Below are 144,179 nucleotides of genomic sequence, written 5' to 3'. Positions count from 1 at the left end.
GCTGATATTCTCCTGTGCTCCTTTGTGTTTTTGTTTTGTCTGAATTGTTAATAAACATTACTGCAGCGCATTGATCCTGCCTCTACTCTCTTTGCTGCAACCAACATGAGTGACATAGATAATAACAAATGACATTTCATTTGTGTGTGTGTGTGTGTGTGTGTGTGTGTGTGTGTGTGTGTGTGTGTGTGAGGTCCATGGTAAACCCTACATTGTGGGGACCAAATATCCCAACAAGGATAGTAATACCAGAAATTTTTGACTTGATGGGGACTTTATTTATTTATTATTATTTTTTTTTAAAAATGTTGGTCCCCATTAGGAAAACAGCTTATAAATCATACTAAATGGTGTTTTTTTTAAAAAATGTAAAAATGCAGAATGTTTTCTGTGAGGGTTGTGTTTATGGGTATGGTTAGGTTTGGGGAAAAAAATATATTGTTTGTACACTATAAAAGTCATTATGTGTATGGAAAGTCACCATTAAACGTGTGAAACCCAATGTGTGTGTGTGTGTGTGTGTGTGTGTGTGTGTGTGTGTGTGTGTGTGTGTGTGTGTGTGTGTGTGTGTGTGTGTGTGTGAGAGAGTGAGTGAATAATCAAGTATCTCTGAACTCCCCAAACCAGATTGCTCTGCTCATTCTTCACATTCAAATGTTTCTTTACACCTGGACATATTCTTTGCTCTCCCCCGTGTCAAAAAACTCCACCCTCTTTATCATGACCATAATAGACGTATTCAAACAAGCCATCTAGCTTGCTGCTGTCCAAAGACCCGTTCACCTCAGAAAAACCATCTGAAGATCTCTCCTTTTAGAATTCAGTTTGCTCACTGCTTTTCACATTGTCAACATGATGAACAGAATTGTGCTTGGAGTCATTGCAGTGATTGGATTCTTCACTCTATGTAAGTCTACAGAGAAATAGGTCATTATGACAGGGCAGTTCTTTTAATTTGATGGGAAATGAAGCAATCCATCAGGTCAACAAATTGTTAAAACAAAATTGTATTCATATTTTAATTTATATTAAATAGGTCAATTAATGTCTTTAAACTCAGTTGATAGCTGAAAATGATTTCTTTCAAACGTAGATAGTGACTGGTAACTAAAACTAAAGGACCTCTGGGTAACCAGCAACACACAAATCTTCATGTGTATTCTATATGAATAACACAGCTTAATTATTATCAATCAAAATATTAGAGCATTAAATATTCCTTGAATGTTTTATTTATCATTTATGTATGTATGTATGTATGTATGTCTCGCTAGTTAGAACTTGAAAATTATTAACAGTCATAAGGAATTGTAAAAACTGTTTTGGTTCATTTTTCAAGGTTAATGATTGTGGAGACATCCATAATACCTAATATAATTTAATGTACATGAAATGTGCACATCAATTTTAATTGTGGAAATGGCTTGTTCTGTTTTCAGCAACGGCATTTTAGTTTTTTTCCCTCATGCCTTTATCTTTTCCTCTTGAATCACATCACAGGACGCCACAGGACAATTTCAAATGAATGTAAAGATAATTTGCATCTCAAAACCTTATTATTCTGAAGCATTTAATTTAAGGCCCTTTTCATTTTTATTATTTATTTCTATACGTGTTGCCTCCTAACTTTATGCTTGCGGTTTAACACACAAATGTTTGCTTTATTATTTATAACACAACAATAAATGTCTATAGAAATGTTATATTATATTAAAAAAGACAAAATTGTCTTCATTTTAAATGGACAGCATTATATTTAACTGTGTCTGGCAACCTTACTGGGGTCTAAAGAAAGTTAAAAAATTTATTTTCTATAGACCTAAGCATTTCACAGATTTACTGTCAGTACACTAGTTATACAAATGTACTAAATTAATTCATTTCGATTCAAATGGATTGCAACAAGACATAAAAGGATTGGGCTTAAAAGATTCCTGATCCTGTGGCTCCCTCTAGTGGACAACATTAATAGCACAGCTTGCACTAATTATAAGACAACCCGGAATAGATCCAGTAAAACATTTGAGATACAGCGGTAGAAAATTTTTAGTACAATTACAGTACAATATAAATTGTATGAAATATGAGTGTAATATATCGTATAATAATATATAATAATAGGCAGACGAGGTCTCTTGGAAATGCAGAGAACAGTCCATTGACAGTCTTTTTTCAGCCTTCCTTGAGGTTTGTGTTGTCCTGGTTCCACTGGCTAAACAGGGGTTAAAATATAAATGAGCGATGAGATGACAAACAATCAAATCCCCTGCTCTTCAGAGATGAGTCGGTTTAGGTCTATCTAATTCTGAAAGCCTGAGCTGTCTTGTCGAAGTGCTGCAGGCTTTATTGCCAGAAGACTCACTTGTCATTTAGATAAGTTCATAATATAAACTATAATATAATCACATAAGAATCATGTAAATTTTATATTAGTTCTTACAAAGTCTCAGTTTTCATATATAACTAGCGTTGACATTAGCTTTTAAGAGTCATTTGCATTTGCCTGATTTGATAGGCGTCATATTATAATTTCAAATGCTATGCATTGCGTTTTGAACCCTGGTAATTATATCTGTAGGGCTGTCAATACCGGAAGTGGAGCATTCCACGGATGCAAATCCATGAACTGCATTATTAGACCATTTTCTAAGGATGCACGATTTAAAATGCACCATTTAAAATCATAATACAGCATTGCATGATGCTATGATTCTTAAATCTACGCTTACACAGGAGAATACATTAATAAAAGTTTAAACCCTTGCTCTGAGCATGCATGTTTGATGTCCACATATTCTTGTTGAAGAAATTACTTAAGTGGCTGTAGCAATTCTATCCTAAAGAAGTGGCTGAATATTATTATTATTATTATTAATACATATAGCTTATATAGATGCCCCATTGGCCGCTGGGTCGCACGCCATATTTGTAGGGGCAACTTGCCATAACTCTATCCGCTTGTTAAGTCATGACGTAAGGAACGCTGTTTCTGGGTCCAAGCCTCAACTCGTTTCACTTGCAAATGCCACCGTTTATGAGCACTATTTATTCATATTAAACATCAAACATTTTAAAAAGTTAAAATTTTTAAATACTTACGGTCTACACAACAGTCTCCGTGGCTCATGGCGTCACAGACATTAATATTTTAACGATTTATAAAAGATGAATCACTGTCTGGCCATCTGGAATTTTGGTATGGAGATAAAGGTTATGATTATAATGTTTTTGTAGTATTACACCACACTGTGTGTGTATATTAGCACCGTTTGTTGTTTTTCTTGTGGTATAAGATAGAGCGTTTGGACCCGGAAGCGCTGCAGCGTGACGTCAGACTTGACTTACAATGCAAACCACATATCTGGGAATTACATGCAAGTCTGAACAGTTGTTTCTGGTTGTATTTAATAATTATCAGGGACCTGCACATACATTTTCGGAGGCAGGGGCTCAAGTGGAAAAAAGGGCACTTCTCATAATTATTTATTTAAAAAAATATAAAAAAATATATATTTTTTTAAAAATATTTAAAAAAAAACATTAAATATATTAACACAACTCTTACTTCCTTACCAATTTATTTTAATTCCCTCACACTCATGCAATTGTTTTATACTACAAAATAATCGTTTCACACAGAGTCCATGGTCTTCTTTAGGTTTATCACAACAGTAAAGGAAACTATGCCTAAATGTGCATATTTTCTACACTACTATTTTCAAGTAGCTATATTTAGAATAATGACTGCAACAAGGAGAGGGACATAGTTTCACTAATAATTTGTTTATTTTGCACAAATCAATAAATCGTTTTAATTCTTTTAGTGATATTGGAATAGCCTACTTCTAGTTCTTTCATGTAGTGGCCAATTTTAAGATTTTGGTCTATTTTTGCTTACATGTCTTCTTTTACTCTAATGGAAAGAAAACGTCCCAAACACACTTTTAAATGGTGTTTGTTTTAAGCCTACTGCCCTCCGTCTCTTTGCATCTGTAGATTTCTTCTAAATTAACCAAAACAAGCTAATTTGCATATTTAAACACATCAAGAGTCTTTTCCCCTGAAATGTTATAGGTGCATAATATGTGACAAATACCTGCAGAGGGCCTGGTAATTGTTATTGTTACACAGCACGATCAAATCCTTGTTTTTGGCCAACCAGCATAATTAAAAATATAATATTAGTTAAATAATAATTATTTTAGGCGTGTTCGACATCGGATGCGACTGGATGCAACCGATCGGCGAGAGTAGCCGCGTGCAGGCAGGGAGGAGCTGAAAATGGAGACGTGAAGTCGGGCACTTTCTGCTTGCCGTAGTGACGCTCGCGCTGCGTTTGCGTACTTTATCACAGCTGAAGTGAAATAAATGCAATATTTGACTAATACACTGATGTTTCAGAGACATTTACTTTATGTAGCCTACTGCTTACAGCGTCTGCTTTTACAGGAATAAAGTTCAACATAAGCATATCTTCTTTAAAGCTGCAGTAGGGAGTTTTTAGAAAACGTTGACTTAGCCTGAAAATTTGAACAAGCACAACTCACAGGTCACTCCCCCTTGCTCTATGCTGCGCTACAGCCCTTCCTCCACAGCTCCTCCCCCATCACAACGGAGCCTGCCGTGAATGCGCAGGCTAGTAAACAAGCAGGGCCACCGATGACGGCGGATAAACAGTTATGGCACATTCACTGGTACGGACGAAACATCAACAATATGATTTACATTGACTATGGCCTGCCCATACTTTGACTACAAACTTGGTCCTCAAAACATTACGTATTTTGCAATATATGTAACTATATGACGTTGCACTATTTCTATAAGTAATAAATAGCTAGTAAGATAATATAACGGTAACTAACGTTACAGTATGCAAGTAATTATTCTATCGATATGTAATGCTAAATAAGGTTTGCTAGTACATTATATCAGCAACATGACAAGCCAGTGAATTAGTAGGTTTCAATAGTTGCTTTGCACAGTGTGTGACATTTTATCTGTATGTTATGCGGCTAGAGTTTTGACACTGAGTCAAGGGGCTCCGACGAGGAATTCACACCCACAGCGACTTCGAGGAGTCAATGGGCGGGGAGAAGAGGAAGCCGTGGTGTGCGCGGAGCATCAGGCAGGGGACGGGCAGGCCTGTTTTGAAATTATCTTAGTTGTGTAGTTCTTAAAAAATGAAACAAATCAAGCAGGGATACTTACTTGTCAAGCAGAAATGTGGCTAACTCTGCATCGATTTTTAATCCTTTCAGGACACGTAGCTCCCTCCACCTCGGAAAATCCGCTCCGATATTTACCCTCGTTTTATTTCGGGCTCTATCTAATTCTTCCTTTTTGGCTTTTTTATCATCGTCATCTGTCTTTTTCCGTGTACCCGTCTTTATTTTATGAGCAGGTGCCACTCGAGGAATTGGCAGTTTGGATTGTTTGTCCGCCATAAGCAAAGCTGCGGCACACCGGTAATCTTGAATTTGAACGTCTGTACACGCTGTGCATGAGAGGGGTGTGATCAGCGCGCACGCGAGCTTGATTGACACTGCTAAGACACTCCTCCTGGCTCTGATTGGTTGTTTCTTACCGGGAGCGGTGTATTTCTGCAAATGGCAATAGGACCACTGGGAGTAGCCAGAGGAGCTTGATTTTTTTCACAGATTATCTGTCTCATATTCTACTGTCAGGACATAATGACAGGTTTAACAAATATGTAAAAAATACATTTTTACAAAAGTTACCTACTGCAGCTTTAAATACCATGGGGTCTACTTTTTTATCAGTTTTATTTTGATAAACATGACACAATACAACATCGCAACTACATGAAAAGAGCTTTAACTGTTATAAAAACACAGATTTGTGAGCATTAGTGGAACTGAAGGCGTGACAATAAACACAAAACACGTGATCGTTGTCATGCGGTGAATCCGGCCAATCATGAAACAGCTATGTCGTCATCAGCGCTCATGCAGCTCCTCTTTTAAATTTGTCTGGTTTATTTTATTTATGTTTTTGTCTTATTTGTTTATTCAATGTACCCCCCTGACTGTAATTGTAGTTCTTTAAAACAATTTTTAAAAAAAAAGAAGAGAGAAACTCTGCTGGCTGACTCGGGCGGCTGATCTCAAATTGCTCTTGCGGCACTTTGAAGCCATATGTCACAGTCACATGGCGATGGCGCTGTCTCGAGTCAGACAAAATTTACTGGCAGACCTTGCTACAAGTCGGTCGCTGATCGGTTTGTGCGGTGCTGCATCTAGTCGAACAAGCCTTATGTCTATGGACACGTCAGTCAAGCTCGCGTCAGCTGACATTAAGCTGATCCATGCCATCCAAGAGGAATACATTTCAGATTAGATCGCGTCTTTCAAACAAAGCCACTGGAAGGCAAGCCTCCAACCAGAGATTGTATATTATAGGGAGATGAGAGGGCCTGAATCCCTTACCATTGGAGAAAGCGTAACGGCTAACTTAATCATGTGCGGCACCTCTCAGCCTATAGTGAAATAGTTATGCTTTTTTGGCTAAAGATTGCAGGCTCTGCTCATGTAATCCAGGTTATTTTTGTTGTACTTTTTAATTCCTTATGTCTGTTTATTTCTCTTCAGGTAATGTTCACGTGTATTTTGAATACTTATCAGTTCTGTGAGATGTCTTTGTTCAATTATTTTGATAAACTGTTCTGGTTCCTGGGGAAATTGCTTTTGCCCAGAACAGTTTCATACCACCAAACTTAAATTGTTATCGTTATATGCTTATTACTATCGTATCAATTGTTTTTTGCTAACGTTCTTTATTATCATTAATAAATCTAAGATCTAAGAAATACTTTTTTTAATTACACTTTAAGTGTATTTACACATGTTCTTTTCCTGTAGGTACTGAAAATTCTATTAGGCCTACATTTAAAGGAATATAATGTAAACATTCAATCAATCACACAATAGCTAATTGTATTCTGATATTAAGTCATTGTGATTTTAAATTGATTTACCCAGACCATTTAGGGTATTCATTTAATTTCATTATCTGTGTTTCTCCAGCTGAAGCCCTGACATGTAATTCGTGCAAAGTAGGTGTTCTAGGCAAATGTTTGTTAAGTTCCAAAGTGGATTGCACCACCCCCTCAAACAACTGCTTCTCTGCAAAAGCAGGTCAGACAAGACACACACACACACACAGTTTCATAGAACATCATTTGGTTATGGTTGCAATGGTTTTCATATGGAGTTGAGGATATTTGCTAAAACCCAACCCTAAACCTCACACAAACCAGTATATATTTGTACTGTAGTAAAAATTTATTGCTCTTTCATATAGTTTACCACTTTAAATACCCTCATACAGTACCTTACAAAAGTATTCATACCCACTGAACTTTTCCACATTTTGACAAGTTACAACCACAAACAAAAATGTATTTTATTGGGATTTTATGTGATAGAGCAACACAAAGTGGCACATAATTGTGAAGTGAAAGGAGTATGATAAATAGTGTCCAAATTTTTTTACAAATAAATATCTGAAAAGTGTGGCATGCATTTGTATTCAGCCCCCCTGAGTCAATACTTTGTAGAACCACCTTTCACTGCAATTACAGCTGCAAGTCTTTTGGGGTATGTCTCTACCAGCTTTGCACATCTAGAGAATACATTTTTTGCCCATTCTTCTCTGCAAGCTCAAGCTCAGTCAGATTGGATGGAGAGCATCTGTGAACAGCAATTTTCAAGTCTTGCCACAGATTCTCAATTGGATTTAGGTCTGGACTTTGATTGGGCCATTCCAACACATGAATATGCTTTGATCTAAACCATTCCATTGTAGCTCTGGCTGTATGTTTAGGGTTGTTGTTCTGCTGAAAGGTAAACCTCCGCCCCAGTCTCAAGTCTTTTGCAGACTCTAACAGGTTTTCATCTAAGATTGCCCTGTATTTGGCTCCATCCAACTTCCCATCAATTCTGACCAGTTTCCCTGTCCCTTCTGAAGAAAAGCATCCCCACAACATGATGCTGCCACCACCATGTTTCAAGGTGGGGATGGTGTGTTCAGGGTGATGTGCATTGTTAGGTTTCTGCCACACATAGTGTTTTGCATTTAGGCCAAAAAGTTCAATTTTGGTCTCCTCTGACCAGAGCACCTTCTTCCACGTTTGCTGTGTCCCCCACATGGCTTGTCGCAAACTGCAAATGGGACTTCTTATGGCTTTCTTTCAACAATGGCTTTCTTCTTGCCACTCTTCCATAAAGGCCAGATTTGTGGAGTGCACGACTAGTGCTTCTCTGATTAAAGGTGGACGGCCATGTCTTGGTAGGGTTGCAGTTGTGCCATACTCTTGACATTTTTAAGTACAGTGCTCCGTGAGGCGTTCAAAGCTTGGGATATTGATTTATAACCTAAACCTGCTTTAAACTTCTCCACAACTTTATCCCTGACCTGTCTGGTGTGTTCTTTGATCGTCATGATGCTGTTTGTTCACTAATGTTCTCTAACAAACCTCTGAGGGCTTCACAGAACAGCTGTATTTATACTGAGATTAAATTACACACAGGTGGACTCTATTTACTAATTAGTTGACTTCTGAAGGTAATTGGTTCCTCTGGATGTTTGTTAGGGGTATCAGAGTAAAGGGGGCTGAATACAAATGCACGCCACACTTTTCAGATATTTATTTGTAAAAAATTTTGGACACCATTTATCATTTTCCTTCCGCTTCACAATTATGTGCCACTTTGTGTTGGTCTATCACATAAAATCCCAATAAAATACATTTTGTGTTTGTGGTTGTAACTTGTCAAAATGTGGAAAAGTTCAGTGGGTATGAATACTTTTGCAAGGCAATGTATGTCAGCTTTAACCTGTTTCATTATATTTGCAGGAAATTTGCAGGAAATTCCATAGAATTGTATTGTTTTATATATTACATAAAGATAATTATAAAGACTACAGACTAACCCTGCCTGTAAAGGGAAACAAAAAAAATATTTATTAATTTTAATTGTAAATCATTTGCACTTTTGAGAGGCAAAGGTGGATTTTGTCAGATTTATAAAACTTTTTTTAAACAAATTTATTCCAAACAAAGGCACATGTTCAACTATTTTATATAAGCCATGACTTTTAAATATGTAACAAATTGTTGGAAGTGAAAGTATAATTCTTTGGTTGATTTTTGGAAAACACTGGCCAGGTTTCACAGACAGAGCTTTGATTAAGCCAGGATTAGGCCTTAGTTCAGTTAGGACATTTTAATAGCTTTTATAAACGTTTCTTTGAAAAATATTACTGGTGTGCATCTCTACACAAAACAATGGCACTGACATATTTTACTTTTTTTTTCAACTGCTTACACACATTTTCAAAACTTTGCCTCCTTTGTTTTTCAAAACTTTACACACAAATCCAAAAATTGCACACTCAAAATACAAAATGCCTCACATCTCTTGCAAAATTAAGCACTGCATTCAAAATATCACAAACACATCTCAAAAGCAAACATTTGTTTTACGTTGCAAGCACTTTTGCCATAATATTCTATTTTTGGATATATCATATACACAGTTATTCAAAACCTAAAGCTCTTCTTTCATGAGCTCCTATGTACATTTCTGTACAAGACTGAAAGTAATTGGCTGAGATGTTGAAGAGATGTTGAAAATTTCATGGTAAACATAAAAACCAAGACTGGAACCAATTTTTTTACTGTAAGCATTTGTGGTTTTGAATACAGTATAACACAGTATGAAACAAAAGAAATACATCAACCATATGTAGTTGGACAGAATGTTTGTGTTTGAAAAAGGAAATCAAGATACGTCCTGTTATATTTTTGTGTATTACATAGAGAATTGTGTGTTGTGTTTTGCAAAAAGTGTTTTATGAAATTGAAAACTGAGTCTAAGGCTGAGAATTAGTGTATGCTTTTGCAGATTTGGTGTGTGGTTCTGGCGTTTGAGTGTCAGGTTTTAGAAATTGTGTGACAAGTAAGGAGTTTGTGTGTAAGCAGTTGAAAACTGCTTCAGTTAAAACAGCACAAACATGCATTTTAGTCTGGGATTAGGCTTAAGCCTTGTCTGTGAGACCAGGGGACTATATATATTAATCTATTTATTTATTTAAAAGTAGTATAAATAATAATAATAATAATAATAATAATAATAATAATTTACTTGAAAACAAAAGTCAAATCCTGACATGCTTCTGGTGTTCTCTATGGTATAATACTTCACAGAGTTCAATGTGACTGGTTTTCTGAGCCTGTCCACGAGTGGCTGCACATCTGATTGCACCAACACCAGTGGAACCATCTTGGGTGCGGGATACACAGTGACCAAATTCTGCTGTACCACAGATCTGTGCAATGGAGCAAGTGCTGTCCAGCTGTCCATGGCTGCAGCTCTCAGCACCACCCTATTGGCCTTCATCTGGAGCAGTTACATTCTGTAGATGTAACACCTCCTTGTCTGTAACACATTATGTTCACAATAACTCCTTAATCCAGAATCAATATAAATGTAATCTAGAGTGCATAAATCCCATAACTTTCTGTAACTTTAATTGTTGTTGAACTCTGTTTACTTTTGATGCAGTGATAATGTTTTTATTAACATTTACATAGTGTAAAACACATTAAATTTTCAACACTCTTGCTTATGTTAATTTTTAATGAAACCTGCATGCACTCTTTGGAATGAGGTGATGATTTGAGCTGAATATTTTTGAAGGTTGAATAAAGAGAAACATTACAAACAAACATTATCTTGTGTTAGGCACTTGCTTGGGGTATTTGTTAGTTGCATAAATTAAAATTAGGTAATGTAATAAGCAAAAATTAATTAAAAATAAACAATAGTATATATTTAGAAAATTACATTAGTCTATATTAATAAATTCCTTTAAAGAAAAAACTTATTTGTGAGTTCATGATACCTTGCATTATTTAACCTTATTGTAAAGTGTTAACATTATTTTGTATCTATAATTTTTCATCTATAATCTACTTATTAACTATAATGCAATAATGATCTCATTTTTTCTTGATGTTTTCTTTAACATTATTTCTTTGAGATTTTAACAATACAAAACAAACCACAAGGATCTCATAACATATAAAAAATACCTTCTTTAAATAACTTCTTTAAATTAATCCATTGGATATCGAATTAATGCTAGATTTTTTGCTATAAATTACGGACATGGCATCTGAGAACTAATTCTTACCTTTCTCAGTTTTTTTGTTTTTTTTGCTTTATTTCCAGATTCAATCATAGGCTCGTTCCTTTATACCAGTGCACGTACGCACATGCGCACTCTTCAAAAACGGTGCTTAAAATCTCTTGACAAACTAAAATATGTAAATGACATTTGTATATATTCGAAATAAAAGATATACAGGTCCTTCTCAAAAAATTAGCATATTGTGATAAAAGTTCATTATTTTCCATAATGTAATGATAAAAATTAAACTTTCATATATTTTAGATTCATTGCACACCAACTGAAATATTTCAGGTCTTTTATTGTTTTAATACTGATGATTTTGGCATACAGCTCATGAAAACCCAAAAATCTCAAAAAATTAGCATATCATGAAAAGGTTCTCTAAACGAGCTATTAACCTAATCATCTGAATCAACTAATTAACTCTAAACACCTGCAAAAGATTCCTGAGGCTTTTAAAAACTCCCAGCCTGGTTCATTACTCAAAACCGCAATCATGGGTAAGACTGCCGACCTGACTGCTGTCCAGAAGGCCATCATTGACACCCTCAAGCGAGAGGGTAAGACACAGAAAGAAATTTCTGAACGAATAGGCTGTTCCCAGAGTGCTGTATCAAGGCACCTCAGTGGGAAGTCTGTGGGAAGGAAAAAGTGTGGCAAAAAACGCTGCACAACGAGAAGAGGTGACCGGACCCTGAGGAAGATTGTGGAGAAGGACCGATTCCAGACCTTGGGGGACCTGCGGAAGCAGTGGACTGAGTCTGGAGTAGAAACATCCAGAGCCACCGTGCACAGGCGTGTGCAGGAAATGGGCTACAGGTGCCGCATTCCCCAGGTCAAGCCACTTTTGAACCAGAAACAGCGGCAGAAGCGCCTGACCTGGGCTACAGAGAAGCAGCACTGGACTGTTGCTCAGTTTTGCATGTCATTCGGAAATCAAGGTGCCAGAGTCTGGAGGAAGACTGGGGAGAAGGAAATGCCAAAATGCCTGAAGTCCAGTGTCAAGTACCCACAGTCAGTGATGGTCTGGGGTGCCATGTCAGCTGCTGGTGTTGGTCCACTGTGTTTTATCAAGGGCAGGGTCAATGCAGCTAGCTATCAGGAGATTTTGGAGCACTTCATGCTTCCATCTGCTGAAAAGCTTTATGGAGATGAAGATTTCGTTTTTCAGCACGACCTGGCACCTGCTCACAGTGCCAAAACCACTGGTAAATGGTTTACTGACCATGGTATTACTGTGCTCAATTGGCCTGCCAACTCTCCTGACCTGAACCCCATAGAGAATCTGTGGGATATTGTGAAGAGAAAGTTGAGAGACGCAAGACCCAACACTCTGGATGAGCTTAAGGCCGCTATCGAAGCATCCTGGGCCTCCATAACACCTCAGCAGTGCCACAGGCCGCATTGAAGCAGTCATTTCTGCAAAAGGATTCCCGACCAAGTATTGAGTGCATAACTGAACATAATTATTTGAAGGTTGACTTTTTTTGTATTAAAAACACTTTTCTTTTATTGGTCGGATGAAATATGCTAATTTTTTTAGATTTTGGATTTTGGGTTTTCATGAGCTGTATGCCAAAATCATCAGTATTAAAACAATAAAAGACCTGAAATATTTCAGTTGGTGTGCAATGAATCTAAAATATATGAAAGTTTAATTTTTATCATTACATTATGGAAAATAATGAACTTTTATCACAATATGCTAATTTTTTGAGAAGGACCTGTACATTGTACTTAATGTCAGCTTGCTTATTTTGCTCAAGATAACAATTTTGATTGATTGATTGATTGAATACTTTATTGAACAACAACAATCAATACGAAGTGTTCAAAAGGATAAAAACACAAAAAGCCCATAGGCTTATTTCCATTGTGGTCCTTAAGATGGAAAATGAGTATCAATACATGAACTAACAACATTGAGGACAATTTTTAAGATACAAAAAAAAATAAACCAAAAACAAAAATAAAAACACAATTCCCAAAAGACAAGCAGAGACACAAGTAGTCAATACAGTATTCCTACTACTTCTATTATTTCAGTATTCCTATTATTTCTATTTCCTTACTTTTTCTTTTTCTCTTTATAAGTTTAATAACCAATTTTTTATTGAAGATTTAAAATGATAATAGGAAGAGCTCAACAGTTTAAGGTTTAAAGGTAAACCATTCCACAAGACAGCTGCAGAGTATAGAAAAGAGTACTTTCCCACACAGCTCTTAAAGCGGCAGGGCCTATAGTCTGTGGAACTCCCCCTAGTGCAGTAATTGTGCATATCACTAATTTTTGAAAAGTAATCACATAAATACTTGGGTGCCAGATTATTTCTTATCTTATAAACTAAACACAGTTTAAGTTGAGAAACCCTCTCCTCCACTCTGAGCCACCCAAGACTTGAAAAATGGTCGGGAAGAAGATGAGTTCTAGGGTGTAATTTAAGGATCACTCTGATTAGTTTATTTTGACAGATCTGTAGCTTGTCTTTAAGACCTTTAGTAGTGCCTGTGTACCAAGATGTACAGGCATAGTCAAAATGACATTGAACAAGCGCATCAGCCAGGATTTTTAATGTTTTACTATCTAAGAGGCTAGATATTCTTGCCAGGAACTTAGTCCTTTGGCTTACCTGTAAGATAATTTTTCGAGCCATAAGCTCCCCTGACAGTTTGTTATCTAATATACAGCCCAAGTAAGTAACTGCTTCCTTGGCTGCAATTTCAACAGTACCTACGACTACCCTAAAACCCATAGCCTTTTTTAATTTATCTCTGGACCCAAAAAGAATTGACTCTGTTTTTCCAAGATGGATAGACAACTTGTTGTCTGTTAGCCAAACTCTAAGGTTAAGGAGTTCTGAACTAAGCAGCCTTTCAACCTCTGATTTGTCTTTATGAGAGACTAAAATAGCTGAGTCATCTGCAAATAAAAACAGATTACAGTTTATAGCTGACGACATATCATATAATAGAAAAAAAAGAGGACCCAAAATACTCCCCTGAGGAACTCCGCAAGTTAATTTAAGTGGAGAGGACAAGGACCCTTCCACATCTACCACCTGTTCTCTGCCCACCAAGTATGACCTCACCCACTGAAGAGATGCAGGAGAAAATCCTAGGGCTTTTAGTTTGTTCAAAAGGACATCATACTGAACCGTATCAAAGGCCTTTTGAAGGTCTATTAACACCATGCCACAATAATTCCCCTTTTCTACCTCTTTCCTAATAAAATCTGTAAGATAAAGCAGACAGGTATCAGTGGAATGGGCCTTTCTAAAACCTGATTGAAAGTCAAATAAAAGGTTATGTTCTGCTAAATAACTATCTATTTGCTCATAAATAATCCTTTCTACAATTTTTGATATTGAACACAAGATAGATACAGGGCGAAAATTTCCAGGATCAGATCTGGGCCCCTTTTTATATAAAGGTATCACTCTTGCCACCTTAAAATTACTAGGGAAATGATTTTTTTCAATAGATAAATTAATAAGATAAGTTATGACAGGAGTGATTATTTCAGCAGCATCCTTAAGAAATCTGGCAGGGATGTTATCAAACCCAGTAGCCTTGGAAAGATTTAGGCCTTTGAGTTTTTTTAGTACCAGCTCCTCTGTTACTTGTTTGAAATAAAAAGTGTTTGGCTGAACTCCCTTTTCTTCATAAAATTTATACACCCTCTGTGGATCACTAAAAACACCTGATGCAGATGGAAGCTTCTGCACCAGATTACTTGCAATTTTTGTGAAAAAACTGTTAAAAGTATCTGCCACCACTTTTTTATCATACCATATGGACCCGTTTATATCTAGGCCTATTTTAACTTTTTTTGCTTAGGGTTCTCTTTTATCCCCAAAGGCCTAAGAGTTGACCATAATTTCTTGGGATCCTTTTTATGCTCCTCAATTTTAGACACAAAAAAATTTCTTTTTCGCCTCATCCACCATTCGCTGAACCTTATTTCTAAGAACTTTATACTCTTTAAAAAGATCAGGCAATTTGGTTCTTTTAAACTCACTTAAGATTTTATCCCTCAAGTAAACAGAGTCCAAAATATAATTATTTATCCAAGGCTGTGATCTTTGTTTAATCCTGGTCTCTTTTAATGGGGCTATCTTGTCAAGTATTTTCAAGAAAATAGATTGAAAACAATCCCATGCTATATCAACATCACATATGTTGGTAATTTCCATCCAGTTGATATTATTAAGTATGTCCTGAAAATTATTAATATTATACCCTTTTAAACTTCTGCTCTTCACAGATTTGTGACATTTAATCTGAGCCCTCTTGACTTTCCTGGTACAGTAGGTTAAAAAATGGTCACTAATTCCATACACAATGACACCACTTTGTAGGATTTTGCTTGTGTCAGATACAATGATATGGTCAATAACAGTTTGGCTATGCTCAGTTATTCTGGTTGGAACACTAATTAATTGAGTTAGACCATGCATTTTCAGAAAATCACAAAAGCCATTGTATAGCGGACCTTCTGTATTCAAAACATCAATATTATTATCTGCCATTAAAATGACTTCCTGGTTTAAAAAAATCATGACAGCCTGCACTGCATTTATCAAGTCCAAGTCATACAAACAAGAAACTATGCTTCTAACCACAGCTCAAGAGCTGTCGTTCCAACCACACAAGTTTGCGATGCAGTTTGCGAATGTTCGTTTGAACTATGGTTTCGGGAAACACCAAATCGTTGAACTATGATAGTAACGATGGAACTTGCGATGTTAGTTGGCTAATGCCAAGTTTACACTACAGGACTTTAAACGTCGGCAGATCGCTGTGCTGTTCAAACTACATGACTTGCTGTGGAGTCTTTAAGTCGTTGTGGTGTTCACACTACATGACGCTACGTAAATGACAGAATATCAATTCGGCCGACAGCTCTAGATATTTAGCATGCTAGATATTTGTCTGGCATCAGTGAGGTGTCGGCGACGCGTCAGCGAGCCTCTTTGATGCATCATTGAGTAGTTCACACATAAAGATTGGCCAGCGCTGATCACTCACTGATTTTCCCCCGATCACAGCCCGGCCTGTCGGCGAGCTCATTAACTTGCAAATCAGGCTTAAAATCCTGTAGTGTAAACTTGGCATAACAATACATTTGGGAAATGCACCCCAAACTAACGATGAAATTAAATATAAATTAAATATAATTAGTTGTAAATGAAATATTTTTACACACTTATGCAAAGTTTACACTTTCTTATTTTCTTGATTTACCACGAGTGCCATGTTTTACCATGCCTAATATCAATCTAGCTTACTGCAGTGTGCAACAAGTGTCTCATAGTAGCCGCTGAGCGAGTGCACAGAGTAGCACTATAACAACTTTCAACACTCAAATGTATCTAATATGATAAGACAGTGCTGCATTACCCCACATATGCTTGACAAAAAGAAGTGGAAGCGGCGACTGCGGCATAATAAAAGTTCAAAGCTGCTGTCGAGATGTGTGTCGCGCTTGTCTCTCATTAGCAATTACTCCAGTATCCTTGTTCCACTCCAACAGTTTTCAGCCACACCCTGTTTCATACTACAGTAACGTTAATAATCTCATCCATGAACATGATTTCTGCCTGAGTCTCTTCCTGATTCTTTTCCACGGGCTGTAGACGTGAAGACAACTCCTCCCATGATTCTGTGAAATCAAGGCGTCATCAGGCTATGCCTTTGTTTTGAATGTGTGACCTTTAGCGGCGAAAATTTACATATTGTGGCTTTAACAGATCAAATAATCAGATATCCCTGTGATCTCCCAAATGAAGGTTAATTTTAAAGTAACCAACAGTTTAATGTTTGCGAATGACTCATAATTGTATCCTAATTTAGTTACTTGGTGTTTGGTAATAAAGGGCCTACTTTGCATCAGCAACACTGACTCAATGACAAACAAATCATTCATAAGAAGACAACTGATGGCACCTGTATTGATAGCAACTAGTTTCTAACTAATTAATCATTTGATTGTTAATCATAAATATAGGGGGCTGTTTCTCAGTATAATTGTTTTCAAGAACATTATGTAAATTGGTATACTATTTAATCTTGGCTACCAAAACGAACACCAAAACTTAACATGAACTGTTAAAAATTATAGCAGTTTATGCAAAAACATTGATGGAAAGCTGGCAGCCTGCACATTTCTTACCTTGACCACCTTCTTTCACATGGATCAATTTTCTGTTCTGATCCTAACAAGTTTGGGCAAACTACTGAGCAGGCACCAATCAGAGGCTGCAATTTTATGATGTCATCATGTAGACTTCTTACAAAGTATTTTACAGTATTGCAATGCCCTGACGGGGCAGAGTAATTCCAGCTCTCGCTCGTCCGATGAGGGAGGGAGCACTGAGAGGGAAATAACCTGTGCTCTGAACACTTTAGGCACCACTCAAGAGCACTTTAGGCACCAGTCAACAAAGACCGACCATTTCTGGGCGTAGAGGCGTCTCGTGGATGGGGCTCTCGCCTGGTAATGGTATTTAGCACGTTATTTAGCACATCCCCTGGGAAGTTAGCAAGCTCCCATCGAGGGACCAGAGATGCAAAGCCCAGAGTTCTGGCTGAGGGTGCCAGATTGTCCTGTTCGCCTGAGAGAGGAGGTCTCGTCTTAGGGGGATCAGCCTCGAGGCTTTCGTGGAAAGCCTGAAGAGCTCCGAGGACCAAACTTGGCTCCTCCAGAGTGGGGCCACCAGGAGGACTCTGTGCTTGCCTTCCCCGATTCGCCTGATGACCTGAGGAAATCAGAGCGATCAGGGGAAATGCGTAAAGGAGGGTGCTGGGCCAGATGTGGGCCAGCGCATCCTCCTCCTTCGAAAAATAAATTGGGCAGTGAGAGTTGTCTTCTGAGGCGAAGAGGTCTACCTTCCCGAAGATCTCCTAAATCCTGAGAACCACCTGGGGGTGGAGCATCCACTCGTCTGATGGGACGTTGCTCCGAGAAAGCATATCTGCATCCAAGTTCTGTCTCCCGGGTATGTGAGTCGCTCTGAGCGACTGAACCCTTGGTAATGCCCATTCCAGAAGACGCTTCGCCAGAGCGCATAAGCGGCTGGACGAAAGACCGCCCTGGTGATTTATGTATGACACCACTGTCATGCTGTCCGACTGGACTAAGACGTGGCGTCCCGTCAGGTGTGCCTGGAATGCGTGAAGGGCTCGAATCACTGCCAGCATTTCGAGGCAGTTGATGTGCAGATGGCTTTCCTCGTGAGACCACGAGCCGAAGGCAGGTCTGCCCTCGCAAAGAGCGCCCCAACCCGTGTTGGATGCATCTGTCGAGAGCACCGTCCTTCTGGACACCGCCTGTAGGGGCACTCCTTGACTGAACCAACCAGGGTTCGTCCAGGGTTCCAGAGCTGCCAAGCAAGCCCGATTGACCCTGAGACGCAAGCGGCCGTGCCACCATGCGTGAGGAGGGACCCGGAACTTCAACCAGTATTGCAGAGGCCGCATCCGAAGAAGGCTGAGCTGCAGAACCGGGAAGGCGGAAGCCATCAGCCCTAACATCCTCTGGAAGAGCTTCAGAGGGAGATAGGCTCTGTTCCTGACTGAGGCCACAAGCTGCTGAATGGCCAGAGTGCGCTCTGGCGAGACTATAGCCGTCATACTGGCAGAGTCGAGAACTGCACCCAGGAACGTTATACGCTGGCTGGGGAGCAGTGAGCTCTTGGCAAAATTGACCCTGAGCCCCAGGCACTCCAAGTGGCTGAGTAGCACGGATCTGTGATGCTGTAGCTCGGCTCGCGACTGGGCTAGAATGAGCCAGTCATCGAGATAATTTAGAACCCGAATTCCCATCTGTCTCAGTGGGGAAAGTGCCGCGTTCATGCACTTGGTAAAAGTGCGAGGAGCTAGGGACAGCCCGAAGGGAAGGACTGTATATTGGTATGCCACACCCTCGAACGCGAATCTCAAGAAACGCCTGTGATGGGGGGCTATCTGGATATGAAAGTATGCATCTTTCAGGTCCAGTGAGCAGAACCAGTCCCCGGGGCAAATCTGCGCGAGGATCTGCTTCAGCGTTAACATCTTGAACTTCCGTCTCATGAGGGAAAGGTTCAGGAGTCTGAGATCTAAGATGGGTCTGAGACCGTCATCTTTCTTGGGGACCAGGAAATAACAACTGTAGAACCCCGACTCGCTCTGTGAGGGGGAAACTATTTCTATAGTTCCCTTCTCCAACAGAGTCGCGACTTCGGCTCGGAGGACGTGTGCGTTGTCCGTGACTACTGAAGTCTGAAGCACCCCGCTGAAGTGCGGGGGCCTTCGGGCGAACTGCAGCGAGTAGCCCCAACACTCCGGGGATGGCCTGCCAGGCCCCGACCCACGTGACAAGGGGTTGAATGATGTCGGATGACGGACCGCCGATTGGGGGCCCGCACACTGAAGAGAGTGGAAGAGGAAATTTGCTCTTTCTTTGAGAAGGTAAAATATTTATAGTGTTCGCCATGAGAACAGCGTTTTGCATGGACGCAACATACTTGGGCCCAGTTAGCGCAACACTGAACATATCTCCCTCGCCCGGAACTGAACGGGGCGGAGGGGAGACTGAACGAAGGAGCTTTTGGGGTGGTCCGGCCTCGGTGAGACTTTGCCCCATCCTCTTCCTTCCTGACGGATCAGAAAGACTTAGGAGGCGCGGGGTCCAGAGAGATCTTTGGTCTGGGTCCCTGACGCGGCCTCGGGAAGGAAGAGCGCTTCGCGGGGCATGAACGCTGGCGCTGTTTCTTTGGTGGCGCTGCCTGAGAGGTAGAGGGGGAAGGCTTGCTCTGCTGAGCCGGCGCAGGCCTGGGGCGGCTGGAAGCAGATGCAGAACTGGAACGCTTAGGCAGGAAGTGTCGCATGGCTTGGGATGACTTCTGTGCTGCGGTGAAACACTCTGTAAAGCCCTCTACTGCTGGCCCGAAGAGACCGGAGGGAGAGACCGGGGCGTCCAGGAAGACCGTCTTGTCTGTCTCCTTAATTTCGGTCAAGTTGAGCCACAAATGGCGCTCGAGCACGACCAGGCTGGCCATGGATGGCCTGGGCTGTGGCCTTTGTGGCATGCAGGGCTAAGTCAGTGGCGCTGCGGAGGTCACAGAAGGCAGGTGCATAAACGCCGGACTCATCCATAGAGCGGAGGAGCTTAGCCTGGAGAATAGCCATGGTGTGCAGCGTTGAGGCAGCTTGGCCTGCAGACGTGTAGGCCCTGCCAGCCAGGGCAGAGGTGGTCCTGCAGGGCTTAGACGGAAGGGCCCTCTTTGTTTTCCAGCGCACAGCCGCGGGGGGGAAAGAGGTGAGCCGCCACTGCAATGCGCAGGGGCGGAAGGTGCTCGTAACCCTTCTCCTCAGAGCCGTCCACAGTGGTGAGAACAGAATAGTGTGTAGTACGTAGGCGGGCAGAATACGGGGCGCGCCACGACTTTGTCAGCTCATCATGAACCTCTGGGAAAAATAGGGGGTGGAGCGTTGGCGAGGGGCCTGGCGACTACCCGGCAGGAACCACTTGTCAAGTCTGCTCCGCGATGGCTCTTCTGGCGGGGCCCATTCAAGGTCCAATTCCTCCACTGCTTTCGAGAGGATGTGGAAGAGCTCGGCATCCATACCCAGCTTGCAGTCGATGGGCTCCAGCGTGGGAAGATGGGCGGGGTCGTCCGACTCACCGGTCCAACCTTCAGTCTCGGAAGCCGCAAGGGACATGGAGTCATCAAGCGGCTTGTCCTCTGAACCGCCAAAGGAGACGAGGTCGCTCGCTTCTGCTGAGGGATGCAGCTCAGGGTGGGAGAACAGGATGGGGGACTGCTCTCTAGTGGGAGAGGGCGAGGTACGCGGGGGCTGAGCTCGCACAACTCCAGGCGCTGTTCCACTCTATCCCGCTGTCTGTTCCAAGCTGGCTCGCGGGAGGAAGGAGATGAGAGGGGGCGAGCGGCGGGACCGCCTTCAGTGAAGAAGGCGCTCCGCGAGCGCAGAGAGGCAAGACTCGCGCGTTTTGTCGCCATAGGCCGCGCAGCTATGCCGCGCCGTCATTGGTTCAACAACTTGTCTGTGAGTGAACCAATGACGATGCAGTTACACTGTGTTATTGAAAAAGGCTTCAGTAACGGGGAAAAAGGAGACCTTTCCCCATACGCAGTACGAGTGGAGTATCGAAAGGGAACAACATTCCCAGACACTCTCACGATAAACAGCCCGTCTCAGTACAGCAGTCTGCCGTGTACAGCAGACAAAATGCCCGGACCACTACACAATGCAGCCCCCTGTCTCAGTGTAGCGGTTGGTCATGTACAGAAGACAAAATTCTCTGTGCTCAGCTTACATGTTATAAACAGCCACTGTCTCAGTGCAGTGGTCAGTCGTGTACAAAAAGCAGATGGCCGGCTATCCAGCCGAGACTGGTCTGAGTGCTTCAGTCACTTTCTATTTCCTTCAGAGCAGGTCATTTCCCCACTTGCTTTGTCTTCCAAGCCGTCAGTCTCACATGACGCTAACGTTCTGAATGCAGAGGCTCTCTGTACCCATTTTATGCACTGTATTCTGTTCTTGAGAAAACTGGGGAAAAAATCGGCCTTTGAAGTGTGATTCACCGCAGTGCGAGGAGGGCTGACATAATTCGACTTCAAATGTTTCCCGAATGAAGCGTCCATCTCAAGACACTTTGCGGTCTACACTATCCCACAATTCATTGCGCGCTGGTGACGACAGGAGTTCTGTGTGAATTCACACAAATGTAAGCAATGTCCCGGTTTCACCAATATGTAATATCTAATCAAACTGTAAACGTCAGTTTTTCATAAATACAATATTTGTCTCTGAGATGGAGTGCAGTTTAATAAAATCCCAAAGTACTGTACTTTAAATTTAGACTTAAATGCATCTTAAATACAGAGTAAATGTATAAATATGAATGTACTTTCACAGTTAATGTTTTATTTAACATAAAAAACAAACAAGGTTAACTAATAGTTGCTAACGATATAAAACTAACATTAGTTTAACCATACATATTTTGGTCCAGTGTCCTGTCGTCGCCGGCAGTGAAGCATGTCAAAACCCAATAGCAAGTCATAAAACTTTAAAATGCACACACAAATGTCAACAGTCAGCTGTCTGTCACACAGCAGCTAGCCATGTAACGACGCTCGGCTCATTGGGATTGGGATACTTTTACACTTGTGCTGTGATTACGCTACTTTTGGGATGGTTTTGTTGTGCAGACCTGGCAACCCTCCACTCCAAAGCCCCACCCCTTTCATGCACTCTGAAGTGCATAGCCCCTGAATTGGGACACAGCTAATGAAATATGGGGTGCTTCTCAATTCTTATTTGTGCATCCTCATTTCCTTTCCTCGCTTCCTTTCCTTTCCTTTTCCACACAAGGAAAAGATGCGAGGATGGAGGAATTAAATCAAGTGAAATGATATATCCTCGCTCCCTTTAGCGTCACTTCAAAGCGTCATTAGCTGCACGCGAGGGATCTACCCATATGTTGTTAAAGTTGATTATTTTTAAAAAATATAATAAATATTAATAAAGCAAGATGCCCCGTTGAAATATGTAAGATGTAAACTTTATTTAAACTGCATACATTAAAGCATACATTTAAATTATTGCAACAGATATGAAGGGGGAGGAGAATTTATGCATGCGTCAGGTTTCTCGACGAGAAAGACTTCCGCAAAGGATGCACCTGTGCAGAGATTGTATATAATGGGGAGATAAGAGGGTCTGTATCTCTTACCATTGGAGAAAGCGTAATGGCTAACTTAATCATGTGCGGCACCTCTCAGCCTATCGTGTAATGGCAGTGACGTCAGTTGCAACATTCCCTAGTCTGCCTTCTCTTAAGAAATACATTTTTATCATGCTAAAATCTACATGTAGTTCCCAAAGAAAGTATTGTTTAGTGTAAAACATTCTGAAGATTAGCAAACAGGCTGTCCATTAATTAAATGATTAGCTATTTCCCCATAAAAGCTCTTTAATCAGCATAGTGAAGCCTTTCATCCATTGACTTCCATTCAAAAAACAGCCTCCGGCCTCATTCCCAGCGTACCGCGGGGGGCGGAGCGTTAGCATTAGCCGTTACGCTTTTTTGGCTAAAGGTTGCAGGCTTGCCTTCCAGTGGCTTTCACCTGTGTATCCTTGCTCATGACTCCTCAGGAAGCCTCCTCGCGGTGCAATTGAGATGTCCTTCAAGATGCCTGAGCTCGATCGGTTTCCGGGTCATAGGATGGAGGACGGAGGAGTGAGGAAAGGAGGAGGGATATTGAGAAGCACCCACTAAATTCAATGTGAATTGTAATCCATCCATCAATGTAATCCATTAAACACATTAAAACAACATATCTTACAACATACCAACACAATGGAGATACAAAACGTGGAAATAAGGGAAAACTGCATGGAGAATAAAGCAGTTCTACATAAAACACATGTAGCGTCTGGACCAATCAACCACACAATTATTCATGGTATTTAATGAATTACCCATAAACTCACTCTCACTATCAAAGTTCTCTGAACTCATCCCCCTAAAACTGCAACCAACATCCCAAGTGTAGCTAGCACACAGGCACAACTAGGTGTCCTGTTACAGTTATATGGTACTTTTATGATCCATAAGAATGCTGTAGAGATTAGTGACTCATCCTTCCTGAGAAGGACAAATAAACTCTCTTAATCCTATGTATTTTCTATATAACCACTTGGGAAATGTATAAACATGTATCCAATTTTCCCATCTCATGACTTTCCTTTTATAGGCTTTATTCTATGTATTAATTCTCTCTTTTGAACTATTTTGGTATTAATGTTCCATAGTTGCAAATGTATAGTTAACTGAGACCACATTGGCAGCATGCTTGGTATCTACGGACTCCAACTTTCATTTCATATTTGGTAATTTATGTTACATGTTACTAACTCTGTGACACATTAGTATTATAAGAATCTAGAGGGTTCTTCTCTCAAACATCCAATCCAGTGTCTTATGCTAATATCTTGCTACAGAACAAAGACTCGTAAAACTTCCCTCCGAGGGGGCAACTCCTTATTGGCTCAGACACCTTAAGAGGGTGTGACGTCTTCACCCCTTTTATTCACTGATCACAAGATAAAACCTCTCTTCCTGCTCTTCCTCCTCTTCTTCTTTTTTTACTGACAGATGCTGATGTCAAGATGATGCTGTAAGAAGCTAGAAGCTTCTAAGGAACCCCAAGCTTGTGCCAGGCCTCGGCCTAGACCTTCCATTCACCAAAGATCCTCTGAATCCAACTGGTTCTCTTTCATCAAGACAATATCAGCAAAGATTCAACGGGAGCCCCCACAAATTGCATCAGGACAGTTTTAATTCAACTTGGAGAGACATGCAAGTATCAAACTTAGTCTCATTATCGGATACATTGAGTATCCTTACCCCTTTTAAAGAAGGGCCTGTTAAAACTAAACTGGTGGTTTGCTCAAGGCTGTTGATCTGCTGAAATGTCCAACAATGCTGTAACCTCTTGCTTCCTGTACTCTGCTTTAGCTCTCTCTCTCTCTTGGTAAACTGTATGCATGTATGTGTGTGAATGTTAGAGTAGTTTAAGTGTTTAGTCTAGTTAATAAAGTCTTGTTTATGTCACACGTAAGGTTGTCCGTGTTTTGCGCTCATATACGGGAGTCCCTATTCATGTCGGTCCTGACTACAGGCTTTTTAGTAGAATAAGATTGTTATTTCCCATAACCTGGAAATGAACATTTCTTAGAATTAATAAACAATTAACACTGTGTGTTCATTGAACACCAGGTTAATTGATGGTAATATTAATTTTATTACATTAAGTTAATTTTATTAACTGATTAAAATATTAATAATTAATTATAACTAGTTATGATTAATTATTCATATTTATTTTGAGCTAATTTGCTACAAATGGTGGAGAATGAAATGGGCATGAATAAACAAAGGTTATGAGCTTAAACCACTGTCAACTTAAAAGTGTGCATTTGATAATTCCAGTCAGAATATGTCAGACGATGTGCATTTTGGTCACTAATTGCTGGCTTGTTAGATGCTGATAAAGTGATAGCTTGAATTGACATCTCTACTGTAACTGAAAGAGTCTACTCTTGACACATTTTAGCATATGTTCAAATGGTATCAGTGTAAAGTTAATCTGATTTTAGCGAAGAAATCCTAATCTCAGTATTAGAGCGTAAGCCTGTGTTGACGAAGGAATCTCAGCTCAGCGGCATGTAAACTGTACCAGAATTGATTATTCTGCTTTGGTTGGAGAAATACCAATTGCAGTATTGCTTAACCTGTTTCTGATGAATGAATCTCAGTACAGTGTTATATAAATGTAGATTTGGGTAATGCTCCCCTTTTATAGTTAAGATTGATGTCATTCATCTAAACTTTGGCTGCATCTACAAGCATAGCTACCGCTTGACCAAAACTGTGTTTCACTCGCTGAAAGGAATATCAGTATTCATGCACAAGACGGACTTAACTATATATGCTTAAACAAGCTTTGACTTACAGCAAACTGTGTAATTACCCTTTAAACAAGTACAAGACGTTGTTTAAAGTAGAGAGAAGAGTTTACATGATTAAAATTTGCAAATGCCAAAACATATTTGCATTTTACTGAATGTAATATCAAGTTTTTGAAAATCTGAAAGTATAAGCGTCACATTTTAACTCTATACGTAACTTGTTTGAAATGAGCAGACAGTCTCAATAAACTGTTTGAACTGCCCTGATGTGCATTGGTTCCCATGACAACGACTTGTCACAGGAAGTGCTAACTCATCACCCTGTGACGCCATATTGTAAACAAACCAGGCTAGGTGGCTAAGCTAACCTCACCTAGCAGCCCTGCACCTCAGGCTAAGCTAACTAATAGCTTCTACAGTTAGTGGTTAGCATCATTTACGTGAAGCCTTTAACTATAGCTTGTGTGTATGCAGTGTGAACTGATCTAAACCAATTTCCCTTAACCACATTCCTGGTTTTCTGATTTCTCTCTTTCCTTACCTTTAATTCTTCTCAGCTAATTTCACCTGCACTTAGGTGCATTTCTCCCTGAACACTGTTCAGCTAAATCTGCAGTTACTAGGGTAATTAAATCTAAATTTAATTACATGTAAACTGTTTAACTAAAGAAGAATTCTAGGATTTATTGAGATTTTTCAATAGCACGTTGACTAAACTTCTGGGAGGGACACACACATGGTGTGGTCCTGAACACGCTGCAGCTGTGACCAACTATACAGTGATTTCCAAAGCTAATCTAATTGTTAATCACTAGTGCTATTGACTATTCCCAATACCAGGTCATTCTGCTGTTTTAATCACTTCTTTAAATATTTTATTGATTTTAATTATAATAGCAGTCAGCTATTTGTTTTTACTAGTATTATTTCTTTCATCTATGTGATTTATTTACATTTTCCTGTTTAGTCTTGTGTGGTTTAATTTCCCAATATAACCACAAGCAACTAGACATACTCTCTGTAAGGACTTAGCCTATTTATTAGCTCAATTTAATTGTTACAGGGAATAAGAATTGAATCAACTGTAAATGATTCACTGTAAATGATTCAGAATTAATATTTAACACTTCATCAATTATTCGTCCAGCGAAAATTGAGGTTAGAGTATTTTACCAATTCTGGACAAAATATTATTCTGCGGCCAACAGTAACAATATTTTATTATGATTATTGTTATTATTGTAATTATTATATTATAAGCAAGAGGTAACTTTTAGGATCTTTTAAGTTTAAGGCAGTAATTTGATACACAGCACAAGAAACTCGTATATGTGAAAAATCAAAACAAGATTTATTGACTACTTCTAATGATTACAGAAAACTAAGGCTAAACACACACACACACACATACATACATGTACACACATTCGCGGAGTTGATGAGTTATGAAAAGTCCCAAGTTCAGTGCTAACTTAACTCATAACCTGAGGAAAATCACAAAAGCAGAGCTTTGGCTTGATTCTTTAGGTTTAAAGGAGTTTCACCAGTTCCCAGCAAGAGAGAGAGAAGTTTGCTTGTACCTGCGTTTGCTGTGACAGCTGAGGTAATCGGGTTGTTCCGTGACTCGTGTACAGCGGAATCCCGTTCTGGATTGGCTGTCTTTCAGGTGACGTCTTCTCGGGAAAGCCCTTCGTTGGGCTGCGCGGAAGCTTTGAAGAAGGTTATTGGCTGGTGAAACGCGCTGTTCTGAGAGTCTGGCTGGAGCGGCTCTCTTCTTTGGAGACTTTGGTCAAAAGGTTCAACGGAGTGTTTCAGGGTTCGGGATGTGACGGCTGTTGCGGCTCGTGGATGAAGATAGTCAGCGACTGTCAGATGGAAATCAGCCACGGCAGTTAGATGGGTTCTTCAACCCTTCTTCAGCGTATCGATTCTTTGACGTATCTTTTACATATCTTTTGACAACTGGCTATTGGGAAAGCATAGTTTTAAAGGAGCAATTTGGGTCCATCCTTCAGATGCGATCCTCCAATGAGACGTTGCTACGGAGATTAGACACGCCTCGTCTATTGTCCATTGATCACACCGCGTGATATCTGCAGAACATTCTCCTGTTTGATTAACAACTTTATAAAGTTTCTTAATATTTTCCTGATACTGAATTTCAATGTTTCATTCACACAGAATTACAGAGAATTATAAACTCTGTATTTAGAGCTCAAACATGACACACTTCTTCCACACACATATTACGAGACTGACCTAATTAAAACAATGATTACAATAATGCATTTGAAGAAAACCCACATATTGAATACATTGAATAGACATGTTAGTAATTACATCATGGCATGTATTATTCTGTATATAGTTTAAAATGATTTCTTAATGATGGTCCATTCGAAGTTCATTGCACAGTTTTCAAGCATAGTTTAAACTTTGACCGGAGTCACGAGTGACCGGGTCAGGATGGATTGCTCAATACAAGGGAGGTATTGATAGGACAGATTCGTCTTCAAATCCGTTGATGGGTGTTTTCCTGTTCCGTCCGCTAATACAAGAGGGTTTTGTGAGAGAATCAATAGATTTAATGTGATCAGATCCACGTGATGGGTTCTGATTAGTTTATTGCTGATGAGCTAATAAGTCCTTTAGACAGAGTCCTTTGTTAAAAGAAGTCACGTCATCACTTCAGGAAATGGATCTTTTGGACCACATGAAGCTTTGTTCAATCATGCCTCTGGCTGATGAAGCCATTTGTAAGTTCTGTCGAGCGGTGCCCTACATCTCCTTCTTGATTTTGTTTATTTACAACAGTTGCTTCAATTTTATGAGCCAGTTACAAAGGAATCTGAATGATTGCTATGGCATAATGTTGAGCACCACTAATAAGCACAATCTAATAGAAAAGCTCTCCTCTTCCTCTCTCTTTCTCTTTTCCATTTGTTCAGAGGTCAAGCCTGTTGTGAGCCATCAGTAAGAAATACTAAGAAATAATTTGACCACAAGAACCATCTTAAGTCATTTATTAAACCTAGCTGTATTTTATACACCTGGCTGCTCACTGTGCCTTTAGCCCTAAATTCTGTTTGATCTTGCAGTAGTCTCTTGCCCTTACTCTCACCACAAGCGTGCCTAAATGTTGCAGATGCTCAGCCTAACTGCCCAGATGGCAGACCAAAAGGACTGGCTATGTGTCGTGCGGAACACCCTCCTAACCAGTGCTGCTGATCAATTACAGCACCAGAGCCAAAAGCAACTGGACAAAGATGGAAGAGAAGTAAAGGCAGATGACTCAAACCAGAGGTGTGATCACAATGATCTGACTGAAGTCAACTTCTTCTTGGCCCACATCCTCGCTGTTTTGAAACAGGAGGTGAACAACCTCAAACTCCAGATCACAGAGACTCACAAGGAGCTGATGCATGCTAAAAGCCATATAGACCAGCTAGAGATGGAGGCTCGGGACAGACACAAGGACCCTGACAGAATAGAGACACAGAAGAAAAGAGAACTGAGACTCTCTTACCTGCAGCAAACAGAACCACTGCAGGAGAAACATCTCACTTCACCGCATGGAGTCAGCAGAAGAACCTCCCCCAGCCAAGCACAGAGGTACAGAGGGGGAAGCCAAAGCCTTCTGCTTGACACCTTATCAGCCAATTTCCTGAAATCCTCTGCAGCTGCAGAAGGAGAAGGATTAATTCAGACAGACCCAGGTACCAGACCTACCACAGGGAGAAGCCAGGGATGGGAGCATCCTCTTCCTGCAGACACAGCAGGATCTCCAACAGCAGGCAGCACAAGGACGACTGGACACGCCTGCATCGGACCTGCAGGAGCTTCTAACGCTAGTAAGATAGCTCCTTGAACAGTTCTTACCTGAGGAGTACTCAGAAGTAGAAGCTTCTGACCACTCACACAACACCAGCTCAGAGACCTGAGCTTGTCTACTGTCTACATCAACCGCAATGGAACGGCCACCACTCCAAGAGACACGTACAACCAGAGCCCATCACAGCCTTCCAGCCTGGTGTGCCAGTGGTGTGTCTGATCTTTCTACACCTTCAACGTCGTTCGCTGTTGTCCATAGAAAGAACAACAACGATCGAAAGGGGGGATGTAGCGTCTGGACCAATCAGCCACACAATTATTCATGGTATTTAATGAATTACCCATAAACTCACTCTCACTATCAAAGTTCTCTGAACTCATCCCCCTAAAACTGCAACCAACATCCCAAGTGTAGCTAGCACACAGGCACAACTAGGTGTCCTGTTACAGTTATATGGTACTTTTATGATCCATAAGAATGCTGTAGAGACTAGTGACTCATCCTTCCTGAGAAGGACAAATAAACTCTCTTAATCCTATGTATTCTCTATATAACCACTTGGGAAATGTATAAACATGTATCCAATTTTCCCATCTCATGACTTTCCTTTTATAGGCTTTATTCTATGTATTAATTCTCTCTTTTGAACTATTTTGGTATTAATGTTCCATAGTTGCAAATGTATAGTTAACTGAGACCACATTGGCAGCATGCTTGGTATCTACGGACTCCAACTTTCATTTCCTATTTGGTAATTTATGTTACATGTTACTAACTCTGTGACACATTAGTATTATAAGAATCTAGAGGGTTCTTCTCTCAAACATCCAATCCAGTGTCTTATGCTAATATCTTGCTACAGAACAAAGACTCGTAAAACTTCCCTCCGAGGGGGCAACTCCTTATTGGCTCAGACACCTTAAGAGGGTGTGACGTCTTCACCCCTTTTATTCACTGATCACAAGATAAAACCTCTCTTCCTGCTCTTCCTCCTCTTCTTCTTTTTTTACTGACAAATGCTGATGTCAAGATGATGCTGTAAGAAGCTAGAAGCTTCTAAGGAACCCCAAGCTTGTGCCAGGCCTCGGCCTAGACCTTCCATTCACCAAAGATCCTCTGAATCCAACTGGTTCTCTTTCATCAAGACAATATCAGCAAAGATTCAACGGGAGCCCCCACAAATTGCATCAGGACAGTTTTAATTCAACTTGGAGAGACATGCAAGTATCAAACTTAGTCTCATTATCGGATACATTGAGTATCCTTACCCCTTTTAAAGAAGGGCCTGTTAAAACTAAACTGGTGGTTTGCTCAAGGCTGTTGATCTGCTGAAATGTCCAACAATGCTGTAACCTCTTGCTTCCTGTACTCTGCTTTAGCTCTCTCTCTCTTGGTAAACTGTATGTGTGTGAATGTTAGAGTAGTTTAAGTGTTTAGTCTAGTTAATAAAGTCTTGTTTATGTCACACGTAAGGTTGTCCGTGTTTTGCGCTCATATACGGGAGTCCCTATTCATGTCGGTCCTGACTACAGGCTTTTTAGTAGAATAAGATTGTTATTTCCCATAACCTGGAAATGAACATTTCTTAGAATTAATAAACAATTAACACTGTGTGTTCATTGAACACCAGGTTAATTGATGGTAATATTAATTTTATTACATTAAGTTAATTTTATTAACTGATTAAAATATTAATAATTAATTATAACTAGTTATGATTAATTATTCATATTTATTTTGAGCTAATTTGCTACACACAAACAATGCACAAATTAATTACAATTGGGCCTCATAATACGAATTCAAATAACTTGATTTAAAATATTCGACACCAAACACATATCAACAGTTCCCTAACAAGTTCATTGCAGGATATATCCACAATAAAGCAGTTATTTGTTTTGAACGCTTTCAGATTGCTCAAAATCTCTATCTCTGTTGTGGGCAGTCCCTATTTCATTTGCTAAATGCCATCACGCACCAGACAGATGGCACTGTCCCCATTTATGCATTAATTTATCATTTTTACACTCTATTAAAGTGCCTCTATTATAGATTTTTGAAAATTACCTTTAACGTATTGTTTAACATAGCTCTAAGTAAATGAAAACATCCTGCAAAGTTTTAAATCTAAAAAGTGCACCGTATATAAAGTTATTCCCTGCGTTCCATTCGGAAGGGCTCATCCCTATGTCCTAATCCCTTCAAAGGGGTTACCCTCCGGAGTGAAAACTTCAAAGGGATGAAGGGTGTAGGGGTCAAAAAACCTCTTTTTTTGGAACGCACTTCTGCTCCATCTTAACAAGAGAATCAAGGAGGAGTAGATTGTGCAAGCGGCGCCCTTTGTTTAACATTAGTTTATTTATTTATTTTTGGTTTATCGCACCATATTGTATATTGTGTCTTAGTATTTGAAACATTTGAATAGACTGATAAAGATAGCTGTAAAGTATTTTTGTTGAAGAAAAATACTATGCATACATTTATATGTAAAATCGAACTCCATTCTGTGACTTTAAAGAACTTCCCTGTGCAAAGGATCATGGGGGCCCGAAGTGTCCATCAGTTGTACCCTTTGAAATCCTTCATTTCGAAGGGCCCTTTCAAGTGGCCAGTTTTGAGCACTTCAGTTTAGAACGAACCTTCAATATGGCGGCCATGATTATTTTCACTCCGAAGTGCCCTTCGGAGGGTGATATATCCCGTTTGGAACGCACCGACTGTCTCTCAAAAGTAAGAGTCGACTCAGAGTCAATTAAACCAGTCGTTTGTATCCCAATCCCAAGCCGTTTTGTTGTGACGTCATTAGCATATGTGACCAGTCACGGAAAGTAGGGACACAAGTCGGTTTTGGGGCATTTTGAGTTATTCACAGATTCTGAAAGTGCAGTCTCCAAGCTTTCCAACGATGTGTGACACATGGAAATCTGATAATATTTGGAGAAGTTGTGGCCATTTGAAGGTAGGCAATCAAGAAAGCTCAAGAGGGAGAAAAACCCCTTTAAAGTTTGTGCAGTTCTCACCTGTTCTCACCTGCTGGGAGTGACAATAGGGCTCATTTACATCTCATTTAGATAAGCCATACCCCCTGTAAAGCTGCATGGACCGCATACTATTAATAATAAAGGTTAATGTGCATTGTAAATGTCAGTAATTTTTTTTTTTTTACTTTTATAAAAATGATTTAGAGGCTGAAATATGTGACTTTTTTGTCAAAACTCTATTTGAACTTGTGCATTGTAGATAACATGTTGCAAGACACTCCTTTAAAATCTGCCCATCATTTTTAATGTTATTATTTTAATGTTTATGTAAAGAAAAAGTACATATTGATGCTAATTTTATTTTTTATTTGCTGGTTTTCCACATAAAACTTGGTGAATTTACTTTTTGAACAGGATTCTGTGATAACCGTGATCATTTTGGTCACTAATCATGAAATGAAATGTTCTCACCTGAGAAGCCTGTTAAAGAAGAATAGGCAATCCAGGAAATAACTGGACTAACAGAGGCCAGAGATCGCTAACTATGGCTATTCAAAACACTTTTCAAGACAATAAATACACGATTGAGGCGATGAATGCATGTATTGACTGAATTTGCGTCTGAATAGCGCTGGCTCCGTGGGCGTGGCCGCATTAGCGGATAATGAGCTGAATCACGGACTTCTGACATGGCTCTCTTTTCATACAGATTACATAAACACAGAAGGTTTGTTTTCGATTTGACTTACACATTTTAAAACTTGACATTTCAACGTTTTTTCAGACATAAGTATAATTTTTTTATGATTAGTATTCACTAAGTTACAGTTCATTTTCTGAGAACTATCAGATTGGACTTCGTTCAGAGGGAGATGAGAGATCACGCATCATGTTAGTTTTCTTTATTTTTCAAAAAGCACAACATTTTGTTTTTACTCTGAGTGTACACAAATAAAAGAAGACATTCTATAGTTTCAATTGATATATATTACTTATGTCTCTATGACAAAATATGATGGAGTATTTTAAGTCTGTTTTGCTGCAATGTGAAAAAAAACCTGCAAAACGCGCCGGCGCGTTACCCGACTCCAGAGAGGTAATGTCTTATTATGCCGCTTTCATCGTCGCTCAGATCGTCTTCAGAATCAGTGAGCGCTTGTTCATAAGCATCCGGCTTGTCGAAGAAGTACTTCAAAACATTTTCGGTGTAACGGCCACGGTTCTTCATTGAATTTTGATATCAGCTAGAGCCGGCCAGAGCGCTGCATAATAAGTAGCCACGCTTCCCAGTATGGAAATACACACAGACAATGACACGCCCCTACTGCGTGCTAGAATCTCCGAAAAACAAGCCGATTTCGACCTCAAAATGTACGCTTTTAAATATACCAATACTGCTATCTCAAACACGGAAAGGCTTCTTCATGATCTCAACTAACAGATTCTGCAAAAAAACGAAAATCACCAATTTTGAAAAAAAATGCTTCTTTCTCATTTTGCTCGAGAGTTGTGCTGCCGACTTGTGTCCCTGGATTCCGTGACGGGTCACATATTGTCCGCCTACTTATTGCACATGCAGACGGCAGGGAAAATTCCCTTTTTTAACAATACCACAGCAATACAATCTTTTGTTGTGTTCTCGTCATTTTACTGACGACTGCTTCTCAAACCTCGGGGAGTTTAACGCAGGATTCACAAAATGCTTGGTCTTAAAATATGGATCACTGCCCAGTTTATTTGGACCACCTTGCTCCTCTGAATCTCAACCTGTCAGTACCTGGATGGGATACCTCCTGGGAGTGGCTAGGTTTCTACTGAAAGAGATGTTAGTAAGGCCAGCAGAGGGTGCTCACCCTGTGGTCTGTGTGGGTCCCGACTCCTAACGCCCCAGTATAGTAACGGGAACAGATGTCCTGACTCTGTAGGGATGTAACCCCGGCATCCTGGCCAAATTTGCCCATTGGCCTCTGTCCATCATCATTGCCTATATATATACTGATTAGCTTCATCCCTGTGTCTCTTCTCCACTAATTAGTTGGTGTGTGGTGGGAGTTCTGGTGCAATATGGCTGCCGCTGTATCATCCAGGTGGATGTTGCACATTGGTGGTGGTTGTGGTGATTCCCCCCTTCCATGTGTAATGTGCTTTGAGTACCCAGAGTAAATTTAACAAATTATTATTATTATTATTATTATTATTATAAGAGTCCAGAAATGATCCGATCTTCCCCTCACTAATGGGTGTCATGATCCTGACATTAAAAAAAACTGTCCATGGTGATCCTGACATTAACAAGAAGGACTACAGTGATTTATGAGAGGTTCAGCAAAAGTGTAGGTTTTTTTTTTTTTTTATGAAATCAGACTTTATATTTATCACTTGATTTATTAGATGAATTGGACTTCAGCTAAAATAAAATTAAACTTCTTAGTATCTACTTTCATTTTACTGGTAGGCTACTTATTTTTTTAGTTTCTATAGGCTCAGTATTCCAATACTAACTAACCCCCTTTATTTTTTTCTCCTGACCATAGATGGCACAAAATCTCATCTCAGCACTTTTGATGAATGGCTACGCTATTTTCTATTTTGTCATTTGATTTGAATATCAACATTTGTGAAGTTCTGTCAATCTAAACAGTTTTGAGGTTTATTGATCTAATATCATAGTTCAAAAAATATTGAACTATGACATTTTTGTCAGGGTTATGTCTGTTTTGAGTTTTTGATCTGGGGCCATTTCAGAAAGGAGGTTAAGTGAGAACTCTAAATATGTTAACCCTGAAAAGAGAGAAAACTCTGGGTTTTCCGTTTCAGAATGGGAGGTATGTCAAACACGAGAAAGCAGGGTAAGTCAAGCCCGTTTCTGAAAGAGAGTTAACTTCAATGGTAACAATGGTACAATGGTAACTTACTCTGTGAACCTAAACTGGTCAGGAGCAGGTTTTCTTCGGTAAACCCAGAGTTTCTTTCGGTCTCTTCCCCCTTTTTAAAGTGCAAGTGATGTTTAAATTGTTCATTCATTCGTTCATGCAGCAAAAATGCTTTTCTTACTGAGTGTTTTTTTGTTCTATTTCAAGTACAAATATCTAAATATTCTTAAATCAAGACGGATATATTTTCTATATAAGAAAATGATATAAGATATTTAGTCGTGTTTCCTTGGGGGATCTAAATTAAGTGCATTTTACTTAAGTAAAATTATCAATATCTGCCAGTGTGGTAATAAAAATAATCTTAATGCAAATGGAAAACAAGATTATTCGGAGTGTCTATTACTAAGTGCAAATTTACAGTAGCCCCGCCCACCAATGTAATACAAGGTAAAAAACATAATGTGTGAATAATGGGTTCAGTGGTGTAAGCAGTAGCGTGTTGTGTGCAGAGAATTAACTTGTGACGCGATTGACTTGGTTCAAATCCGCATTCTGCAGAGCTTATTTGAAGATATCTCCTTCATCGTGCATTCATATCTACAAACCATCATGACAGAAAGCTAGACCCTTACAGAAGATTGGATTTCCCAGTACTGCCAATATCAATGGTCACAGTGTCTCTCAATCCAATGCCAACAACATCAAAGATGGCAGAGGAGTACCTCTCCATCCTGCGACATGATGGACATCCTCTGGAGTGGTACATGGAGGAATTTTTGGATTATTCCCATCTGGTGAGTTGGAGCGAGTCCTCGCTCAAGGCCTTATTTTGGATAGGACTGGATAGTGAGCTATATCAGTTCCTGTCTCCAGTTCCTGTCTCCTTGTCATTATAATTTGCCCCTAGTCGATTTCATTAATTTCATCGTCTGGCTATATAAGTCTGATTTCTTGGTTGAAGTTAAGGAGGACAATAACACTTATCCAGTCCTATCCATAAAGAGTTTGGCCACTCCAGCTCACCCCAATCCTGCAACCAAATCCTCCACATCCCTTAACATTGGGACCATCATGGCCAATCCAGAGATCACTCCAGCCCCAGATTCCATTCCAGAGCAATCAGTCAAGATGGCCACCACCACACCTGAGCCCTCGGTCAAGATGGTCGTTGCCACGCCTGAGCCCTCAGTCAAGATGGCCGCCGCCACGCCTGAGCCCTCGGTCAAGATGGGCGCCGCCGAAAATGAGCCCTCAGCCAAAATGGCCGCCATGCCTAAGTCCTCTCCGGAGCTAATGGAGGACTTATGGCTGATCGACTTCTGATCAGAGCCAGTGTCTTCTCCAGCCCCTGAGTCCGCTCCAGTGTCTTCTCCAGCCCCTGAGTCCGCTCCAGTGTCTTCTCTAGCCCCTGTCCAGAGTCCAGTGATGGCTTCAGCCCCTGACCAGAGTACAGAGATGACTCTATGACATTGTTGACTCCAACAGATGTGCCCGCTCCAGCCCGCGAACCCACTCCAGACTCCGCTCCAGCCTAGAAACCCATAGCTCCTCCCAAGAAAATTTTGGGGGGGCCCATATAAATCGTGGCCATAGTGGTCGAGCCTGGGGTCCGCGCCAAGGCCACGGAGGCTGCACCGCCATAGCCCCCTGAACTGCCCTATCCTCCATGGCACCTTGAACTACAGGTACTGCCCTGGAGGCTTCCTGTCCTGCCTAAGATTGTCCTAGTCAGCCTACAGGACAAATATTCATATGCCTGTAGGCTATATAAGTTATAGAATAATTTTTACTTTTAATGGGATTCTGCTTTTACGGTGGCCAGGAAGTGCAAAACAACATTACAAAGTGTGAAACACTTTTACGAAGCTCGAGACAAATTTACATTTTGGAAAACATTTTTACCTATAATAAAACACAATTATGTGAGAAAAACACTTTTACCAAGGACAAAACAAATTTACATTTTAGAAAACAAATTAACAAGACGCAAAACACTTTTACCAGTCCGAAACAAATTTACAATGACAGATTCTTCACGGAAAGGGAATGTACCATACACCGGAAGTGGCGCGGTGAAAGGTGTTGTGGTTGTGGAGTAAATGGCGTAAATAAAGTTTATGGTGACCGAACATGGACTGCGGCCGAGGGATGTTTTGCCCGTTTTGTGGCAAACACATGAGCAGCTTAACGTGGTTTTGCTTTACGTGTGGTCGGTGTTTGGAGTTTCTAAAGGACGCGGGCCAGACGGAAACACAGGGGACGTCTCGACAGCCGGACAGTGCTAAGCAACGTAAGCTGTTATTTGTTATTTTTTAGTGTAGCAAAACGCTAGCTATCTGAGACCATGTGAATAAAAATCAGTAATGCTAATAATGATGTTTTGAGCGGCTTATAACTTTCTGTTTTGAAACGGAACTCTGTCCATTTCAGCAGAACAACCATGCCCATCATACAAACAGTTCATGGAGTACAGAAGCTCGAAGTCAGAAGAACGGCAGTCTTTTAACTATTTTAACTATGTCTTTACTACTACTACCTTTTACTCAAAACTACATTATAGACTTTATCATGGAGCTAATAATTTTTCTGTTTTATCATGTTTCAGAAATGCACCAGGACATTCATCAACAATTCAGCCAGGACAGGTAATAAGGCAGACTGGCACCATGACATTTCTTGCTTTCAGTGTTGTTGTTTCAGACATTTTAATCTTTTTTCCAGATAGTAATATCTGATGCTGAGGATCTGGATCCACCTGAAAAAAACTTCTTGCTACAGGTAAATAATAATAATAATAAAATCATAATGACTGACATTATTTAAATTTATTTAACTTATTACATGGGGAGGACACTTTTTTTTTTGTAAGATGTTAACATGGAAATTATAATTTCCCAACAGTAAATGCACAGACCTGTATTCACCAAATGTTGAGCAAGAGGACGAAGAGCCAGTTGCTGTCAATGTGAAGAATTTCCAACTCACAGCAATGTAATATGACAGCTTTTGACTATAGCACTCCTGTTTTTTCACTGTAATAAAAATCAGTACAATTACAATAGGGTTTCAGCTCTTCAAGCTTGAACCCCTAACTATGTATCTGAATTGTTTTTCTTTGCAGAAGGCCAGGCTGCTGTGTCTGTGGAAGATGTTTTGATGTTTGCTACTGGGCTGTCTTCACTTCCCCAATCTGGCTTGGAACCACTGCCACAAATAGAGTTCCTGGATTACCATGTTCCCAATGGCAAATACATGTACAAACTCCTTGAAATTACCACTCCTAGACTCATACACTTTGATTAAGCCACAAATGGACTTTGGAATTCAAAATAGTCCAGGATTTGGCTGTTTTTAAGCTAAATTATGGATGACCCCTAGAGTTAAGACTCTGAAAACATTGTTGTTGTTGTTAAAGGTTCACTTTAAAGTGCAGTTCCCAAAATTGTTTTTATAATGTAACATTATGTGAGCATGTTTTTTTTCTCACTGTTAACATTTTGAAAATGTTTTAGATTTGTGACTCTTAAACTGGGATCCCTTTGTGAATCACTGTTTTAAATAAAGAAACAAGTAGTTCAAGAAGTTTTGTTTTCTAGACTACAAAAAATTAATAAATACCTAATCAAATAGTAATAAATTACTTCACACTTAAAAACAATTAAAGTGTGGGTGACAGATTCATAAACATTGTGTTCAGACAGACAGCAGTATTCCACCACTACAAAAACCCCTCCCTTTTTGATAATTTCATAGCTGAGCTATTTCTTTTAGTTTCATGTACAGTTCTGATGCAGATTCCCAGTTCTCTGGCTTCTGTAACTGATTGTGTTCCATGGCAAAGTCCAAGTACTCCTGCATGTTTGGGTCCCCACAAGGAGTCATTGACAGGCTAGCCTCAGGAAGGGCATCCAGTTCAGCCTGTTCAATTTGAAATCCACAGTCTCTGGAGCCAAACCTATGTTAAATATAAAACATAAGCATTTCTTTTTATTTAAGGTAAAACGTTAGAATAATACTTTTATCTGTTTATTGCCAATGTATCACCTGTGTGGTAAGTAGTAGAGTTCATTGGGCACTCCTCCTGGACATGCTGCTGTTCTGGAAGGGCGAATCCTGTGACTGTTCCACAATCTCACACACTCATCCAAGTCCTTCTGAATAACATCACCAAAGCAATATCTCAATAGGTGTGTTGGAAATTCTTCACATTGACAGCAACTGTCTCTTCGTCCTCTTGCTCAACATTTGGTGAATACAGGTCTGTGTATTTACTGTTGGGAAATTATCATTTCCATGTTAACATCTTACAAACAAAAATGTCCTCACCATGTAATCAGTTAAATAAATTTAAATGATGTCAGTCATTATTTATTATTATTATTATTATTATTATTATTATTATTATTATTATTATTATTTACCTGTAGCAAGAAGTTTTTTCTGGATTTTTTTCAGGTGGATCCAGATCCTCAGCATCAGATATTACTATCTGAAAAAAAGATTAAAATGTCTGCAACAACAACACTGAAAGCAAGAAATGTCATGGTGCCAGTCTGCCTTATTACCTGTCCTGGCTGAATTGTTGATGAATGTCCTGGTGCATTTCTGAAACATGATAAAACAGAAAAATTATTAGCTCCATGATAAAGTCTATAATGTAGTTTTGAGTAAAAGGTAGTAGTAGAGGGAACAGAAAGATTTATAAAAAAAAAAAGATTATTTTGTTATAAATCACATTACACATATGGTATTTTCTGTTTCAAGTTCATCAGAGTGAATTCTTCACCTAATTGTTTTAGTAGATCAGGTGCTGCTACCTCTGGGTCTGTAAATAACGGGAGTGTTTTCCCTCTTAGAGGTTTTAAATCGGTTCCATCAGTTTCATGTGGCACCATCAATCCTACATTTATCTAGTAAAATAACGAAGATATATAATTAATGTATACATAGGTAAAATAAATATACACACAAATACATATAGAGCATTGCAAAATTGTATAGGACGGTCAGTACAACTTACCTGGACGTGTTTTCTTTCTTTAGGCTTAAATCTTCCTTTTGGTCCATAGTTAAAAGACTGTCATTCGTCTGACTTCGAGCTTCTGTACTCCATGAACTGTTTGTATGATGGGCATGGTTGTTCTGCTGAAATGGACAGAGTTCCGTTTCAAAACAGAAAGTTATAAGCCGCTCAAAACATCATTATTAGCATTACTGATTTTTATTCACATGGCCCGCGTCCTTTAGAAACTCCAAACACCGACCACACGTAAAGCAAAACCGCGTTAAGCTGCTCATGTGTTTGCCACAAAACGGGCAAAACATCCCTCGGCCGCAGTCCATGTTCGGTCACCATAAACTTTATTTACGCCATTTACTCCACAACCACAACACGAATTTACCGCGCTCACCAACAACAACAACACCTTTCATCGCGTCACTTCCGGTGTATGGTACATTCCCTTTCCGTGAAGAATCTGTCATTGTAAATTTGTTTCGGACTGGTAAAAGTGTTTTGCGTCTTGTTAATGTGTTTTCTAAAGTGTAAATTTGTTTCGTCCTTGGTAAAAGTGTTTTTTCTCATGTAATTGTGTTTTATTATAGGTAAAAATGTTTTCCAAAATGTAAATTTGTCTCGAGCTTCGTAAAAGTGTTTCACATTTTGTAATGTTGTTTTACACTTCCCGGCCACCGTATGCTTTGTCTGTCAGTGCTTATTCGATTATTCAACTAAATTGTCAATATAAAATTTTAAATACAATACAAAATTTTAAATACAATACAAACACTTATTTTGTGTTTTACATTAGTGAGCCTTTATATAAATAGTTAGAATTATCTCAAGTCTTATACATTCTGTAAATGTTTTTTTGGGAGGTTATCATAACCCAGGTAAGGGACCAACTTACACCAGTAGGGGCCATTTTCTCCCATACTCTACTTACTCATTAGATACTGGTATTCATTGGATAATATAACTTGTACAAAATTCATGTTTCAGTTATCTACCACTAGGTGTCAGAAGGCACGCTGTAAAAGTCACACTTCCCCTTTAAACACTTAGGAATATATATAACCTAATATAAACACTACCTATGCAAAAGTGTTATTTTAGTACTTAATAAGTTCGGGATACCATTTGCTCTACCTAGTCATTAAGTTAAAATTATTAATGTATTTGGACTAGTAAATATACTAGTAGTAAAAGCTATATCTAAAAATACTACTTTAGACTACATTATAAATAGAGTAGTAACTAAAATATGCAGTACTTATAATACAATACACAATTGACTGTCAGCATGTTTACTGATCAAATGACTAATTCTAAATGTTTTCAAATGTTTAGTCAGTTACGCGTCCATTTTTGAGCGTATGCTGTAGCATCACAGTTATAATACGGTAGTTAGAGGAAGTTCAAGCTCGTCAAAATCAGGAAACGAGAGAGAGAGAGAGAGAGAGAGAGAGAGAGAGAGAGAGAGAGAGAGAGAGAGAGAGAGAGAGAGAGAGAGGAAGTATGGCTGATCTTGCTGTAGGCGTTATTGATTTCGAAACTAAACACGAACAATAAACCGTTTATACGTTTTTACATGTTATAAGTTACACGGAAATTAGACACTTTTTAGTCGCCTTTGTTTGGGATTTGGTCTAAATTTTCCACCCACTATCATATTCGTAGCTCAAAGCGGAGAAGTTGCATACAGTTTCAAATTGACCTAGGCACAGCGGAAGTGAGCTCAGAAAAAAAGGCGACAGGAATACAAGACATTAATTTATTGAACTGTAAGCTCGCTGTTATTTGGCCTTTGCTAGAGGACTGTTGTTTGGACTCCAGCATGAGTGAGGAGAAACCTGAGGTTGAGCTCTTTGTGAAGGTGAGTTTACCTGCAGGCCATCATTCATGATTTCATTTAGAACTAATGCAACTTACAATTTAATAACTGCATAATGTAATAAACGTTCTATAATAAATGTATTGACATGTTTTTAATGTAATTGGTTCAAAATATAATAAAATATTGAACTCATTAAGGTTTTACATTATGAGAAATCTATCTATTACATTATGAAATCAACAAAAACATTGTCATATTGTAGAAATTTCCAAAACAAATAAATAGTATCCTTTCAAGGCATAGAAAACAGTAGTATTTCTTTCATCTTATCTATGTGGCATTCTTAAACTACCCATGAAATGCACAAGATTTAAATATTTATGTATTTATTATTATTGTTATTGATAATGTTATTATTACTAGCAATAATGTTATTGTACATTACTTTTACTAGATGGGTGATAATATAAAGGAAAAAAACAACATAAAGTGTCCAGCACATCAGCACAACTTCAATGACCCAATTCTACTGGAGGAAAGGAACACCATTCCTCCAAAACAATTATTATATATTTAACATTTCATTACATTAATAATGTAATATATATTACATTATGCTGTTATTACATTATGCTTTGTTATAAAATAAAAAAAAAACGACCTAGTAGAACTACAGTATAGTTAGAAAAACCTAGTTGAAAAGACCTAGTAGAAAAACAAGAGAGACCTAGACCTAGTAGAAAAACAACATTTAATGTATTACTATGTATGCAAAGTGAAAAAAAAAAATAAAAATAAAATATATATATATATATATTCACCTTGTGCTATATTGAAAGTATAACCCCTCTGGTTCTACTTGCACCCCTCCGAGCAGGATTTGAACTGTGTTTCCGGCATGGGAGGCAAGCATGCTAACAAGGACGCTAAAGACCGCAACCTCTAGTCAGTCGCTAGTGCACCTCTTGAGACCTGGGGAATGAGGTTTACCTGCACAGTTCTTTACTAGCTGGCCTCCATTACAAAAGCATTATAACAAGACATTATTTGATTAAGTGTTGAAAGGCGCCTCTGTGAGCGCACGTGGTTTGAGTGTGTGTGCGTGCAGAAAACAGCGCGCGATTGCGAAATTTGCCTCTTCTTGCATTTCAGTTGTTTAAAAATGCTTGAGTGTTTTAAATTGCTAAGACTTACAAACACGTGCAAATAATAAACTTTCACTATATAATGGCTAAATGCAGTTAATCCGCGAATCACATGGGTTCCCAACCGTGGGGCCTGGTTCGTACGGATCACGGATCAACAGCGATCCGTTACACCCCTAACACTTAGCATTTGAACATTCAAACAACCACTCAGTCTCATCCTAAATGATAACGATTCTTCTGTGTCTATTAAACCTTTAACAAAATCACACCGGAACATTCAGATCTGAGTTTGCTCTGCTGCTGGCCCAGAGAAAGCGATAATTATGTATAGGTATGAAACATCTTTACAAACAGTCTTTTCAACCACACAGTAGGCCTATCGCTTTTTCTGTGTTACAAATATTCATATTATCATAGAAGTACTAGGATAAAAGTTTATAGTGAGAATATAAACACTGATGTCAACGTAATCGATCAAAATAGTGCGCTTCAAATAAAGACTGTGCCAATTACATCATTATGCCACCACATGGCAACAAGTGACTGTTAAAAAATGTATTTTTCATTGAATCATTAATTTGAGATTCGTTCAAAAACGAATTTAAAAGTAGAAAAGAAAAGTATTTAAGAGCGAGTCATTCATTTAAGAGCGAGTCATTCATTAAATCATTCATTCAAACTGTTTTTATTTTTTTAAATAATTCATTCAGAAATAAATATTTTAAAAAGATTAGGGCGACCGATTGATTGGCCAATTGTGCTGAAAATTAGGCTGATTAATAGGCAGGCACATCTGTGAACAGCTAAGCATTGTTGTGGAACATGTGACTCTGCCTCTTGAGATGCCATCGCTCTGCTGCAGAATTTTAATGGCATCAATATTGATTCCATATGACAATATTAGATCTAAAGTATGATTACAACAATGAGTGGGTCCTGACATGTTGCCGAATTCCAATAGAGTTTAGAATATCTCTAAATGCCAATCTTTAAGTGCGTCTTTTTCATACATGGATATTAAAATCACCAACAATAAGGACTTTATCCGCAGCCAGTACTAACTCTGATAGAAAATCAGCAAATTATTTGATAAAATCTGTATGGTGCCCTGGTGTGTCTTGTATACAGTAGCCAGCACAAATGTGAAGCGGGATTTATCACATACACTAGATAACATTACATAAGGCACCATCACAAAGAATTATATTTGAAACTAGACCTGAATACTGAAGATATTGCTATAAATTATAGCAATACCTCCCCCTTTGCCTTTCAGACGAGGCTTGTGTTTATAACAGTAACCTTGAGGGGTGGAGTCATTTAAAGTATTGTAATCATCTGGTTTTAGCCAGCACATCTAGGTTATGATCTGTAATCATATCATTTACAAAGTGTAATTTTGTAGAAAGTGATCTAATATTAAGCAAACCGAGCTTTATCATATGTTCATCTAAATTTTTACCCTTAAATGGGTTTGAGAGTTTTTTGTATTAACTAATTCCGGGAACAGACAGTCTTTATGTGATGATATCTAGGTGAAAGAGTCTCTATTTGTTGGAATTTATCTGACTTCTGTGATGTGAGACAGCTAGCAAAACGGTCGGTTTAGCCAATCTGTCTGCTTCCTCACCTGGGCCCCAGTTAGTCAAGGTTTATCTCCAAGACTGTGTGCCATATTACTAGAGAGAAGAGCAGCACCACCCCAGGCGGGATGAATACCATCTCTTTTTTCAACAGGTCAGGTCTGCCCCAAAAACTTTTCCAATTGTCTATGAACCCTATATTATTCTGCAGACACCACTTAGACAGCCAGCCATTGAGTGATGATAGTCTGCCAAGTATCTCATTACTCTGACGAACAGGAAGGAGGCCAGAGAAAACAGTGTATTACAGTGTATTACATCATACTTGCGAGTTCACACACCTCTTTAATGTTAATTTTAGTGCTCTCCGACTGGCGAAGTGGTTCATTAGTGCCGACGTGAATAATAATCTTAGAGAATTTATGATTAGCATTAGCCAGCACTTTTAAATTTGCTTTGATGTCAGGTGCTCTGGCTCCCGGCAAACATGTGACTATGGTGGCTGGTGTCTCTATTTTCATGTTTCGTGTAATAGAATCGCCAATAACTAGGGCACTTTCAACAGGATTCTCAGTGTTGCATCACTGAATGGGGAGAACCTGTTTAAAGTTCTAATCAGAACGGAAGAGCGGTGTTTTGTCCCGCGACTATGCCGTCTCACAGTCACCCAGTTGCCCTGCTGCACGGGCTTTACAGCCGGACCCGAACAATGAACAGAGTTCACTAAGCTAGTAGCATCCAAATCAGTATCTATAGCCCTTGCATTCTTACTATCCTCAATTAAAGTTTGGATGTGTGTCTCTAAATCTGAAATCTTCTCTGTCAGCCTGACTTTCTCTCTGCATTTATCACATGTGTAAATCTCACCACAGAAAGAGAAGGCTATGCTATACATGTGGCAGGCAGTGCAAATGACAAAAATGTGAAGATGACATGACTTACCATGTTTGTTGACTGATCCAACACGTAAAGGTGCGAGCACATGAGAGAAAAAGACGGCAAGCATGTATGGCAGGTTTACAGGCTAGCCAAATGCTAGCGCATTGTGCTAGCAATAATATTTAGATTAAAGTTAGCCATGTCAGATTAATTTGATAGGCAGTAAATAGATAGTAAATAGAGATTCAAAACAAAAAGCTATACAGAGCTTACAGATGCAAACAACTCAGCAGCGAGGCAGACAGGAGCAATCGAGCAATCTGTAACCCTGAGTTTGTTCAACTATCATGGTACAGACCCCATGTGTTTCATTAGGGCCCAAGCCACTAAGGTGCAGGGCCCTATTGTTTTTCTAAGGATTATTTTTTTTCAATCATCCGGGGCTTTTTGGGGGCCTTAAAGGATTAGTTCACTTTTGATTATTTACTCACCCCCATGTCATCCAAGATGTTCATGTCTTTCTTTCTTCAGTCGAAAAGAAATTAAAGGTTTTGATGAAAATATCCCAGGATTTTTCTCCATATAGTGGACTTCAATGGACTCCAAATGGTTAAAGGTCAAAATTACAGTTTCAGTGCAGCTTCAAAGGGCTCTACATGATCCCAGAAGAGGAATAAGGGTCTTACCTTGCGAAACAATTGTTCATTTTCTAAAAAAAAAAAAAAAAAATTATATAAGTTTTAACCATAAACGCTCATCTTGAACTGGCTCTCTTCTTCTTCTCTATTAGAATTCCGGCAGCGTAGACGCTGCTAAGTGTATTACTGCCCTCCACAGGTCAAAGTTTGAACAAATTGTTACATACTTGCACAAGCATATTCTATATGAGAATTTAGTTCAAACTTTGACCTGTGGAGGGCAGTAATACAGTTAGCAGCATCTACACTGCCGGAATTCTAATAGAGAAGAAGAAGAGAGCTAGTTCAAGACAAGCATTTATGGTTAAAATGTATAAAAAAAATTAAAAAAAAATAAAATAAATGATTGTTTCGCTAGATAAGACCCTTATTCCTTGTCTGGGATCGTGTAGAGCCCTTTGAAGCTGCACTGAAACTGTAATTTTGACCTTCAACCATTTGGAGTCCATTGAAGTCCACTATAAGGAGAATAATCCTGGAATGTTTTCATGAAAAAAACTTAATTTCTTTTTGACTGAAGAAAGTAAGACATAAACATCTTGAATGACATGGGGTTGAGTAAATTATCAGGAAATTTTAATTCAAAAGTGAACTAATCCATTAACGTGCTCAAAAACTCTTGAAAATTGGCACACACATAGTATGAAACTTGGCATATATAGGCACATATAGACCTCATCGGGCCTAACAACTTTCGTGCTCTAAGTTATACACCAGCTCAACAGGAAGTCAGCTATTATGTAACATTTGAAAAATGCATGCTCTGGAATTTGATATACTCCTCCTGGGCGATTAATCTGATCACCACCAATCTCGGTCAGCATGAAGTCAATACATTGAGGATGCTAAATTGCAAGCGGATTTTTGATATCTCAAATGGTTTGGCTGTGGCGAGGCAACAAATTTATGGCGAGATAAGGGAAACAGGAAGTGTGTTATAACCTCTGCCAACATTGATTGATTTTTATGAAACTTCAGCTGTGTGTTCGTTGTAGGAGGCTGATCACATGGATGTGACTATTGTGAGTCAAAGTTATAGCACCACCAACTGGCAGCAGGAAGTGTGTCACTTTCAAAATGCTTTGAGTTCACCCTCTTATTTTTACCCGATTTGCTTCAAACTTCATTAAAATAATGTCAAGACATGGTGAATGTAGACCTGTGAAAAGATTTTTGATATTTAAAACACTGTTGCCATAGCAACAGATCAAACTTCAATATTTGTTTTGGATGCTTTTGAGACTCTTAGCATGCTTCAAATTGCATGAAACTCAACACACGTCAGGATTGTCATCCAGTAGACATGGGCAAAGCCTTAGAAACGGGCGGGGAGGAGGGGCTCTACAGCAACCACACTTTGACAAAAAAAGGAGGGGTTAGTTTAACCTACAGTCACCAAACTCGGTACACATATCGGGTTCATTAAGCCGGACAACTTTCTAATTTACAGTCATTAGCTCCGACCAACAGGAAGTCAGATATTTTGGTTTGAATGTGGAATTTTTGAATAATTAAGCTCTAAATTTTTAACTACTTCTCTTAGGGGATTCATGCAATCGCCACCAAACTTTCTGGATATGATGACAAGATACTGAAGATGCTAAATTGCGACAGATGATAGGTTATAGGATATCTCGAATGAGATATTTTGATTGTATGTTTGGTAATTAAACCTGGATGAATTTAAAATGAATGTACTATATTTCTGATCAATATATTTGTTTTCTTTCAAATATTTCTTCTGACTCTCTCTCTCTCTCTCTCTCTCTCTCTCTCTCTCTCCCTGTCCTCCCCCCTCACTCCCTCAGTCTCACTCTTTCTCGATCTGTGTGTGTGTGTGTGTGTGTGTTTTACAATCTTGATTAGTGGTCTTTAACCCTTTTACTGATTACCCATTTATTGATGAACTTATAAAAAATTTGAACTCCAAATGATAACTTCACACTCATTTGAAATTGAACCATGACACTATATTTCAATTTGGACAGGACTAGTTTTCTAAATGTAATTTGAGTTACAATTATTATTACCCAACACCTGTGATTTCATGTACTGATTCATACAAGACTAACATCTGTTTTATTACAGAGGAGAGTGTGAGTTTTCTAGACATGGGCGTTACAGAATGTCATGTGCTGTGTTTGCGAGCATTATGTATGACGCGTATGTCTTTAAATTAATTATTTATTGATATAATTCAAATTTATTAAAAAAACCCTATTTAAGTAAATTTCACATGATTTTGTAAAAGTGGCTGTTTAACACTCTGAGGTCTGAGGTATCGCCGGCGATACCACCGCGGTTTTTTTCTTACCAGTGTGAAAGAGACTCAAAATACTCCATCAATGTTGCACACACAATTAAGAGTTATACACCATTTTAATCTGTGGAATATCTTCTTTTATATGTGTACACTCAGAGTAAAAACAAAATGTTGTGCTTTTTGCAAAATAAAGAAAACTAACATGATGCGTGATCTCTCGTCTCCCTCTGAACGAAGTCCAATCTGATAGTTCTCCGAAAATGAACTGTAACTTAGTGAATACTAATCACAAAAAAATTAGACTTATGTCTAAAAAAACGTTGACATATCAGGTTTTAAATCGTGTAAGTCAAATCGAAAACAAATATTCTCTGTTTATGTAATCTGTATGAAAAGAGAGCCATGTCAGAAGTCTGTGATTCAGCTCATTATCCGCTAATGCGGCCACGCCCACGGAGTCAGCGCTATTCAGAGGCAAATACTGAGGCAATGCATGCATTCATCGTCTCAATCGTGTATTTATTGTCTTGAAAAGTGTTTTGAATAGCCATAGTTAGCGATCTCTGGCCTCTGTTAGTTCAGTTAGTTCCTGGATTGCCTATTCTTCTTTAGTGCTCAGGCATTTGTGGACTAAAGGTGCACAGAGCGAACTCCGGCTGCAAGTATGAATTGAAAACACAGTATCCAGCACTCATAGTGATGATAATAAATATAGAATAAATATTACTCCTCTGTATAGAAAATTGACATAAACATATGAGAATCCATCAATATTTCTCCAAATGTGCATGCTTTTAAGCGAAAAGCCTATATGAAATGCCACAGAGGTAACATAATTGTTCAGACACTTTGCATCACAGAAATACATTATATTTTAACCCTTTAAGACCTGAAGGCTTTTTTAGAGTTTTTTTTTCTGAGCGACACACACAAAAGTAAAGACTCATAACTCCAAAACTCTAGCAAGGAGAGTCAAAAGGTAGGTATCATTTGATAGAAAACATTTTACATTTTAAGAAAATATAAATTACATTACATTTGGACATTTTCTTGCTGAGAAACAGCTGATAAAAGACAAAAAATACATATAATTTTTTTAAAATAATTTTTCTTTTTTTTATTTGACATGGAATAACTCAGGAACGCAATAAGATCGCTAAAAAATTCTTTTTGGTGATGCTCTCCTATATGTGAGCTGCATCTGGTTCAAATTTCTTGATGATAGCATAAAGAATAGTTTGAAAAAATGTTGTTCATTTTTTCGCAGCCAGGTGGCGCCAACGGGCGGTAAACTCCGGTTTAGCGGTGCTTCTCAGCACTCGTTAGGAGTTTTTCAAAATGGTTAGATGCATTAAAAAGATGAGATTCTAAGCTTTAAAATGATATCTATTTTGTGTTATTCAACGTTGGATAACGAACATGGATGGGTCAGGGAACATTGGATACACACAGCATCCCGGAGAGATGAGAGACATGTTTTTAGCCAAGTATGTTAAATCATTCCGTGAGTAATATCTTCTGATCAACGCAATATATTATATTGATTTTGGATTCATTTTAATCTTGAGAATCTGCTTTATATTGATGTGCCATTTTTTATGATCTGTGCATTTTTCATGAAGTTATGAGCACGTGAAATATACATACTTGTATTCAGTTAGCGGCTGGGCTGTTTTTGTTGTAAATGCATATTTCTCAGACTCATTAGAGGGTGAAAACAACGCAACAGAAGCATGTTGGAGGCTTGATATGAAAGTTTAAAGTCTCTGGATTTGTATGCAAAAAGAATTTTTGTGCTACCTATATGGATTCAGTTTTTATTGGCTTTTAAAGAGAGACACGCAAATGGGAGCGTCGAGGCTCCATCCGGTCTTAAGGGGTTAAAGTATATAATAGAATACCATTATAATAAATTGTAATAGTATTTCATAGTATTGCTGTTTTTTCTGTATGTTTGATTTACACCATGATGAGCTTTGAGACATCAGAGATCACAGGGTTTTTTTCACAGCTTACCTGTCTGAAAGAGCTCATTATTTATGCAGGTCATTAGAGCTCTTTATGCGAATCTTTTGTCTTCTCAGGTGTAAATGACCCATTATTCATGATAATTCACGCCTCCACGCATACTGTGTTTCTTGACAAAAAGTGTCTTACAAAAACTAAATCAATTAATTGTTTTATATGAAGGAGTAGGAAGGATAATTTTACATAATTTTGAAGCAAAAACTCTAGTCTATAATCTCCAATACCCAGAAGTCTTGTGAACACAGATTTAATATACTTTTTTTGGCCTTATTTCAGTGACTTAAGTTTTTTGTTTTTTCAATAACCACGCATAAATGTTATTCCTTCAAAAATACAAACATGTACATACATGTTGCTCACATATTATGGTAGCCTAGTTTGTGCTGAATACAGTGTAATGACACTTTTTCCATTAATATGTTTATGAACAACTGAAAAAAGCACAAATGTCAGGGCATGTCAAAACTTCTCCAGGCCCCAAATCAGCCTCAGACTCCAGAGGGTTAAAATAAACTTGCATAAGTGAGCAGAAAAATCTAGACATTTACCTTACTATTACCTGAGACTGACATTAAAATTGTCTTTGCAGGTTCTGTGATTTGGCCCTATTTATTAATTTTATAATTTTATTTTTTCATTGTATACCACACATTGAAATTAAATGAAAGCATGTTTTTGGTGCATAAGATTGGTGCACAAATGATAGCTCAGAGAGGTCAAAAAACACATGAAGAGAAGTGTTAGAATAATACAACATCAGCAATCACAGACATTTGCATTAAGACTGAATTACATTTCTCAGAGTACTGTTGATTTTGCGTAAATAATAGTATGTAATTTTCTCTGGAATTTTTATAGAGGTTGTCTGTGAAAAACACAGACATGGCAAATTAGGATGATATTCTGCACTCATTTGAAATATGACCTATTCTATGACATGAAATTTATCTAAATTTAAATGATCTCATGGTTGTGGTTTGTGATCATATGGGCACCAACTGCTACAGTAAATGTGGTGTATTCAAATGACTTTGACATAGTCCTTTTGTTTACACATTTTAAATGCCTATTGCCCAGCATGCACAGTTGCCCTAAAGCCACCAGGTTGGCTGTGCCACCGGGCTTGGGCCCGTCTTCACTGCTTGCAGCTATATTATCACCTTGTTATTTCAACTCCTGAAGTCATATTCTTCTATGTTCTAAATTGTCCTAAATCTTATAAGTCTCAACTTTTTTGGAATGTGTTGCACGCATCAAGTAAGGGATAATGTTCATCTATCCAACTCTTATAGCAGAATAAATCCTGACAGGGGGAGAGAAGACCAATTACCTTGTATGGTCTTGTATTACCATGAAAGGGTGTATTTTGCGATAACAACCAGCTAGATGTACATTATATCACTTGGTACATGGCTGCTTCTCACATAAGTAAATAATTGGACAAAATTTTATTGTAATTTTATTAGCTCACAGTTGCTAGCAATCTGCTTTTAGCCAAGACAACAGAACAAGTTCAAAATAGACAAAAATTTATGGGATAATGTACAGTCATTCCAATTATTACACATCTCTTCACCACATAAATAATTATGGGGACAAGATTATTTGATATTAAACTGTTTTGAAATCTTACCTGTTTATTATCTTATAATCCATTACAGTGTACAAAACAATCATCCTGGCAAGAAGATGGACACAGCAACAATATTACAGTACTATTAATACTGAAGTCCTCTGATTTCATTGTCAATATATTCAATAAATATATTGCATAATAAATAACAGAGATGGCAGCAGCTGCATTTGAAAGAAACAAGCGAGAGCAGATAACCTGATTCATTCCAGTGAGCCATGTAATAATTTACAATAATGTACATCTTTAAAAAGCAATGCAGGTGATTAGCCAAAACATGAAGTATGCTGTCTTTATATTATTTTTGTTTGAATGCATAGGATTATATATTAAATAGGCTATCCATGTGCTCTCGGAAGAATTAACATGCTGTCACAGAGAAAGCTTGACAAAAAAAAAATTAAAATTTTTTTTTTACTAATTATTCTGACTGCAAACTCACATTCATAATTTGGTTACAATATGATTCCATGCCATGCCTCTGTACAATTTGCAAAAAACAAAAATCAAGTACTTTTTTGTGATTACGTTTAAGCATAATTTGGGGCTACACAGTCATTCAGAAACCTGTAGTGATTCTCTGTGTTTGTATATGTGTGTAGGCAGGAAGTGATGGTCAGAGTATTGGGAACTGTCCATTCTCTCAGCGGCTCTTCATGGTCTTGTGGCTGAAAGGCGTGACCTTTAATGTGACTACCGTTGACATGAAGAGGTTAGTAATTCTCTGCAACTCATGCAGACATTCACAAACCTTAAGCAGTTGAATAAAGTTACCTTTTCAAATATGCAGTGAAACCTAGTTTATTACTGTTTCAATCCAGTAGTAACTGGATTGTGACGATGAAATAAATAAATAAATTGCAAAGAATTGTTCGTCCGTCTTGCACTTATCAGTCATCATTCATCTGTGAAATAAATCTGTGATCATTATCCACAAATATCAAAAATATGTCACTATTCTTCGGATGTACAGTCATTGTTCTATAATGTCCAAATCAAGATGGCGACGTCTTTAGTCCAGCCCCTAGGCTACCTTTACACTGGCACAAAAATCCAATTTTTGGCTCACATCTGACACAGATCGGAATTTGTTGCACACATGTAAACACAAAAATCTGCACAAGATTGCACTCTCTCGCGTGCGCGCTCTCCGTCGCTCTTTCTCTTGTTATCATTATATTCAAATTCATTCAAATAAATGTAACCTTACTTGCTACTTTATTTCACTTCAGAATTCAGAATCACAAATTACCTTTATTTTCCAGTCTATGTTCATTCAGTCAGACGCGCTGCAAAACATCAATGACAATCTGTTAACTTATCCATTCTGGCAGGTAATCATGGCCACCCAACATAAAAAAATATATAAATAATTTTAATAGCATGGCCATTCAATACCCGAGGGTCTACCATGTGCATGTAAAGCTATCAATGACCATCATTTTGGGCACGTCCATTCTTTGCCTGCGCAAGATGAAATGCCTTTCCGTACCAGCAGGTGGCAGTAGCTGAACAGAAAACAAGAATGATCAGATGGCCCGATGAGAACCGACGCTGATTCAACATGCCGACGGTGCAGAACACACTGAGAAAACTTACTTACGATGAACAAAAACTGCCGACGGCCAAACGTTGGCTTGGTGTGTTCCCTCTCTTAAAGTGAATGTAAACTATGAAATGCCACACCTGCCAAAAATAAAAATAATAAACACATAAATAAATATACAAATAAATGTAAAAGAGCAAAAGTAAATACATAAATATATAAATAAATATACAAAGAAGTGCCTAAATAAATAAATAAACAATTTATTTCCTTATTTATGTATATATATTTTTTTTTTTCCACATTCATTTATTTTGGCTTTTATTTATTTCCACATTTATTTTTTTATTTTTTTATTTATTCCATATTTGTTCATTTCCACATTTATTCATTTCTACATTTCTTTATTTCTACATTTCTTTATTTTTACATTTATGTATTTTTACATTTCTTTGTCTGTAGGGTAAAGAGGAGATTTATCTCAGACATAGCAATTGAGCTCAGAGTAGGCAAAGGCGGGGCATTGAGGCCACAGTGACACCTTGTGGTGTGCCCGAAATACATGAAGTGTAGCCTATTGATGAGCCTGTTGATAGTGGGATAATGACTTGGATGGGTAATATGGCCAAAATCTTATATCACGTGTTAAGTCATATAATATCACCCTAACTGTACTGTATGACGTGGATAGGCTACTCTTTATTCCGGACATGGCCGTAGAACATCTTCTGGTTTGGATTTACAGTTAGGGTGATATTATGACTTAACCCGTGATATAAGATTTTGGCCATATTTCCCATCCAAGTCATTCATCCCACTATCAACAGGCTCGTCAGTAGGCTACACTTCTTGTATTTCGGGCACAATGATGGCCCTCACCTATCTGAGCTTGATTGCAATGTTTGAGGTAAACCACACCCTCCTCATTACCCTACGGACAAAGAAATGTAGAAATACATAAATGTGAAAATAAAGAAATGCAGAAATGAATAAATGTGGTAATGAACAAATATAGAAATAAATACATACATACATGCATACATACATATATACATATACATACATACATACATACATAAATAAATAAATAAATAAATGTGGAAATAAATAAAAACCAAAATGAATAAATGTATAAATAAATAAAAGAAAAAATAAATGTGGAAAAAAATAAAAATATACATAAATAAGGAAATAAATGTATAAATAATTATTTATTTTTTATTTTTTGCTTTTCTTTGTATATTTCTTTATATATTTATTTATTTTTGCTTTTTTACATTTCTTTGTATATTTATTTATTTATGTATTTATTTATTTTATTTTGGCAGGTTTGGAATTCCATAGTAAACAGACTGGCCAAAAAAATCGGATATGGTCAAAAGATCGGATCTGTGCATTAAGATTTGCAGTGTAAATGCAGCCCTAGTTAACTTTATCTGGATTAGGGATGCACCGATCTGATATTCCGATCGGTATCGGCTCCGATACTGCCATTTTTGCCGGATCGGGTATCGGCCGGAGTGGACCGATCCAAATCCGATACTGTGCGGGTACTATTCTGTTATTGTTAAGCTCCACAAAAGGCACAAAAACATTAAAAAAGCACCATAAAGTTTCTGTGCACTATATTCCAAGTGTTCTGAAGCCATTCCATAGTTTAATTTGAGGTACAGATAAATATTTAACGTTAAGTCGTTAAATGAAAGTTTAACGACTTAAATGCCTCCCTCCGCTGCGGCTGTCAATCATTCTCCATTCAGCATTCAGACTGCATGTCGCGTTCGGTTATGACAGTCAACACAATGAAACACTCTCCAAGATGAATCAATGTTTCTATTATTATACTTCATCAAGATAACGGTAATACAATACCCATCAATATATCTTCTCTTTGTGCTTTGAACTTTTCAATGCAGAGCGCTGTGACTCCATGATGCTTCAAGCGCATCATTCTGCACACGGGATGCGCATAAGCGCTTTGTGCCGATCTGTATGGGAGCCGTTCATATTATAATACTTTTGCGCAATGAACGATTGTTAATAGCATTTTTTCGTTCTGTCCTATCTTTCATATGTTGCTGCATCATTTTAATTTTTATATTTTAATGTTAAGACATTTAATAGCTTCGCATTTTCATATTTATTCACAAACTTATAGGATAAACAAATAGGCCTAAGCTATGCATTTATTTATATTATGAAAAGAAGATAAAGACTGCGTCACTTTCATCTTGAACACTTTTTGAGGATCGTGAGTGAACGCGATCATCTCTTCCTCTTTACTACTTTACAGAAGGAAATAAATATGAATGAAAATCAAAGAATATGTTGAAAGTTGCAGTAGCTTACCGAAATCTTTATCACGTCAGTTCAATCAGTGTTGTCAACAATGTCACGTATACCTCAGAAAAGCCATTTGTTGACCATAAACTTATAGTCAGCAGCAAGAAAAATAAAATAAACTATTTAAAACAAAACGGATTAGAAACTTAATTATGCAAGCATAAGTATTATAATATATAATAAAATGGACAAACTGGGTGTGTGTAATTAAACGCATCGTTTTCATTTTATTCTGGAGACTGAACTCGCGCTCTGCTGCCACACTGGAGCGTGCTCACCACCAACTGGACAGGGGTGGGAATTACAGTTACAAGCAACATCAGCCTCAGTAATCAGTCAAAATGACAGACAGGCTGCAGATTTTTTCCATCACTGCTAAAAAAAATTCCATCAATGACGGAAAATTTTCGGTTAACGCGACCTTTGAGATTATATATTATATACACGCCACACTACCGCCGGTGACACTCCACGACCGCGGTGACACGGTTGTCATGCCGACCGTCACAGCCCTATGTGAGGCATACAGTTTATTAGGTAATTTAGCACTTTTCTTATTACTTGAAGATCGGATCGGTATTGGAATCGGTATCGGAAGCGAAAAAGGCGGATCGGTGCATCCCTAATCTGGATGACATGCATCACTCAAAGCAAGATAGCGGTGGCAGCCGGGAGGCATTGAGTATACCTCACGGAGCTTCTTTTGAAAACTCCTGTGGCGATTTATTGTTTTATCTGCGGCAAAGTGTGCTTATTGTTGGCGTTCTACTGTGATCATGCTTCCTGGATTACGCAAAGGAAAGTATCCTAAACATTATGTGACTAGCAGACAGTCGTTGAGTAAACTAAAAAACAGTGGGAACTGTCACTAAAACAGTGAAAACTGTGAAAACTGCCGGTGACAGTGTTAAAATTTGTTTGGCTGCCCTGCCAACAATGCTGGACTGTGCGTTCAGACCACCGCCGGCTGGAGCGTCAAAGTAACCGTCAACCAATAGGAATGTAGAAGTCCTTGAGAGGATTCCAGAGAACACAGAGGACAAATTGCTTAGCTGGAGAAAATAATGATAAATGTCATTAAGCTTAAATATATAGTGCATACAACTATATATTTATATAGTAAAATATATATGTATATAGTAAATATATAGGCATACAGCTATGCAATTTCAGACATTGCATGCAAACAATGTCAGACACCTTGGTCCATGCATTATTTTCTTATTTTTGCCCCTGTATGCATAAAGAGACACACGTCGTATATTATTAGGAAACCTGCCACGGCAATTTTCCACCTCTCCATTTTGTTTGGGAACTAATGTTTGGTCAGAACCAAAGTTTACACAACTGCGTTCTCTGGAATCCTCTCAAGTGGAGGACCTCTACATTCCGACTGGTTGCCGTCGAACCGCGTCATAGCTCATTACCATAAAGTTGACCTGACTTCAACTCTCCTCAATGCCCGCAACGTCCAAGCCGCCGACTCACATTGAAAATTAATTACTTCATGTCACTTTGATTCTCTTGTCGGCGGCGGTGTGAATGCACAGTAATACGAGTGTGTAATTCCAAAACCTGAACTGGATTGCTGGAGTGGGAGCCTCCAGCCTTGTATATACAGTGCATCCAGAAAGCATTCACAGCACTTCACTTTTTCCACACTTTTTTATGTTACAGCCTTATTCCAAAAGGGATTAAATTCATTATTTTCCTCAAAATTCTACAAACAATACCCCACAATGACAACGTGAAAGAATTTGTTTGAAATCTTTGCAAATTTATTAAAAATAAAAAACTAAAAAAATCACATGTACATAAGTATTCACAGCCTTTGCCATGACACTCAAAATTGAGTTCAGGTGCATCCTGTTTCCACTGATCATCCTTGAGAGGTTTCTACAACTTGAATGGAGTCCACCTATGATAAATTCAGTTGATTGGACATGATTTGGAAAGGCACACACCTGTCTATGTAAAGGTCCCACAGTTAACAGTGCACGTCAGAGCACAAACCAAACCGTGAAGTCCAAGGAATTGTCTCTAGACCTCTGAGACAGGATTGTATCGAGGCACAGATCTGGGGAAGGGTACAGAAAAATTTCTGCAGCATTGAAGGTCCCAATGAGAACAGTGGCCTCCATCATCCATAAATGGAAGAAGTTTGGAACCACCAGGGTTCTTCCTAGAGTGGGCCATCCGGCTAAACTGAGCGATCGGGGGAGAAGGACCTTCAGTCAGGGAGGTGACCAAGAACCCGATGGTCACTCTGACAGAGCTCCAGCGTTTATCTGTGGAGAGAGGAGAACCTTCCAGAAGAACAACATCCCTGCAGCACTCCACCAATCAGGCCTGTATGGTAGAGTGGCCAGACGGAAGCCACTCCTCAGTAAAAGGCACATGACAGCCCGCCTGGAGGACTCTCAGACCATGAGAAACAAAATTCTCTGGTCTGATGAAACAAAGATTGAACTCTATGGCCTGAATAGCAAGTGCCATGTCTGGAGGAAAGCAGGCACCACTCATTGTCTGGCCAATACCATCCCTACCATCCTTGATGAGAACCTGCTCCAGAGCGCTCTGGACCTCAGACTGGCCGAAGGTTCATTTTCCAACAGGACAGCGACCCTAAGCACACAGCCAAGATAACAAAGGAGTGGCTACGGGACAACTCTGTGAATGTCCTTGAGTGGTCCAGCCAGAGCCCAGACTTGAACCCAAATTAACATCTTTGGAGAGATCTGACAATGGCTGTGCACCAATGCTCCGCATTCAACCTGATGGAGCCTGAGAGGTCCTGCAAAGAAGAATGGGAGAAACTGCCCAAAAATAGGTATGCCAAGCTTTTAGCATCATACTAAAAAAGACTTGAAGATGTAATTGGTGCCAAAATTGCTTCAACAAAGTACTGAGCAAAGGCTGTGAATACTTATGTACATGTGATTATTTTATTTATTTAATAAATTTGCAAAGATTTCAAACAAACTTCTTTCACATTGTCATTATGGGGTGTTGTTTGTAGAATTGAGGAAAATAATGAATTTAATCCCTTTTGAAATAAGGCTGTAACATAACAAAATGTGGAAAAAGTGAAGTGCTGTGAATACTTTCCGGATACACTGTACCAATGCCTAAAAGGTCCTGGAAAGTGTGTACAAGACTATTTTAAAAAAGGAGTTGTGAGTACAATTCAGCCTGCTGTGGATGACTATTTGACTTGACTGTTGACTGTTTTTGAAAGGAGGAATTTTTATTTTTATTTTTTCCCCTACTGTTTTGACTATTTGAACTCTTTTTGCTGCTGATTATTTACTGTTTGGATTAACTGATTGCTTTCTGGCCTGGACTTTTGTTTCTTTTTTGTAGCCTATGTTGTGGCTGGACAATTTTGAACTGTTTTTTGTTTTTGTTTTTTGTTTTCTTTTTTTTTTCTTTCCTCTCTAACTAAAAGTCAGTTTTGGGACACTTGAATTGGTTGAATTTTGAATACAGATTTGAATACAATTCCACATCTGAGTCTTGCTGTGCTGAATGTTTTGTGTTTTCTATTTAAGAGTGATTATTGTTTGTATTATTCCATTGATTGCTGGTGTAACATCCTCACCTCATTAAGTTACGAGTTTTGTGTAAGACAATTTAGACTACCTGATGCCTTTTTGTTTTTGTTTTTTGTTTTTTTTTGTTTTTTTTTTACTTGAGACTTAAACAATGACCTCAAACTTAAGCCTGGGATACACTGCACGATTTTTGGCTGTCCCAGACGAAAGGCTGCCATCGTGAAACAGTCGTGGTGATTTCTGTGATTGTGGCTCTTAATCGGTGATCCTATGTCTTACAATGAGAGAGGTTCAAAGATGGCCGTTTTCCCGGTCTTGCGACCAAAGATGGCCTACGATTAGTTTTCTGACAGTGTCAGAAATTCAGCATGATCAGCACACAGTGTGTTTGCTGCTTTGACCTTACATCTACTGACCAGCCAATAAAAAGCTAAAACTTAAAACTGCTTACCTCAAGCTCTTTTCCCTTCTTTCGCTGCTTCCTTTTTATTTTCAGCACACATAAAAACTACAACTGCCAAAATGTGATTCAACATGGTGTTTCGTTTACCACTAGCGCATGCTGATGACATTTTATTCTTCTATAGAAACTTGCATCATAGCCTACGATTCAATAGGTGTCGTCATCATCGTACAGTCTACATGCTTGTCGTACCCAAGTTTAGTGTATAGTTTTGTGCAGTGTATCCAGGGCTTTAAACTAATGACAGAAATCCTGTCTGGCATCCCATATAAAAAAAAAAAAAAAAAAAAAACTAAGCGTGTGGAAAATGTTACATAAAAGTGGCACCCCAGATGGGACTCAAATATTAAACTTGTGAGGAGAAAAATACACTCAAATAAAACCACACTTCATCAATCATCATTCACTTCATAATTGATCTCAGACCCCCATTATCATCTTCATTTCAGCCCTCATTAAGGCCCCGGTATACTTCAAATGAAATCGAAGAACGAACTCGAACAAAATCAGGCCAAAACGAAGTTCGTTTTGTGTTCTTTTTGAAGTTCGAAACGGCTTGCCAAAGCAAACAGGAAAAGTTCACTCCAGCTGCAAAACACCTTCGTACTACCATTGGTCAGTGATGATAACGTATTAGGAGGTGTGCGCTGAGGCTCCGCCTTCATTTGCGTGGAAGTCTTCTTTGACTCATTTGATCTGTAGAGTTTGTTGAGGTAAGATCTCCGTGGGTGAAAACATGAACACACTGGATAGCCGCTTATAGTACAAAATGAAGTTGTGCTTTTGATGAAATGAGGCACCAACACTGTTTTTCATGTTTGATACCGTTTTTCATGTTTGATACTGTAAAGCTGCTTGATTTTAAGCAATCTATTAAATAAAGTGCTATATGAAGACGTGACGTGACTGGAGTGCTACTTTGCAGAGCTCGTGCTAACATACCCATGTTGTTATGATCAGACGCTTTTCTTATGCTTTCTATAATAAATGCTTGCTGTTTTCTCATTTTTGTTGGGTTTGCTTTGTTACTGAGAAGAAAGTGCACAGCACATATTTACATATTCATCTAAAAGTCGATCACAGCAGTGTGGGCGGCATCAAATGTTTGTTTACAGTATATCGCTGGTCACGCATTTCGAACTTCATTTTCCACATAAACAAAGAACGAAAAAGAACTTCGTTTGAAGTATACCGGGGCCTTTAGGAGTAACTGAATTCACGGACACTCTGACACTTCAGCAATTGAGTGAAGTAACCAGAACACAATACCAGAGTCTAAAAAAAACCTTTTTCACTGAAATTGGACAGTTGAAACATGCTGTAGATACTTCCACTTTGAATGTGGATACTGCATCTGCAAAAAAAACAACAGAAATAAAACAGCTTATGAATAATCAGTTTTAACACTTTAGGAAGGAGTTTAATAACTACTGCATTGGTGACTAAAGAATCGTCATATAGAGGTATTGAAGGATTTCAATGCAGTCATAGAACCAATAGTTAATACTCTGGATCTCATTCAAAAGGCCACTGATCAATGTACTCAACAAATAAACACTTTTATTGCTCAGACAAGTTCAAATAGCAATTTAGAGGATTAACTCCACCAGTGCATGCAACATTTTAATAAATTAGCTCTGGAAGCTCTCAAGTCATCACAGCAGAGTTCAGTGAAAGCAAATGCTTCTGTGCAAACAAGTATGTCACCATCCCCTTCTGCTATGGTGGAAACTCTGGTGGTGAATACCAGATTACAGTGACTCAATTTAACATTTCATTATGGACTTGGTGATTCTGAGTTTAATTCCACAAATGAATATGTTACCGCTGATGGTAGAGGACGTTTTTTGGGGAAACAGTCCATTAAAATCCAGTTTCCTTGCTTTGGTTGACTAGAAGACTGTGATAATCCTTTGATCTTTCTGGATGATCTTTCTGAAATGTTATGATTTCATGGCTCTTCACCCTCTTTCAGATGAAGAATTAATAGCAACCCTCAGGAGTGTGCTCCTGTTATGAAGGGAGACTCAGGCAGGAGATCCAACTGCAGCGTTTTATTTAAGGTAAGCGTGGTCGTACAAGCAGGGTCAACCAGGAGCAAACAGGTACAGCAGAGGGTAGACAGAATCGTAATCCAGGTACAGGCAGAGGTCAGGGCTGCCAGATATCACTCACAGGTCGGTATACAAAGCAAGGGTCAGGACAGGCAGGAACGGTAACAGCAAACAGGCAGACAGTAAACACAGGGGAACGCTCGGAATTGCAACAACAGTTAACAATACTTCGCGGTGAGGTGGTGTGTGTGGAAGTCCTTTATAGTCCTGGTAATGAGCTGCAGCTGGGTGTGGTGATCAGTGTAGTGTGCTAGGCTGTATGTGGCAACAGGCGATTGGTGTGGAGTGAACATGTGACTGACAGGGAGGATTGTGGGAAGTGTAGTCTGGGAATTGACAGGAGCAGACGGTGATCGTGACATAATGCCCCCCTCCCGTCCTCGCGGCGTAAACGGGTGGGTGCATTGGAGACCTGCATGTAGACAGGAACGGGGTCCCCAATGCAGGTCCAGGAACTCGGGCAGCCACGGAGGGTCAGGTGCCACAGATGGCCATGGCAGGTGTGGTGCCATGGGCAGCCATGGCGGGTCAGGTGCCATGGGCAGCCATGGCGGGTCAGGTGCCACGGGCGGCCACGGCGGGTCAGGAGTCTCTGGCGGCCACGGCGGGTCCGATGGCTCAGGCAACCACGGCGGGTCAGGTGGTTCGGGCAGCCACGGCAGGTCAGGTGGCTCGGGCAGCCACGGCAGGTCAGGTGGCTTGGGCAGCCACGGCAGGTCAGGAGACTCGGGCAGTTCGGAGGCCGCTGATGACCACGGCCGTGCAGGGCTCCCACCCACAAGCTCCCCACCCTTAGGTATACTTCTTGGGGAAGTTCTTGGGGAATTCAACGGGAGCCGTGGTGGGTTCATGGGCAAGGAGCTCGGGCGGCGCTGGCAGAGCAAGGTGCTTGGGCGGCGTTGGCAGAGCAAGGCGCTTGGGCGGCGCTGGCAGAGCAAGGAGTTCAGGTGGTGCCGGCAGGGTAATGAGCTCAGGTGGCGCCGGCAGGGTAAGGATACTGGGCGGTGCTGACAGGGCTAGGAGCTTGGGCGGCACGGAAGAGACCTCTGGCGTGGTCTCCGGGCCCACAGCGGGCTCTGGGAAGGCCTCCGAGCCCTGAAAGATGAAAGGAGTCTTCTTCCTCCCCCTCCTCCTCTTTCGTGCACGAGGCGGCGGCTCTGTGTTCACCTCCTCGGTGGACACTGCAGCGAGCTCAAGGGCTGAAGCGGACTCTGGAGCAGACTCAACGGCTGGAACGACCCCTACGTCCACAGACACCGAAGGGGCAGCCATCTTGCCCGTGGGCACTGGCAAAGCAGCCATCTTGTCCATTGCGTCCAGGGCGCTTGAGTGCGTCGCAACTGGCGACCTTGAGTGCGTTGCAACCGGCGCACTTGAGAGCGTTGCAACTGACGAAATTGAGAGCGTAGCAACCGGCAAGCTGGGGTGCGCAGCAGCCACCAGCCTTGAGTGCGAAGCGACCGGCTGGCTTGAGTGCGAAGCGGCCGGCTTGCTTGAGTGCAAAGCGGCCGGCTTGCTTGAGTGCAAAGCGGCCGGCTGGCTTGAGAGCGAAGCGGCCGGCTGGCTTGAGTGCGAAACGGCCGGCTGGCTTGAAAGCGAAGTGGCTGGTGGTTGCTTAGGAATGCCAGCCGCTCGTACTGAAGTCATCGGTGGATCTGCCACACTGCAACGCAGTCCTCTCCGCTCCCTGGCTGATCTAGAGACGGCAGCAGGTCGTTCTGGGACAGCAGCAGACTGCTTTGGGAAAACAGCGGGGACGTGACGTGACTCTGGGCGATCAGCGGAGACATGGCGTTGCTCTGGGCGATCAGCGGAGACGTGACGTTGCTCTGGGCAGTCAGCGGAGACGTGACGTTGTGTTGTAGCAGCTGCCATTTTGTGCACGCTGTCCGTAGCGGCCGCCATTACGTGGCTCAAAGGGATGTCGCATTTCTCCGTGACCCCCACGGTGAAAGTCGAACCAACTGCGAGCAGTGCAAAGTCCAGGAATTCCATGAATGATCCTCGGGGACCATTGGTAAGTTTTTAATGGTTCATTTAATCCGTAACCAAAGAAGTCAATGAGGGCATAGTCCGGCAGATCAGATAAATAGGCAACATCCAGGAACTTCTGAATATGATCCTCGAAGCTAGAGTTACCTTGGCGAAGGCCAACGAGACACCTTGCTGGGTCCATGCTGAGGCTGATAATGCTCGTAGACGCTGCTGGATCTTTGTATGGCGATGTATTCTGTTATGAAGGGAGACTCAGGCAGGAGATCCAACTGCAGCGTTTTATTTAAGGTAAGCGTGGTCGTACAAGCAGGGTCAACCAGGAGCAAACAGGTACAGCAGAGGGTAGACAGAATCGTAATCCAGGTACAGGCAGAGGTCAGGGCTGGCAGATATCACTCACAGGTCGGTATACAAAGCAAGGGTCAGGACAGGCAGGAACGGTAACAGCAAACAGGCAGACAGTAAACACAGGGGAATGCTCGGAATTGCAACAACAGTTAACAATACTTCGCGGTGAGGTGGTGTGTGTGGAAGTCCTTTATAGTCCTGGTAATGAGCTGCAGCTGGGTGTGGTGATCAGTGTAGTGTGCTAGGCTGTATGTGGCAACAGGTGATTGGTGTGGAGTGAACATGTGACTGACAGGGAGGATTGTGGGAAGTGTAGTCCGGGAATTGACAGGAGCAGACGGTGATCGTGACAGCTCCATGGAACAGACTGGTGGGATGTTGCTCGACTTGAAACAACCACTTGGCAACAGGGACTGCTCTAGGCATGGGCAGGGGTGGGCTGAGCCCACCAAACGTCTGCCTTGCTCACCCAATCAGAATTTAGGTACAGATAGCGTAAATTTTGTATGATTTGTGCATTTATGAAAAACATTGAAGTTTGACGAAGGGCAGTAGAATACCCAACCAATAAAAGAATAACAAGAAAATTGCAGTAGGCTATTTTTCTTTTCTTAGCTAAAAGAATAAAGCGAGGCGCATTATGCACTCACGCGCCTCAGTGTGTAGCTGAAAAACAGGCTGAAAATCACACAAGCCAAAAAGGAGCAGAAAAATGTGTGTGCTAATGTGCGAATTACAGGGTGCTGTTGCTTAAATCACTATATTAATATATACATTTATATCTCTGATTGACTTTAAAGTGTCATTTGGCCGCTGGCGCATAATAAAATGGGTCATATGAGTTAAAATTAATTCAAGAACGTGTATTTATTGCATGGATGTAGCAAGAACATAATGTAAGTGTTTAAAATGCTAATGCATTGTTTATTTGAAACCTTGCACTCTTTTGCTTGCTTTTAATTCTGTTAAACTGAATGTACGAGGCAAACTGTCTGCTTAAATAACACTGAAGTAAGAATTCATTGTTTATCTTTCGACTAGTCACACAGAAAGCATTTTTGTGGTTAAAATTTTTTGGTTTTTGTGGACACCTTTTTTAAAAGTTGAACTTATTTTAACTTAAGCGCTGCGTTTTTAGTACACCGTGTCATACACAAGACGGTGCAAAGGATGTGCGACATGAGCGCAAAGGTCAAAATCTGTCCACAGCGTGTTTAAACAATGAAAAACAATGGAAAAGTAGCACGATGGAATTGATAAACATGTTCTGTGTGAACGGCCCCATTCTGCATAATTTAAGTTGTGTTCATTACTAAAACAGTAGGATTCCAACTCGTTTACTTTATAAATTGTCACTGGACAGTAGAAAAGTGAAAATGGTAGCATTTTATGGAAAGTGAAAATAAGATATAAACTTCCATATCATGGAGAGGCATGTTATAAAAGTGTTCAGTTTAAACAGCCTATCTATCTATCTATCTATCTATCTATCTATCTATTGATCTATCTATCTATCTTGTGTATTAAATTAAAAATTAAAAAAATGCCCACCCAGTATATCTGTCAGCCCACCCTTCTATAGCTGCCAAGAACTGGGTCTGCTTGCCAGGAGTTTGAATCCAAGTTTCTTTCTACTTTCTTGCCAGAAAGCTAGCAGAGAGTAAGAACATGTGTATAGCAGGAAGGTGAGGGCACACGAGTTTTTGCTTACATGTACAGAGCTCTGTGCAAATGTTGGAAGCCACAAATTGAAGAGGATGAAGTCATTAAGCTGATCTTGAAGAACATCAATCCTCAGATGGCAAGTCAACTTCAAAGTAATGGAGTTACTTCTGTTGATGGTTTAGTCCGTCTTGGGCAACAGCTGGAAAAAGACAAGGAAAACCAGTTACAGTATGAACAACGGAAAAAAACTTGGAAACTCAGAGTAACTAGTCCTGCTGTTGTTCAGTTTAATAACCCAGTAAAGGCTCCAGTACCACAGGACTATAAAACTCCCTTCTGTTGTTGGTGTAAGGGCCCCTCATTCTCCAACTTCTTGTCCTCAGAGTGGTTTTGGTAAGAACAGAAACTATAAAGGTCAGCAAAGTTCAAATCCTGTTAAAGGTAACCATGGTAACCATTCTACTGTTAGCACTGTCATTCAAATGGAGTCTGTATACTCACCTACTCATCCTTTCTCTTCATCTCTACCACAGCAGTTGATTGTACCTGTAAACACTGACTCTTGGCAAGGCCAGGCTTTGGTTAGTACAGGATTTTCATATAGATTGTTAAATGAGAAATTGTGAAATTGTGGTTAACTATGGGTTATCCACTCAACAGCTCATACCCTGGACTGAGGGTCCCTTTTATCTGGCTGATAGAGGAGCCCATCAGCCATTTCCCACCCTGGATCTGAACAGTGGATATTGACAGGTTCGAATGGAAGAGGACAGTCAAAATAAAACTGCCTTCATATGCAGTCAGGGGCTATTCCATTTCAAGGTCATGGCTTTTGGCCTCAAAAATGCATGGAGAGAATCCTTGGAGAGCTACAGGGAAAGAACTGTTTTGTCTATTTGGACGATATAACTCCACGATCCACTCTCCATCAGTGGAACAGCACTTCCAGGAAATCCAGGCTGTTTTGGATAAATTGAAAGAGGCCCAACTGACTGTTAATATGAAGAAAACACATTTCTTCCATACCTCTCAGAAGTTTCTTGGCCACATTGTGACTGCTACAGGAATTAAAGCTGATCCAGAAAAAAACTGAGCAGTTCAGAATTTCCTGTGCCAAAGAACATAAAGGAAGTCCAGAGATTTTTAGGCATGGCTGGTTGGTATCATAGGTTTGTAACACAATTTGGACTTTGCAATGTCAAGCTTCCTTTCAAGCTCAAACAGTTCTTTGTGTTCTACTTTAACATCCTAATATGAATCTACCACTCATTGTGCACACTGATGCAAGTGAAGTTGGCTTAGGCGCTGTCCTGGTTAAAGGGTCGACCGATTGATCGGCCGGCCAAGTAATCAGGACGATTTTTGGCATATTTAAATTTAATCTGCATTGGCTGTTTGTGCTGCAAATTAGGCAAATTAATAGGCAGGAGCATCTGCAAGCAGCTGAGCGTTGTTGTGGAACACGTGACGCTGCCTCAAGGAGATTGCCATTCGACCGGCATAACTCTGTGATGTCCCCTTCTGCCTTCTAACTTTTTATGGAGAACTACCTGGGAACTTCCCAAGAAAATGGTAAGACTTGAGTTCTTATCCTTCATTCTTAATCTAGCCTTATATATTTCATTGGTTAAATATGATGCTACTTATGGAGGGAGAATAAGAATAACATTTGGAGAGAGAATGCGAGTAATTTTTGGAATTTACAGTCATTGTTCTATAATGTCCAAATCAAGATGCTGACATCTTTAGTCCAGACCCTAGTTACCTTTGTCTGGATGACATGGGTCACTCACAGCAAGATGGCGACGGCAGCCAGGAGGCATTAAGTATACCTTGCGGAGCTCCTCCTGAAGACTCCCACGGCGATTTATTGGCCCTGTCCCAAATGGCACACTTCTATGCACTTTCGGGCTTGTGGAATGGCTGCTGCATGCGCGTGTCCGTTAAGTCCACGAGAAGGGTGCTCGCAAGCGCCCCTTTTGCAGCCGATATGCACCCTCAATGTGCAGTTTTGCTGAGCCCACACTGGTGTGAGCATCGCGACAGACTTCTTCCTGACAGTCAAAGTGGCGTTACGTCATGAAAGTGCGGACTTGTAGACCGTGAGTGTTTAAGGTGTAATTTGGGATGCAGCCATTGTTTTATCCGTGGCAAAGTGTGCTTATCATTGGAGTGTTACATCGCACTTCCTGGATTTCGCAAAGGAAAGTATCCCCGACATTATGTGACTAGCAGACAGTCGTTGAGATGCTGCATGGAAAACAGTAATGCAAGTGTGGAGTTCCAAAACCTGAATTGGACTGACAGAGTTGGAGCCTCCAGTCTTGTATATACCAATGCCTAAAAAGTCCCAGAAAATGTGTACCAAACTATTAAAAAAAGGAGTTGTGAGTACAATTTAGCCTGCTGTGGATGACTGTTTGACTTAACTGTTGACTGTTTTGATAGGGGGAATTTATTATTATTTTTTTTTTTCGCCTACTATTTTGACAATTTTAACTCTTTTTGCTGTTGTTTGGAATAATTGGTAACACTTTACAATAAGCTTCATTAGTTAAACATTAGTTAATGTATTAACTAACATTAACTAACCATGAGCAATGCATTTGTTACTGTATTTACTAATCTTTGTTAACGTTAGTTAATGAATACATTTGTTCATTGTTTGTTCATGTTAGTTTACAGTGCATTAACTAATACTAACAAGATTTTAATAATGTATTAGTAAATGTTGAAATTAACAAAGATTAATAAATGCTGTATAAGTGCAGTTCATTATTAGTTCATGTTAACTAATGTAGTTAACTAATGTTAACTAATGAACCTTATTGTAGTTACCAATTAATTGATTGCCTTCTGGACTGGACTCATTTTCTTTCTTTTTTTTTGTAGGCTATTTTGTGGCTGGACAATTTTTAACTCATTTTTGTTTTTCTTTTTTTTTGTTTTTCTTTCCTCTCTAACTAATAGTTTTTTGGGATACTTGAATTTGTTGAATTTTGAATATACAGATTTGAATGCAGCTCCATATCTGAGTCCTGTTTTGTTGTTTTCTATTTAAGAGTGATTATTTTTGGTATTATTGCATTGATTGCTGGTGTAAAATCCTCATCTCATGTGTAAGACAAATTAGACTACACAATATCTTTGTACATTTTCTTTACGTGAGACTTAAACAATGACCTCAAACTTAAACTAATGACACAAATCCTGTCTGGCACCCCAGCATAAAAAAAAAACTAAGAGTGTGGAAAATGTTACAGTATGCTACGTTCATGGCAGAGCCATAGAGAGAGAGAGTTGCGAGAACTCCATAGACTCCAATGGAACGTTTTTTTACAGCAATGGCGGCTCGTGGAGCCTCGCAATAGTTCCCGGAAGTAGCAGCCGCGCCGTAGAGTTACAGCAGAACAGACCGTTTGTGATGCACTTTTAAAAGGTAAGCCATTTAAATTATAAGATTTTATAGTATCAGTACATCTGAATCAAATTAACTTGTGTATTAAAGCATGCTAGCTGATATTGCTCACTAAATAAATAGTTCCAGGGGATGTTATCAGATAGTAGATTAGATAATAGATTAAAACAATTTATTCATCGTTGTGTAATTAGAGAAAAATGATTCTAAACGGGGTTAAATATAACTTTGGGGCTTGTGGTGGGTGAAAGTGGTAAAATGAGAATATCCTTATTCCTTATTAAATGTACAACCCAGGTGAAAAAAATACTATAGTAAATAGTATAGTGTTTTTGAACCATACTATAGTAAATTGTAGTATACTATATTATAGTATTTACAACACGTTGTTAATGAATGCTACAGCATACTGTAGTACAGTGAACTGATAAACTGTAATAAATACTGTAGTATACTTTAGTTTTTTACTACAGTATACTGTAGTGTATATTGTAGTATAATATACCCTAAAGTTGTAGAAAACTTAGTACAGTATTGGGTAACGTAATTTGATTATATTACTATAGTTGTTCTATTATCACAGCAACTAATTACCACAAATTAATTCAAGTACTTTACTATAGTATGGTTCAAAAACACTATGGTATTTACTATAAATTACTATAGTATTTTTTTCACCTGGGAATAAAGAAAAAAATCCTTATTTTAGAATTTATATTCGAGAATGTATTGTGATTCTGTTGTCTGTCTATTATGTGTTAGCTCAGCTGATTTTTGGATTGATGGGGAGAGGGAAGTTTATAAGTGAGATAAAAAAAAAATAATAATAATAATATAATATATATATATATATATATATATATATATATTTATATACTACTACTGTATTTAATTTCTCCCATTTTGTTTCCTTTTATCTTGCTTTCAATACAAGCACAAAGGGGATTCAGATCCTGAAGACTCCATGCAATGATGCTGTCACCACCAGTCTCTGCTCCTTGGATTTTGCAAGCTTTTCCTTGCTCCTTATTTTTAATAAACCTTTAATAAACATAAAAGTTCCCAGTGTTGGTTTTTGTGAAAAAGGCAGATACACCTGTATATGATTAACACACAACTTGGCGCACAATCTTTAGTTCTATTTAGATTGCTCCTGCTGACTTGAACATAACTTTCTCCTTTCCGTGTCAGTGGGGAAACCATGCATTCATACTGCTTTCTCTGAGTGACTGGATCATCCTCATGCAACACTGCAAACCATAGCGGGGAGACTACAAGAACATGTAGGAAAGGACAGACGAAATGCTTGACATGCAGTTTATTATAAATGTATAAATCCATTACACTAAATCAGTGCAAAAGTCAATGTGTGTATAATCATGTTTTATTTTAGAATTGAATATATTGTGTATGAATGTATATATAATAAGTGAATGGGGTGCATAAGAATTGTTAACATTAAGATTAATTAAATTTCACTTAATTAAGTTTTACATTTCACTTATTTGCAATGGGTTTTTTAAGACAATCACCTGTCACCTGCAGGTCTCCTATCCCTGTAAAACCATAGTGAACATGACATGATTGCCCTTAACTAACATACAATTTTAAAAACATAAAAATACTTCAAAACAACTGCAACGCGATCTTTAAACAAGGTAATGTTAGCCAGAAATATGTTAACAAGGCAGACAACGCTGGTTGACAACACTAATCCTCAAATATTAGCAGTTTTTTATCTTTTAAAAACAACATTGCTGTAACTACAAACACATACTACATTCACATGTCGGTGTATTACATAAATATTGTAAACCGATGCATTTATTGACTACAAATTACCAAAAATCACGGTTCTGTCTCTCTAATCCTATCTTTTTTAATTGCCGCCGAAGCACTTCCTGGAACTATCTGAAGACTACACGAATCACGTGACGATCGAGCGTTTTGAACTTCCGTTGTCGCAACTCTGTCTCTCTATGGCTCTGGTTCATGGGTGACATTCGACTCTCGAGTTTGGGGGGGGGGGGGGATTTCTTTCTTTTTTTTTTTTTTGCAGGTACAAAACGTCTTATTGTACCTGCATCGGCAAATTATTTGCAGAAATTTTAAGCAAACAAGTTTAAGTTTGCTTGTTGTTTATTTACTCATTTAATAATTCACTTAATTTTATTATCACGGGAAATGATGCAGACGACAATATGTGAATCAGTGTCCATCATTTTGCGAACTACTGGTGATAAAGAAAAATGTCACGTCGCAATATTGAAAATATTTACATTTTAAACCATGAAGGCGAGCTAGCAGAAATCACACAAACAATGTGCAAACTTTGCGTGAGAGTTATGCGGGTGAAATAGTCTCACACGCCAGTCAGTTATTCGCTATATAACAGTAGCTTTTGGCAGAACTCGAATGCCCTTGCATTATTCAGCCTGAGGGTGGCGCTCTAATGATGAAGACTTTAGTACACACAACACACAGAATCTTAGAATTGTAGTATTTAATGCTTCCAAATGTTGCTTTAGAATATTGAATATTGTTTTAACTATTCAATTGAACATTGAATAGTTGTGTGGGAATTCGAGTGAAGAAAAATGTCTATTTTCAGAACAAACATAAACAAAACAGAACTACTGTATATAAAAGCAAGCGAGCACGTTTAAATTAAAGGGTTTATACTCTCATTAATTTGATATGCTACTCCACATAGGAAGAACAGACATGCCAACTAGTTACTGACCTGATGCAAACACATCTGTGAAGTGGACTGATATCGTCTTGGCCTGGCGCGAGATTTACGTGAGGTAACGTCACGTGGAAATAAGCGTGACGTTAGGAAATAACCACATGGAATAAGGAAATAACCAGCCAGAAATCTGCCCCGATGGCTCTCTATGAGAGTGCCCTGCAGTTCCATTTTACACCACAGATTTACATAGGAAAGTTGTGGGGCGCTGTAGAGCTAAGGAGGGCTCCGAGACCGGCTGCCCCACATGCCTGCTCACTTTACGACTTAAAATAGAAAATTGAAAAAATATTTGTTACAGAATGTTGAACACATTTATAATTTATTATTAATTCAGTGTATATAGAGGTCTATGTTAGGATGAATATTCACCTGCCCATACGACGAGCCGCGGCTGCTACAGAAACTGAAAGTAAAAACTGACTGAGCTTTTGGAACGCTGCATTAACGGCACACATTCTCTTAGAGACGATGCGAAATGAATAAAAAATTATTTTCTTAATATTTCTCTTGTGGCCAGTAGTGAGAAAAAATTGTATTTTTCGTGACTCGAGAAGCAGGCTATTTCGTGTTAAACAAGTAGCCTAGTCTATAATCTTTTTATTATCCTCACTCACAGTGCGTCAGTTATGCGGTGATGCACTATGATATTGTGGGGCAAATGAATTGCCATATTAATTTAATAATAAAAGTAGCATAATAATAATAAGAATAATTTAATAGCGCTGCGTGCCCGTCCGCTATATGCCACTGTGAAGGGATAAATGGTGTTCAGGCACGGCATCAAAGTGATTACCTGTTTAATCCGTTCAGTAGGCTACTGCAAAGTCTCTCCTGTCTCATGAGTTTTCAGTCAGCGCAAGCAAGAAACGTTTACTGTGTGGACTAGCTTTGACTCTCTGAACAGTGGCCGCGTTTTTTGTGACCACGGATGATGCTCGTGTGCATGCCATGGGCCGAACGTGTCTTTCCGCGCTCACAGGCAAAGGAGTATCTTTGAAAGTCTCACGCGCTCAACTGTGCACGAGACGGAAAATAACACGGGAAATAGAGTATACCCAGACCTTGGAGCTGATGGCTCACAGTATTCCATTAAAAAAAATTCATGGTCCAATCCCAAAAAAAAAAAAAAAAAAATTCATTCACGCTGGAAATGGAAGGTCAATTTAAGTGCATTGCATTGTGGAATCTCGAGCAGTGTGCTTTTGGCAAATGAAATAGGTCATCCGGGTATTCCATCCATGCCGATTGCCAAACTGTGCACAGTGTGCATACAGCATTTTACTAAAGTAATGCTATTCCTCTCTCTCTGTTTTGTGACTAGGAAGCCAGACATTCTTAAAGATCTGGCCCCTGGTGCTCAGCCCCCTTTCCTGTTGTACGGCACAGAGGTGAAGACGGACACCAACAAGATAGAAGAGTTTCTGGAGGAAACCCTCTGCCCTCCTAAGTAACTGTCTTCATTAATCCATTCTCTATTTCCCTTCATTCTGTCTCTCCATATATCACTGTGCTTGTATTTGTATTCCGTTTCTTTATGTTTACTCTCTGTCCTTCCTCTTCTTTTACAACACAGATACCCACAGCTGGCAGCTCGCAATCCTGAATCTAACACCGCAGGTCTTGATGTGTTCTCAAAGTTTTCAGCCTACATTAAGAATTCAAACCCTCAGATGAACGACAGTGAGTGCAAGAATGCTGCTATTTGTTTTCAGTCATTTGTAAAAATGATGCCCATTATTAAGTTTCAGATGTGAGATTCACAACCAACTGGCCAGCTGTAAACAGAGAGTATTGTTTAATTTTGTCTGTCAAACTTAATACAAATCCAATGTTCCTGGATTACAGAAAACATTGTTTTGTTAGCGCATGTTTACATTGTTTCCATGTAAACATGCACTAGACCAGTGCAGTGTTAATTTCGTTAACGAAAACTATGACGAAAAATGTTCGTTGACTACCTTTTTTCCCATGACTAAGAAGAGACGATGAGAGACGACACCAATTTCATTTAACGATAACATGACTAAAACTACACGTGCAACATCGTTGACGAAAAAAGACGAGACTGAAATGTGGCTAAAAGACTAAACACTTGACCAAAATCACTGTTTTGAAATCACTTTTTGTTTTTTTGTTTTTTTATTTTTTTTTATTATGCAATGAAGAACAAGTACAATTACAAAGAACAAAAGACAATGAGGGTTACAAATAATACTCCAAAAGCAAATTATGCTAGCTTAAATGATTTACACCATGATCACTTTTTGTTTTTGTCGAATAAAGGAGACAAAACATTACAGACTGTCTTTACGAGCTGTCATACTTACGGTTGCCAGATTTCCATAATTTAAACCCCCTATCAGAGCTTCTCTGTTAAAGAACATGTTTTACTTAATCATTGAAGCATGGATGATCTGAAAACACAGACAAGTAAGCTGGAGTTCATCGCTCTTCATTTGAGATTTCTACTTAAATTAAAGTGTCTATATTGCGCTGCTCGTTTACTGACTAAATCTGGGACCAAAGTGCAGACTGATATTCAGCAGTGGTTCTCAAACTGACGCGAAAAGTTCTGTTCATTTTATTCTTCTCCACCTTAAAATAACATGAAAACTGAACATGTATTTCTAGCAGGTAAAATGTCGTGTATATATACGACATTCAATCAAATTACCTCATCTTTTGCGGTCAAAACTGACTGCACCCACACAAGCCAGCATATCGCGCAACATTAGTGCTGTTCTCGACAATAATGTTACCGTTGTGAAAGTAGGGATTTAGCACTTACTAGCATGAAGAACAAGACACAGACTGCATTTAGATTTAAGATTCAGTCTACGATCTAATAATCTACGGCTCTTCAATACAAAAACATACCCTTCTGTGAGTGACTGTTTTTAATGTTGATCATATTATACCAGCAAGAATATTTCCCGAATATAATATATAATATCCCGAATATTGATTTTATACAACAGTTCAACAAACAAAAGGGTGATATTAAGTGATTAGTAAATACTGTATTGTCAGTATTCTAAGTATTTTTGCTCTATTTTGCAACGAAAGCCACAGCAGAGCAGCACACAAGCTGTTTCGTGAACGAATCTGCGGCTTTGAACGAATCGTCAATGATTCAATGATCCATTCATAAATACAGCCGCTAGCTTTGATACTGAATGAATGAATGACTCGATGATTCACTCATAAAAACAGTGACTTTTAATGTAATATTTAGATGTATCACTTCGTTTTTATCATCATTGTATTTATTTAATTTTTTTTTTAAAATTATTTAAGGCATTATTTATTTTACAAAGGTAGCCTATTTATAAAGGAAAAAATATTGTCCCTTAATGGAAAAGTGTAACTGCAGTCTAAGTGGAAAAGAGAGGGTACACAGAAGGATGTTAAATCCCTCAGGGGTACGACACTCTAGAAAGTTTGAGAACCACTGAAAGAGAATATGTACAATTGCACAAGTGCTACTGATAAGAGTGCAATGTCAATACAGCCTGTTACCTTGATTTCATAAGCTTGAATGAATTGGTCTAAAGAGAAAAATTATAATGACTATTTTGTCTAAAGACTACATATAAAATAGCTATCAAAATTAATGTTGGTAACTGTAGTTTGACTAAAAGTAATGACTAAAGCCGCGCACACACTTAACGGTTGTAAGGACGATTATGAATGTAAATTGATACTTATGACTGATCGCGCTCAAACGCGTCCAGTCGCGTTCAGTCTGCGATTACAGTTGGTGTTCATATTCCATGTGTAAGTATTTAAATCGGCTTCAGTCGCAGGAAACAATAGCTTGTATGTTCAGCACAGTCTTAGAATGTTTTAGCTAGTCGTTAAATGTGTGCCCGGCTTAAGACTTGACAAAAATGTCGACTAAAACTAGACTAAAATATGAAAGACTAAAATGACTAAAATGTGACTAAGACTTAAGGAACATTTTCGTCTGAAGATAAAGACTAAGACTAAATCAAAAATGGCTGCCAAAATTAACACTGGACCAGTGGTTTTCATACCTGTCCTGCACATTTTGTGTGTCTCCCTCATTTATCACACCTGATTCAACTCATCAACTCGATAGAAGAGACTGCAAGAACTAAGGGAGACATACAAAATGTGCAGGGCTGGGGTGCCTCCAGGACAGGTTTGAAAACCACTGCCCTAGACCGATGTATATGACCATTGCACTCGCGTCTTGCACATGAGTGCCGTGTTTTTAAAATGCCATATCAAGTTAAAAGAATTTCAACTTTTACACACAGTGCCATAACAGTGGACCAATCAGATGACCGTGGAGGTGGGGCAAGCATTGCGAGCCTTTTGTTTTTTGTTATCTATTCTACTGTTTGGCTGTTTCTGTTATTTCCGTTATTGCATCACATCTCAAAAGCACGTCTCTAGACCCTCACACCATGTCGTAACTACACGCAATGCGATAAGATTCTAGCGACAAGCAGTTTGTCTGTCCACACCAGACACGACAAAATCAATCAAAAACCACAGTCAGTCAGAAGAGCGTGAATGCGGGCTCTCTTGGGAAGCGCACAGCAGACACAATGAAATAGGTACGTTACATAATAAAATTCAAAATTTAAAAATTATTTAAAGTACATACGGAGTGACTAAAACAATCTTTGACATAGAATACACTTGTTTGTTCACATTGAGTTGACAGTTTGAACATTCATTTATTTATTTTCAAGATTTGAGATGAATTAGCCAGTGTTGTTTTTGTTACAGCTAAAAAGCTGGGAACACAGAATGATATTCAAACTCACATTAGATGCTTTTAACATTAAATAAAGCACATAAACAGTAGCTGATATTATCATTGCCATACTCTGTGTTTTGTTATTCCAACTGCAACTTTGCGGACAAATAAGCTGCGTCCTCTGGAGGTTGCATTTGAAGGCTGCATACATAATCAAAAATGTCTTATTTAAGAAAAGTAACCATAATAAAATTTATTGTTATTCCTTGTGAGGTGTAAAATACTGTAATTTTATTCTTACTTTGCAATCTAACGGTTACTTTTAAGACCACCTTAATAACGTATGCAGCCTTCAAATGCGACCTCTGGAGGATGCAGTCTTTGAAATGAGACACAGCGATAGAGACCGTTTCTAAAATAGAATCGTTGCGTGTTGCCATCGCGGCTGGTTAGGACAAAAACTCAGATTAACATGGAAAAGATACCTTTTATCGCGTGTCACGGCGTTACGTCACGTGTAGTTAGGACACAGTGTCACATTCTGCTTTGCACTTTTTTTAAACCATTCCTGAGCGCTGCGTCTCATGTTTTTAGATACTTAGGGCCAGATTTACTAACAACTTGCATCAGCGCAAACCCTCTTTTGATGTTAAAAACTACTGTCGGGATTTACTAAAGATACGCAGTGCAAATTAGTATGGACTGAGTTGTTTTTGTTGCTGACCTTATTGCTGTTTGATTGGCTGAGTTTTGAGGGTTTTTTTTTTTTTTTTTGATTGATTGATTGATTGATTGATTGTGTTTCATCATGCCCCATTTTTGTGTTTAATTTGGACAAACAAATTGCTTGTCACTGGAACCATATCATGTTTCACCTGGTTAAGGCCTGTTCACACCAAGATGGTTGTTTGGTGCAGCATTTCAATGTGATAAACATTTTAACTTGAATTAAATTTGCAAACAGCGATGAAAGGGCCTTCACACCCATGCCACCGCCACCCGGTAGCTCTAGGAAAATAGAGCACCGTGGGCAATATGCATTTAACTTCATAAATATAAGAGGACTACGTCAGTCATTTGTATTTGCCACACTTCCTGCTACCAGCTGGTGGCGCTATGACTACAACTAAATTTTGGAATGTAGATGTCTTCAGGCCAGGGCACTTATCAAACGTGAAGTTTGAGGCAGATTGGACATTGTATGCTTGAGTTACAACAACTTCCTGTTTCATTATGATAATAGCATGCTTTAGCACTCAGCTAAGTGTTGCTAGCATGTTTTAGAATGTTTGTAGCATGTTTAGCACTCAGTTGCATATTTTAGCATGTTGCTAGTAGTGCTAGTAAACACGTCACTTCCTGTTGCCAGTGGGTGGCGTTATTATTATAACTGAATATTGTCATGTAGATGTGTTCAGGGCAGGACTCTTCTCAAATATGTGAAGTTTGGAGCAGATCGGACATTGTATGCCTGAGTTACAACAACTTCCTGTTTCGTGGCGTTAATTGCATACATTAGCACTTCGCTAAGTGTTGCATGATTTAATGTGTTTCTTGCATGTTTGGTACTTCATGGCATATTTAAATGTGTTTCAGGGAGTGAATTACAGTGTAAAGCATGCCATTTCCTGTTGCCAGCAGGTGGCACTATATCTAACTGAATATTGTCATGTAGATGTCTTCAGGCCTGGACTCTAATAAAACATGTGAAGTTTGGGGCAGATTGGACATTGTATGCCCGAGTTACAATAACTTCCTGTTTCATGGCGAAACTTTTTGTCAGTTGAAAGAATTTTGCAGGGTTCCCACTCGTCCTGGAAAACCTTGAAAACCTGGAAAATTGATGACAAATTTTCCAGTCCTAGAAAACACATGGAAAATTATAGAAAATGTAAATTGTCCTGGAAAATCTTGTAGTTGTCCTGGAAAATTCTTTTTAAAAAAGTTCTTGGGTTTTTCTTTAGTTGAGACCAAAGATTTTATCTAAAACAATCACCATTAGTGACCTAAAACCTAAAACAATCACTATTAGTTACAGAAAGTGCAATGTTCATAAATGCTGCGTTTTGACACGTGAGCGTAGTATTTTTTCAATGATGATGTTTAGTCTTGTGTTGCCACTTGCAGCAGTTATTATATTGTTATAATTAACTGCTTAAATGCATAATTTTTTGCTTAATTATTATGCAAGTTTATTTTCTGATCATATTTTTCCCAAGCACATTTTACCAATTCCAAACCAATCAATCTTAATAAATACTATTAATTTTGTATTTAGTCATGAGGTTAGTTTATGAAGGCATGTTTTCTTTAACAGATAAAATGAGCCAAAAAGAGATTTATCTCAGACTGAAAAGTCAAAAATTATCAAATTCCCACAAGAAGGATGCAATACTAATGCAATACTAGAAATTGCTGTTAAGGCATGACCATTGGACAGCAAAATGCTCATTGGGTCAGCAGGGTCAGACAAAAACAGGTGGATAAGAAAAGACACGTTAACTACAAAAGAATTAAGAATTAATGTGAAGAATTAAGTGTGAAACCATCAGAAACCCTTTAGTCTTCAGCGCCACCATTTTCCAGAACTTCAACCTACCTGGATTCTCCAGGAGTGCGAGGTGTCAGGATCTCAGAGACTTAGATTAGGTAAAGAATCCTAAAAAATGCCCCCCATTTAAGAATCACATACTGAATGTAGTAAAATACAAGACAGATTTTTTTATAGGCTTTATAGACAGACAGATTGAGAGTTACTCTTGAAGGACCAGCACCACATCCACTGTTTGAAGAATTTATCTTCCGGAATCTAGCTGTAAGGTGTTGGAGTTTATTTTTAGTCCATCTCTTACCCTGAAAAGTCCACCTTGCAAAGATAATGATCTTCCAAAACTTACTGCCAAAAAAATAGAAGTGTGCATCAGTAGTTAAGTAATGACAATAAACTATGGAATCTTGTTTTCGCCACTGAATAATAAATAAATAATGTTAGCCTAATTGCAACTTTTTATCTCACAAGTCTAAATATTTTTCCTACAATTGCGAGTTTACATAATTGTGATATAAGCTTGCAATTGCCAGGAAAAAAAGTCAGAATTGCGAGTTTATATTACGCTATTCTGACCTTTTTTTCTCGCAATTATTATTTTTTCTGGCATTTGACAGTTTATATCTTGCAATTCTTACTTTGTTTCTTAGAATCGTGAGATATAAACTTGCAATTGCGCGGAAAAAAAATCAGAATAGCAAGATAAAAAGTAAAAGTCGCAATTACCTTTTTTTTTTTTTTTACGGAAACAATCTTCCATAGTCATAATGTATGATTAAGAGCTCATATTAAAAACTGATTTTATAGTTAAGTCATGGCAATAAACCTTTCAAAGACTTAGAGAGCAATATATTACTTTAGGGCGTAATCCCAGTCTTTTACTCCCATTGTTGTAAAATTGAAAATGTCCTGGAAAAGTCCTGGAAAATGATCGCTGAAAAAGAGTGGGAACCCTGATTTTGTCAGGCGGACACACCCTTCAGCAAAAACTCAAGATCTTCACAATTTAACCCTTTGACGCATATGATCACACCGGTGTTATCAGTCTTGGCTGGTCCCTGGAGCATACGATCACACCGGCGTGATTAGAAAATTCAGCGCATCACATGATCAACTCCCAAATTCAAATATGCTTGTACGCTTTGGCTGGCGCCAAGCCAGAGCCAGACGCTCTCAGCGCTTTTCATATCACAAATATGCAGTGTTTTCAACTACATAATGTTTATTTTATGTTTCAGACATTTAAATACACATGAGTACTAACAAAACAATACATTTAGAGTTTTTTAAAATACACACTGATGTCTATAGAAGCGGGAACAACAATCCTTTGCATTATAATTAGACAACACGCTTTATCAGATACACATAGAGTACGTAACTTTAAAGTTTACTCTATTCTTCCCCAGTTCACTTGCTCACTTACTTTCATGTATTTTGGGAAAAACTCACGCTGAGGGATCAGCCAGAATATTTTAAATTTACATGTGAAAGGGTTAATGTCGCAAAGGCCTTTAGATTAAACTAAACAAATATGATGTTTATCTGATTAAATCTCTAGGAGGAGTTCAGTAAAGTACGAAAGTAACGTTAAAATGCGTCTGGAAATGGCAAGAACTTCAAAAATTTTGCAGAGAAAATGCAAAATATCTCACTTTTTCAAATTTTGCACCCAGGGACTTTTTTGTAGGTATTGGGCTGTTACAACTGTCTACCGAAATTCACAATTGTACTTGAAACGTAGTGTGAAGGGTGCTTAATTGAAATTTTGTAGGTGGCACTGTCGAGCCATTTTGCAACACCTAATTCTGAAACTCACTCAAAAATGCGATTCATTTCAGTGAAGAAGAAGAATTGACTGAGCAATTACATTAGGGTCCTCATACCATCGGTGCTCTGGCCCAAATGAACAGCAGGTTATGCATCTGTTCAGACCAATACAAACATTCACATGCTGCAGTGCGGCAATGTTCTAATTTCATTTTTTCATCGTACTGTGAAGAAAACTGGCCAACCAGTAAGAATCGACTTGGTGGTACTCACAAACAGACTATTTTAATAAGTGACAGTGAATACCAGAGAAAGTATCCAGACCCAGCTCTCTTTCTCTGTACTCTTGTACTTGGTGTTGTTCGATAAACATCTTAGCGAGAGAAAAAAAATCTGAAAAGCTGTTTGAAAACATGTAAATGCTGTTTGATTTCGTTTTCTTCTCTGTGACAAGCGGGTGTCAGAAATGTATAGTAGCGCAGCATTTTTTTATTGCAACATTATGAACAATGAACACATAATTAAAGGAAATTATACAAATATCAGTCATAGCAAATCAAATACTGAGACAAACTGAGACAAAAAGAAAACAGTATAAATACTGTATATCAGCATCTTGTTTTCCCTCTGTTTTCTGCTGTATTCCTGCTTTACCTTAAGTGCTGTCAGAGACTGAAATAGCATTTTCCGCATTGGTCTGAACAGACAAATCGCATGTGAAAAATCGGGCCGAACATTCTTGCTGGTGTGAACAGGCCACTGTGGACAAAGAAAACTGTGGTTTTTGTATGTATTGGCTATTTAAAATTGGACAATCCCCCTTTCAATAGGAAATACATCACTGCAGAGAAGGAAAATGTTTTTAAATAAAGTTTCTTTGTGCAGATCTGGAGAAGGGTTTACTGAAGGCCCTGAAGAAGTTGGATGACTATCTGAACTCTCCTCTACCGGATGAGATCGATGAGAACAGTGCTGATGATGTCACTTCCTCCACCCGCCCCTTCCTGGATGGTCAGGAGCTCACTCTGGCTGACTGCAACTTACTGCCCAAGCTACACATCGTCAAAGTGAGACAGACATCCAACGGACTAATCCTTAAGCAAAAGAGTTTGCAAATCAAATGCTTAGCTTTTCTTTTCCTTTCTTTAGGTTGTGTGTCAGAAGTTTCGAGGTTTCTCCATCCCTCGCTCTCTGACATCTCTGTGGCGATATCTGGATGCGGCGTATGCCCGTGAGGAATACTCCTCCACTTGCCCCAGCGATGAGGAGATACATGTAGCCTACTCCTCTGTTGTGAAGGCGCTCAAATAGAAGGATACACACACATACAGTCACACACTCATATGCGTTATTACCAATTCTCTTTCCAGATTATTTCAAGTGTTTCCTTTATGTCTTAAGCTCCTAAGGTTGTTTGCACCAGCAGGGTTCTGAGGTCTCACTTTTAAATTAAATGTGGTCTTATAGTTTATATTTTATTCAAAATCATCTGATCTGCAGAGGTCAAGGTCCTTTCATTAGTGGTTAGCAATAGCTGTTTCTTTTTCAGTATTTTTCACATTGTTTGGACAAGTGCTTTGCTGGCAGTTAAACAGGATATTGTTGCCTCATTCCCCCATTACCTCCCCCCTGCTCGCTGTCATTATCTAGATTATGTAATACAAAGTGTTTAATGGCACACCTGCAAGATCACAGCTTTTCACTGACAGCTTCTTGAGTTGCATTGCATTTCATAAACTGGTTTCCAAGTTGTCCAAACTGCTCTTTACTTCCCATAGATTGATATGTTACAAAATCATAGAAGTATCCTAAAAGTATTCCAACTAATCAGTTCATTAGTACAGACTGCAAGACTTGAATTGGGTGTGTGAGGGAGACAGGACAGGTTTGAGGAGCACTGCACTAGAAAATGCTTCCATCCAAATATCAGTCAATGTTCACATTGAAGACACTGTGTTTAATGTGTGTGAAGATAATGCATGTTTTTTGCTTTCTGCAAAAGAGAAAACCATTAACGACAGCAAGCAAAAATTTTGTGGGCATGTATTTTTTATATATATTTCAAGGAAATACAAAAGGATTTTACACTAACTGGCCATTTTATTAGATACACCTTGCTAGTACCAGGTTGGACCACATTTTGCCTTGAAACTGCCTAATTTTTCAAGGCATAGATTTAAAAAGGTGCTGGAATATTTTGGTCCAAATTGACATGATGGCATCACACAGTTGCTGCAGGTTTTCCATCCGTGGTGCGAATCTTCCGTTCTTTTGGATTGATATCTGGTGACTGTGGAGGCCATTTGAGTGTAGTGAACTCATCGGCATGTTCAAGAAACCAGTTTGAGATGATATGAGCTTTGTGACTTGGCTCATTATCCTGCTAGAAGTAGCCGTCAGAAGATGGGTATGCTGTGGGCATGAAGGGATGGACATTTTAACTATAGTCAGTTGGGGTATGGGGCCCAACGTGTGCCTCAGTATATTGTAGTCTCAGTTTCCTGTTCTTAGCTGACGAGAGTGGAACCTGGTGTGATCTTCAGCCCATCAAGGTTCAACGTGCTTTGCATTCAGAGATGCTCTTCTTCATACCTCGGTTGCGACATGTTTGAGTTACTGTTGCCTTTCTATCAGCTCAGTTTCATCACTGAAATTACCTTTCTTCCCCATTCTGATGCTCAGTTTGAACTTCAGCAGATCATCTTACCATGTCTACATGCCTAAATGCATTGAGTTGCTACCATGTGATTGGTTGATGTTTGCATTATATATTATATAGATATCTGCGTTAACAAGCAGTTGAGCACCTAATAAAGTGGCCAGTAAGTATATAAATGGGTGACTTTTTAATGTTCAATTCGAGTTTCAGTTTAAGTTTAGTCACAGGACTTGATGAAATTATCTTTCAAGGGAAGATGAAATTAACAGGTTCAATGCTGTTTCGTGCTTTAGTCTAGTCTGCCTTCAAGTTGATGCAATTTCCAAGAGAACCTTAAATATATTTTATATATATGTAGTATCTGTATACCCAGCCCTCTTCCTGTGCACTTCTGTTTTCACTTCCTCTTAACCGCTTCATGCTCATTTCCAAACGTCTTACTCTGCACTCAAATGGACTTAAATGGACAACACAACATCAAATATTGATTAGTGAGGATTTTATTGATTTAGATTAATTGTTACAAACATATGAAAGTAATTTGTTTTTCTGCATTTCTAAAATTGTTACTCAAAAGATTATAATAAAGATTAAGTAAAACAATGAATGCTGAGTAGATTTGTTCTTGATCCTTCATGTTTAGATATTTCAGGTTGAAAAACTTATATTAAAAGAAAATGTTTACTTAAAAGTACAAGATATTTAAAATATATTTAATTCAAAGATTAAAACAGATTTTTTTTACATGATTTTAAAAAAAGAATAGAAAACTTATGTTGTGCTCTATAGAAAAGGAACAGGCTCTAGAATATGACCTGTTCATATGAATATAAGTATTTATTTTTTTCTAGAATTAAAAAAAAATTGTTACCTTATTGTTGTTTTACTATTGTTAGTTTTTAGAGCAGAAAACAAGGCAAAGCAAATAAACCTAAACTCAGATTAACTGTTTATATTTAAAAGAACAAGTTGTGTGCTTTTTAAATTTAAGTGTGTGTGTGTGTGTGTGCGTGTGTGCGTGCGTGCGTGCGTGCGTGTGTGTGTTTTTTTGTGACATCAGGACACAAATTTGTATAATGACATGGGTATGACAAAGGTATTACAAGGAGAGGGTGACTTATGAGGACATTACCCCATGTCCCCATTTTTCAAAAGGCTGTGATGGGTAGGTTTAGGGGTAGGGGTGGTGAAGGGGAATAGAAAATACGTTTTGTACAGTATAAAAACCATTACGCCTTTGGAATGTCCCCACAATTCACAAAAACAAACGTGTGTGCATGTGAGAACAAATGAGCAATGAGTAACTACATGACTCATTCTTATAAGCCTTAACTTGCTCTGTGTGTGTGTGGTTGCAGACACTTCCGTTCAAGCATGCTGTGTGCATGAAGGTGCACATTTGGACTTATAGTTTCAGTCGTATGTGCATTTAAAATTTAAGCTTTATAGATGCATTGGTTTTAAACAGATTAATAAGTCTTGGTATGTAGTTGTGTTTGTAAATAAAAGTCTTTGTTGATAATGTAATTGGCACCTCCTATAAGATTAGACCTCACTCATCCCAGCTGGAGCAAGAGGGTCAGACTGCAGAGGCCCAGTACTGCTCCTGTCCAGAAGAGGGGGCTGATGGTTGCAGCAGTGTTGCAGAGATCTGTGTCACAGCACTCATTAGTGTAATTGAAGTTAAGCCCTGCTGCATGCTTCTCTCCACTCAGGTCACACTGTGATGGCAGGGCACAGCTCCGCTCGTACAGAACAATGTACACTGATCCTGGACGCACACAAACATGACATCTCATTGCTGATGCAGGGGATGATATATTTTAATATACTTATGTTGGTTCATTTTAAAAGTACATTCCTGTTATTCATTATAGTTTCAGCACCTGATTGCATTTAAAATCTGTGATGGTGGATGGTGTGCACATTAATTGAGAGCAGTGTTCTCAAACTCAATTCCTGGAGGGCCATAGCCCTGCACAATTTTGCTCCAACCCTAATTACACCAACTTGATCCAGCTAATCAAGGTCTTCAGGATTACTAGAAACTTCCAAGCAGGTGTGAATTTTAGCTTGTTGGAGCTAAACTCTGCAGGGCTGTGGCCCTTCAGGAACCACTGGCATAGAGAATAAAGAATTTAATGCAAAAAAAAAAAAAAAAAAAGTGTCATGCAAACATATGAGCAAACATGGTCACAATTCCATCACATCTCCACATAGTACAATTTTGCAAACCTTACAGGTGAAAGTGGAATTTATTAAAGTTTATACGGAATCTATAAATTGTACACAGTCCTAGTCTACACTGCAGACTACACTCCTATTGTTATCAGCTGTCTAACTCAGGGTTTCCAAAACAGGTTTTCACACGGACCCCCCAAATCAAACTTTTACTGCCACCACACACACATCACATGAGTAGGAGTACGATATGGCTCTAAATCTTAACTTTGCCCTTAGCCAAATCGATTTGCTCTTGAATAAGTAAGAGATTAAAAAGACCAAAGATTGCCCGTTTTATATGCACAAAATGAACAGCCTGGAGCTCACATCTCCAAAAAGGTCTAAACAATTTTTCAAAAAGGTGCTGTTTAAATAACTACATTATCATCTAAAAAAAAAACTCTTAAAACTACATTCCGTGACACAATAACAGTTATATTTTTAAAATTACAGTGGGTTTTTCTCTTCTGACATTGACACTCAATGTGAGAAATGCTGCCTGTATAGAGATCTGGCAGAAACAAGCAAAGTGATTCAAATTGTGAAACGGTTACCATGTTATATTAGTAGAATATCCCATGGCCGAAATAAGCTCTCAGCCAATCAAATTCTGTATATATACACAACAGTTCATTCTGGTTCTCGAATCTGATTGGCTGAGAGCCTTTTCCAGCCATGAAATATCTACCAGTATCACCCAATAATCACAGGAACCGTTTCATCATTTGTATCACTCCGCTTGCAGCATTGCTCAACCTTGAATGGGCCCCACCTGAAGAGCCAACACCAGTAGACTGGATGAGTGGTTCCTGCCGGGACATCGCCAGGCCCCCCACCAACGCTCTGCGCCGTTCTTCCCCAAGGTTCACGATGAGCTGACTAAGTCGTGGTGCACACCCTACTCGGCCTGCTTACACACTTCACATCAGTCAGCACTCACTTCGGTTGATGGCTCCCTAGAGAAGGGCTACGAGAACTTACCGCCCCTGGACGAGGCAGTGGCGGCTCACCTCTGCCCCCCCGCGGCTGTGGGGTGTAAGACTAAGAGGGTCCTTCCATCTAAGCCCTGCAGGACTACCTCTGCCTCAGCGCTGCACACCATGGCTATCCTCCAGGTGTTCCAAGCTAAACTCCCTGGACGAGTCTGGAATCGACGCACCTGCCTTTCGCGACCTCTGCAGCACCACGGATTTGGCCCTGCGTGCCACGAAAGCTACAGCCCAGGCCATCGGACGGTCCATGGCCAGCCTGGCCGTGCTTGAGCGCAATCTCTGGCTCAACCTGATCGAAATTAAGGATGTGGACAAGACAGTCTTTTTAGACGCCCCTGTCTCTCCAACCGGTCTCTTCGGGCCACTTCCTATGCGACACTTCCTGCCCAAGCGCTCCAGCTCTACCTCTGCTTCTAGCTGCCCCAGGACTGCGCCGGCTCAGCAGAGCAAGCCTGCCCCCTCTAACTCCCAGGCAGCGCCCCCTAAAGAACAGTGCCGTCGAGCTCGTCCCACCAGGAGCTCCTCCTTCCCGAGGCAACGTCAGGGCCCCTGGCCAAAGATTGAGCTGGACCCGATGCCTCCCAAGTCTTCCTGATCTAAAGGGAGAGAAGAGGAAGGGGCAAAGTCCCGCCGAGGCTGGACCACCCCAAAAGCTTTTTCGTTTAGTCCCCCCACTGCACAGGGGATGGTTCATGTGTTCTGCTACCAGGGTCCACTGCTGTTGCGCCCACGCAAAACGCCGTTGTTATGGCGAACACAATAAATATTTTACCTTCTCAAAGAAAGAACAATTTTCCTCTTCCACACTCGTCGGTGTGCGGGCCCCCTCTCAGCGGCCCACCACCTGCCAATATTCAACCCCTTGTCACGCAGGCCGAGGCCTGGCAGGCCATCCCCGGAGTGTCAAAGTGGGTTCTGGGGATAATAACTCAAGGCTACTTGCTCCAGTTTGCTCGCAGACCCCCGCGCTTTGGCGGGGTGCTTCCCACTTCAGTAAACACGGACGACGCTCACATCCTCCGAGCCGAAGTGATGTCTCTGTTAGGGAAGGGAGCTATAGAAATAGTCTCCCCTTCAGAGAGCGAGTCAGGGTTCTACAGCCGTTATTTCCTTGTCCCCAAGAAAGATGGCAGTCTCAGACCCATCTTAGACCTCAGACTCCTGAACCTTTCTCTCATGAGACGGAAGTTCAAGATGTTAACGCTGAAGCAGATCCTCGTGCAGATTTGCCCCGGGGACTGGTTCTGCTCACTGGACCTGAAAGATGCTTACTTTCACATCCAGATAGCCTCCCATCACAGGCGATTCTTGAGATTCGTATTCGAGGGCGTGGCTTACCAATATACGGTCCTTCCCTTCGGGCTGTCCCTAGCTCCTCGCACTTTTACCAAGTGCATGAACGCGCGCTTTCCCCACAAAGACAGATGGGAATCCGTGTTCTGAATTATCTCGACAACTGGCTGATTCTCGCCCAGTCCCGAGCCGAGCTGGAACTTCACAGATCCGTGCTCCTCAGCCACTTGGAGTGCCTGGGACTCAGGGTCAACTTTGCCAAGAGCTCACTGCCTCCCCAGCCAACGTATCAAGTTCCTGGGTGCAGTTTTCGACTCCGTCCGTATGACGGCTGTAGTCTCGCCAGAACGCGCCCTGGCTATCCAGCAGCTTGCGGCTTCAGTCAGGAACAAAGCCTACTTCCCTCTGAAGTTTTTCCAGAGGATGCTAGGGCTGATGGCTTCCGCCTCCCCGGTTCTGCTGCAGCTCGGCCTTCTTCAGATGCGGCCTCTGCAATACTGGTTGAAATTTCGGGTCCCTTCTCACGCCTGGCGGCACGGCCACCTGCGTCTCAGGGTCAATCGGGCCTGTTTGAAAGGTCTGAAACCCTGGACGAACCCTGTATGGTTCAGTCATGGAGTACCCCTACAGGCGGTAGGTTGCGTCCAACATGGGTTGGGGCGCTCTTTGCGAGGGCAGACCAGCCTTCGACTCGTGGACTCATGAGGAAAGCCATCTGCACATCAGCTGCCTCAAGATGCTGGCAGTTATCCGAGCCCTTCAGGCGTTTCAGGCACACCTGACGGGACGCCACATCCTAGTCCAGTCGGGTAGCATGACAGTGGTGTCATACATAAATCACCAGGGCGGCCTTTCTTCCAGCCGCTTATGCGCACTGGCAAAGCGTCTTCTGGAGTGGGCATTACCGAGGTTACAGTCGCTCAAAGCGACTCATATACCCGGGAGAAGGAACTTGGGAGCAGATATGTTATCTCGGAGCAATGTCCCCTCAGACGAGTGGATGCTCCACCCCCAGACAGTTTTCACGATCTGGGAGTTCTTCGGGAGGGCAGAGATTGACCTCTTCGCCTCAGAAGACAACTCTCACTGCCCAATTTATTTCTCGAAGGAGAAATAACACCCAGAGGGTGCTGGGCCTATGTCTGGCCCAGCACCCTCCTTTACGCATTCCCCCCGATTGCTCTGATCCCTCAGGTCATCAGACGAATCGGGGAAGACAAGCACAGAGTCCTCCTAGTGGCCCCGCTCTAGAGGAGCCAAGTCTGGTCCTCAGAGCTGTTCAGGCTTTCCACGAAAGCTCCGTGGCTGATCCCCCTGAGACGGGACCTCCTCTCTCAGGCGAACAGGACAATCTGGCATCCCCAGCCAGAACTCTGGGCTCTGCACCTCTGGTCCCTCGATGGGAGCCTGCAAACCTCCCAGGGGACGTGCTAAATACCATCTCTCATGCGAGAGCCCTGTCCATGAGACGCCTCTACGCCCAGAAATGGTCGGCCTTTGTTGACTGGTGCTCTGCACGCAACATAGACCCTGTGGAGTGTGACGTATCACCTCCAAGTATTTCCTCCAAGAGCGTTTAGATATGGGTCGCACCCCTTCAATGCTCAAGGTTTACGTAGCAGCCATCGCAACGTTTCACGCTCCTATCGCTGGCCAGTCAGTGGGACGAAACAGCCTTGTGGTGCGTTTCTTGAGAGGTTCTAGGCGACTGAATCCACCTCGTCTTCTCACCGTTCCCACCTGGGACCTCTCTTTGGTCCTCAGAGCTCTCAAAGGGCCCCCCTTTGAGCCACTACGGTCAGCTGACCTCAGGCCCCTGATGCTCTGCTATTTGCACTAGCATCGGTCAAGCGTGTTGGTGACTTGCAGGCCCTCTCCGTGAGCCCTGCATGCCTTGAGTTCGGGCCCAACGACTCCAAAGTCGTTTTGAAACCTAGGCATGGCTACGTTCCTAAGGTGCTCTCGACTCCATTCAGAGCACAGGTCATTTCCCTCTCAGCGCTTCCTCCCTCGTCGGACGAGTGAGAGCTGGAATTACTCTGCCCTGTCAGGGCATTGAGGACCTATGTTGAGCGATCACAGCCTTTCTGGCAATCCGATCAGCTCTTTATCTGCTTTGGCGGCCGCACCAAAGGGTCTTCGGTCTCAAAGCAACATCTTTCACATTGGATAGTTGACGCTACTGCGCTTTGTTACTCCTCTATGGTCCTGAAATGCACCATAGGAGTTAGAGCCCACTCCACTAAAGGAATGGGCCTGGTCCTTCCTCTTGGGCCTGGTCCAGTAGAGTTTCTATTAAAGACATCTGTGAGGCGGCCGGCTGGTCCTCGTGGTCCACTTTTGTCAGATTTTATAATTTGGATATCCCGACCTTACAAGCTCGGGTCCTCTCGGTATGATACAGCAGCCTCAATCGAGCTCCGCCTCATGCCACTCCGGGAGTTAGCTCCCCTTTTGCAAGTGTAACACATGGGTTCGTCGGCTCCGGCCCTCTCACTTGTCCACTGGTTCCCTCGTGGTGTCCAAGACAAGTTCAGTCGTTCCCTGCCGTGGCACGGCGCGGTTGAATTCATTCCCCATACGCAGTACGAGTGAAGTATCGAAAGGGAACATACTCGGTTACTAACGTAACCTCGGTTCTCTGAGATATGGAATGAGTACTGCGTTACATGCCGTGCCACGAGGCTGCGGCTTCAGTGTCGTCGCTTCAGTCGTATGACCTGAAATCCTATGGCGAAATGCCTGCTTATATAACCGTAATCCCCGCCCTTTTTGCCGGGCTTTTTCGCACGCTTTGTCGCCATAGGCCGCGCAGCTATGCCACGCCGTCATTGGTTCAACAACTTGTCTATGAGTGAACCAATGATGATGCAGTTACACTGCATTATTGAAAAAGGCTTCAGTAACGGGGAAAAAGGAGACCTTACCCCATACGCAGTACTTGTTCCGTATCTCAGGGAACCAAGGTTACGTTAGTAACCGAGTAAGTTATTTAGACCTCAATATGCGACTTATAAATAAACATATCGCTTATTTGATAATTTGTGATGTTTTCGGAAATGTGACCTCAAGGCCATCAGCAGCCGGTCAGCGCTCAAGTATCCACACTGTTTACACCCAGTATTAAAATGCATTTTGGTCGAACAGATCACAAGTGAACGATACTAAATACAGGTGTAAATGGGATCTAAAATGTTTTTCTGCTGAACTATGGTAAGTGCAAAAGGACAAAATAATTACTGTCTGCAATTTATTATCCACTAGGGGGCACCAAAACACCATTTGATTGAACTTTCCCTCTAATTTCATGTAATTAAATGTAATGACTGAGACAAATCAGTTATTTGTTAGTTAACCAATAGTTTTAAGCTCACTCTGGGGTCTGGCTTCCATCCCCCGAGAAGTTCTCAGTTACAAGTTTTATTGCACCAATAAATGCAGCAAGGAGAGCAGAGAAGAGACACACAAAAACGTGCATCTTTCCTGCATTATCCACACATAACACAGACTCTCTTGCATTAATGTATAGACAGACTGTTCGATAAATGAACAAGCACATTCCCAGGAAATGGTATCCATTATTACCGTTGCTGTATTACAATCATTGTATTCACGTATGTATGTGTATGTTTTATGATACATTTAAGGTAACTTCAATCATGCCATGTTTAGTGTCTATGCGCTCGTATCAGGAAGATTTAAATGCTTGTGTATGCGGTATGTCCATACCTGCACAACACATAGGTATTACAAGAATCTTTAATAGTTCTTATTCAAAGACTCATCTTGTTAATCTGCTTGGTCATAAAGCCCCGACAAGGGGGTGTGTTGTCACCCAGAAATACAACACCTTCATTGGCTGCATCAACCTTAAGGGGTTGGACTTTGACCAGAGGTTATAAGCTAGAGAACAATGCCACTCCTTCTCTTTTCTTTGCTTCTGGATGACCGAACGGACCTCCTCGCGGCATGCCTCCCTAGGCCAGGCCTGCAAGGCCTGTAGGCCTCGGCCTACAAACTAGCCATGTGCTCAACATCCAACATAGAAAAGACTGGCAACAACTTCAGACGAAATCCTCAAGATCTCTCCTCAACCTGGTGATCTGACGTTCCTCAGCTTAAAGGCATCTTGCAAGTATCGTACATTTTAACACTAAACAGCGATTTAGTATTAATTTGTAAGACTTAGCTTTGCTATTGCTGAAGAAACTGATGATTCCTTTCCAGATTGTCTTTGACTTTTTCCTATAGCTCTAGTAACAGTACCTCTTCCGGTTCAACCCTATCATTACTCATTCTTACCTACAGTACGTATGTGTGTGACCTTTGTTGTATGTTATGTGTTTGTTAGTTTAGTTATGTGTTTGTGAGTTAGTTAATAAAGATTGTGCACAATACATGTTTGGTTCTGACTCTGTCTGCTAGTAAATTGCCTCTTAAGTGATTTAGATCCCGGGCTCTGAGTAGTACGGTACAATAAGAATGTTATTTTTCCATAACCTGGAAATTAACATTTCTTAGAATTAATAAACAATCAACATTGAGTGTTCACTGGACGAACAGGTTAATTGATTGTAATATTAATCTTAATGTAGCTACATCCAGTTAATCTGATTAATGGATTTACATATTCATAATTAATCATAATTAATAATCATAATGAGTTATGAATAATTATTAATATTTCCCCTTTGAGTTAATTCGCTACATAAACAAAATGAATATTGTTAAAATTAACATTCTTTTTAACTCCGTTACACAACCAAAGCAAAAAACAAAACAAAAATATCAGGAGGGAGGTGGAACAGAGGAGGACCAGGGGGAGGGATGGTGGGCCAGGTCCATGGAGGGGCAGGAGAACTAGGGACGAAGGCTTTGCGGGCAGCCAGGGTGGAACAGGCCAATCAGGTGGCCAGTGCAGGGAAGGCTGCCACCACAGCAGCGCAAATGGGCTTGAAGGCCCCCACAGTGAAGCAGATGACCACCACAGCAGCGCAGATGGGCTTGAAGATCCCCACGGTGGAGCAGATGACCACCACAGTCTTGCAGATGGTCTTGTAGACCTCCACGGTGGAGCAGACGACCACCACTGCAGTGTAGACATGCTTGAAGACCCCCACGGCAGAGCAGGTGGATCTAGAGGCCAACACAGCTGACTAGGCAAAACTGTAACATAAGGCATAGAGAAGTTAGGAGTGGCCACTAGGGCCGTAACAGGACAGGCAGGGAGCTCAGGAACACCCTCGAAGGCATTGCCCAGAGTGACCTCCAATGACCTGGTTGTATTGAGGCAGGCAGAGAGTTCAGGAACGACCTCTACGGTCATGTCGAGGCAGAAAGGAAACTCAGGAACCACCCTTGTGATCATATTAAGACTGATAGGGGACTCAAGGACGACCTCTGTAGTTGTATTAGGGCAGACAGAGAACTCAGTGTCGATCTCCATGGTCATAACATGGCAGATAAGGAACTTAGGGACGACCTCCTTGGTCATATCAAGGCAGACAGGGAACTCATGGACTGGAGCGGGCTCTGGAGTGGGCTTATGGGCTGGAGCCAATGTGTGCGCAGCCCACACACCCATCAAATGCCTGTGGCCATAATGGCCAGCACTGCAATCTCTGAGGGCTCAGGCATGGCAGCCATCTCGGCTGAGGGCTCTGAAGCAGGCTCATGGGCTGGAGCAGGCTCATGGACTGGAAGGGGCTCTGGAGCGGGCTCACGGGCTGGAGCGGGCTCTGGAGTGGGCTCACGGGCTGGAGTGGGCACTGGAGCGGGCTCTGGAGTGGGCTCACGGGCTGGAGCGGGCTCTGGAGTGGACTCACGGGCTGGAGCAGGCTCTGGAGCGGACTCACGGGCTGGAACGGGTTCATTGGCTAGAGTGGGCACTGAAGTAGAGTCTTGGACAGAAGCAGATTTAGTTAGAGTGGACTCTGGAGCAGACTCACTGGCTGGAGCGGACTCAGGGACTGGCCTCTTTCTTGCTTCCCAGTGGGATTCAGAAAGTCAGGGTTTTGACTCATTGAGGGAGGGATGGTGGAAAGGTCTCTGCGGAAGGGTATTGGTTGACCTGGTATTGACCATTGGCTACGATTGTGGAGATATCTGATGAAGCCCCAAAAATCCAGGATCTGAAGTCCATCCATCTCCCATAGAGGCAAAGGATCATCAAGGTATTTATTAAAGATATCCTTAAGAGCAACATCATTATAATCCAGCCCCACCGCCATAGTCCAAAAAGTCTGGGCAAAGTCTCCTACCTCCATCCCATGTTGGTGCAGCGCAGTCAAAGCCCGAAGTCGAGCCATCCGCTTCTTAGTGGCTGGAGGAATAATCTGCATCCCCATACTCTGAGACTTGGGCTAAGATCCAATTGCAGCTTTTATTTAGGGATATCCAAAGAGAAGTACAATGTCAGGCAAAGGGTCTAAATCCATGAAAACAGTCCACAGAAACAAGAACAAGAAAACAAAAAACAAGAGAGTGTTCGGACATGCAGGTAACAAAAAACAAACCTTGATCAAGACGACTGAAAAAAACTGGGTATAAATAGGAAGAAACAAAGACAGCTATGAACAATGAACAGTGATTAATCCGGAACCAAGGATTGAGGGAAATGAAGTCCATGATAAAGAGAAGCAAAAGTCCAGGGTAGAGTGCCCTCGGGTGGCTAACCAGGGCACTCCAATTGGTGATCATGACATTGCATGCCTGAGCAAATTGCTCAAACTTACCCTGGTAGAAATGTGGACTATGTGTGTCGTTAAAAAAGAGATTGCATTGCAAGCTGATAGAGATGAAGAAAAAAAAAAACCCCAGCAACCACCTGACCCAGACAGCAACATAGTCTGGCCCAGTTCCGGCCCTCATCTGGTACATGTGGTTTATACGCGGACCAGATATGGGCCGGATCTGTGCCGTCACCATGTTGCTGTCAGGGGAGCATTTAGTTTTAATTCTTCGCCATTGATAGTGTAATTGTCATTATCCTCTTACCAATTATCATCAACATAACTGCAGTGAGAAATACTTACCTTTAACATACTAATAAGGTAACGAAAGTATATGGCAATAGTATCAATTCCTGTTCACCCAGTAGTTGTGGTATAATATGCCCAGAAATAATTCTGCTGGAAAATGCAGCTGGTCGCTTAAATCGTATATGATAGTTTAATACATTAATATTGCATATTAGAAAATAATGTTAGCATTGCATAATCAACTCATTAGCCAAATGCGTGATTCATACCAATATGATCTTGACAAGATGCTACAGTAACTTTAATCACTGGAATGTCTGCTTGCATGCTACTGATGTTAATAATAATAATAATAATAATAATAATAAGGAAGAGCGAGTGAGACGGGTGATCGATTGTAAACACGGTTGCGTTTGTGATCGATCTCCCAGCTATATAGGGCGATTTATAGCTACCCTCTCCTCTTCTTCTTCCACCTCCTGTGTGTATATGTATATGTATATATAAACATATGTCATGCTCAGATGCTTCTTATGGTCAGACTGATGGCTGGGCCCATAGTCATTGTTTCTATCAGCCCGCTGTTTCTGTTTGATAGTAAGAGGATCTTTAAGCTTAAAGAACCTTAGATTCCATCCTTTTATGTAAAAAGGAGCATTAGGAGTTTTTGGTTTTTGAGCTGCAGGAGGGTCTATATTTTATTCATTTGAAATAAGACCTTATTTCCTGTATAGTTTTCTGAGCATGTAGTCAGGAAAATTAGGGTTTTTTTGGCAAACTGAAGTTGATAGCACTTCTCACTTCAGCTAATATGTAGATGTTTAGGTCGGCCTTAATCGGCCGCCTGACATTGTTTGCTTGTGAGCTTCACTTTCTTTCTCTTATCCATGAGATTTGGAGGTGAAGCCCGGGCTTCACTAGGCTTGTGGCCTTGTGAGAAGGCCCGTAGCTTAGCGGCTAGGCTAGAGCTAGGTTTGGTGTGTTATTTACATAACCTTATATTTACTATCCCTGATTAGGTTGTATAGTTCCTAGTTCTGGCCTCCTCCCGAGGGAGTTGTTAGGCCGTATCCCCTTGCTTATGTAGGAGCAATTGTGAGATTATCAGCTAGGTCGTAGACTGTTTTGACTCCCTGATGCTGTCTCTCAGGTGGTAGGCCCTTATCTTTGCGTAGATAAGTTATGCAGGTTTTTGCTAGGCCCCACTTCCTAGAACTTTCATGCTAAGGGAAATGAATTCCTCTGAGCCACTTGATATCAGTATTTATCAAGTTTGGTTGGATGATGCTAGTTTTTAGCCTTTTGTCTTCTAGGCTTAGAACAGATTTGAGGATCTGTATGGGAATGTTTTTCCTTTTTAAATAGCATGTATTTCAAAGTTTTATGTTACTTTGAGTTCTAGATTTTTGCCCTACATATATATATATATATGTGAGCTTACGTATGCTGCCACAGGTTAGTACCTGTTCTCTTAATAGTAGGCCCCTTTCTGCTGTAAAGCAGCAGATGGTGACTACATATTCCCCAGTTAAGAGGTGTATTTGTGTCACTGAGTGCATCACCTGTTGGATTGCATACTCAGGGTAGTTAGAACCACTTTTTGAGGAAAGTTGGTATCTATTTTAGCTCCCTGGTGATCTTGTTAGCGGTTATATTGCATATAACTCGGATTGTAGGCTTTATGATATTTAGCCTCCTTCTAGTTAGCAGTTGTTTTCTACAATGCTGATTAACTGATCATGGTTTGCTCACATATGTACACTACCACAGGCCCTGCCATGTGTTTGTTTGAGTTAGTAGGCCTTATAGCCTCCCTTAGACCACGTTGGCTTTGTTTGGTTCCCTTTAGTCACATGTTTAGGGTACATTGCCTGTTGGAATGTTTTGTTATTACACTGCTTCAGGCCCTGCAGCATGTTTGTTTGAGGTAGTAGGCTTAATTAGCCTCCCTTAGACCATGTTGGTTGTATTGGTTCCCCTTAGTCACAAGAACTTAGGGTACTTTGCCTGTTTGGAAAGTGTAGCCTAGCACAGGTAGCAGTTGGCTTCCCATAGTTAGTGGGTTAGAGCTGGTTCCCTGTAAGCTTGGTTCCCTGGAAATTCACGAGCTGAAGCCATGTGTCACTGAATCGGCAGGCCACTTCAGGCCTCCTTTTTAGTTTGCACGTTGGCACAGATTGTGTTTTTCTGTGCGGCTCTGGATGAGATGTCAGTAGTGAAACCTTACTGAGGTTTGGTTTAACCTATTGTTGCCTCTGAGTAGATGATTCTAGTTGAGCTAAGAGCCACCTAGCGCTTAGGTTGGATCTTTGTGCTCCTGGAAACGGCCACGAGACTTACGCCGTGTGTCCTGAAGAATGCTAAGCCTGCGGGACGCCTTTTTTGGATACACTAGTGTTTGTTTAGGTGTATTTCTCTCTGAGAACTATTTCTATACACTTTCATTGGCCAGGGGCCCAAGTGGTAGATTCAACCCCCTCTTTTGCGGGCTGTTTACCAGGCTTGGGACCTAAACACTGCCACGAGCTGATGCCACGTGTCTGTTGAGGTTATAGGCCTTCCAGGCCTTCCTTAATACGTGTTGGCGTACGCTGTACTCCTCTTGCTTAAAGAGTAAAAGGTGCTTTTACTGAGTACACTGCTCGTCGGATTGTGTTGGGTGGATTATCATAAGAGCACTGTGCAGCTTTCTATTGCTGCCATGGAAGTTGTCTGTCTGCCGACGGCTTAGACAGATGTTCAGAATGGCTTTACCAGAAACAGGCCTCTTTCTGAAGTTTACTTCTGTCTTATGTATATAGAACTGTTGTCATGTTGTAGCCCCTCTCGGGCCTCCATGAGTATGTGCTCTTGGCATAGTCTACCTGTTAGGTGAGCTCTGCGCTTCCCCTTGGGGTTTGTAATAGTGCTTAGCTCCCTAAGCTGATTATGATGGTTCGGCCTTGATCAGGCCCCGTCTTAAGGGTCAGCCCCAGGCTGGTTTGTGCTCCCCTTTTCAGGGTTTTCAGCGCACAGCCTCCTCAGTGCGTTAATTAAGCACTGGGTAGATCCTAGGTTGAGCGGATTATCTCCCCTCAATATGAGGGTTCATAGCACTCAGCTGAGTTCTGCTCTCCAGGATGCCCGTCTCTACGCGTGGGTCTGAGCTGGTTTCTGCCTTTCTGCAGTCACTCTTACCTACTATCTTCCTGAAGAATGCGTTTTAGAGGCTCTGTATTCAGACAGGGTTGGCCTGAACTGAGTCTGTTCCCTGAGAAGACCAGGTCGGCCTCCCTGGTGGCAATGAGGGTGACCCTGCTCCCCTCGTGAGTGACTGGCCGAGGTTCCCTTTGGTTCCTTGGCCACATTCCCTTAAAGGGACCACTTTTCCTACAAGAAAATTGGATTCTAGACGCCTTAGCGTTTTCTCTAGGCTCTGTTTGCTAGAAGAGAAAGATAGAAGCCTTTGGGAAGTTCAGCTTGGGCTGTTGGCCAAAGGGAATGCTGTCACTGACAGCCTGGTGTGACCCGAGGGGGAGTTGCTGGGCAGTTTGAGAACTGCTTTGAGGCCTTTGCCTCAGCCATATTTTTGGCAGGCACTCCCCTCCAGCATGGCGGCGTGGGTATATCGTTCCCCAATGCGTTCTGTCAAACACAGAGTGGAGTTCCCTTTCGAAAGGGAACGTCTCAGGTTACGTATGTAACCATGGTTCCCTGAGAACAGGGAACGAGACTCTGCGTTCCTTTGCCATGCTTCAGGTTGCCTGCCTTCAGAACAGTCCATCAAGACGATAAGATAGAGACTGTCTCTCCAGGCGCTCCCTTTATACTTGCAGGTCGCGCCGTATGACGTCATAGGCTGTCGCCAGCCAATAGGAATTGGAGTTGTTGGATAGTGCTTTCGACACCTGGGTCACGTGACGGTTCCCCAATGCGTTCTGTCAAACGCAGAGTCTCGTTCCCTGTTCTCAGGAAACCATGGTTACATACGTAACCTGAGACGTTTTCCCAAATAGTTCTCTGCCTGAATGCAGCTGCTCGCCTGCTTCGTATGTCAATAGGTGAATACATTGTTTGCATTTAATCATGTCATTGCATGATCTATTCTTGAGCCAACACATGACTCTTAACTCATTTAGCAAGACCGTGTATAGCGTTACTTTTGCTAAAATTCTGTTGCTGTTGATATTGCAATTTGATTTAGCTATACATGCTGCTTCTGCTGTACAATCTAGGATTGCTGTTTGATATACTTATGAAAAAGCAAAGCTTATTCCTGTACCCTCCTACATTGTTTGCTTACTGCTGCAGCATAAATCCAATAGCACATTTGCCAGCTGCTAACATGCCCAGCAATTCACTCTGAACATTAAACAGGACTGTTAATATAACACAAAAATGAACTTTGTGTGGCTACTTCATAAGAAACTGATAAAGCAGACAACGCAAAACGCACGGTGATATAGAGCAAGAAAACCGTTCACTTATCTATAGATGTTGAATCCAGAGAAACTCTGAAACGTGCTGCAAACTGCTATAGTAAATATAACCAGCCATTTAAATGTGTGAGCAACAAGCTCATTGGCTGCAGATGTGACATGGACCAATCAGCTTGTGCCAGTAGTCAACGCTGTAATTATCATCAGCTTGTGTTAAGGTCCCATCAGCCTGTGCCCTCTAGAGTTTCATGACTGAATATGCAGTGCACAGATTAAACGAGTACACCCCCTCTGAACAAATACAAAAGATGTATTTTCTTTATCATTAATACAATTCATGGAAAGATTCCAAAGCTAAAATGTATTAAACATGTACATAATAAAAACTGAGAAATATGTCATTAATAGCCATAAAATAAGTAAATTAGCCAATTTTGTTTAAATTAAGGATTGTAGAAATGAGTACACCCTAGATTTAATTCAACAATATTCTAGTACTTAGTATGCCCTTCACAATTTTGAATATACGGCTCTGACCCTTCTTGACACGGAGTGTACAAGTTCTTGACAAATTGTCAAATCTATCCTGTTTAATTCCTGGATGATGAGCTCCCTAAATGCTCTGATCTTTAATGGGGAGTGTTGCTCAACTCTTCTCTACAGAATCCCCCACAGGTGCTCAAAAGTGTTAAGAACGAGTGCAATACATGTCCACAGAAGGTTTTTCACCTTGGGAGAATGCATATCCTCATTGTCATGTTGAAAATATGCCCAACAATGCAGGGAATGAGGAAAAGGTAACATCTTCTGTTTTAAGTTTGTGTATTAAATTACACAGTGGTGTGGGAATTCATGGCAGCATTGATAAAGCACAACTCCCTCACATCTTCGTCACTCATACATCCCTATATAAGAGCTTTACTACTACTGAACTTACTGTGGAAACCAGGCACTTCTCACTGTACTCCTCCTCTAGCAACACCATAACATTTTGGATGCTGTTAGATCCAAAATGATTGATTTGGTCTCATGAGACCAGAATATTGATTCCCAGAATCTATATTTTGTAAATATGGGCTTTGGAAATGGCTAACTGACTTTATTGTGCTTTGGCTACAGTAGGTAGTTCCAGTGAGAACAACAACCATGCATGTCATTTCTGCAGGCTGCATCTTAAGCCGAGTTCAGACTGCACGATTTCCAAAGCAGTCGGGTCACTGTTCTTTTCACACTGTATGACTATCTTGGCCAGCATTCAATCGCTGCTGTGTTCAAACTGCACGATGGATCGGCGACAGAAGGTTTCACACTGCATGATAGGAAGAATCGCCGACAACTGTCTGGCACGCAAACTACGTTTCACAACCAAAAACACGCGAGATGTGACAAGGAAACAACGCGATATCACGCGTGCAAGACCGGAGTTATTATTATTATTATTAAAAACGGTAGCCCGCAAGAAGCTTGCAATACGAATTGCCTGTGTGCTGATTTGCAGCGAAAACAAGAAAAAGAAAAGAAGAATATGGAGGAGGAAACGGTTGAGGAGACTGTGGATTGTGTGTTCTGCAATGAGAGTTGGAGGTAAATAAATAACTTTTCAATGTGCTGCTGTTGGATGGTCAAGCAAATGTTTGTGCTTTGGTTCTGTTTGATATAATTGTAATGTTTATGTGTACAAAGCCATGCTTGCTGATGTTGTGGTCTATAACTCCTCCCCGAACTCCCCGCTGCTCTGTATCTTGCTCTCTCATTGGCTGTCGGTCATCGCCAATGTAGTTTCCAGTCAGAACACTTTTCACACAGCAGGATTTTGAATCGCCGACAGGTCCAGATATTTAGCATGCCAAATATCTCACGGGTGTCGGCGACTCGTCGGCGATTCTCTCAGATCGCGTCTTTGCTCATTCACACTGCGTGATTGTCACTCACGTGAACGAGCACCGATTTGCATGTGATTTCGGGCATTTGTCGGCGATTTCTCAAAACCTGTCGGCGAGCCAAAATCGGGGCTAAAATCGTGCAGTCTGAACTCGGCTTTACTCTGAGATAAACAGTCTATAACTCCTCCCCGAACTCCCCGCTGCTCTGTATCTTGCTCTCTCATTGGCTGTCGGTCATCGCCGATGTAGTTTCCAGTCAGAACACTTTTCACACAGCAGGATTTTGAATCGCCGACAGGTCCAGATATTTAGCATGCCAAATATCTCACGGGTGTCGGCGACTCGTCTGCGATTCTCTCAGATCGCGTCTTTGCTCATTCACACTGCGTGATTGTCACTCACGTGAACGAGCACCGATTTGCATGTGATTTCGGGCATTTGTCGGCGATTTCTCAAAACCTGTCGGCGAGCCAAAATCGGGGCTAAAATTGTGCAGTCTGAACTCGGCTTTACTCTGAGATAAACAGTCACTCTTTTCAAAGCTTTTGCTGGCTCTGAGACACTCACTTGCTATTTCTCCTGCTCTTTATAGCAAATAAATCCCTCATCACTAAATGAAAGCTTAAAATGAAGGTCTGATTATTTCAGGGCCCTTGCCACAAGTCCATTGTTTTTGAATTTCTGTGTTACTTCTGCCATGTTTTCACACTTAAAATAATGATTTGGTAATCCTCTTGTACCAATGTCCTCTTTTGTGCTATGAAATAAGTCTCCTGACAGTTCTCTCCCAAGTGGTTCCATTGTTGTCAGCATTAAGTCTGAGAATGATTCAGTGGGCTATATAACACTTTTAATTGTCAAGAAATTACTTCTCTTTAAATGTTTTGGTTCAACATACTTACCTGTTGATCAAACATTGCCTTAAACTTACACCAGAAATTTTTTATTTCGTTTTATTTAGTAACTTTTAGGAGGGTATACTAATTTTTGCTTCACATTTTATCACCTTGATAAGAAAATCTTATTTTCCTGAATAATTTTGACATGCTTCTTTGGTAATTGTTTAAGCAGTCTTGATGGAACATTATAACTCTAAAGAACCCTAACATGTCTTATAACTAATTGAGTATTTGCTGACTTTCAGAAGTTTCAGAGGGGGTGTGTTGTGCACTGTATACAGTATCTCACAGAAATGAGTACACCCCTCACATTTTTGTTTTTATTTTATTATATCTTTTCATGTGACAACACTGAAGAAATTACACTTTGCTAAAATGTAAAGTAGTGAGTGTACAACACACAGCCATTAATGTCTAAACCGCTGACCCCAAAAGTGAGTACACCCCTAAGTGAAAATGTCCAAATTGGGCCCAAAGTGTCAATATTTTGTGTGGCCACCATTATTTTGCAGCACTGCCTTAACTCTTGGGCATGGAGTTCACCAGAGCTTCACAGGTTGCCACTGGAGTCCTCTTCCACTCCTCCATGACAGCATCACGGCGCTGGTGGATGTTAAAGCTGATTTATACTTCTGCATCGGACCTACGCCATAGGCTATGCGTCTGGTTTCATTTATACTTCTGCATCGTTGTCTGCGTCGACGTGCATGCAGACCACTAGTAGGCAGTGTCCATGGCCATGTGAATACCAAGGCAAAAGCCGAAGAAGAAGCGGCTCGTCATGTACGTTGTCAGAGACGCTTACAAATAAAAGCGGCAGAGAAGCGGCAAATAGGTAACGACTTTTGTTGTAGTATGACTGCATGTGTCCCCTGAAACAGAACATTTTTTCATTCCTATGGAAGTTGAAAACACTCGCTCTTCTCTGATTGCTCTGCGCCAGTTTTTTAACCTGAGGGAGGGGTTCTTGCAGACCAATCACAGCGCTTGCGGTCTGCGCAGAATTGACGCGTTGTTACATGTTTGAAGAGGTGCATGTCAGGCTACGCCGTAGCTATGGCGTACACTCTACGCAGAAGTATAAATCAGCCTTTAGAGACCTTGCGCTCCTCCACCTTCCATTTGAGGATGCCCCACAGATGCTCAATAGGGTTTAGGTACCCTCAGCTTCTTTAGCAAGACAGTGGTCGTCTTGGAGGTGTGTTTTGGGTCATTATCATGTTGGAAAACTGCCCTGTGGCCCAGTCTCCAAAGGGAGGGAATCATGCTCTGCTTCAGTATGTCACAGTACATGTTGGTATTCTTGGTTCCCTCAATAAACTGTAGCTCCCCAGTGCCGGCAGCACTCATGCAGTCCCAGACAATGACACTCCCACCACCATGCTTGACTGTAGGCAAGACATACTTGTCTTTGTACTCCTCACCTGGTTGCCACCACACACGCTTGACAACATCTGAACCAAATAAGTTTATCTTGGTCTCATCAGACTACAGGACATGGTTCCAGTAATCCATGTCCTTAGTCTGCTTGTCTTCAGCAAACTGTTTACGGGCTTTCTTGTGCATCATCTTTAGAAGAGGCTTCCTTCTGGGATGCTGCAATGCTGGCAGCACTCATACATCTATTTCCCAATAGATAACGGCAGCGGCCGTTAGAAGCTCTGGTTCCTATAAAAACAGTCAGACGCGCGCCTCCGAAATGAGACACAAGAGACATGCATTTAGGACTGTGCATGCGCATTAGCTTGATCCAGGCTGAAAAATACAGTTTTTTGTCATGATTCGAGCATTTAGAAACAAAATTTATGATACAGTTTTTGTCAGATTTCATTGGTGATTTCAAATATAAAATTTAATCAAAAGCTTGGCAAACAGCTTTGGAGAATTTGATGTTTCCTTATTCAAAGAGATAGGAGCTGCACTTGAATGCCCAAGAGGCATTTCAAAGATGGCCGCTGAGTGAAATGACTTGTCTTAAATGGACTTTGGTTTGACCAAGCCTCCTTTACTACTTCTAAAACGTCACTTTAGAACTAGTATAGAAGGAATGTTGAGTCCCTCCATTGAAACTCATTGTATTTTGTACAGTATTAGACAGAGAGAGAGAGAGAGAGAGAGAGATTGCCTGAGTGAGCATTACCCTGTATCTGATATAATATTCATTCTTCAAGTAGCTGTCCATAATATTATATCCATTATAAAAATCCGTTTGAATGTCCACTGAGAAAACTAAAGCGATCTTTGTATTTGTCCTTTTTACAGCTAAGGGAATTTTCCATAATATACAGCGCTAAAACAATGTCCTGTATGTGAGTTTTGCAAATATTTAATGAATGAAAAGGTTTTTCAAAAGCTCGTAACTCCATTGGATCCTCAAACTATCAGTCAAACCTCAAAAATCCACCCCACCTCTGTCGTGAATGAAGTGCTGCAGATCTGAGTGCAAGTGTTGAGATCTCTGCTTCTTTGCAATGCAAAGGTAAATAAAGATCTGATGTTTTTTTGTTTGTTTGTTTGTTTGTTTGTTTGTTTTTTTAATGTAAGGCGTTTTCTTTGCTCAAAAAACATTATCTATAAAGGCTAATGTTTTATGTATTTGAAGAGCAGAGAAGAGTCTTCGTCTGATATTTCCGTCTAGTTGTAGCCAATATGCTATGCTAGAGGATGTAAGTTAAATATAGCCTTAATATTAAATTATCAAATTTAACATAGCACAATTCGACTTGCTCTGGAACAAGAAATGGATTAATAAGACCAAAGACTGCCCGTTTTATGTACCCAAAATTAATTATGTCTCATGTTGACCCACTATAAGAGCCAGCGGCAAATCCCCGAAGCACTGGCCGAGATGAAGCTATTCTCTGCGGTTACACGACCCCAGAATGGTCGCTGATGGCCTGGAGCACGCATCTCCGAAAACTTCGAAACAAATTGTAAAACGGGCGCTATGATTAAATATGAGTCACATATTTCAGGTCTATACAGATACATTCTCGCCTAATGATCGTGGTACAACAAGTGTAGTATTAGAAAAAATATGGTGGATTTGCTCGGCCGCCATGACAGACGCTACAAGCGGAGTGATACAAACGGTGAAAAGGTAGGAGTGCTGTTATCACTATCAATCAGATTCGAGAACCAGAAAGAACTGTTGTGTATATATATATATATATATATATATATATATATATATTCTACTTCCTAGAATCTACTAGGAAATACTTCCTTCTGCCACGGATTCAAATCTCAAGTTTACAGTTTAACACAGTTGAGACCAAGCCTTCTAAAACGTCACTTTAGAACTAGCAGCGAAGGAACGCTGAGTTGCATCATTGAAGTTATTGTATTATGTAAAATAGAGTATTATGACAGATTCAATGACTAAGCGAGTGCATTACTGTATCTGATATAGCATTCATTCTTCAGGTCAGTCTTATATCCATAATAAAAAATCTGTTTGAATGTCTGCTGAGGAAAGCGGTATTTTTGTCTTAGATTCCTTTTAACAGTTAAGAGGATGCTTGGGTGCTTCTCAATACTCAAATTGATGCTTCCTTGTTTCCTCACTCCTACGTCCTCCAGCCCATGACCCGGAAACTGATCCAACTCAGCCATTTTGAAGTACATCTCAAATTTCTAATTGCACCATGAGAAGGCGAGGAACAAAGAGTGAGATTGAAGCTTCCTGAGGAGTCATGACCGAGGATAAACAGGTGTATCCTTCCCTCGGATCCTAAGGGGGTGGAGCTAGATGTGAAAGGAAGCAAGGAAAGGAAACGAGGATGCACAAAGAAATGAGAAGCACCCCATGAGAGCAACTTCCTTAACTACAACCTTGTTTCAGTACCTTTTAATATAAAAGATTTTACTACTGACTTACTCGGAAAGACCATTTTTGCAGCCAAATAATGGCGTGATAATGTAACTTTCACTAAAGTCGCACTAAATCCACAAACTATATTCCTGCAATAATGGTGTCATGAACAGACGAACACAGACAAGGTGAGTATAATATAAACAGTCTTTATTTAGGTAAGCAGGTTGACATGAGTGGGAGTGCAAACTGGTAAGGAGAACAGTCACGGATAAATGTGCTGGTGGACTTAGCTGGTAGTAATACAGTCTTTGTCCTGGTGGCGTGGGCAGCTCAGGAGGCCATGGTGGTGCAGGCAGCTCAGGGGCCCATGGCAGTGCAGGCTGCTTAGAGGACCAGGGTGGTGCTGGCAGCTCAGGAGACAAGGGAGGCTTCGTGGCCTTGCTTGCAGGTCAACACCGACTGGACGCGTTCCTCGGTGAGGCGCGCAGTCCGGGCGACCGAGTCTAGCTCGAGACTGAGATAAGAGATCCTCTGCCCGGGGGAGAGTTTGCTCTTGTCCCAGTTGACCCGAAGCCCCAACCGGCTGAGGTGAGCTAAAACCATATCCCTGTGTTCGCACAACTGCGCTCGCGAGCTGGCCAGGATCAACCAGTCGTCGAGGTAGTTGAGAATACGAACGCCTTGTTCCTTGAGGGGAACAATGGCCGCCTCCGCAACCTTCGTGAAGACGCGGGGCAACAGGGCCAGCCTGAAGGGTAGGACTTTGTACTTATATGCTCGACCCTCGAACGCAAACCGTAGGAAGGGTCTGTGGCAAGGCAGAATCGAGACATGAAAGTACGCGTCCTTCAGGTCGATCGCTGCAAACCAATCCTGGGGACGGATGCATTCGAAAATGCGCTTCTGCGTGAGCATCTTGAACGGCAACTTGTGAAGGTACTGGTTCAAGACGCGCAGATCCAGGATTGGCCGTAACCCACCGCCCTTTTTCGGTACAATGAAGTAGGGGCTGTAAAACCCCGAACTCATCTCGGCTGGAGGGACCGGCTCGATTGCATCCTTCGCCAGGAGGACAGCAATCTCCGCCTGGAGAACAGGTGCATTGTCCAACGACACCTGAGTGAAGTGGACACCCCTGAAAACCGGGGGACGCCAGGCGAACTGAATCGCATAGCCGAGTCTGATGGTGCGAATGAGCCAGCGGGACGGGCTGGGAAGCGCAGTCCACGCTTCCAGACACCGAGCCAACGGGACCAAGGGCACCACAGACGCACCGGGGTGGGGCAGCGAGGCAGAGTACGGGGACCCGACTCGGACGGCATGGGAGCGGCCCGGAGTGTGGTCGGACTCTGGGAGGCAGCAGTGCGTATGGGAGACGGCGCACGGGGCACGGCCTGCACCATCACACTGCCACCTGCTGGCAAAGTAAGAGGGGGCTGCGAGTGGCAAGGCTTTTGTGGGGCATCGCACACTGACAGGCGCGCCCTCTTGTGACCTGGAGGTTGGGGAAACTGCTCTTTTTGTGAAAAAGTGGGTACCGCTGGTCTTCGGAGAGCCAGAGGCGGTGGACAGACAACATTCACAAATTCCCCCCGGCCCTCCTCCGGGGGTGGAAGAGATGATGGAACTCTCTCCCGAAGAGCTGGATCCTTCCCCTCCAGGTTGCCCGTCTCAGGATCGTGACTTCCTCGATCGCTTACTACCTGGCTTGGCTGAGACGGGCTGGGCGCCACGACCGCGACCGGCACTCTGCTGTTTGGCGGGTGTAGGCTGCTGCTTCGCCGGCTTAGCAGAGGCGGAGGACGGCACAGGCGGGCGCCCTCGGCGACGAGCGGGCTGAGGCTGAGCCGCCGGCAGCAGGGTGGAGGCAGCAGCGGACCGCCGGGGCATGACATGTTTAATGGCCTCAGCCTGCTTCTGTGCGGCAGGAGAACTGTTGGGCGAAGCTCTCCACCGCATCGCCAAAAAGGCCGACCGGGGACACGGGGGAGTCCAGGAACCGATGTTTATCGTTTTCCCTCATGTCCGCCGGGGTCAGCCAGAGGTGGTGCTGCTGGACTACGAGCGTAGACATCGCATGACCAACAGAACGTGCTGTCACCTTCGTCGCTCAGCTCCCCCAGCAGCTGTTGGTCAAGCCCTCCCTGGGGCATTTCCGATAGCGCTTTTGCTTGGTACACCTGCAAAAGGGCCATGGCATGCAGGGCGGAGGCAGCTTGTCCACAGGCTCTGTAAGCTTTCTCCGTCAGTCCTGAGGAGAATTTACAGGCCCGGGACGGGACACGCGGTTCACCGCGCCAGCCGGTGGCCGTTGGACACAGCTGCATCGCAACGGACCGCTCAACTGGGGGAATCCGATCGTATCCCCTAGCCTCTCCGCCACCCAGGGAGGTGAAGGCGGATGAGGGACCAGTTCTAGCACGAGCGCTATACGGCGTTCGCCAGAATCTGGTCACCTCGTCGTGCACCTCCGGGAAGAATGGCATTGGGGCGGGGCGCTGGGGTTGACCAGCGCGACCGGACCCGAGGTACCAATCATCGAGCCGAGAGGGCCCGGGACAGGGTGGAGGGTTCCACACGAGCCCGACACTCTCGGCCGCCCGGGAAAGCACAGCCATCAACTCGGGATCGGCCTCGGGTGGCGCTACCGTCCCGGAGGGCGGCAGCGGAGCCGAGTCTTCATCTCCCGAGGATTCGGGCTCACCTTCCGATGCTGAGATCGACATCTGATCCGCAGCAGGCGCACCAAAGGTAACGGCTGGACAGTCCGTAGAGGGCCCAGCGGAAACCGATGGCGGCACGACAGGTTGCAGTGCTGCTGAGGCGGCAGGGGCCCGAGGAGCGGAGCTCGGCGGGGAAGCCCTGACGGTGATCCTCAGGTCACCCTGCCTATACGCCGTCGAACCGTCATTCTGGCCGGAGCCGGAAAAAACAGCCGAGCGGGGCATAGGGGAGGGGACCCCCGCTACCTGAGACTTCAGGAACGAGAGTCTAGACCTCAGCACTGCGATAGTCATATTCCCGCAATGGGAACATGAGCTATCCACAAAAGCTGCTTCAGCATGCTGAACGCCCAAACACGTGATGCAGCGATTGTGCCCATCAGCAGGGACCAGGGAACGACCGCACCCAGTAACGCACAGACGAAATGACATCTTTGTAAAGACGCAGGGTTCGTCTGTGAAGCTCTTTCAGAAGGGGAATTACAGCTCTCTCGTGCTGAAGCACGCAGGGAGTGTCACGATGTGTTCGGGTACACCACTCCCCGAACACAACGCAGGAACCGGCCCAAATCGCAACCGCTCTTTCTACAGCGCGCTCAATGGGGCAAAGGGTTGCTGTGAAAACAGCAGTTTAGAGCTCAATGCTCAGGCTACCGGAGAAACTCGCGACCTCGCTGCTGTGCTGTAACGCCAACAGAAAGTGCTGCACCACTTCAAAGGCTGAAGAACACTCTTTTGACTTAATAGTCTTGAAAGCTGAAGAGACCAACCGGTTGGCTCCGAAGCGAAAGACAGAGTGCGATTGCATCTGCTTCCTATTTATATACTCCTGTCGGGGGCGGTGCGCATTATGCAAATATCGCACGGCAATTCCATTGGCTTGTTTTAGTTCACTCGAAGCTGATAGGGCTCTCTAGCGATATCCCAATTCGTCAGTCACTACTGACGTACGTCGAACGCGACTGACTGAAAGGGAACTTGTATGTACACAATAAGTGCATTGTATCAAATTATTAATTTAAATGTAAGTACATAGTAGTTAAGGCCACTTAATATAAAGTGGGACCAATGCACCAAGTGTTCTCTCTGATGAACGATACATGGACAGCATCGGGAAACAAATTCACTGTTTCTACAATCAAAGCTATGCTTACTGTGAGGACAAATTCCAACCTCCCCTAACATGAGCCAAAGACAGAGCAATCCTGAAAAAAATACATTCATCTGAGAAATATACAGACTGGGTTTTACAATTACTACTTGCTTTGTAGGGCAAAAGTCAACTAGTGAAGTGAACTGATCACAACATGGGACTGAGCATTTTGTTTTGTGCATTTTCAAACCTTTAATTGTAAACACTGCCTAGTGTTCATGTGTGTGCATACTACAGAGTTAAAGTACAATTGAAGCAGTGTTGGAGTTAATGAGATAATTAAGTGATGATTGAGTATTAGTGATGGTACTTTTAACTCTATAGTATGCACACATGAACACTAGGCAGTGTTAATTTATCATGGGCATTTTGGTGTGTACTATTATATAAAACTTATCTATCTCATTTATGTATGACTGACAAATATTAATCACGTTAAGTTTATTCGTTTATGTTAAAACTATTTAATCAATATGGATGGAAAATTTGTATTTAATTCAAATACATAAAACTTAAATTTAGACTTAAATATTATTGAGTGTACGTTTAAGATGCTATGAAATCAGCTGGTGTAGTTCCTTTTTCTGTTCTGTAAACTTTTTTTTTTTTTAATTTCTAATTTCTAATTGAATTAGAAACCCACAACAATAAAAAGACAAAAACATACAAAATGTTTTGTCCCCATTTTTCAATTCGGTTTTCATTTAAAAAATCTGGTCACCTTATTTTAAAGCACAATCATGGTGACAAAAATAGGACATAATATACATGTACATACATGTATAATACCAAATATGAGCCCAAATTACCATCAGTGATGTAATAGCATGAGCCTCAGCATCACTGCAGTGTGTAGTTGGTGTTTTGTGAGTGGATAATGCAAATAGAAATCTTGCAATGCTGTAATGTTTTTGCATTTATTTTGGAGGCTGTTACTTTTACAATGAAAAAACAATTGATTCATATTAAAGCCTTGTCATGATCATGAGTTGGAGTGCCCCGTTTAGCCACCAGAGGGCACTCCAACATGGACTTTTGTCACTTGTCTGAACTGCAATTCCCATAATTCACTCCTGGACTCATTAACCTCGTTCATTGCACTCAGCTGTTTTGTGTTTGTTCATTAGTGTCTGTCTATTTAGTCTCAGTTGTTTCTGTCCTCAGTTGTGGTTTGTTGTATTTGTTGCGTGCACTTTTTGTTACCTCTGGCTTTCTGTTTTTTGTGGACTGTTATATGGATTTTGACCTTGGATTACCCTATAATAAATGCTGCAACTGGATCCTAACATCTTGTTCTTGTGTGCACCGTGACAGAACAAACCACCATTTACAAGGATCCAGCAGCATAAAGGTTCTTCCGCCAGCCATGGGCAGGGAGCGTGCGGCTTTGCATGGGGCGCTGATGGCTCTACGCCAGGAGGGAGAGGAGGTTTGGGACTTCTCCCTGAGGTTTTGGACGGTGGCGGTCGGGCTGAAATATAATGATGATGCGCTCAAGGAGATTTTTAATGATGGTCTCGATGATCCTCTGCCTCAATGGGAGATGGAGGGGCTGCAGGATTTTGACTTTTGGGGCTTTGTCAATTATCTCTCCCATAGAGTCCAGTGGGTAATACCTGCTCAGCCAGAATGCGCTCCAGCCCGGGAGTCCGCTCCAGAGGCCGCTCCAGCCTGTAAATCCGCTCCCGAATCCACAGAGGAGGTGGGCACAGAGTCACCGTCTCACTCACGTAAGAGGAGGAAGAGGAGGAGGAAGGCTTCAGTCATCCCTCAAGGCTTGGAGGCCTTCCCAGAGCCCGCTCCAGCCAGTGAGTCCGCTCCAGCAAGTGAGTCCGCTCCAGTCAGTGAGTTCGCTCCAGTCAGTGAGTCCGCTCCAGTCAGTGAGTCCGCTCCAGTCAGTGAGTCCGCTCCAGTCAGTGAGTCCGCTCCAGCCAGTGAGTCCACTTCAGCCATTGAGCCCGCTCCAGCCAGTGAGTCCACTCCAGAGTCCGCTCCAGTCAGTGAGTCCGCTCCAGTCAGTGAGTCCGCTCCAGCCAGTGAGTCCGCTCCAGCCAGTGAGTCCGCTCCAGAGCCCGCTCCAGCCAGTGAGTCCGCTCCAGCCAGTGAGTCCGCTCCAGAGCCAGCTCCAGCCAGTGAGTCCGCTCCAGCCAGTGAGTCCGCTCCAGCCAGTGAGTCCGCTCCAGAGCAGCCTGCTGTCCTGGTTAGTCCTGTCTTGGCCCAGAGGGCTGTGTTCACCTTTTATGTTTTGGCTGTTCTGCGCGTGTGGAGGATGAACTCAAGCTCTATGGACTTTGGAGCAGTCTGCCAGCCCAAGGCCGCTGTCGTCCCAGAGCAGCCCGAGCAGCCTGCTGTCGTCCCAGAGCAGCCCGCTCTCCCTGATACGGCCACGGAGGCCGTCACCAAGCTGCCCGCTCTCCCTGATACGGCCACGGAGCAACCTTGGCCAGCCCTGCCGCCAGCCCTGCCGCCGCCGCCGCCCAGGCCGCCAGCCCTGCCGCTGTCAACCAAGTCTTCTGTCCTGCCACCGTCGTCCAGGCTTTCTGCCCTGCTGCCACTGCCCCGGCCGTCTGAACCGCTGGAACCCGCCTGGTCAGTTCCTCCAGCGCCGCCCTGGCAACCAGCCAGGACTCCAGACCCCAGGGAACCCGCCTGGTCAGTTCCTCCAGTGCCGCCCTGGCATCCAGAGTTGTGTTTTTGTTTTGTTTTTTTGTTTTTTTTCATGGAGCGTCTGGTAGCCGCTCCGTAAGGAGGGGGTACTGTCATGATCTTGAGTTGGAGTGCCCCGTTTAGCCACCAGAGGGCACTCCAACATGGACTTTTGTCACTTGTCTGAACTGCAATTCCCATAATTCACTCCTGGACTCATTAACCTCATTCATTGCACTCAGCTGTTTTGTGTTTGTTCATTAGTGTCTGTCTATTTAGTCTCAGTTGTTTCTGTCCTCAGTTGTGGTTTGTTGTATGTGTTGCGTGCACTTTTTGTTACCTCTGGCTTTCTGTTTTTTGTGGACTGTTCTCTGGATTTTGACCCTTGCCTGTTCTCTGGATTTTGACCCTTGCCTGTTCTCTGGATTTTGACCTTGGATTACCCTATAATAAATGCTGCAACTGGATCCTAACATCTTGTTCTTGTGTGCACCGTGACAAGCCTGATATACAGTCATGTGAAAATGTTAGGACACCCTATTGAATTCCATGTTTTTTTTTGTACCGATGTCTGAAAGCCAAGAATCAAACCATTCCAATACCATTGGCCGGCGACAGCCTATGACGTCATCATAGCACGACCCAGAAGTATATACCTTATCGTCTTGATTGACTGTTCAGCAGGCAGCCCGAGGCATGGCATGGCAGAGTCTCGTTCCCTGTTCTCAGGGAACCATGGTTACATACGTAACCTGAGACGTTCCCTTTCGGGAACTTCAACTCTGCATATGGGGAACGATATACCCACGTCGCCATGATCGAGGATGACCAAGGCTGCTCAAAGCTTCTGGGACCAAACATTCAGAGGAAAGGAGGTCCCTTAAAGGGAATGTGGGGAACCGAAGGGAACCCCAGCCGGTCACTAAAAGGCCAACCCTGTCTGTAAACAGAATCTCCACAAATGCATTGTTCATAGAAGACATTAAGTAAGAGCGACTGCAAAATGGCAGTAAGCAACTCAAACCCACACGTAGAGGCGGGCATCCTGGAGAGCAGAACTCAGCTGAATGCTATGAACCCTCTTATTGAGGGGAGTATACTCTGCTCAATCCTAGGATCTACTCAGTGCCTGATTATTTGAACTGAGGAGGCTGTGCGCTAAGGAACCCTGATACAGGGGAGCACAAATCAACCTGGGGGCTGATCTCAACGGGAGGCTTCATAGAAGTCTTCAACCAATGATCAGCTTAGGGAGCTAAGCACAATTACAAAAACAACCCTAAAAGTGGAGTACAAGCTCATCCTAACAGATAGACCATACTGTAGGCACCTAATCATGGAGGCCGGAAAGGGGCCTACACCATGACAAAAAGTTCTGCATAGAGAACTACATATCACACTAGTATACTTAGTCACATAGTGGGAAGTCCAAAAGCAGCCTGACAAGGCCGCACACCTGAACATCTTAACTTGCTGGGAGCAAGAACAGACCACATGACTTCATTAACAGCAGATAAGACTGTGAGTGCCCACATAACAGTCCATCCAACACAAACCAACGAGCAGTGCACACAGTAAAAGAACCTTTTACTCTTTAAAGCAAGAGGAGTACAACATATGCCATCATGCACAAAGAAAGGCCCAAAACCAGGCCTATAACCTCAGTCAGACATGTGGCATCAGCCCGTGGCAGTGTTTCAAATAACCGAACTACAAGGAGGTTAATAAGTCACCTGGGGCCCTGGCCAACCAGCAGTATACTCGGTAAACCACCTCTAACTCTCTCAGCGAGAGGAGTACACTATAACATACACCAGCATGTTCTCAAAGGAGGCCCAGAGTGTCAGGGTAGGGGTGATGGATGAGGACAAGGACTCAAATGCAGGAGAGAGAGAGGGCTTTTATTAATAATAAAAAATAAAACAAGACACAACAAAAACTACCCCGTGGGGGAAAAACAGGCTTGACAAACTTGACTAGACTCGACTTGACTTGGTTTAGCTGCACAAAAGGGAAACATATGACAACGAACCAGCACAGGACTGCAAACACAAGAAGAATAAGGCCCTGTCCCAAATGGCACACTCCGGACTTGTGGACTTCCTCAGAGTCCACACTTTGGTGAAGTCATGTAGTGCAGACCTATAGGGCCCTTGGCGCGAGTCCACGAGGGCGCATTGAGAGGTATTTTTGGGACAGACTCGATCTTCACGCCGTAAATAACGGTCTGGTTGATTTTTGACAGGAGCTGCAGGTTTGGGGAATATGCTGCCTATTGTTGTTGTTGTTTTTACCATTGTGTTTGCGAGATGGAGCCGAATAAACTGAAAGGTCATCTCATCAGTCCCTTTATTAGATAAATATCACAAATATCTTATACAAATATTATAATATTTAGCATCGAGAACAGGTTTCTTTTCTTTTGCAAAATATTATCTCCATGTCAACTACACAGCCTGCTTTTGCTTATGCCACTTGGGCATTAGACAATATATACATGCTTATTTAAATAATGTATACAGTTGTAATAATACATAATGTTCCATTTGAACTAAGATTACAATTTTAACACATAATAAACAATACTAGATATAAATACTAGGTTTACATATGACTCAGTAAAGCCCTGACATTCGGTTCTATTTATTTAATGAATCATAATGCGATCGTATTATTCAATGTGCTATTATTATGTTTGAGATATCAACCACTGGTCGATGATCATAATGTTTGTATAAACTGTAGGTAACAACTGGTAAAATGTACACCTAGGTCATAAAAACCGTAATGATACCTACACTTAAATATTTTCTTCTCAGCCATGTCATCAATTGCTCTTGAGCGAAATCTCCTCCCATTCATTGTCTGATTGGCATTTTGCAAGGATTCCTGGGTAGTTAAAGTGTGCGGAGCCTGCATCTATGCGGGGCAAATCAACCAATAATGAGGTAACAAGATGGGTGAGGTCAAGACAATAGACATGAGAGCACATGGCACAAAGAAACACATGACAAGCCATGTGCTTACACAAGACGAGACATGAACATGTGACTATGAAAACTCATAAGCCACGTGTTCACACAAAAACAAGACAACATGAGAGCACGCAGCCCATGAAACACAGACTGCGTGCTACACAACACAAGACAAAAACACAACATGAAAGCACGCGGCAGGTGGAAACAACCGCGTGCTACACAAAACATGACAATACAAGAGTGCCTGGCCAATAAGACCCGACCAGGCGCTAAACAAAACATGAGACAGGAACACACGACAAGTGAAAGAACACTCGACCGTGCGCTCACAATAAAAGACAGGACTGGGAGCGCGAGTGTCCGAATCCTGACAAGAAACCGAAACCAAACTAGACATGAGTGCCGGGATCTGAACGCCACGCTCCCAACATGAAACAAGGCACGCAGACAAGAGAGCGCACGGCTCGAGAACACTCGAGACCGTATGCTCACACAAAGACAGGACAAAAACAGGAATTTCAGAGCTCTGTCACAAAACCAAGAAATAAACTAGACAGAAGTGACAGAACCCTGACACAGAGGGCCTACCTGTCAACACATGGCGCTAGCTAGTGGCCACTAAAGTTCTAGGAGCAAAATAGAACCAAGTTACTTACAAGGTAGCTACTTAGCTCAACTAGAGCTAAAAGAAAAACCATGCTCAAGGAAGCAAATGCAGAAAAACCGAACAACAGTGCGGTTTAACACGAAAAATCACCCTGAGAGGCAAGCCACTCAGAAATGTACTCAGTAAAAGCACCTTTTACTCTCAAAGTGAGAGGAGTACACAACCGAACTCCAAAATGCTACCCAGCAGGCCTACAAGGCCTACAACTTGTAAACACATCAGCTAGTGGCAATCATGACCCACCCATGGTGATGAGTCACATAAATACCAACACAAAACTGTGCCAACATGTAACCTGAAAGGAGGCCTAAATAGGGCCTACAACTCCAATCACACGGGGCGGCAGCTAGTGGTATAAAAGGGGACCAAGCTCAAAGGGGAACCAGCTCTGCACCCAACAAACAGTTGTAGGCAAGTAGCTTAACACAACCTGAGCTAAGTCTACACATTCCAACAGGCAAAGTACGATGAAATGCTCACATGGTCTAAGGGAGGCCTACAAGGCCTACAACCTCAACAGACATGAGCATAAGCCTGTGGCAGTGTTAATGTATGTAAGCAAAACTCATGACCATATCCCAACAGCGCCTGAAAGCTGTAAACTAGAAGGAGGCTAAAGACAATAGAGCCAACAACTTCTACAGTTATATGCAATATAGCTGCTGTTGTAATGATCACATAGCGGGAGCTAACAGAGACCAAACTAAAAGTAAGACTCTCTACACTCAACCTGAGTGTGCAATCCAACAGGTGATGCACTCAGTGAAACACAAACCCAATCCGGGGAGTACAAAAGTTACCACATCCTTAAATAGAGGCCTAAATAGCCTACTATTATGAGAACAGGCGCTAACCTGTGGCAGCACTAGTTAGTAAAGCTCACATACATGTAGGGCAAAAGCTTAGAACCCAAAGCAAATGAATGCTTTGTAAATACATGCCATCCAAAGAGGATAAATGCTCTCACCAAAAAAAATTATAGATCTGTACTGAACCCTAGAGGACGGAAGCTAAAAAGCTAACACTTTAACTCAAACTTGAATGTAAATTCAAGGGACTCAGGGGAAAGACAAATTCATAGCATGAATAAAGTTCTAGATAGTGGGGCCTAGCATGCACTGCATATACTTATCTACGCAAAGATAAGGGCCTACCACTTGAGAAAACAGCACCAGGGAGGCTAATAACAGCCTGCTACCTTAACTGTTAACCTCAGCCATTGCACCTATATAAACAAGGGTAAATGTGCATACGGCCTAACAAATCCCTCAGGAGAAGGCCAGAACTAGGAACTATACAACCTAACAAGGGATAGTAATACAATGGGTGGTTTATAACAATAAACACCTAAACCTAGTCCTAGCCTGGGCCGCTAAGCTGTGGGCCTACGGGGCCACACACATAGTAACGCCTGGGCTTCACCTCTGAATCTCCATAGATAAGAGGAAATAAAGCGAAGCTCAACAAGCAAACAATGTTAGGCGGCCAATTAAGGCCGACCTAAACATAGATACTAACTGAAGTGACGAGTGTTAACTCAAACTACTCTAGCAAACAGCAGATGAGAAGCTACTCTAAACAACAGGTGGCTAAGAGGCGGCCATTTTGTGGCCTGCACAATATATTGTTCTAGCCAACCTATCAAACTTCAGTTTGCCCAAAAACTCCTCTTACTTTTTCCGATTACATACTCAGGAAAAACTATAAAGGAACACAAGGGCAACATATTTAGAAATATAAATATAGACCCAGCACACTTTCCTGCGGCTTGAAGACCAAAGACCCCTCTTTCTCTTTTCTTTAACAAGGAAGGATGGAATCTAGGGTTCTTTAAAGCCTAAAAGAGCCTCTTTCACTATCAAGCCAAAAGGCGGGCCTGTAGAAAAATATTATCAAAGACCCAGCCGTCAGCCTGACTGTTAAAGAAGCGCCTGAGCATGTTAGATAAATCCAAAACCCAGGAGGCGGAGGAAGAAGGGGCGAGGGCAGATGTAAAGTCGCCCTCGCAACGAGAGGGAATCGATTACCGACACTACTAGAGTATGTGATCGATCACCTCCCTTAAAACCTGCTTCTTCCTCCTTGAGTCCAGCCATCTCTGTGCCTTGCTCCGAAAAGGAGGAGGTGCCCGAGCGACCATACTGGACCTCTGGCCCTGTCTCTGAGCCTCAGCTCGCGACGGACCAGCCTCCTGGCTATCTACATGCTCAGAAAAAACTATACAGGAAAAACAAGGTTGTCATATTTTAAAACATATAATATAAACCCAGCTTACCTTCCTGCGGCTCGAAAACTGAAGATTGCTCATTTTCCTTTTTCTCTATGAAAGGATGGAATCTAGGGTTCTTTTAAGCCTAAAAGATCCTCTCATTATCAAACCGGAAAAGCGGGCCGACAGAAAATAATCACTATGGGCCCAGCCATCAGTCTGACCAAAAGAAGCATCTGATCATGATATATGTTTATATATATATATATATATATATATATATATATAGGGGTGTAACGATACGCTCAGGTCACGATACGGTACGTATCTCGATACGGAGTTCATGATACGATACGTATCACGATATTTTGAACAAAATGAAACTGAAATTCAAACAAGATTTATTCAAAAAACATGAACAAATTTCAATAATTTTCCTTGTTGTACATACAAGATCACATTTCAATAAAATAAATAAATAAAATTTCAATAAAATAAATAAAAATAAAATTTTAATAAAAACCTTCTGTATTCAAATTAACAGTTGAATAGGGCTGTCTGTCACTGAAAAAAAATGTTAAATTTAACATGAACTTAGAATTATGAATAGGGGCCGCGGCCGTTCACATATCGCGTCTAAAAACGCGTGGAAGGCGCGGCCGCACCGCTTCTCCTTCTTTCCAAAGCGCTTGCGCTCCCGTGGCGTCGGTCGTTGCTATGCAACCATGAACTGAGCTCTCCAAGAGGATCAGGATGTTTCTGCAAAGGATAAATGATTTCTAGCCCTTGCATTAGTTTTACTACGAGATATATTGATGGAGATAAGATATAAAAATGATCAGCTGTTCGGCTGAGCTTTTGATGTTTTGTTACGGAAAGGCCATAGCTGATCGGTTGATTCTTGTCACACGACCTGCGGTGCGCTTGCGGCATTCTGAAAAGTTGAGAATTGCATGCGCGTCGCGACCGCGTTGATCCCATTATGAGCGCGCCTGCAGCGCGGCTACATTTGAAAAAAATAACTGACTTGCACGCGGAAAAGACGCAATATGTGAACGGCCCCACAGAACTTCTTAAAGCAAAGCATCGCAAGCGTCTTTTTCTTTTCTGTGAGCACAGCTGTTGCTGTGCACTGCGGTGAAAGAAAGCCACGACTTTTCTCACGCGACCATGCAAGAGACTGACATGAGAAACGTTTAAACCTGCTTGCAAGATTCAATGTGTGCCCGAAACACTTACTGAACTAGAGAGCTGATTGAGACACACCATTTATATGCGGTGACAACCGGCTTCTCTCACTGCCACCTTGCAGCGTAGGTCACGTCGGCAGCTCAACCAATAAGATTAAACTGCCGTCATATCGTAAAAGTATCGCCATCACTCTACGATGCATATCGTAACATGTTTGCATCGCGAAATATCGTACTACGATAAATCGTTACACCCCCAAATATATATATATATATATATATATATATATATATATATATATATATATATATATATATATATATAGGAGGTGGAAGAAGAAGAGGAGAGGGTAGATGTAAATCGCCCTTGCAGCTGGGAGATCGATTACAAACGGCGCTGTGTTTACAATCGATCACCCATCTCAATCTCGCTTCTTCCCCCTCCCGTCTGTCTGGGCTCAGATACAAATCTGAACAGCTAGGGGTTTTTCCATGCCCTCCCGATCTCAAACATGGAGATCAGGAAGGAATGGAAAGCCTACTGCAGAGCTATGGACAGTAAGGAACCATTCGTCAAGCCATCCGTGTGCGGCCCCTTTCTTAACACGCCCTCATGGCAGCTGCAGCCAGAAGTGCGTCCCACAAACACCAGCAGCTCCACATATACAGAAGCCAGAAGAACGCTCGCTGCCGGATGCGATGACATCAAACATGGATGTCATCATCATCCAATAACTCATCCTCGTCAGCCCCGGGGGGCTGAGAGAGAATATAACTCTCTCAAACTTCCCAATGGGCTCGCCTGCATGCCCCATGATTGCAGCCGCCATTCCTCAGCACAAATGGGGCCAGAATCACCAGGCGCAGATGCGGACACCTCTTCCCTCGAGAAGAGTGCCAAACGAGAACGGAGCGTCCCGATAGGGAGACGCTCACATTAAATAACAGAAAAACATAGACAGCACCCTCAAGCACTGTCTATGCGCACTCCTCTCCCAGACAGAAAACGCCCAAAAATGTGTATATCAAGTGTCAAAACCTGGGACACGGATGAACACACTCTCTTGAAACGTTTGTAAGGCATAATATAGATTCCCTTACCGGATTCAATACAATCGCGATCAGACAAAACAGTCCCAAAAGATGAAAAGATACAGACTGATTCTCTAGGTGCTCCTTATATACTTCCGGGTCTCGCTATGATGACGTCATAGGCTGTCGCCGGCCAATGGTATTGGAGTGGTTTGATTCTTGGCTTTCAGACATCAGTTCACGAGTGACGTTCCCCATATGCGGTAAACGCAGAGTTGAAGTTTCCTTTCGAAAGCGAACATCTGGTCCCTGGCAGGTCTTAAAATTTGGAAAATAAAACCTCAATGAACAACAGCACATGACATATCACACCATGTCATCATTTGTTTAGCAAAAATAAGGACAAAATGGAAAAGCCATGGGTGACAAACTTAGGGTACCCTTACTGTTAACATAGGAATTAAGAGGATAAGTAACGATCAGGCACTGCTAATCAAATACCTTTGATTAATTGATCATCAACAAGTGTGATCACCTCTATTAAATCAGAAGTTTTGGAAGTTTGCTGGTCTGGAGCCTTCATATGTGTGTTAACACAATGCCAAGGAAGAAAGACATCAGCAATGATCTTAGAGAAGCAATTGTTGCTGCCTTCATTCGAGGAAGGGTTATACGCCCATTGCTAAACTATTTGAAGTCCATCATTCTATAGTGAGGAAGATTATTCACAAGTGGAAGACATTCAAAACAGACACCAATCTTCCCATGAGTGGTCATCCCAGCAAATTCACCCCAAGATCAGACCGTGTAATGCTCAGAGAAATGGCAGACAACCCAAGAACTACACCTCAGACTCTACTGGCCTCAGGTGACATGTTTACATGATAAAGTTCATGACAGTATGACTGGAAAAAGACGGGACAAGTATGGCATGTTTGGAAGGGTTTCCAGGAGAAAGCCTCTTTTCTCTAAAAAAAAAAAACATGGTAGCACAGCTTAGGTTTGCAAAGTGGCTTCTGAATAAATTGGTGAATTGTTGGTATTCTAACTGGATCGGCTCAATGTTTCTCCTGATTTGAACGTTAGTGTTGTTGTTGATTAAGTCAGCGCTGTTTTAACTGGCTTTAAACTAAATTAAATCACAGAGAGATTTGCAGCTTGTACCAGAGACCTCTACGCCAAACTCAAAAACTTCTCAGTGGATGTTTAGTGGTAGTGTAATCGATTCTAGACACTCAGCAAGTAACTAACTAACAAACTAGCTTGTACTGCCACCTTGTGTTGACATTGTGAAACTGCACGATTTGTAAATTATGCGTGACGGGCCACATATAATATATTTTAATATTTAATAGACAAGCTGCGGGCCATTTGAAATTCATCCCCGGGCCGCATTTGGCCTGTGGGCCGGACTTTGGACACCCCTGAAACAGAGTAAATCACCTTTTGATTAAATAACATTTCAAATAACTGTATCAGTTACATTGTTTCGGCACTAGGTGGGGACAAAAAATGTGTTTTTCATTGAATCTTGAATCGTTCAAGATAATGTAGTATTATAATGGATGATGCTTCTGAAATAAAACTCAGAAAGATGATGAATTGTTTTTGTAAATATGACTCATCTTATATATCATGTATAAGTGCATGATTCAACTGTTTCCCAATTTCTAATGTTTAAAAAACAAAAAAATACGCTTAGGTGGTGGTAGCTGTTTTTAATGCCTGATCAAAAGTTACTGCAAACCTGATACTACTACTACTACTACTAACAACAACAACAACAACAACAACAACAACAACAACAACAACAACAACAACAACAACAACAACAACAACAGAACACATTACATAACTGTTGTTATTAAATTAAATATCTGGACATTTAACACTTGTTTAATAACATTACAGATTGATCTGAATAAACAGGGATGTGCAACTTTGGTGTATAAGACAGCAGGATAACCAGGTAGCTGTATTTTGTGTGAATGATATAATCGTATCTGATTTTGTAGAAATTGTAATCAGGTACTAAAAAAGAGTGCCCATTAAAATGTCTTTACATAAAGGACCCGATCATGGACCAATGCACAGTACAAGCGCAGCGTTGAGCTTCTTGAGTCTGTTCAGTAAGGAGTGTTTTGCTTGGTGGATTAAAAGCTCACTGAGATTGGCTAAACATCCACTAAAAAAGATATTCATGAATCTTAACCTGCCAGGAAGGTCTCAAAAATTCTACACACAAATTCAAAGCAGTCCATGCACATGTTACGATTTGCAAATGCAGATTCAATGATCCATAAATACATGTAACATCATTCATAAATGTGTGATGGAAATTAATTCAAGAACTTGATACATACATATTTGTGTAAACATTTTAAATTTATTTAGGTAAGATAAGGTAATTTGTGTGAGCATTTGGGGAAATATTTATGTTTTACTTTTATGAATTGTGTTTTGAATTTATTAATCGGATTTTGTAAATGTGAATTGTGCTGTGCATTTATGAATTTTATTTTGTAAATGTATTATTTTTTAGGCTGATCTGGCTCCATAGACGGTAGGTGGAGTCCATTTTTTTGTGGATTTGTCTGCACGTCTTGATGCAAGAGGTGTTTTAAAATCCACAAATGCATGCTGTTATCTCCAAATGCATAAGAAGTGATCCACAAATGCATGCAGTCATCCACAAATGCACAAAGTAATTCACAAATGCACAGGAAGTGATTCACAAATGAATGCCAGAGTTGTGTTTGTGAGATAAAACACATTTGTAAATATTATTTTTTTTATTTGCAAATCTCATTTTATTTACTTGTGAATTGTATTCATTTTTGTGAAATTCTTTACATTTATTTGAGGATCTTAATCTATTTATTTGGAATAATGCAACAATTCTAACCCCATATTCTTTCCAAGAAAACTAAATTTAAAACTAGAATATAGTTAAAATATTGAAACAAATTTGGTTCAAATATTTCAAGAAGGTTACCAACGGGTACATTCAAGGTTAGGGGTTGGTTAGGACAATAATTATATCAATTAAATGTATACAATTAAACAACTAAATCATTCCTGAAAAATAATAAAAATAAATACAAAATGGATAGTAAATGCTATAAAATAGTATAAACTGCTAATACATAAAAAAAGGTCCAAGAAATGCGGCCCTGAAACTGCAGCCTCCAGTATTGCAGGAATACCCTAATCACATCAATCACTAACAGAGTCTCTCTCAATACAAAATACGGCATATTATTTTTATAAAATAAAATATTATTTATTGAATTATAATATTTAAATGAAGAATAGTAGACATTCTAAAATTATAAGTTTGTACAACAGGAAATAAACACAAGTTCAGTTAAAAGTATAAAAGCAGCACTGTAGTTATAGAACAGGATTTAAGTTAAATAAAAATATAAAGTTATGAAACTTAAGTTTGCCCTTAGCCAAATCGATTTTCAGTCACAGTACCAGCAACATGTGTGAAGTGCCGGTACACAAGAAAAACTAATTTGTACACTACGAATTAAAATACAGACATATGGCACTTTGAGCACTTTTTATAAATATATATGACAAATTTGTGAGCTTCATGCCATTAAATCTTGAAAAGATGTGTTTCATTTGATAGTCATGTTGATAGTCAAATGTCTGATTTGCAAAACTAAATGTTACTCAGTGTGAAATCAAGTCAAGACAGCTTATTAGGGAACTCCCTGTTATTCACTCACATATGCTGACCTCACCTTAAACCTTAAACACCTGACAGTCCTCTAATTCATACTCTGAGAAAACCTTCACTACTATTTTTCCACACCATCACCAACACAAGATACTGTGTACATTAAACAATCAGCATAAGCACATTCAGTAGCACATTCACACAGATAAATATTAATCTGATTCATTCTTTTGTACTAATTGTTAATCAACCAAAGTACAGTGACTGTCTAATCAGTAGATGGTTCAATTGACCTTTAACTCCTACAGCTGTGCTGGCAAGACATCGCTGACCCATGGGACATTCCTGGGGGAATGTCAAACAGTCCACTGGAGAGATTGCTGGAAACACACACGTGTAGCATGTCAAGGAAAACACTGCAAGAGAGGGGGAGTGTAGTTAGTTGAGTGTTTTAGAATAAAATTCTCCTTAACTGCTAATTTCTTCTTATTTTCAAACTTAAAAAAAAGTTTGTATCCTCAAAAACTTTTCTTAAGAATGTTCTTATCTTTTTTCTTAAGATTGTTCTTAAGATCAAATTTAAGAAGTATTCATATTCCCGAAAAGAATGTTCTTAAAAATCATCGTAAATAACTTCTTAAAGTCCGCGTGAACCGGAAGTTGCAAACGACTTTTCTCCAGTGTTGTGACATATTTCCAAGTGAAACAGAATATTGAATAGAGGGCAGAGTTTTACTTCAGCGCTCCTCCTCTCCATCTCTCGCTCATAGCAGACTAACGGTTGGAGGGGAGTGGTTTAAGCGATTTCAGCCCAAGCCATCAAACTGATGTCATTAGAGAAGGGGCACCATTGCACACGGGAGGAGCATTTTCAGATTTTGATTAAATATTACGAAGCCAAACAATTTTTTTTTTTTTGTGGATTGACTTGCACGGATGAATTGTTCACCACAAAACTAGCAATTTGAGCTAACAAAATAAATAAGGTCAATTTTGATTTCATGTGTACTTTAAAGTTAGGATAACCTCCAATAGATGCTCAATTAATTTATTGGGTCATTTCAAATATTAAGCATACAACATAACACCAGCTAGCTAAATATAATACATATTACTTGTACCCTGAATGTGGACGAGCACTCTAAAGTCTGAAATTACACTATTGATCATTTGCGCATAGGCCTACCCCTATATGATGCGCTCAAGCTTGTACAGAGGATGGCACAAGACGTTAGCATGATTTACTAATTCATTTCCTCGATTTATAAACAGTGTTCACGATTTAGCAAATTGAGGGAAAGAATTAGTAAATAAATCATGAGCATGATTTAGCCTACTATTTTTTTCTCTGCATGTCATGTGCGGGGCTCCGTAAACTAGAACTAGCGAGGCAGCACACACAGATACAGGACGCATTCACTCTAGAGAGAGCGCAAAAAAGACAGTGTACAAATAAATGGGAAAGAATGTTGCATCTTGAGACAGTTTTTTTAAATAACGATTTTAATGGTCCATTAAAAACATGACAGAGTGATTAGCTCCCGTCAAACATCCACAACGAAAATAGTCTGCGTGCTAATTATCTACGGTAGCCTATTCTACAGGCTGTGACAGGCTTTGAGGTGTTTTTCATTCAGCGAGTCTTCAGCAATTACCCCATTTTAATCAAATAAACATCTTTAATTTTCTTCTTAAGTAAAAAATTAAGATCTTGCCCTAAGTTCTTAAGAAAATATTTCAGAACTTCAGAAGTTTTTTTCAAGTATTGCACTTAGGAACATTCTTAAGAATTTATCCTAAGAATTTTCTTAACTTCTTTCTTAAGAAAATGTTTTTGAATCCGGCCCCTGGTGTTAAAGCTGTGTGCCCACTCAGGACATGTAAGAGCTGTTGGGTGTATGAGTCTAATCAAAGACTTCTGATCCCATTTACCTTCTCTCACCCTTTCTTTTGTGTCTACACATTTTAGCTAAAATCCCAAAAGCCCCAAAAAGAAGGTTTCTTCTGACGCAAAGTTTAGAGCCAAAGTAAAGGAGACATGAATGTTGTTGTTTTTCTTCTTTTTTAAGAAAAAAGAAAATAAAATATTTTCTAGAGCACAGTAGATTTAATCTAAACATTAGAATGGCCACATACAATTAAGGAACTAAAATCTTTAGCAGTGGTCATGGGATAGAGTTGTGCTTGATTCAGCTCTCAGCAGACGCACTTCTCAACATGTGATCCTGTAATTCCTCTTCAGGCAAATCAGGAAGATCGCAAAATACTGATGTAGTTAGGAAAACATCTGAATCTTGTATTTTGATGGCAAAAACTGAAAGTGATGCTTTATATGCAGTGGATATAAAAAGTCTACACACCCCTGTTAAAACAACTGTTTTTTGTTGTTGTTGTTGTTGTTGTTTTGTGATGTAAAAAATAAAATAAATATAAATCATATTAGAACGTTTGCACTTTTAATGTAAAAATTACAACTTATGCAATGCCACTGAAAAGCAAAATGACACATTTCAGAACAAAATAAAACTGAGTATTAAAATCAAAAGGAGTGTGCACACGTCTATCAAATCTATCAGCTTGGATCATCTTGACTTGAAAAGACTGCAAGTTTCTCTTTTGCTAAAATGTGCCACTTTCAGTACATTGCAGAGGTTGTAGTTTTTTTCGTTTTTTGTTAAACATGCAAAAGTTCTGATATGATTTACTTTTTTTATTATTATTATTATTTACATCACAAAAAAAGCTGTTTTACCAGGGGTATGACTGCCAAGATATTACCTATGCAGGTCTAGATCTTCAGTATGGGTGACAGAAAAGTTCAGTATCTTGAGTTTCTTGAATGAATAATAAATCTCCATTTTTCATGCACCTTACCAGCTAAAGGCAGACAGCTGACGGTGATGAGGAAGGATCCTTTTAGTTTCATCATGATGGTGTGTCTCTCTCTGATCAGCTTTGGCTACTGAAGTGAACCTTTCCTATTCTTCCAGCTCAATCACATCAGCAGTTTGCTTTTCCTAATTCCTGGAATATAACATTAATTATGATGGAGTCAGCAAGTAATCTAAAGGACTGCCACTATAAAACTCCTAAAGCTTTTGGTTTGCTGTTGTCTAGCTGAAACACAATAAGATTGTGGTGTGCTTTGAGTAGACTTGCACTCCACCCTGGAGGTTTAATTTAATTTAATGTGGTGAACACTGTGCTGAACTGGAGAACCTAAACTAGGAAAACACAGAATGTCTGCCTTTTTAATACAGGCAAATAGTATATTTCCATAATTGTTTTAATTAGGTGGCGCTACTACTATTATAGTTTTAATAGGTATGTGTGTGAAAGAGAGAGCACAATGGTGCTGAAAAAAATGTACAGCCTGTTTGCTCCAAATTACAGGCATGCAGAGCAGCAGGGAAATCAAATGACAGCAATCTTGTGACACAAGCATGACACAGTCACGATAAACCGTTTACTAGTGATTATGCCACAGACACACACAAACACACACTAATGCAAATCTCAGACACACCATGAACGTGTGTTTACCACCTATACAGGACTGATACTGCTCACTCACACATTGAATCAATAATACACATACATGTGGAAGAGGATATGAATGTTGCTTATGTGACCCTTTGGTGTTTTTGTGTGAGAAAAAGAGGGATGGACAGATGGTCTGTTCTTTAATCCTGTCTGTCCTCTGCTAGTCTCTGTCTCTCTCTTTGTCTCAATCTCTTGCTCCATCCCCCTGTTGTCACATATGTTTAGTTTTATTGCGTTTTGTTTTGGTTGTGTAGGTCATTGTAAGTTGACCTAGTTTCCTAGTGTGTGCCAGTTTGTTTCCATAATAACTGATTAGTTTCACCTGCATTTCATTTAGCTCCCTTGTGTATTAAAGCCCTCAGTTCCATTGGTTCTATGTCAATGACCAACGCATCAGACATTGATTTGGATTTTGAAGAATTAAAAATGAAAAATGTTAAAAATGTTAAATTATGATTGCAATAAATCACTTGTAACACTCATGGACCTCATGTTGGACTTCATCTTGTGGATTAAACTAACCTGTTATCTGATCTTCTTCATCGTTGTGTTTTTATCTCCGCTGCTTCCTGTCAGCCCCTCAGCTCACCCTCAGCCCACCACCGGTGTTGTGGCCTCGCAAGTATACAGCTACATCGTGGTCAATGGATCCCTGGTCTCCGCCCCCAGCCTCCATGACCAGGACTCCACCTCGGCCCGTCAGCCCATTAGCTACTCCTTGGCTCACTCCTCCCTCTGGCTCTGCTTTGGTCATTCGTCGACCTGCCCTAGCCTCGGGACTGTACTCCTCTGGCTTCGCATCATCCCTTCGTCCCTATGGCTTCGTTGGTTTCCTCACTCCCTCCAGCTCTACCTTGGTCCTCTGTCACTCCGGCTCCACCGCGGCCTTCTGGATCCCCGCCTGCGCCTGTCGCCAAAACCATTGGCTCTGTAGCCGGAACGCCTTGTCTCGTTGGATCCTGGTCTCCTCTTCCACCTGCTCCGTCAGTCAGCGCCCTGGAGTCGTCAGCCCTTTCTCCACCATAGCTCCTCCCTCCATCGGCTCCACCAGTGTCAGCCTTCCTGGCTGCAGTCTGGGTCTCACCTTACTCCTCCTGCTCCAAGTTCCTCGTATACCGGCGTGATGAATATGATCCTCAACTGGATGGAACTGAAATAAATACTTTGATTGTTGCGATCCTATCAGACTTATGATAGCAACCTGATTGTAACAAAGCACTGTTCGCCAGAGGAGAACTGGCCCCCCGACTAAGCCTGGTTTCTCCCAAGGTTTTTTTTTTCTCCATTTTAACACCTATTTGCCACTTGTTTGCCACCTGATGTCACCTGATGGAGTTTGGGTTCCTTGCCGCTGTCGCCTCTGGCTTGCTTAGTTGGGGACACTTGACATTGGATATTCAATAGTATTCTTGACATTTATTCAACAGTGCTTCTGATCTGCCTGCATTGACACTATTGTATAAAAGCTGCTGTGCAGCCAAATTATGTACCAGTTATCAATGTAAAGCTGCTTTGACACAATCTGCATTGTAAAAAGCGCTATATAAATAAAGTTGACTTGACTTGACTCCTGTCTCCTCCTTGGCTCCTCTCACCATCTGCTCGGAGAGAATCTCTGGTGGAGGAGAGGCCACAAGTCCAAGCCCAAGCCCCACACTGAAAAAAGGAGCATCTTCTTATCCATCCTCCACATCTGATTGCGTATCCAGGGTTAGCACCATCCTTTCCACTAATTTATCTTTAACCCCTTTACGAAGTTGTTTAATTTAGCACTCTTAGGTAAATCTAATTCAATATTAAAGTGCTCACTCTCTTTACACAACTGATCTTTGGTAAGATACTCGAGTTTCTCTTCCGTAGGAGCAGCTAAGAAATCTTCCATCATACAAATCAAAAAATTAGGAACTAATAATTAAAATTAATTGAGCCAACTACTTCCCAATCTTCCTTACTGGTGTTTGATTGGTGGAATACTACAAAGGTTGCAAACGCAAGACCAAGAATTAGTACAAAACATTTAAGAGCTACCCTGTCAAATAAACAAAAGGAAAAAACTCCCCTAACCTCTTCAGTGTGACCACATGCAGCTCAACTGCAAAGCAAAGCTACCTGCATTCGACACACCAAACAAAACCAACTAAAACAACAAAAAGCGTTAATCGTTCTAACATAACACGGGGGTTGACTCAGCTCTACAAAGCAGTCTAAACTGCATTATTTAAATTTTTCTTAGTCAAGCAAATGCAACACAATGCCTTACCCCAAATCAAACACCACCAATTCAAGCAAATTACTTGTTTGGCACACTTGATATCCCCTCTCCAACACCAGAGAAAAACAAAAAAAATTGTTCCCAACTCAGTATAAATCCATGTAGCTCCCCAAAATTTACTCTAGAAAAGATTCTCTCAAAAGGGAATACTTCCGCTGGCCAGCTGAGGACGAGCCCCTAAATTTTTACAAACCGCATGGCTCAAAGCAGTGAAACAATTAACTGGGAAACCACACACAAATACTATAATTCAAAAATACATGTTTATTAAATAATTCAAAAATACATGTTTATTAAAATAACAAGAAAAAAGTATAAAGTCAACAATTACAACAGAAATAAAACTTAAAAGAAGTACAAAAATAAAAAAATAAATAAAAAACAAAACAAAAAGAATCTCTGGTGGAGGAGAGGCCACAAGTCAAAGCCCAAGCCCCACACTGAAAAAAGGAGCGTCTTCTTATCCATTTGTTAATCACCAGTAATCCATAGCACCTGTTGCTCAATTCCACCCTACACACATACAAAGAGACACACAAAACAGGACAAGAGCACCACCTAGCGGCCAGAGATGGGACCAAGTCACACATGTGCAAGTCTCAAGTAAGTCTCAAGTCTTAACCTTCAAGTCTCAAGTAAGTCCCAAGTATTTTTTTCTTGGGCAAGTCAAGTCAAGTCAAGTCACAAGCTATGTCAAGTCAAGTCAAGTCAAGTCAAGTCCTGTAGTAGGTCAAGTCGAGTCCAAGTCAAGTCACCTTATTATTGTAATTTTACCGGCAGAATCTGATCTTAATAAAGTGAAAAGACAAGATATAAGTAACTGTCAGTAAATTAAAACAATTTGGATTTGCATTGTGAATACTCATGTTCAGTAAAATACATCATGGAATCATACAAAATTGTAACTTCATAAAATTATTTATTTTTCACTTCTGCCAACAGTGTTTGAAATGTTTTAAATTTTCAACATTGAGTCCATAAAACAAATAACAGCTTAACATCCAACAGACTCCTCTCTGAACACCTCCCTCTCTCTCAAACACAGTTTACATACAACATTAAACTTTGTTACATTTCTCCTCTCTCTCTCTCTCTCCCAACAGCTTTACTGACATGATAGGAGCTTTTGTTGTAGTATTGTTGTTCAGAAAATGTACATTATTTGGCACTGTATTTGGCATATCACGGTTTCGATTTTAGTTCGTTGGTAAAATACAACTTAGAGACCATTTAAGCTTTGTAGGGCTATGTTTTAAATTTTCGGTTTATGATGAAATGGTGGTGGCGGCACAGGGTCATTGGGAAACACTGAATGAATGTTTAGCTGACAAATGTGCTAAAGTTGTAATATCAGCTGCAGAGGCGCACCGACACTAAGTGGGGGCCCCAGGCAAAATTCATAAATGAGGCCCTTCTAAAAGATTTTATAGTTAAAATATCTTTGTTACCTAGTGACGTAATTACACAACATATAACAGTCAAAACACATAACAGAACAAATTGTTTTTAATTTACAAAATTCGTCAACAAATCTTACTAATTAAATAATGTCAACTAAATAAATGTATTGATATTTATTTATATTAATGCAAGCTGGATAAACTAGGCAGGGCTCAATCCTTAGCTCAACGCTAAGGATTTTTTCTTCTGGCTCGGTCGGGCCAGTGGTTCAAATTTTTACTGGCCCCACAACAAAAAAATTTATAAAAGTAAAAGACAAGAAAATGGGCCTATAAAATAAGCATATTTATTGTTTCCGTTGTCTTTGTTACATTTAAACTAAATAAATAGGGTTATGACACCAAAAGCTACTAGATTAATTTATATTATAAATATTGTTAGACAAATAAACAGTAAGTAATAAAAGAGTAACAAATAATCAAATTACGAGTAATAGCACAAATAAATACAACAGAACAAACATATAAATTAAATAAATGGTGCTTTTCAAGTTTTTCATGTAGGTTTAAACAGGAGATTTTCAGGTACAGAAATTGTAAGCTAATGTATAGAATAGATTAAGATTTATTAAAGTTAATCGGTCAAGAGCAGTTACAGATGCATAAAAATGTTTTAATGTTGAAAATATAAAACGTTAAATAACCTACTGTTATTTGAAATTATTAAAAAAAAAAATTAAGACACTTCAAATGTGAAATTAAACCCGCCAGTAGGTGGCAGCGAATCACTGTTAATGAGCGAATCATTGAGATTCAACCGATTAATTCAAACTATTTTCGTTGGTGAAATACAGCGAAACAGACGATTTGGTGTCTAAAATGTAAGTCACTTGATAAGTTCTTGTTCATTAAACTGTACGCTGAATAAAATCATATCACTTTTGTAATCATGATAATATTTGGAGAAAAACGGCGCTCTTTGTTTAATCTTCATGGTTCTTCATGCTTTCTTTTTCGCTTTTGCCTGCCAGACGTATGTCCTCTTCATGTTTAATAAATTGAATTAAGCATTTTAATGTAGCCTAAGTAAGCGCTGCGCCAGTTTGAATGCGGCGGCAAAAGCATAAACAGCGTAACGAGAGAGGGGTCCCGATGCAGAGATGTCGCTGCGTCACTGCGTGTTATATTGATATTAACATTTCATATCATAACAAAAACCCTTCCACCGGACCGAACGAGAGTCTCGAGGCCTGCCGCTGCTCTGAGTGAGTGACAGGAGGCGTGTCTGTGTTCAGCTGCGGTGTGCGTGAACTCGCTGTCAGAGAGAAGAGAGAGAAAGCGCTGCCGGTGTATGGATGCCTGTATGCAGTATATGGAGATAGGATTGTAGCAGAATACCAAATAAATAGGGCTGGGAATCGATTCCAAAAAGAATCGATTCCTCGATTCCGAGGCGTTGGGAATCGAGAGTCGATTCCAAAGGTTGGAATCGATTCCATTAAGGGGAATCGACTCCTCTTTTTTAACACAAACCGCGGCCACGTAGCCGATTTCATTTGTCAACACAATCACATCACCTGTAAAGAAATAAAGTTCAGACTAAATAAATGGATCCAGTCGTGACACAGAGTATGGTTTAGGGTAGGATGATTATTTAAGCATTGTGTAGGCAATCACGCGCAATGACTGACCCAACCGAATCTTTAGTTGTTGGGCCGGGTTTGATCATACTCGTTGTAGTTTAGGACAAAAAAGAATAAATCAATCGACAACAACAATCAATCGCGCGAAGAATGTGTAAAGGCCTAGGATTTTCCCCCTTCTGGTCTATGTATCCATGCCTCTGCTGAATTATTTTTATCCCCTTTATCCCAGTGGGAATAAATAAAATATCCGGCTTCGCCTCAGCGCCAGGCGCAAGTCAAACGAGCGCGGAAAAGGTGACGACGAGGGAGCTTCAGTTGAACAACAGTGAACTGCGGTCAGATCAGAGCCGTTAAATATGATGTGATGTTGTCCGGCTATTTCGGTAAAACCATAGACTGTAAAAAAATATGGACGTAGTGTCCGTGACGTCACCCATAGAGTTTTGAACAGCAGTTTTGACCAGTGCCCAAGGAAGTCGACCAGAAGTTGAAGTCGGCCGCGTGCCGCCATCTTGTAGCAGAACTTCACTTGCGTTAGCATCCCCATTGACTCCCATTCATTTTGGCGTCACTTTGACAGCGAATAACTTTACATCTGAGGCGTTTAAAGACTCCATTTGTCCATTATTATTTCTAAAGATACACGACAATGTATAAAGGGCTCCATTACCTTCTATGTTACATTATGGCCCCGTAGAAACAGTTTTTGTAAAAATAGGCTAACGATTGCGTCATAAACACTCGACTCTCTGTCGCACAGTAGAGAAATTACCGTATAGACAGGAGGAGAAGCTCGCAGGCAATAGTATGCATTAACTTAATATGGCGTACTGGCGTTACATTTTAAAATACTATACAAAATAATTAATCAGAATACTTACTGCTCACTCACACCAAAGAACTCCCCGCTCAAGCTCACCGTCTCTGCAAGATTAACGATGGCAGTTTGCACGCACAGCTACTAGAAGATTTACATCTGTCAGACAGGTTGCTGACGTCATCAAGCTTAGTTTGAGTCTGCGCGTCAGAAACGGAAGTGCTAAAAATCGCTAAAAATGGGCTTCACTTGTCTCAATTGAGTTCCAATGGGGTCGCTGTGTCCATTTCTTTTACTGTCTATGGTTTTGACGCGCAAATGAGGCCGCGGCCATCTTAGCTGCACGTGACCGCACGTCACTCACGGATAACTGAAAATGGGCAAAGAGGCGGGACGAAGTTGGAGCCCATGTGACTGGTTGCTGAAACCACGCCCGCCCTAGCTATCTATCTTAGATACTATCTAAAATATTAATAAAGATAGCAATATCATTAGAAAGTACTAAAGGATTACTGTCAATCTACGGTGATTTTTTTACGATAACGTTTTAGATGCTCCAACACCAGTAGGCTAATTAATTTGTGTGGGGTGTGCAAATAACACAAATCAAATGGGATTTCATACCTTTATAATGAAATAGAGATCGCGAGATGAATCCAATCCGTGGCACTTGGGTAAAATATATATATATGTACCAGATGTATACTGGGTCAGTGACAAATATGGTGCGGCAAGATGAGAAATTAAAAAATCTTTTAAAAACCTGTTTTAAAAGCATGCATCAGGTACGTTAAAATGTATATATTGTGTCTAAGTTGATTTTATGTTGATAAAAATGACATTTGCACAATTTTTTACTAAAGTTAAGAATGAATGTACCTAAAAATGTCAAATGGTGTAACCGCCAAAGAATGAGAAATATTAAATATGTTATCCACATAGATGGCATGTAAGCTCACTTATAGAAATATATACTTCAATTTAAAATATCAAATGAAAAATAATTTTATTAGAGTTATCTCTAAATGTAAATTTTAACGTGTTTTTGCAATATTTGGTGGGACACATGCTGAAAACACATTTGTTTTCTAAATAATCTTTGACAAATTATTTTAAAATTGTTTAAAATCATGTTATTACACTAAACTAGATGATTACATTTTATTCCACATTAATTTTTCTGTAAATAATTATATTTTTTATGAAAAATACTGGTTACGCCAATTGACACAAACCAGTTACACCACCTGACCATGTTACTTCTACAGCCAAAGGCCATTGTTTGTTGAACAAATTGACACTGAAAATCAAGCATGACAGTCAGCAAGTTAAGTTAAATGGTTTCAGTGATGAAAAACAACATCTGGCAACAAGAAATAATCATAGTAATGAACAGTGAAATCATGTCTCATATATTTTACAGTTAAAGGGTTAGTTCACCCAAAAATGAAATTTCTGTTATTAATTACTCACCCTCTTGTCATTCCACACCCACAAGACCTTCGTTCATCTTCAGAACACAAATTAAGATAATTTTATCTCCCATAGAAAGCAACGAAATTACCCCTTTCAAGGTCCAGAAAGGTACTAAAGACATCGTTAAAACAGTCGACGTGACTGCAAAGGATCAACCTTAATCTTAATGGTTCAACCTTATTATGAAGAGACAAGAATACATTTTTTGTGCAAAAACAAAACAAAAATAGCATCTTTATTAAACTATTTTGTCTCTTCCCTGTCATTCTCCCATGCTGTTGACATGGTAAACAGTGCAGAAACTCCTGGTTTTATGTCAGAACACCAGCTCATTATTGGCCGGGTCCTGCGTCAGTCTCACACGCATGCGCTGTGCTGATCACGTGATCAGCTTTGGCCAATACTGAGCTGGCATTCAGACATAAAGAAGGAAGGCTTCACTGTGTTACTGTGTCACCTGCGTGAGGATAATGACAGGAAGAGAAGAGATTGTTGAATAAAGTCATAATTTTCATTTTGTTTTTACGCACAAAAAGTATTCTCATCTCTTCATAACATTAAGGTTGAAACACTGCAGTCACGTTGACTGTTTTAACAATGGCTCTACAACCTTTCTGGACCTTGAATGTGGTAATTTTGTTGCTTTCTATAGGAGATTAAAAAAAAAGCTCCCAGATTTCATCAAAAAATACCTTAATTTGTGTTCTGAAGATGAACAAAGGTCTAACATGTGTGGAACGACATGAGATTGAGTAATAAATGACAGAAATTTCATTTTTGGGTGAACTAACCCTTTAAGGAACAATATCTGATAACAAGAAATCATCAAAGTGATGATTTCTTAAAAAAAAAAAAAATCTGATAGCAGGATTAGAATTCACTGGTGCTCTGTGATGAGCCACTGATTCCTTGCTTGAAACTATATCAATTTATCTATTGGGGCAAGAGGGGCTCTGTTATGTCGTTTTAATTATAAAATCTTAGAAATTTAATGAATTGTATGTTATAGATGTAAATTGTAGTCTTTGGTTAAATGCACAATATGTAAGACTTTTGGATTAAAATATCAAAAAACCACTTGGACAATTTTATATATTTTGTTGACTTGTGTACTTATATTATGCCAGATGTTTCCGAGAATGTTTAAACCTAGAGAAATAATAACCAGGACACGAGCCATGTCCGTGCGTCGCCTATCAATGACATGATACCCGCGTTAATCTCGGTTTCCGGTTTTATTTTGTCGAAACCACAGAAACACCAAAGACGCTTTAATATATTATGTGTTTTATTAGACAGATGAGCAACTGTTTGGATACATTTGTCGACAGAAATCTAATCATATTATATAGCTAAACACGTTTAGTCTTATTGTTTAAATCTTGTTTTCTTGATTTACTGTTAGTACCATGTTTTACCATGCCTAATATGGATCTAGTTGACTGCAGTGTGCAACAAGTGTCTCATGGCAGCTGCCGAGCGAACGCACAGAGTAGCATTTTAACAAATTTGAACACACAAATGTGTGTAATATTTTAAAACAGAGCTGCTTTACATCACATACGCTTGACCTGAAGAAGCAGAAGCAGCGACTGCGGCATAAGCTGTTGACGATACGTTTGACGCACTTGTCTTTCATTAGCAATCACTCCATGATTTTATATTGCTTACATTTTTAAGTGAATGGAATAGAAATATTGAAGCTAAATTTTAAACAGTAATGTTGTGCAACATAATTATATATTATTTTACTGAATTACAGAGCTTTAATAATAAAGTTGTGGATAAAGCACCACTTTCTCAAAAAAAATAAAACATTGAACATTTGAAAATAGTTCCAAATAGTAGTTTAGTTTATATTACATCTTTAATCAGCAATATGAACTAGTGATTTTGACTAAATTTGCCCCTAACAGAAAGGCTTGTAATAGAAGTCAAATGGTGTAACCGGTTACACCATTTGACATTTCAATTTAAAATCAAATTTGACAGGTATTATCATGGACACCTATGTAAGCACATGGCCTTGGTGGAAATATTTCAAATGTAATTTTTAAAGTCAATACACATTTTTATAATAATGATGAATTATCAATGTATTCATGGGGTCATACCATTTGACATGTATACCTAAGAATACCTAACCATACCCTAAAAATGTCAAAATATCTCATATTTTAAAGACAGTTACTAACCTTTGCATGCAGCATTTAGTGTCACCAGGGGTCCCTCTTTGTGATATAATTTCCTGTCACATGGTTTTCTTGCACAATATTAACAAAATGGCTCCTTGAATGGTGGTTACACCACCTTGACACTTCAGGAATTTGACTTGACTCCTATGATTCCCCAAATTATTTATAATATTCAGAACAATGGTGTTACATTTATTTTTATTTTCTATTAAATTGTTCTAATGTAAGATTATGCCAAACTAGATAATATGGTGTTTTATTGAGAATTTCACCTTTTTTAAACAAAATCAATTATTTGGTACTAAGTTTTTACGGTTACACCACATTGACATTTTTGCAATCAATCCCCAAATATTCTCTCAAAATTGATTAAAACCAGAAATTTTAGACTTGGTCCTCAAAAAAGAGAATGTATGTAAGTAATTTGCTAATTTATTTTGCAATTTTTACCCTTTTAAATTTAACTAAAACTATAAGGACACAAAAAAATGAGCGTCACGTCATTGACCCATCTCTCAAATGTTCTCTCAATGAGCACGTATCCAAAGTATAATTTTTCAAAATAGTGCAGCAGTTTTAGTTATATCCAAGCAGTGCTGTCGGAGTTGTATATCCTCCTGATATTGTCATTGTAGTATATCTCAGGAACAAAACTTTTAGCCAATGCCACGACGATCCAACAACGTGTGTTCCGCATGCGAGCACATGTACACAGACTGACATCTGTCTCGAGTATGCAGCAAGCCATATATTGTATAAAATAATACAGAAAAAAAGCACAAATACGACTGAGATGCCAAATTCAGCGGCTGAAATGAGCTGCTGAGGTAACATGACGGCTCACAGACAGCAGCGGCATACCTGTCACTCAAGTGACCACGCCCTTAATTATGCAGAACTTTAAGGCTTAATATCATTTAAACGGATGAGCTATAAAAAAATTCACCCCCCTCAGAGTTGTCATGAAGGGCAAATTCGCAGTATAGACCAAAACCACAATATGAACCAGACTGTAAACATGTTTTTTTCTGCTGTAAACTTGGCTAATTTAACATGATGGTCAATGAGATTCTGCTCACTTCTGCCAGTCGATGAATTGTAGTTTTATTCACTTCCGTATTGGCTTCACGAGAAACAGGGGGAGGTTGCCGCTTGGGTAAAACTCATAAAAAATAACGCGACTGTCCAATCAGCCGTTACACTGTGCTCGAGGGTGGCGCGCACTAAAGAATTGCATGTGCAAATGCGCCGGCGCGCGCTGCATAACTTTATTATAGCTTAAATAAAGCGCAAACGAAACTACGAGCAATGACCGTCGTTGTTCTGTTGTAAGTTAAGTCATGAAATTACCAAACATGCGATTAAAGCTGCCTCAAAACGGTGCATGCATGTATTTGTTGACATGGTTTTATTGTTATCCAATTTGTTGGCCTTAAAACATTTTAAACATTCATATATGTACACCAGGGAAATTCTCGGGGGAGCATACCCCCGTACCCCCCTGGCAAACTACATTTTCTGTCCTCGGTAATTATGAAACCCTGGCCAGCTTATATCTAATGAAATATGAGGTAAATGTGCATTTCTCCAAATGTGCGCATTTTTGGACTAAAAGTTTGTGTATGCACTGCATAAGTGTGATAAAAAATAAATGGTACCAAACGCGATTGAATGTAAAGGTTTGTATATCGTTATTCTATTAATAATACCAATTGATATTGCATTTCTATCAGAAAGTCATTAAGAATTATATTTATTAGATAGCTTAGATATTTGCAACACTACAATGACACTAGTGTTGCAAATATCTAAGCTATCTAATACTTCAAATTTCAAGGTTAAATCTTTTTATTTTTTTATTTTTCTGTAACAGCTGCCAAAAATAGTACATAGCTCCACTGTGGTTTTTAATAAATAAAAAAAAAATAGTAAACTTTTCAAAACATCCCCCCCTCTGTTTTTTTTTTTTCACAAATCGCACCCTTTATATGTATGTAAATAGAATCTACCTATATGTATATGGTGAACATATTCCTAGTCTTTACACTGTGTGTCTACTGTCTACACCTGACGCAGGAAGCACGACGTGACAAATCCCTGAAGTAAATGCCTCGTTGTAATTATGACCAAGCAGCAGTCGCAATATGTCTAATAGGAAGGACAAATGGATTTGCAACGGTCGCTTTGCACGCCCGGTGTAGAGAGTTACTTGCTGTGTGGCACGGTAAGACGCGACAATGTTAGACACGGTGGTGGCATTAAAAAAATTGAAAATAACAGTGAGGAATCGATTCTTGGAATCGATTCTTTCGATTCCAGAAACAGGAATCGGAATCGGAATCGATTCCAAAAAATCCGGAATCGAACAGCCTTACAAATAAATAGATTATGATCCACAAATAAATGTAAAGATATTCACAAAAAAATAATCATATACACAAATGAATGAGAATAAGATCCACAAATATATGTTGGGACTTTCACAAAAATTAATTAAATTCACAAATAAATAAAATGAGATTTGCTAATAAAAAACATATTCACAAATATGTTTTTTATGTCACAAGCACAACTCTGCCTGCATTTATTTGTGAATCACCACCTGTGCATTTATGAATTGCTTTCTGTGCATTTGTAGATAGCTGCGCGCATTTGTGGATCTTGTCCTGCGCATTTGTGAATCACCTCACGCATTTGTGGATTCTGACACAATTCTAGTGTCAAGACCTCAGACAAATCCACAAATAGGTCGACTCCACCCACCGACTACTCAAGCCAATCAGATAACGGCCACGTGGCGCTGACCAATCGCAGCACACTCTCGCTACAACCAATCATGTTTTGCTTTACAATTGGGGTCGGGAACAGACTCTGAAGGAGCTCCGTGCTAGAGGTCTTCACGGGTCCAAAAATTCATACCCGAACCCGAACAGACCCGTAAATGTGCTACACGGAACCGACCCGGCCCAACTATTATTTTGAAAGTTGGACCCGAACCCGTGCAGAACCGAGAAATGTCATAAATGTACTACCCGGACCCGTCTAAACTGGACCCGAACCCGACCGGACCCGTCTGGACCCGATCGGCACATAGCCTAGGTCTATTCCACAGCAAATTGCTATTAATAAGTCAATAAACAAGTTGCGAAAATAAAACGTGTTGTCTTACCTAATAGTAGGCTATAGCTTTCTCCCTTGTACCTGACTGTTATGCACTTGCCAAGAAAGTTCATCCGTTATTCCTCTCTTGCCGATTGAAATGCTTAATCCACTCATTATTCCAGCTTTAAAAGTTCACTTGCTGTCACAATGACAAATGCGACTTTGCAGTTTTGCATTATTTCGTTGTATCTCGAGACTCGAGTCAACTCACATAATACAATAACTTTGACTGTTTGCCCTTTTGAACTATAATAACGATTGCTTGTTCAGTGACATGGCCGCTGACGTTAGCATTACTTATTTGCGGTCATTTCTGTGCTTTCTGAGCCGAGTCTGACCAAAACTTTAGATATAACGTAACAAGACGGCATAATGTTATTATAAAAACAGGAGAAAGAAAGTGCGCTCGCATGAGACATGCGCGTTAGCTGGAGCAAACTGAAACATAGCCTAAGCTTTAAGCGTCACAGAAAACATTCGTGTGGTAGTTCATATTTTGTTAATGATTTGAAATAGGCTATGTTATTTAAATGCGAATGTGCAAGGCTACAAGCAGTTCTTGAGATTTGAAGTTTGTTTGCATTACTGTTGCACACGATAGGAATAGTAAAACTCGATGATCACCATTCGCTTGCATTAACTCCGCCCGCTCTGCTTCTGATGGCTGGGGTCACTCGTGTTTTTTCACCTTATTTCCCGGCTCATACTTTGCAAGTTACAAAACATGCACAGCGCTGACTGACTCCCAACACGGCCGGGTGATCTCAGAATCAAATCGGCTCGGGTATACACACAATGTTAATCAGACCCGGGAACCGAAGTAATAGATTAGGACCCGACCCGGACCCGGCTGACCATTTAAAAAATATAGTCCCGAACCCGTACGGGTCCCGGGTCGGGTCCTGGGTCCTCGGGTCTCGGGTCTTCTTTGTAGACCTCTACTCAGTGCTACTATTCCACCATGGGCGTTTGTTCGAATTGAGCTGAAGTGCTGTTTGTGTGATTAAAACACCCCGTTTACAAAATGTAACAGATTTTATTGTGATTGATCTTTTAATTTGTTTTGTACATATTGTTGTGGGTGTAATTATATATAAGGTCTGGATTATCCATCTTACAAAGGGACTCTTATTTTGACGGGTATCATGGTCTGAGTGTTACTGATCACTGAAGTAATGAACAAGAACGTGTGTCATGCACATTATTACAGTTCATCTGAGTTTTCTTACCGATAGAAAGTTTACCAGTTTGCTAATTAAGCAACCCTGAAAAGGCATCAGCTCACAGTGATATCACTGTGATAGACAATATTGTCTAGAGTTAAAAACTGACATTTCATGGTAGGTAGGCCTACTGTACAATAAAACTTCATGAAACTCATCAGTAAAGTTTCAGTCATCATTCGGACGGGGATGATTTTTGGAGTATATTCTTTATATTGCCATCAGGATCAGTGAATCGGGATAAAGGCTATGCATGAATTATGATCATACCCAGATCCCCTGCTATAACACGTCTACAGACGCGAGCGGCGCGGCACAGCGCGATGCAGCAAATAGAAGGCATAATCATATAAACAAACAGATTACATTATTAGTGTCCATGTACATGCAGCAATACTGTCTACAAGCGGCACGGTGCGACACGAGTCAGTGGCAGTAAACGGATGTCCCGTTCTTCAGTATAGCTATAATACCACACTTGCACAATATAATAATACCAAATATGAATCAGTGATGTACGAGCCTCGGCATCACTGCAGCTGGTTTTGAATAAAATAAAGGGTTGCAATGCTGAAAATTAAATTGTATGTATTTATTTTGGATGCTGTAGGCTAAATAACTTTTACAATAAAAAACTATTAAGTCTGATTCATCGGAAATTTGGGTGATCAAGTGTTTGACTGCTGGACATTTTACTTAATCTATAGGCTATGTCATTCAATAACCTGTCACATTTAAAAAGTCTTCTCTACAAACAATGGTAACGTTAAAACGTTTAATTAATGTTTAAAATATTATTTAAGGGCCTGTTGTTTAATAGCTGGTTTGCTGCTGGTCGATGTTTGACTGATAAACTGGGAAATGCTGTTATGTGACGAAATCTATTTTGCAAACTCGCACGTTTATCACAAGGTTAAATCCAGTTAGATATGTTAATAGAGCTATTCTCCTAATTATAAGTGAGTTATTATAATTCTAATTATTGAGGCTTTCTGTTCAATCTTGAATAACGTGACGCTTCCATAACGCATCTGTATCCAGTATATAACTTTGTTGTTCCCATAACAGAGAGCACTGTTTCTCTGGCATTTTTAAATGGCACATAAAATATTATAGTTTGGCTTGGCTTGACACACAGTCTAATGGTCTAACGAAATATAAATTTTCAACCTCTTTTTACCGTACCCTTCCTTAGAACCCTCTACAGTGTTGCCAGATTGGAAATGTCCAATTATCGTACCAGAAGCTCAAAATTATCGTATTTGGAAGAAAATTATCGT

The 144,179-nt window shown here is 40.6% G+C and overlaps 3 protein-coding genes and 4 long non-coding RNA genes across 7 annotated transcripts; 5 read left to right on the top strand and 2 right to left on the bottom strand.

Annotated features, from left to right (window-relative positions):
• Nucleotides 1-724: 724 nt before the first annotated feature.
• On the top strand, nucleotides 725-10,753 carry lye (lymphocyte antigen-6, epidermis). Its single transcript, XM_048202196.1, has 3 exons — nucleotides 725-907; nucleotides 7,047-7,157; nucleotides 10,232-10,753. The coding sequence occupies exons 1-3, from the start codon at nucleotides 853-855 to the stop codon at nucleotides 10,444-10,446; spliced, it is 381 nt and encodes a 126-aa protein (XP_048058153.1). The 5' UTR covers nucleotides 725-852; the 3' UTR covers nucleotides 10,447-10,753.
• Nucleotides 10,754-36,252: 25,499 nt separating this feature from the next.
• LOC125275351 lies at nucleotides 36,253-38,619 on the top strand. The gene is made up of 4 exons (XR_007186434.1): nucleotides 36,253-38,041; nucleotides 38,118-38,174; nucleotides 38,298-38,387; nucleotides 38,518-38,619. It is a non-coding gene; the product is annotated as an uncharacterized LOC125275351 (long non-coding RNA).
• Nucleotides 38,620-39,218: 599 nt separating this feature from the next.
• Nucleotides 39,219-43,112, bottom strand: LOC125275350. Its single transcript, XR_007186433.1, has 7 exons — nucleotides 43,054-43,112; nucleotides 40,417-40,541; nucleotides 40,183-40,306; nucleotides 39,962-40,001; nucleotides 39,818-39,885; nucleotides 39,441-39,667; nucleotides 39,219-39,351 (listed from the first exon to the last, which is right to left on the bottom strand). It is a non-coding gene; the product is annotated as an uncharacterized LOC125275350 (long non-coding RNA).
• Nucleotides 41,881-84,978, top strand: clic1 (chloride intracellular channel 1). Its single transcript, XM_048202194.1, has 6 exons — nucleotides 41,881-42,271; nucleotides 53,067-53,176; nucleotides 73,984-74,109; nucleotides 74,236-74,342; nucleotides 82,598-82,779; nucleotides 82,862-84,978. The coding sequence occupies exons 1-6, from the start codon at nucleotides 42,233-42,235 to the stop codon at nucleotides 83,021-83,023; spliced, it is 726 nt and encodes a 241-aa protein (XP_048058151.1). The 5' UTR covers nucleotides 41,881-42,232; the 3' UTR covers nucleotides 83,024-84,978.
• Nucleotides 61,448-69,035, top strand: LOC125275349. Its single transcript, XR_007186432.1, has 3 exons — nucleotides 61,448-67,073; nucleotides 67,153-68,064; nucleotides 68,226-69,035. It is a non-coding gene; the product is annotated as an uncharacterized LOC125275349 (long non-coding RNA).
• LOC125275352 lies at nucleotides 69,205-73,776 on the top strand. The gene is made up of 2 exons (XR_007186435.1): nucleotides 69,205-69,931; nucleotides 70,845-73,776. It is a non-coding gene; the product is annotated as an uncharacterized LOC125275352 (long non-coding RNA).
• A 151-nt stretch (nucleotides 84,979-85,129) lies between the features above and the next one.
• Nucleotides 85,130-129,368, bottom strand: LOC125275348 (protein Bouncer-like). Its single transcript, XM_048202195.1, has 4 exons — nucleotides 129,231-129,368; nucleotides 128,040-128,189; nucleotides 125,459-125,581; nucleotides 85,130-86,142 (listed from the first exon to the last, which is right to left on the bottom strand). Exons 2-4 carry the CDS (start codon nucleotides 128,092-128,094, stop codon nucleotides 85,928-85,930), a joined length of 393 nt encoding a protein of 130 aa, XP_048058152.1. The 5' UTR covers nucleotides 128,095-128,189; nucleotides 129,231-129,368; the 3' UTR covers nucleotides 85,130-85,927.
• Between the last annotated feature and the right edge of the window lie 14,811 nt (nucleotides 129,369-144,179).

Source organism: Megalobrama amblycephala, linkage group LG9 (assembly GCF_018812025.1).
Source record: "Megalobrama amblycephala isolate DHTTF-2021 linkage group LG9, ASM1881202v1, whole genome shotgun sequence".
NCBI classification, from domain to species: domain Eukaryota; kingdom Metazoa; phylum Chordata; class Actinopteri; order Cypriniformes; family Xenocyprididae; genus Megalobrama; species Megalobrama amblycephala.
The sequence above is the reverse complement of the archived record's forward strand: the minus strand, read 5'-3'. Positions and strand labels throughout refer to the sequence as shown.

Excerpts from the sequence above, each read along its gene's own strand:
- lye (XM_048202196.1), top strand. The coding sequence starts at position 853 with ATGATGAACAGAATTGTGCTTGGAGTCATTGCAGTGATTGGATTCTTC. Across the intron at positions 908-7,046 it reads GATTGGATTCTTCACTCTAT|CTGAAGCCCTGACATGTAAT; the intron begins GTAAGTCTACAG and ends GTGTTTCTCCAG. Across the intron at positions 7,158-10,231 it reads CTGCTTCTCTGCAAAAGCAG|AGTTCAATGTGACTGGTTTT; the intron begins GTCAGACAAGAC and ends AATACTTCACAG.
- clic1 (XM_048202194.1), top strand. The coding sequence starts at position 42,233 with ATGAGTGAGGAGAAACCTGAGGTTGAGCTCTTTGTGAAG. Across the intron at positions 74,343-82,597 it reads AAACCCTCAGATGAACGACA|ATCTGGAGAAGGGTTTACTG; the intron begins GTGAGTGCAAGA and ends TTCTTTGTGCAG. Across the intron at positions 82,780-82,861 it reads CCAAGCTACACATCGTCAAA|GTTGTGTGTCAGAAGTTTCG; the intron begins GTGAGACAGACA and ends TCCTTTCTTTAG.
- LOC125275348 (XM_048202195.1), bottom strand. The coding sequence starts at position 128,094 with ATGATGAAACTAAAAGGATCCTTCCTCATCACCGTCAGCTGTCTGCCT. Across the intron at positions 125,582-128,039 it reads CAGCTGTCTGCCTTTAGCTG|TGTTTTCCTTGACATGCTAC; the intron begins GTAAGGTGCATG and ends CCTCTCTTGCAG. Across the intron at positions 86,143-125,458 it reads CACAGCTGTAGGAGTTAAAG|GATCAGTGTACATTGTTCTG; the intron begins GTCAATTGAACC and ends GTGTGCGTCCAG.